At 37.6% G+C, this 144,179-nt stretch overlaps 4 protein-coding genes across 5 annotated transcripts; 2 read left to right on the top strand and 2 right to left on the bottom strand.

The window, feature by feature from the left end:
• Positions 1 to 5,375: 5,375 nt before the first annotated feature.
• dlx4b (distal-less homeobox 4b) lies at positions 5,376 to 12,086 on the top strand. The gene is made up of 3 exons (XM_039665448.2): positions 5,376 to 5,982; positions 7,093 to 7,286; positions 11,638 to 12,086. The coding sequence occupies exons 1-3, from the start codon at positions 5,664 to 5,666 to the stop codon at positions 11,887 to 11,889; spliced, it is 765 nt and encodes a 254-aa protein (XP_039521382.2). The 5' UTR covers positions 5,376 to 5,663; the 3' UTR covers positions 11,890 to 12,086.
• Positions 12,087 to 19,003: 6,917 nt separating this feature from the next.
• dlx3b (distal-less homeobox 3b) lies at positions 19,004 to 22,264 on the bottom strand. The gene is made up of 3 exons (XM_039664756.2): positions 21,795 to 22,264; positions 20,883 to 21,067; positions 19,004 to 19,928 (listed from the first exon to the last, which is right to left on the bottom strand). The coding sequence occupies exons 1-3, from the start codon at positions 22,117 to 22,119 to the stop codon at positions 19,623 to 19,625; spliced, it is 816 nt and encodes a 271-aa protein (XP_039520690.2). The 5' UTR covers positions 22,120 to 22,264; the 3' UTR covers positions 19,004 to 19,622.
• A 21,165-nt stretch (positions 22,265 to 43,429) lies between these two features.
• Positions 43,430 to 95,077, top strand: itga3b (integrin, alpha 3b). Of its 2 annotated transcripts, XM_039664755.2 has the most exons (26): positions 43,431 to 43,829; positions 73,329 to 73,465; positions 75,762 to 75,838; positions 77,061 to 77,307; positions 77,448 to 77,552; positions 79,769 to 79,973; positions 80,475 to 80,668; positions 82,471 to 82,559; positions 82,769 to 82,905; positions 83,329 to 83,409; positions 83,521 to 83,588; positions 83,670 to 83,806; positions 84,929 to 85,075; positions 85,164 to 85,261; positions 85,634 to 85,790; positions 86,045 to 86,122; positions 86,291 to 86,370; positions 86,520 to 86,597; positions 88,349 to 88,451; positions 89,825 to 90,001; positions 90,087 to 90,191; positions 90,280 to 90,393; positions 90,477 to 90,575; positions 92,008 to 92,133; positions 93,191 to 93,349; positions 94,703 to 94,838. In XM_039664755.2, the coding sequence occupies exons 1-25, from the start codon at positions 43,660 to 43,662 to the stop codon at positions 93,299 to 93,301; spliced, it is 3,120 nt and encodes a 1,039-aa protein (XP_039520689.2). In that variant the 5' UTR covers positions 43,431 to 43,659; the 3' UTR covers positions 93,302 to 93,349; positions 94,703 to 94,838. The 2 variants fall into 2 exon arrangements, with proteins under 2 accessions (XP_039520688.2, XP_039520689.2); XM_039664754.2 differs by lacking the exon at positions 93,191 to 93,349 and having other exon boundaries at positions 43,430 to 43,829; positions 94,703 to 95,077.
• A 3,523-nt stretch (positions 95,078 to 98,600) lies between these two features.
• ace (angiotensin I converting enzyme (peptidyl-dipeptidase A) 1) lies at positions 98,601 to 127,685 on the bottom strand. The gene is made up of 25 exons (XM_039664753.2): positions 127,318 to 127,685; positions 117,652 to 117,822; positions 117,487 to 117,574; positions 116,130 to 116,273; positions 115,859 to 116,050; positions 113,696 to 113,793; positions 113,052 to 113,224; positions 110,521 to 110,744; positions 110,295 to 110,439; positions 108,752 to 108,850; positions 108,535 to 108,657; positions 108,203 to 108,414; positions 107,190 to 107,332; positions 106,956 to 107,114; positions 106,642 to 106,729; positions 105,801 to 105,944; positions 105,382 to 105,573; positions 103,987 to 104,084; positions 102,592 to 102,764; positions 101,682 to 101,905; positions 101,455 to 101,599; positions 101,074 to 101,172; positions 100,849 to 100,971; positions 100,550 to 100,737; positions 98,601 to 99,058 (listed from the first exon to the last, which is right to left on the bottom strand). Exons 1-25 carry the CDS (start codon positions 127,525 to 127,527, stop codon positions 98,859 to 98,861), a joined length of 3,855 nt encoding a protein of 1,284 aa, XP_039520687.2. The 5' UTR covers positions 127,528 to 127,685; the 3' UTR covers positions 98,601 to 98,858.
• Between the last annotated feature and the right edge of the window lie 16,494 nt (positions 127,686 to 144,179).

The raw sequence follows: 144,179 nt of genomic DNA, 5'->3' as shown, positions 1-144,179 counted from the left end.
TAACCCCCTCTGGCCAAAACATGAGTGGAAAAAGACAAATCCTGTTGTAAACATTGTTTGCAAGAGCCAAGCACGTACACTACCGGTCAAATGTTAGTGAAATAATTTAGATTTTTTTAAATGCGTTTGAAAGAATCATTTTACGCTCATCAAGGCTTTATTTGTTCGATGAAAAACAGTAATATTGTGAAATATAATTACAATTTAAAGAAGTGTTTTCTGTGTAAATGTCATGTATTCCTGTGATCAAAGCTGAATTTTCAGCATCATCACTCCAGTCTTCAGTGTCACATGATCATTCTAATATGATGATTTGCTGAAACATTTCTTCTTATCATCAATGTTGAATGCAAAACAGTGTTTGCTGCTTAGTATTCTTGTGGAAACCGTGATACATTTTTTTCATGATTCTTTGATGAATAGAAAGTGCAAAGAACACTTTGTAACATTATACAGTACATTTCTTTAATGTTTTGAACAGTTAAACGTGTCTTTGTTGAATAAAAGTAGAAAGTAGTTGTTGTTTTAAGTCTTACTCGAAATTTATGCATGATTGTGTATCATGAATTTCACAAGTATCTTTAAACATTGATATTGATAATAAATGTTTCTTGAGCAGTAAATCAGTTTATATATTAGAATGATTTCTGAAGAATCATGTGACACTGAAGACTGTAAAATTCAGTTTTGTGTCACAGGAATATTTTATATTTTAAAACATAACACTGTAAAAAAAGTATTTTCATGATTAGTAATCACAGCATTTTTTTCTTTTGTCAAATCAACTTAATTTATTTTGTTCAGATAACATATCATTTTGAGTTTCTGATGATTAAATCATTCTCCTTCATTGCATTAACTCACTTATTCCATTTCAATGAACTTAAAATTTTAAGCTAACCAGGTTATTTACTTTTTTAAGTTAAACCAACAATTCTGTTTTAAGTTCTGTTCAGTTCATAACTGTTTTTACCGTATTTTTGATCAAATCAATACAACATTGGTAAGCAGAAGAGACTTCTTTCAAAAAATCATTTTAAAAAGTCTGAATTATCCCAAACTTTTGACAAGTGTATCAACTGGAAATGTTGAAGCAACAGTTCAAATGTAACTGCAAAAAAAAGAAAATTTAGTGAATAGTGATGTTTCCACAGCGATAACAATTTGATGTGACACACCGGTTCTGCAACACACTTGTGAGAAGGTGATGTGAGAACTGGTGGAAAGATGGATGACGCACGACTGATGTGAGTAAAAAGGAACGCTGTCACTCCGCATCACTGGGCAATGATTGACTAAACAGGACTTTAGCACAGTCCAAGATGCACACACACACACACACACACACACACACACATGTACCTGGAACTTTTTGGTTCTTTTGTCGTGTCTCACACACGCACGTTCAGGGCAGCAGACGCCAGGCAGTCTGGGACACGTTCTGCTGTATTGTTATTAACGTTCGGTCTCGTGTGTATTAAGGCACGGTGAGGACACATCCCTGCACTATGACTCCAGGGCTCCGCTTTGTTCTTCTCCGTAACACCGGCATAATTATAGCCTTAAAGAGCGTCTACCTTTCCTTCTCACCCTCTCCACTCTATCTGTCCCACACCCCAGACCATAACAACAGGTTTTCACAGGGATCTGCTCTGCTCCCACTACAACTTTGCTCTCAAGTTCACTTTGCCACATTATACTCGTCTCATTCATGTTATTTAAAAAAATCAGTTGTTTTTGAAAGAAGTCTCTTCTGTGCACCAAGGCTGCATTTATTATATAAAAAACAGTAATATTGTTAAATGTTATTTCAATTTAAAATAACTTTTTTTTTCTATTTTACTTTTCTCTTTTTTAATAATATGCCATACCTGCGATGCAAGGCTGAATTTCATTAAGATCTGCTGATTTCGTGCTCAGTTATTAATGTTTCTTATTATCAGTGTTGAACTATATTTTTGCTGGATACTTTGATTAATTGATATTTTTATTAAATGTCATTTTTAATTGATTTATTGCACCTTTCTTATCTGATTTTTTATTTTATTTTACAAAAATAACTACTGTTATCACAGTTTCCATGCAAATATGAAGCAGCACAACTCTTTTTAACATTGATAATAATAAGAAATATTTCTTGATCAGCAAATCATCATATTAGAATGATTTCTGAAGGATCATGTGACACTGAAGAGTGAAGTATGCTGAAAATTCAGCTTTACATCACAGAAATAAACTACATTTTAAAATATATTCCAATATTTACAATATTACTGTTTTACTGTACTTTTGATCAAATAAATGTAGCCTTTTTTCAAGAACATTATTTCAAAAATTATTTCAAACTTGGCATGTATCCCAAATAATTATTTACACGTACTTGCAACAGAAGCAATGAAAGTCTTCTCCGAATGAAATTGTCATGTTGCATCCTCACTGTAATTTCTGAGAATGTGGTTTAGCCATGACAATAATTTGTGGGTATGTTTTGGTCCACTGGGCTTGAAGACCATGAGATTCCATGGCTTGGTTCTCAGCCCATTGTGGTCCCCTACGGCCCCGGAAAACTCGGTGGCAAAGTGAAACATGACCAAAATGAACAAGTGGCACACCAGCACTTTAGCAACATATGGAAGTTGCTTTGCTTTAATGATCATACTGAGACAGATGAAGAGGGAGGTATTACTGCACAGTCGGTTATGATGGCTGGGATTTTCAGGGTGTGATTAAAATTGACATTGACGTTGTGAGATCCTGGGCAATACAGTAATCGACATCAAAACTGGCTGTTATCTTTACAGGCTTTTCATTGCAACAGCAAAATTACAAAATGATTTAGCCTATTTCATCTTCTTTTTGCCTATACTTTGCCTGCGCTTGAATTGCATGCATTTACTGTAAGTTTATGTAAAAGTCATCATTGCTACTGATTTTAGATGGTGCATGTTTTTTTCAGGCATTTTTTAAAAAATATATATATATATTCACTGCCAATAACACTCTGTAAATTACTCTGTAATATATCAAATATATCTCTTTGATATGACATTCCCATATTTGGATACTTAAAGTACTAGAATATTCCACTTATCACTAAAATGTGTGCATTTTCTGCATAGATTTGTTGTAGTAATCACATGTTTTTGAGAAAATTATGCTATCTCTCTCCAATAGGCAGCCGCCCTGTTTTCATTTGAATTCAAAATGGTAAACATATACATTTAAATTCAGAACTGCAAACAAAATGGGAAACAAAACGTCATCTAACTCTAGATATGGGTGTGTATGGGTCTGGTAGTGACTGTCACATCAATCCTGATGATATTTGATATTTCTATTTGTTCTTGTGTACATGTTATGCTACATAAACGAGACAAAAGCATCAGCAGCAGTTCTGTCATTTAACACTTAACATGATCACAAGTCAATAAACCAGACAAGAGAGTGTCCTTCAATTTTTTTGATTTTGAGACCTAAAGCATTACTGACATTTCATGTGGTTCTATATTATAATCACCCCCGTCGTTTATTTATAATTAGCAGTGTGTATTCACCCGTCACTCGTCACTCTCCGCTAAATAACCAGGCCTTCAATTAAAAAAAAAAAATGAAATAAAGTAGTGACCACCAATATTGGTCTTAAAATGATTCTGGCAGATTTTGGATAGGAATTTGACAGGATAGGTTTCTTATTGTTCCAAGAAAACGCTAAAAAGCATATTTGTAATTATTGTATTGTTCATTAAATTCGTATTATAATGTGTAGGATACTGTTATCCCCTTCACAATAGACATAGGCAAACCAATTTGAATTTTATTTTTAGATTTTATACACTCTAAAAAATGCTGGGTTGTTTCAACCCAAATTTGGGTAAAATATTGACAAACCCAAATGTTTGGTTAAAATGCCATTACAAAAATGAACTGTTGAAAGTGAAAGCTGAAGTTGGTTTAAAAATGTTAACCCAATATTTGGGTTTGTCCATATTTGACCCAAATTTGGGTTAAAACAACCCAGCATTGTTTAGAGTGTACTGCTCGCAATTCGTTTCAATTTTAGGAATATAATTTATATATATTTATTATGCGAAATATAATTTTTGTGAATACACGGTCGATGGCCTCCTGCTCTAGGGATCGTTCTTCTTGGTGGTTTAATCAGTCTATTATTAATTAATTTATTATAATACCTAAACATTTTGTTGTGTCTCTTAAATAAAATTTAGCTACCAAGTTCAATGCGTTTACCGGTATTGTTCTATATTTTCGACTTGGTGTCCAGACTTTTAAACGTAAAATCAGGTTTAGGCTGAATTCTGGCTATAAACGTTTCTTTCCTAAATCTCTATTTTCAACAACTAAACAATTTTCAGCTCATATGATATCTATTTGTTGGCCTGTACAATTCTCATTTTATATGGAAATAATCGCTGTATTCACTATTGCTATCACAATCACACTAAATATTTTAGAGAACAATTCAGAGTTTCTCCTTTTTGAGCGATATGGAATGCGTGTACTGGAGCAAATAAGAACTGGACTGGATGAATGGAATGCATGGATTAACAAACAAACTTATTATGTCATATTAGTTTTCTGAATGGAAGGGGGTGCTCCGTTCCGCAACACTCGATGAGTGAAATCATCACTGTAGGCTATACAACTGCAGTCAGTGTACAAATGTTTCCAATAAACATGGAGGGACACCACATAAATAATCACATAAATGTGGCTGAAGACCACATAATAAATAATAATTGACACAATAATTAATAATGGTCACATAATTAATAATAATTGTCATAATTGACATAATAAATAGTTTTAGCTACAGCTATCTTTTTAATTTTTTTAATTTTTTATTTTTTTGTATTATTTGTATTTGATCCTGGCAAGTTTTCACATAATTGTATAATGCAATATAATACACTATAATATAATTGAATATGATATAATAATTTGGCAGATTTTCATTGTAATAAATGACCCTTACAGAGATCATGCTCTGCTGTTCGGTAGTGTTGTCACAAATGGAATTTTCCCATATATATATATATATATTTTTTTTAAATAGAAATATAATTTAGAATTAGAATATTATTTTAAACAAATAATATTTTGATTCTTAATATTATAAAGAGTGACTATAAGTCCGTGTCTCGTTTAGTTGCATTGCATTAAAGATTTTTTTCTTCTTCCCAAATAATTTCTGTATTCAAGTTCAATTGTCTTTGTGGTTTTTGCTAGATAAAGGTCGTGCTTAATTTGAAGACCATTATGTTGTGACATGATCGATATCAGGGCTCAGTTCAATTCGATAGCAAATGCTCATCAACTTCATTAGCTCTCCCTATGATGTCGCGTGACGCACCAATCAGCGCGCGCTCTCGCGGAGCGCGAGTCAGTCAGAAACATACAGGACCGCGAGCCCGAGCTAGGTGACTTAAGATATTGCGCGGATTTGTCATGATTTAAGAAAGATAAAGTGGTATTTCACCTATGATATTTATTCCAGTGACGTTGGGAAATACGCTTTCGTTGAAAATTCCGTGGTTATTTTTTTTTTCTTGCTCCCGATCTTTTTGTGATGGATCAAGGTCTTTTTCGTGCACAGTGAGCGTTCAATGCAACACTCGGACCATCATCGCGCTTTATGGACTTGAATGTTAATGATGTCTATGAGTTTCATGTCTGATACGCTTAATAGTTCAGATCCTTCGAAATCAGCATTTTTAGAGTTCGGCCACGGACTTCCAACCAACCAGCAGCATTTATCCGGATTCTCCCACTACCCAGTACATGGATTGCACTCAGCCGGACACCTCCAGCACGATGGTCCCTACTCCACCGCTTCCCATTACAGCCGGCCGCTGGGATACGCCTACCCCGGGCCGGTGAGCACTCCTGCTCCCGGGGCTTACGTGCCTTACCAGTCAAACAACCACAGCAGTTCTTTAGCTCACACGAGGGCTGAGGACACGAGTGAGTATCCTCTTAAAACCGTCCGCCACGAGTTTCTGAAAGATGTCTTGGCATTCGTCAAGTTCACAACAGCTTTTGCTAATGCACATATTTATAATAGGCTACATGTGTATTAGCAAAAGCTGTTGTGAACTTGATTATAAACGCCAAGACGCATGCATCTTTCTTTCTTGTATAAATGCAATGCATATGCTACTTAAACTTTATGCATGAATCATTATTAGATTAATATCTGATATGATGCCTTAATTTTTTTCTGCATTTATGCTATACCAGTAGCTAATTTAATGCACCGCAACAAATGATTTACAACAAAATGATTTACAACAAAAAAAAGAAAGAAAAAGAAAAGGCCACATATGGTCTAATTAATTTTAAAGACCAAGGGTAAATCAGTTACAAATGGTAAACACAAACGTCTGAGTGCCTATATTGCATACATGGTTCTGACCTTTTAATTTAACGACTTTAATTCAAAAACAGTTTTCTTTTCTTAAGCTTATTTATTGGGGGATTTGTGTTTTTAAGCTTGGTAAACATTTTTTTCCCCTTGGATAGCCTAGAACTTGGTTAAAAAAAAAAAACGAATAACACACACCATTTCGTATAGTTATCAGTAGCATTTTGTAAATTCTTAAAAATAATTTAGACTACTCTTACAAATTGCACTCATCATGTGTTCATTATCCAATATATCCATTGTTAAAATATTCATGAAAATATATAGGCCTAAATAATATTTTGAATGCTTATACTTTGTATGCCTCTTTTTTCATTAATAATATGATTGATGCAGTATTTCCTAGATGCCGGGATTGTTTGTTTTGCTCTAGGCTCGGTAGGCCTGTAAACGTAACTTTAAAACGAGTTTAATTATGGTTTGCCGATCTTAAAATGATGACCCATTTTTGTTCCCTCTAAAACACCTGATAAATCTCCTGAATGGCTATCGTAAATCAAAAGACAGTTACAGCCATTTACTGTGATATAGGCCTAATTTATGATTTTTCTCAAGGTTAAACGGGGTTAACCTGCTTGTTAACTTATGGCCATTTAGCCTACTGTATCTGAGCCTAATGCTGTCGTTTTATTTCGTCTGCATGCCTGAAGACCACGAAAAGCCAGCGGTCATTGAGAATGGTGAAATTCGCCTCAATGGCAAGGGGAAGAAGATTCGCAAACCGCGAACCATTTACTCCAGTGTTCAGCTGCAGGCGCTCCACCAGCGCTTCCAGCAAACCCAGTACCTCGCGCTGCCTGAACGCGCAGATTTAGCCGCCAAACTGGGACTCACACAAACACAGGTACATGTCTGGCATCCCCACTTCTGTTTAAGATAATTGAACAGCCTAGGTGTTTTTCTTGAATCGGGATTAGGCCTACAGTCCTGACTAGGCTACAGTTAATTGCCGATTTTCTGTTGAGGAGAGGATATGGGGAACTATGTGAGGGGTTACATTATGAGATGTGGATTAGTCTATAGCCAATATGATCTGTAGGCACACCTCATTAAGATGGCGCCAGTTTTATGGAATTTGTCATATGGGCGCCGCTCGTGTAAAACAATTCATTTCGGACAAAGAAATGTGAATTTTAGATGTTGGTTGGTAGAGTTGCTCCAAAAATGTTATTTGGACGCTTGTCTCACTGGAAATATAGGAATACCATTGCATTAGAAGCAAAATTCGAAAGAAAATTAAATTGAAACTCCTAGTCTGTAGAGGACACCATGACTTACAGCGTGTTTATCGGGCATTTTGGGAGACTCGACAACTGAATAGGGAAATAAATTAAGTATCAATATTTCTATGAAATATTAGATATTATTATGAAGATGTTGCCAATTATTACTCCAATTATACCAATCATTTTTTTCATGACATGTTTTCTCAGGAACACATTGATGTGCAAATAAAAAATATATAGACAGTGTATTGATACATTGTATTGACTATCCATTTATGGCCATTTTACTCATATTGCATTAAGTAAAACATCAATAACATAGTTGAGGATCATCTTTACAAAGTTTGGTTAAAAAAAATCTGAAACCTAAATATTGATTAGTGAATGCAAAATAAATCCCCTTATTTCATTCAATGTATTTTTATTTTTTTAATCAAATGAGTCTCCACTACATAGCATAATATTTGAATATATTTAATGAATGTACTGACATGAAAAAATACAAAAGTCATATAGTCCACTGGATATAGTCCATGGACTAGGCTTGTTTATGGGAACTAACTTCATACATCCACTGAAAACACCAGTTATTAAGTCATTTTGAAAGTGGTCTAGTGGAATTTCACTGCAAATCCCTGTAAACCCAATGATATTCTTTTTTTTTTTAAGTGAGGCTCAAGAACTCAAGTGTTTTTCAGGGCAACTTTAAATATGTGAGATGAGGCTTTAACCCAGTATCATACTGGGTGAACATTCAGATGAGCCCACAATGACGAGTCAGTCCATACTGGTTTGGTTTCTGAGCATGTGTTTACTTTGCGTCATGTATACGTAAGTAGGCTGATTAGTTTCTCTTTTGTTAAAGCTAAGTGAGGATTTCGTTTAATCCAACAGTTACTTTCATTTTTTTAGTTAGCGCGCTAGCTTTTGTGTTCTTAGTCTTTACAGTATGAGAGAATATTTTTCCCAGTGCTTAGCTGTTATCCCAAGCATATTTATTCTTGATTGCTTAAGTCTTATGCTTAATAATACATATCCAACTGTTCATGAACGAGTGATGGATTTAACATAATACATAATAAATGGGCCTGAAATTTGTGCTGATGAAATAGATTTTCACTATAGTGTATTTAAGCAAAAACCCATTATAGAGCGCCTATTTCTTTTTATTTACCTATGCAGTATCTTTTGTATATATATATTCCCTTTGGGATTGATTAATAAGTCGCCTATGTCTATACTTGTTATGTTGATGTCACACCCATTAATGAGTTCCTGTAGGGTGGTGTTATGGCCATATATTTATTTTTTTAAATCCCTCCTGCTGACACGCACGTATTAATGCATCAGTGTCTGTGTGTGTGGAGAAAAATGGAAACCTAACATAAGCCTGGGTGCAGCCATATTGCCCATGGCGTACACAGTGTAAGCCTTCCCATTATGCGTGCTCTGTTTTTCATTCACTGCTTTCCTTCTTCGTTTCTTTCCCTCTTCATCTGCGTTCCACACTTGCCACCCTGAGTGTGACAGGTTGCTCCTCGTTTTTGGCCATGGAGAATGAGTTCAGTCTGTCTCACAGCAACAAGGGCTTTCCTGTCTGATTACGCCTCGGTTTCCATCAAAGTGTTTCTGTCATCAGCCGAAGAACGCCTCTCACGTCCACCTCAGACAGTGCTTACGAATCAAACCTTCTTTTTGTGAATACTGATATGTATTGGTGGCAACTATCTGAAATCCGGAGCACAACTGCCAGTTTCCACTTGATCCATAAATGTGATTGAAAGCACATAAACAAGTGCTACACAAGCATATGCTTTTGGCTTTTCCAAGTCCCTCCTTGCACATATAACATGGGTCTGGAATCCATCACTTCACTATAAAATCTGTTTGGCAAACCGGTCTTTGGAAATAAAAAAGAAAATCCTTTTTGCATGTGTTTATTAAATCTGTTGACAGCCAAACTAATAACATTGTGTAAAAAGCCATTGCATAGATTTCGATTGTCTGAGGTTATGGAAACTGTGTTAGGTGGGCTCTCTGAGTCAGCTTTAAAGCGTGGCTGGTGTTTTTCGTGCGGGCGTTCGGCTGAATTATTCCCAAAGCACAATTTTGGGTCTCGCTCTGCGAGGTGTTTCTAAATTGAGTACACATTCTGGCAAGGGAACCGTAAACTCCTACATCATTAAGGACACGTCTCCAATATGTGTGCACTAATGTATTTGCAGTGAAATGAAGTTATTGTATAATCTGGTTGCGAATAATGCAATGGCCTTATAGGGTCAGAGGTTTTTTTTGTTTTGTTTTTTTGTTTTTTTCTTTCTCAGGGGTCCACATACACTGCCGTTCAAAAGTTTGGGATCTGTATTTAAATGTTTTTTTTTAAGTATCTTATGCTCACCAAGGCTGTATTAAAATTACAAAAGAAAACAGTAATATTGCGAGAAAAAAAATTCTATTTGAATATATTTTAGTAATTTAATTAAGTTAGTAAGTCATTTATTTCTGTGATCAAAGCTGAATTTTTAGCATCATTACTCCAGTCTTCAGTGTCAAATGATCCTTCAGAAATCATTATAAGATGATGATTTGCAGCTCAAGAAATGTTTATTATCATTATTAATGTTGAAAACTGTTGTGGACCATTTTTTTTTCATGATTCTTTGATGATTAGAAAGTTCAAAAGAACAACATTTATCTGAGAAAGGTTTTGCATAAAATAAATAAATACTTTTATTTTCCAAAAATTACAGTAAAGACATTTGTAATGTTACAAAAGATTATATTTCAAATAAATGAAATATAACTATAACTAAAAAAAAATTGTCCTCAACTGTTTTCAACATTGATAATAATAACTGTCTTACTGTATTACTGTCTTTTTGCAAGCATCAAATTAGCATATTAAAATGATTTCTGAAGGGTTGATCACTGGAATAAATTATATTTTAAAATATATTTAATTGGAAAACAGTTACTTTAAATTGTCATAATATCTAACAATAATACTGAAACAATACGAAACTTTTGAACAGCAGTATATAGATAGATAGATAGATAGATAGATAGATAGATAGATAGATAGATAGATAGATAGATAGATAGATAGATAGATAGATAGATAGATAGATAGATAGATAGATAGAGTAGAATTAACGCAACTTTCACACACATTTGACTAACAGATAAACTGTGTGCTCCTATTTCAGTGTTGTTTAGTTTACATTTTTAGCAAGTAGTTTTTAATATGCAAATGAAACCTTAACTAATTATATGTACATTTCCAGAACAGAAACATTTGATAAAGTCGGGTTCAAAATTTGTTTTCTTGTTTCATTTTGTTGACTTTTTGTTTTACTGTATAAAGCAAGAAAAAAACCCTTCAGAACCCTCCATGGTGTATGAAAGTGCTTAGTGGAGATTTCTGACTCAATTTAATGGAAACTGCCTTGAAATTATATGTAGAAAACAAATAGATAAAGTGTTATAAATCAAACACTTGAATGTGTATTCTGGATGTTTTATCCACTGTTCTGAATGATGAGTTATGGTTGCAAACTAGCCCAAAATCTTCAATCTGAGCAGTGCATGATGGTTTTGCCTGTAATGTTAAATATCGGTTAATCCTAAAAGAATTCCAATTGTTCTTTAATGGAAATCTCCCAACCAAGCTCTCTGGAAGTCATTTAATTTCAACTGTATTTAAATGCATTTTTACGCTGTGATTGTTGTTGTCAGACACATGCTTCACTGCCTTCATAAAAATGGCAGGGCGGAACAATTGCTGAGCACGCGTGTAATTAAACACAGCGATGTCACTGAGTGCATGTCTGCAAAGACTGTTCAAGTGTGTCAAGATCATATAATCAAATCTGTGATAGAATAGACCACTGATGCCTGTGTGGCCTCAAAATGTGGCCTCAGCTGTTGCATCACAACGCTTAATGTTCATTTTTGTTCTGTTTTCTGAAGGTAAAAATATGGTTTCAAAACAAGCGCTCCAAATATAAGAAGATAATGAAGCATGGGCCCAGTGGACCTGAAGGGGAGATGCTCCATACCACGTCCTCGTCCTCTCCCTGCTCTCCCGGCCTGTCTCAGCTCTGGGAGGTTTCCATGGCCAACAAAGTGCCATCCATGCACCCAAGCAGCTACATGAACAATTACGGGCACTGGTATCCCTCACACCATCAGGATCCTCTGGCCAGACCTCAGATGATGTGATTGACACCTCAGGTGTGGACACATGCTTAACCTGTGAAGGTGCTTTCCTTCGCGACTGCATCATTTGTTTTATTGCCTGGTGTGTTTGAAAGGACTGTGTTTTACTCTCTATGCAAGCAGATGCCCCTGAAACACATATTCAGTGGCTTTTCAACTGTTCCCTGTTCTTTTACAATGTGCTTGAAATAAAGGATTTATGAAAGGATGGATGTGCTGCTATGTGATGAATGATTTACAGACATTTTCAGAATATTGATGTTTAAATTGCGCCGTCACCTTGGCGGTAATAACGTTATTCGAAACGTTTGTTATCCTGGCACAACATCGTATGGTAGCCTATAACTTAATCGTTTTATAAAAAATATTTAAATAATTATTGGAAAAAATATATTTATATTATTGTTAATAAGAGTAATAATACGAATAAAGTCAAATACATGTATTAGGTTACGTTGTGTATTTTAAATATTAGCGCTTTGAATAAATTGCTCAAAATAAGCACATAATTATGATCGAAATGAACGAGAGATGCTTGAGATCGAATGAAACAACTGCATAATTTACATCACGACATCACTTGTAAATTCAGAGATTTGAGCTCATTTTCTATAGATTTAGCATTTTCTCGTTGTCCAGCTGTGGGCAGACTGGATGAGATTTATGAATTAGCATATTTATGATCAATGCAATGACTGTAAGATGAGCTGTTTTATTCGGCTCGGATCAGTTTTTTTATTTATTTATTTTTTTATGTCACCTGAAGCGCATGTTGTTCTGTTCGGTACGCTTATTATTTTACTTGAAATATGAATGTGTCTCGTAGGCCTGCTTTTTGGAAATTTCTGATATAATGGCTGTACGTTGAAAGTTGCATCCATAAGAGAAATATTCCAGGTAAATAGGTCCGATTTAAATTGATTTATTTTATTAATATTGCTACAGAGTTTTACTTTGAATAAAATGTATGCATTTTTGCATAAATAATTTGCGCGCCATGCGTGCTAAATGAGCTAACAACAGAAAGATGAATATAGCGATTAGGCCTACCAGTAACAAGTAGAAGTCCGTGCTTCCATTCAAGTAGTCTATATTCTTTAGTCAGAGTCATGGAAATAAAATGTGATCCATGTGATGATAAAGCCTACGCCATCTTTTGGCAACAGTTATCGAATTTTAAGTGCAAGATGTTTCGCGTTTCGCATCCAATCAGCAAACCTCTGCTTTTCCACATCTTAGGCCTACAGGTATGTTCCGCCTTTCTTTATAATGTAATGTAAAAATAATGCAATGTACTGATTGAATGGTGTCGTCGTGTCAGCATGATAAATCACTACAACATTCAATCACGTGCAGGATGGAAATTAGATGTAGGCTACTTATATGGACATTTCAGTACACTTAAACTAAACACAGTGAACAAAATGTTTGAGTTCAATTACAACAACCCACATTACGTTGATGTTCATTTAATGTGATTCGCAGTGATTTATTGCGTGCTCGTTTCATATCGATGTATTTTGACACAAAAAAACCGCAACGCGACTTTTTGTTAGGCTACTACAGGATAAAAATGCTAAGGTTGTAAGGCCTTCAAAAAACTACAGTCCATCAATATTACAAGCATTATACTACCAGAAGACACCTATATCAATGTATTATTATGGAACACGTTGTTGTTGTAAGTCTATACAGGTTGTCAGGCCCTCTACAAAGCTCAATTAAAAAGCAAATGAAGATAATTTGTTAGCGTAGGCCTATAGCGATTATTAAACCGGGTTGTGTTTTTCTCTGGTCCACTGTAATAAGATGCCCACCTAGAGGAATGCAGGTCCACTTGACCTGACTTTGACCCAGCTCACTCAACAGGGTCTTGTCTAAACGGCCTTGTTTAAACAGGCATATTACAAAGCATCTCTGTCATTTCAAGCTCTTTAGACAAAGTTCAGCTTGCTGTGGGGCTCTTTCAGCATGAAATAAATCTGTTTTTAACTACAATAATGTCAATTCAATTGCTGAGTGGATATTTTGTTATATGAAGTATTACAAATGAATGCCAGCCAGCCACATGCAAATAACATGCAAGTCTGAAATAAACAATAGCCTAAATAAACCTTGTCCTGCACGAAACCCTAAATATCAAGTACAATAATAGGCCTACACATTTATGAGCTTCTGCATCATCTGTGGGAGATTTCCATGCGACGTGTCCCACAGTCTGTTATTTCCTCAACCGTGCTCATCTCGGACAAACAAGACATCCTAGCGCAGTCACTTACCTCCTCCCTCTCGACAGGTAAACTTCTGTACGTGGAAACCATCTCTGCACTTAATGTTCCAAAAGTATGGAATGATTTTAACATGCCCCTCTTTATATACTCCCATCCCTCAGTTTGATTTGTGGAGTTTATGTTGCTCCGTTCAAATGACAGTCATGGGAAGAGAAGACAAGTGTTTTTGAATGAAGTAGCTAGCTCTCTCACAAGGGAAATTATGGGCAATTTTACATCTCGAGATTAGAATAATGGGTGCTCAAGTCGGACGAGCAGAGAAAAGGGGCTTTCAAACAGGGCAATTACGTGGGAAGCTGATTTGGGAGAGCACTAAAGGGTGATGGGAGTAAAAGGGGATGAGATGGACTGATTAAGAGTTGAAGTTTAAGAGATGTCCAGCACTCGGAGGTGCCTGATGAGTTTTGATGGTGTGGCGCATCGAAACACATCTAATTCCGAATGGATTCAGATGCCTGGAGGAGATTTGAAGGACAAGGATGAAAGCGGTTCCCGAAATCGTCCCCGGTTTCTGGGGTGAGAGCGAGTTCAGTGGTTCACAGCTGTCAAGAAAACCTCTCTCATTTGATGGTATTTACATTTGGAGCAGAATGATGCTGCTGAGTGACGCCTGCGGACTCGGGCTTTGAGCGGGTGTCAGGCAGCTGCCCTCTGTCTTTACATGGCAACATATGCGTGTCCCAACCGCAGCTGACCTCCTGTTCAACCACCCCAGAGGCCTCCGGTGCCATTTTTTGGATACGGTTTCTCGTCAAACACGTAAAGATTGGCCCTGCCTATCTTTATTTAGGTGTTGCGGTGCATTGAATCTTAGTATCATGTTCAAGTTCAACAGTTCAGGCACGGACGGAGCGCACAGGGCCGTCGAGGTGACCATGTCAGCCCACACACCCAGCTTTCGGGTTTCTCTGAGTGAGCGATGCGTCCCAAGACGGCGCCATCTAGATCATAGCCTGTAATTGAAGGGCCACACACCACGAACAAGCCCAACGGAAAACTGATATGTTACATACGGCCCGACTTCAACTGCAAATATTGTATCAAACAGATAGCAGCCGTTTCTTTATGGACCCTATGGCATAACTACCTCAGATGAAAGTGGTAAACACATTAGAGGGGATAAAATGTCTTAGGGTTTGAGCTGTGGCCATTGTACACAGATGACGGGATTATCATGTTTTAAAGGGAACTAAGTGGCCTGACAGGTTTTAGGTGTGAATATGACTCTTTCTTCTCTATTGGAGGTAGAAGAGTAACCCAATCGCATGCAACATTGAGGCGGGTATTATAAGATCTACATGACTAATTCCACAGCTATGAAATGCCCATAAATAACCAACCAACCATCTTAATTAAGTATCATGACATTCATCTATCTGTCATTGTTTTTTTTTGTTTTTTTTTTGCTTTTGTTTTTGCTGTCAGCGTCCACATCCACCTACACTCTTAGAAGAAATGGTTCTATTTAGAACCAGAAATGGTTCCATCCCCCGCTTTATATATGGAACTCCAAAAGGGTTCTATATAGAACCATTTTTTTTGGTAAAAGGTTCTATTGGCCAAGTATGGAACCCCAGGGTTCTATATAGAACCCAGAGGAACCCTTTTTTAAGAGTGTATAGAACCTTTTAGGGGTTCCAAATACGTAGAGCTGATAGGACATTTTAAGGTTATAGAACCTTTTCTTCTAAGAGTGTATGCTTTGAATTTCAGAGTAGTATTTCTGGAGGCAAGATTTGCAGCACAGATGGACTGTTTCTGTTTCTTTCTAAAGCTTATTCTAAAGCAACTGTTGCTGGAAATTTCAACGTGAAACATTTTGTACTGAGTTATTTTAGTAACTATTTGGCTTGTCTCAATATTTTGTCCTAAAGCAATACCATTTGCCTTGATGTCCCCTGAGTGGCCACAAATTACCTATTTACATATTCAAATTCCCTGGAGGTTTGAAGAATGGAGAATGTTTAATAACCAACCATAAACACTATTTTTTTTTAAAAAAAAAAGATAAAAAAGATAGGCCTTCCCCAAACCCATTGATGAATCAATTAATATCAGGTAATAGAGCTCTTTCAATATTAAATGTTGGTCTGTTTAGGACTCCAATCTTCAGCATTAGCGGTTAGATGAAACGAAAGCAGTTTATTTAATGGTTTCTTAATTTCTTAATATTATGGTTTTGCTTCCTTTGCACCAAAGGGCGTGTTGCACGACTTAACGTGAGTTAAGTAGCCTATGCTTTCTGTTTTGCACATGAAACAATACGCCGAGATTATTAGTAATTCTTTCATGACATATTTGGAGACCGTTCCTTTTACCAGCCTAGAAAAAGAACAAGGTGTTCAGACAACAATTACAATTTTTTTTTTATTTTTTGTCTGTTTTAATTAAATTGTCAGCGACTTTAAAAGCACAATGAATGACAAATTAATTAGCTTCCCATGAAAATAATTTTGCATATAACACAGGAAAGCTGTCTTTATAGTTTCGATCTTCGAAATTTTAGTCAGATTGCAACACTTTATAATATATTTAAAACATTAGTAAACATCATTGCATTATGGTTAACAGTTTATTAATGTAGGATGTTACTACCCTATCTCTAGTTAGGCAATGAGTTCATTTTAAAGCGCACAAAAGGACCAGAGTTTATTTCTACGTTTTAATTTTATTATTAGGCAACATCTGATTTTTGACACGCGATAAGGCTCTATCAAATCCTTCTGACGGATAATACAATTTTTTCACACCTAATTTATTCTTGGTGTTTTGGCAACTTCCTTGAATAAACATCAACAACACATGTTTTCGGTAGACTTACAGGAATTAAATTCTTCCAGAAAACATCTGATGCTGGTAAACTCCAGACCACCAGAAACACAGCAACTATGACAGACTGACCTGAGACCTCGCGAACCTCACATTTTAATTAAAGTTGTTGTCAGAGGCATCATATGACGATATAACCCGATGGGACACGTGCCTCCTCAGTAGAAAAACAAAAACAAAAAAAACGTAGGCTATTATGTTTAGTGTTTAGATTGAAACGATCACATAAGCCTAGGTGTGTTAATGAACTCACCTCAGAGCGGCACCATTAACAGTTAAATTCGCGCTTGTCTTGTTATTATGTCACAACAGTTCAGTGTTTTCAACCATAATGTTTAATGGCTATTTTGTGTTTCTGATATTTAAATCACATTGTAGCCTACTAGCAAAAAATACACGATGATGTCTATGGAAGCGGCAATAATAAACCTTAGGCCTAAATATAATTTGACGATGTGTTTATTGAAATCACATAAGGTTATTTAATTATAAAGTTCAATCTGTTCTTTTCCAGGTTCATCTGAAACCTTTCGTGCATGTATTTCGAGAGAAGTGGCTGAATTAACGTGTTGTCAATATGAAAACTCTGATTCTGAAGATGAGCCCAACGCCTGTTTGCCTATCATCTAACATATTATAAAGTTGTTTAAACGACAATAGCTCATATCCTACATTTTCTCCACGGGAGGCAAATGCTTGAAATAAACTATATGGACGCATGCTAGTTGCTTTGCTAGCAGGTGAATCTATGAGTAGAGTACTAAAATAGGCTATTAAAGTAGCCATATTAAAAATAAATAAATATAAATAAAAAATCAAATCAATCTTTCAATCACACTTTAACTTTTTCTCAAGACCGTGGATGACCATGGAAGATACTAAATCTCATCTCGGCACTTTTGATGAATGGGTACACTATTTATTATTATTATTATTATTATTATTATCATTATGTCACATTTTGTTCTATAGCCTCACAACTAAATTAGCAAATGTTTATATTTATTTCCTATAATTGGCTGATGCATCATCATCCTCCACATGCTAAACTTAGGCCTATAGTCTATCTAAATATGTTACCATTTAAAAGTAGGCCTAAATGCACTTTGGTCTTCATTGTTCATCTTCCCCCATGTTACCCTATCTGATATCTTTCTTTTCTTTTTCGACGTTAATAGGTCTACAAGAAATACATAGGCCTATGGACCGTTGATTTGTAGGCCTACAGGCCTTATTCACTGCAGCGCCATTTTTTTGAATGAAAATGAGGCTCTGAGGGATATACTCTTCAGTGGGAAGTAGTTATTCAGTGTGTTTTTTGAGTATTCTGCTGACGACACACGAACATATATTTCCGAGAATTTCAGTAGACAAACAACAACAACAAACAGACAATATGAGCTTTGGTGAAAAAAAAAAAAGCTGCTCCTCGCTATAGCCTACCTGTCATGACGCTGCTCTGAATAAGGTCTATCATCTATGCATATTAAAACCCGCGGTAAGGCGGAATCTGGGAGGGAACAGGTTAAAGGCCGCTTTGAAATACCATCGAGCTGTACTCATTTGCATATCTACCTGTAAACCTCATGGGGGTTTTCTAGGCCTACGTCTGATGCCTTTGTTTGCCTTGTCTATTCTTGTTGTGACCGACTATCCCTAAAGCGCAAGGCTTTATTTCAGTAGTCACCCCCTCCTTCGCTGTAGTCTATCTTGTTATCTGCCAACAGATTACTAATAAAATCCAGTGACTCCAACATGTCTGCTCGCCTGTCGCCTCCTACAGCTTCTTTGCACGCAGACCTACCAGGCGTATGCATGCAAACACATTACAAAATAACATCTGTCTGACTTAACCCTTTCCTAAGAGCCGGAACAGAGCGATAACACATTTGTAAATAATTTAAAACAGAATAGATCAAATGTGTGCACATTGTAATATTATTAGGGTATAGTTGTGACATTAAATGGTAGTAGAAAAGTAGTAGTAAATGAGTAAATATTTTCAATTCTCATTTATTGAGCTTGACAGAATAACAATAAAACTACTTACAGGAATATAAAAATGGTTCGAGCACCACCGTGCAATCTTTCGAAGTGACACGAATTTAGTGGTTCTGTTTTATTTAAACACATATGTACAGCTTTCAACATTTTGTACAAGTCTATATAACTTATGTCCTGAGTCTCTGACGCGCGCGCCGCACCAGCCCACATTATGGGTGGCGTGACTGATAACTACACAGTTGGGGTTTAATCATTCTTTAAAACGTACTTTTTAATATTCATCCATCAGTGAAACAAAACATGAAAACAAAGGAAGTCATAAAACATAATAACTTAAAACCACTCTAAACTTCCTTTACATGGTTTAACCTACACCTATGTGCATATGAAACAGGTCTGAGTAGCCGGGACACATTGAAACATCGCTATTATATACTACTGATATTTCAACACAAAGCATTCATATCAACAGATATGCGTTTAAACAGTCCACAAAATGCCACCATGTGTGCCGTTTCCCCAGATACTCGCAGAGCATCTTTCAGCTTATATCTGTGGAGTTTTTTCAAAAGTCTTTCAAACTCTTATATGAAACTCTTCCACCAGTGTCTGTTAATACACGGCCCCCACGCTCGGTGCTGATCCTGGGTGGTGCACTGGATGCTGTAAATGTGATCCCTGCTGGTACCAGTGATTGCTGTAATCTTCCATGTAGGGGGGTGTGGAACTGAGGGGTGGCTGGGGGATCTGGCCCCGGTTGACCTGGCTAGTGTGCGCGTTACTGTCCCAAACAGCCGGGGATGGAGGGGAGTTGCAGGCCATGGAGTCGCTGGCGTTCGGGCTGTGATCCAACGGAACCTCGCCGTTCTTGTAAAGTTTCTTGAACTTGGATCTCCGGTTCTGGAACCAGATTTTGACCTGTTCAAAAAGAAAAAAACGGCATTCGCGTCAGTATTCTTTTGAACATTGTAAACATTATTAACCCGATAAAACGAATTATTTAAATTGAAATGCTTAATATGTTTTAATCGAAAAGCGATGGGCTATAGGCTAAATAAATAGGGGGTCAGATCAAAGTTCAAACCCCCACAAAGGGATCTTGGCAAATTAAGACCTTACTTTATTTCCATACAAAACAACATGGTTTCATTTCAGTGTAAAATAGAGATACAAGTCAAAGCACGTATTTTAGCATTTAGCACACCCAACAGAAGGAACCATAAAAACAGTTGCTTATGTGCTTTTGATAATTTTAGATATTTGTTAGGCCTATGTGTTAGGTAACTATTTCAACAGCCTGGTATATGACAAACACTTATATAAACTTTAATATTTTATCTGCACCCCGAAAAGTTGGCCTATGTAGTCTGCATTATTTAAAATCCTTTATAAGACTAAAATTATTTAGTACATTATTACATAATTTGCACACTGACTTTGAGTTAGATTACAAACGTTCAAATACAAACAATAACGAATAAACTAAGGTGTTATTAATATAATGCTTCAATTATTTTTTTACAGTTTAAAAATTTGCTTAGGTTTTATGTGCCGTCAATTTTTAAAAGCCTATAAAAACTTAGCGACAGGTAAAATTACGAAATAAAATTATTTTCTTGTTAAAATACATTACAAATACATTTTAAACAATTGTTAGGCTACATTATTAATTGTGATGGTAAAAAAAAATAGCAATGACATTTCCACACATCTTTTATGACCTGATAAGACTGCATGCTTATCCTTATCTCAGTGTGCACAGTGTCAGCGATTGAAGTGCACGGAATAGCTTTAAGCTGTTAACACAATGTCAAGTGTCAGACGAGTAATTATGTTAACAGTATTATAAGTGAATGTGAGCTGCAGTGTTACCTGTGTCTGCGTGAGCCCCAGCTGTGCAGCGAGTTCCGCGCGCTCCGGCAGCGCCAGATATTGCGCCTTCTGGAAGCGGCGCTGCAGCGCGGCGAGCTGGTAACTCGAGTAAATAGTGCGCGGCTTGCGGATTTTCTTGGGTTTTCCGTTTACCATCCGAACTTCAGTCTCAGGTTCCTCTTTGACTGGAAAGGAAAAAAAAACGACAGACCACGTTATCTCAAAGTAGGATTCAGGACATAAAAGAAAACCGAAAACTGATTGGCTTTAATTTTTTGGACTAAAACCAAAACATTCTCGCTAAATCGTTAAACAAGTAGGCCTACGCTTTTTTAAATTAAATAAGGGACATGAGTAAAATGATACATGTATTCCAGCTCTGGTAGGCAGTATCAAACGCAGAATTTGAGCACAAACAGACTATAGCCTCGTTAAAACATCTTCAAGGAATGACATAATGTAATTTAGGCCAACACCAACAATAAAATAAATGATGACATCTATAGCCGGAGCAGCAAGTAATCATGATTAATCGTATTCCATTCGCAATAAAAATGTCACTGGATAATTGTTTAACAGCGACCGCAAGTCTGTTGTGATAAAGAGGTAGCTAACTTTCTACCCTTCTGAAGTAGCTATACCTATTTTATTTGAACTATGTCAATTCTTTAAATTATGACTACATTGGGATAATAATACGGAGTAAAATAACAAACAAACAAGAGAATTATATAACAGCCGATTTCTTAAGAGAAACGCGATCTTGCGTTTCTCTAGCCGCTCACAAACACAATTTTATAATCTCGAAAAAAATATTATTTAACTCCATATAAAGAAGCCAAATCCAGCCAATTTGTAGATGTATAGGCATATAGACTACCTCTGGCGTATGTCATGAATGTAATATCTCACCCGCGCTATGTGGTGGCGTCTGCAGGTCTCTGCTGTAATGTCCATATTGTCTGTAAGTATTGCTGTAAGGATACTCTGTCTTGGTGGGGTAAGGTCCGGCTGATGCCCCCATCCCAGACAGATTAAACTGGTGGTATGAATTCATCTGTTGAGAGTATGGAGGACTCTGGTAGTATTCGTGATGGCTGCTGTAATAACCCATAGTATCTGTTGCCGAGGACTCTGGGAGAGTCGGAGAGTCCTTAGAAGTCGGATGGCAACTCATAGAGTTCGAAAGATCGGTTGAAATACCGGGTATCTTCCTGTCATATGTCGGTCCACTCATCCTTTATGGGAAATAAAACAAGGATCGTCCACTTTATTTCCAGGGCAGACTTGAACGAGTCATGCATACGTTTCGATCAGGACGATGCCTGTAACGCAATCCTCGATGAACAGCTTTCTCAAACTCCCTCGGTTGAACAACTGAACTTGTATGAGATACTCTGAATTATAGGGCACATGGGTGGACGCTTGGCTCCTATTGGCGCTCTCTCTCTCTCTCTCTCTCTCTCTCTCTCTCTCTCTCTCTCTCTCTCTCTCTCTCTCTCTCTCTCTCTCTCTCTCTCTCTCTCTCTCTCTCTCTCTCTCTCTCTTTTTAGCTCTGTGGGCAAAGCAAAGACTCTTCTCCGCCTCGCGCCCTAACGTCTCCAAATTTCAACTTTTGGGATTTTAGCTGTGATAATGAAGTAGAGCTATAGGCTACAAAAAAAAAAAAAAAAAAAAAAAAACAATAAGTTATGACAACATGCGTATTTTTACATTGCTTTAACTCATCAAAATAAGTTAAGCAATTTTCATTTTTTTTAATAAATTATACAAGATACATTTTAAGTCATTTTAATGACATCCATGTTGCTTAGCTACTTATTTTATTTTTGTTTTTTAGTTTTAGTAAAGTAGGCTATGGATGTTTTCTTGGTGCACTAAAAAACATGCTTCACTATTTACAAAACTATTCCTTGCACACAATATAAATAGCATTTACCGTTTTAATTCTGATGTCAGTAATAGCCTACATTATATTATTCAATATGACTGAATTATGTTACATTAACAAAGGTCTACGTTTGTTTTTTTTGTTTTTTTCAAATAGTCTTTTTTTACTCTCTTCAAAAATAAATGTTTAAATTTAAACCAAAAAAAAATAAGTTCCACAAAAGTTCTAGTTATAACATAGGCTAGCTTACTGGTGTTTAAAGAACCAAGCTTATCTGAAGAAACATCAAGACCTTTTTCAACAAGCTATTGAAAACCTAAAATAATGAAAAGGGATCTTTCTTGAGAAGAACCAATCAGGATTTTTTATTTATATAGAGTGTGGAATGTCAGACTTGACTAGCTCAAATATAGGGCATGTGGCCATGGCTGGCAATCTGTTAGAGATGTGATTATTTCACTTGTTTTCTGGTTGAGAGTGTCTGCGGTGAAAGAGGTTGGATGAGTTTATCTGCCTCTCTGATCACCCCTGCGGCTCTCACTTGTGTACCCTCTTTATTATGGCAAGGCGTGGTCCCAGGACGTCTTACCCTCTTACACCCAAATAAGCTTTATCAGCCGCTGACCCTAAATGCAAACGTGGAATAGAGGACGAGACGTTTACTGCTCTGCGTTATTTATTGTCAATATGCAAATGATATGCACGCGAACGCGCTGTTTCGGCAAACGGGTTCCTCCTTCAGGGAACTTCAGCCGCAAGACATCGGGTTGTCACATACCTGATGTGCACCGTCGTGGCATGTAGTCAAATTCCATGGAGTCTTTTTGAAAGACATGCAAACCATTCTTGAGAGCTGGAACATTTTGTGTTATATGTCAGTGTCAGGTATTTAGTTAGTCAGTCAGTCAGTCATTAAAATGAAATATTAAAACAATACATTTATAAACATAAAAACGAACTAATTAGCCTAAGTCAAATCGTCATTATAGCTAAAGGTTTAAAACGATCACATATTACTATTTATTTATTATTTTTAAATTAGTATGTATACCTTCTCGTTTAATAGTAAGAGGTACATTAAATTGATGCCTGTCGTGTAATGAATATTGCATGGTAGTAGTTGTGCAGCAGCTGTCCAGAGATTTCTGGTCTGATACTGCCTCCTTGTGGTTGTAGTGCAATAATTCAAACTGGTGGTTAGAACTACAGTTCTCCTTAAAGGTATAGTTCACCCAAAAATGGAAATTCTGTCATCATTTACTTACCCTCATTTTGTTCCAAACCTGTATGCGTTTTTCTCTACAATGGAAGTCAGTGGCTTTATTATCAACATACTTTAAAGTATATGTTTTGTTCAATAGAAGAAAGAAAAACAAACAGGGTTGAAACATCTTGAGGGTTTGTAAATTATAACAGAATTTTCATTTTTGGGTGAACTATCCCTTTAAGGAGAGTAAAAGGTGAAGTTTCCACTGTCCTGTATAATGCTGAAGAGTTTATTGCAGGATAATTTTTTTATAAAAATGAAAAGGCACACAGCCTGAAGGTGTCCTGTGGTTTCTGGCACCAAGACGTTAGTGACTTGTCCTTCAAGTCATGTATTTTGAGGTAGAGCCGCTGTGGATTGAACTTGTTCCCATAGATGTTCAACTGGATTGAGATTTGGAGGATTTTGAGGCCAGGGAAACAACTTGAATGTTTCTCAAACCACTCCTGAGAGACCGTTCTCATCCCAAGGCGTCATAAACAACAACGCATTCTCACCCCAAGGTGTCACCTTTGACCATGCTTCAATATTTGACGTTTTAGGCGCCCTTTAGCGTCACTTACATGACGCGATCCTACGGCGTCATCTTACTGACGCTAAAGAAAAGCGTCAGTTAGAGGACGCGGTTAGGTTTAGGTGTGGGGTGGGGGTAGGGTACACGCGATCCTAAGGCGTCATCTTACTGACGCTAAAGATAAGATATTGAAGCATGTCCAAATGCTTCCCAAGGCGTCAGTTAAGTGATGCCTTGGGGGTGAGAATGGGCTGTAAACAACGCTTTTGCCAAAGCGTAGACATCCAATGCACATGGCACCCTTTAGCGTCAAATGAGACGCAGATGGGGTAGAAGGCGCCTCCTAGTGGTCTAACCCTAACCCTAGGACCAACCCCATACCTAAACCTACCATAACCGAAGCGTCTCATTTGACGCTAAAGGTTGCCATGTGCGTTGGATGTCTAAGCTCTGGCAAAAGTGTGTATATGACGCCTTGGGATGAGAATGGGTTGTTCCTGAACAGTGTGTGCAGTGTGGCAGATTGCATTATCCTGCTGAAAAAGGACACTTCCACCAGTCAACATTGTTGTCATAAAGAGTGTACCTGGTCTGACACAATGTTTAGGTGCCACATGTCAAATTCACGTCCACACGAATGACCGGATCCAGTGTTTCCAGCAGAACATGCTCAGAGCATCACACTCTCTCCACCGGCTGGTCGTCGTCCCACAATTATCTTGGAGCATCACTTCTCCGGGTATAAGGAGCACACGTGCACGGCCGTTCGCGTAATGTAAAAGAAAACGGGACTCATCAGTTCAGGTGACCTTCTTCCACTGCTCCATGGTCCAGTTATGATACTCACGTGCTCGTTGTATGTGCTTTTTATGGTGGACGAGGATCATCACTCAGCCTTGGGCGCCTAATACACTGTCGCTGGCTTGTGGTCTGTCCCTCCTTGGACCATTGTTGGTAAATTCTCACAAATGCAACCCACAAGCCTTGCCGTTTCACAGATAATTTGTCTCGGTCAGCTTGCCATAATAATTCGACCCTTGGTGGCTTGGTCCTTGTCAAAGTTGCTCAGATCTTTAATTCTGCCCATTTCTCTTGCACCCAATCCTCTTGTATAATCAGCAGGTGGCGCCAGTAACCCAGGGTTTCTCTGTAATCTCTACTGCACTGTTCAAGTTACTGTAAACCTCAATTTAATGCTGGAAATTATGCTTTAATTAACAAATAATGGCTAATAACCATTACGTTAAAACTAATAAATAATGAATTATGTGTGCATGTTTGCATTTTAAAACCAAACCTTTCTGCAAAATATGCCTAATGCTATTTTATTTTGAATTATTATAAGAACATTTATCATATGTTTTTTTTTTTTTTTTCAAGATTCCTTTCGCTTCGTAACATTGGTTCATTCTTGCTGGTCAGTGGAAAGACTATTATCTGACATAGGCCAACGCTTGGAATGAGACTAGCAGAATATACATTGTTCACAATTTCCTAACCGATCTCCTGGCAATGCATATCTATAGCATGAGTTCATGCTTTTATTTGGTGTTCTCTTTATACGCAAAAAGTAATCTTTTACATGCATCTGGTATATTTTTTCGCCTATCATGCAACCAAAAAGTGTGTATCATACTGTATCCACTAAGGTCATTTTTGCAAATAAAGAGCATGAAAGCATGAACTATAGATATGCAAAAGATTGGGCTCCACTTTCCCTTTCTCAGGAAATCATTGGGCATTTCTCTGATTGCCCTAAATCATGATCTATGTGAGTTGGAGGGCTCAGCACTTAAAGAGAGATGTTCAAAATAAGTCTTTTGAAAGTCTTAATGGAAGCTCTTGTAGACCTTCTCTGTTTGATGTTTGAAGTGTCTAAACCTCTCATTTGTGGCTTGGCCAAAGCATTGAAGTCCTTTAGGGAAGCCGGCAATTACAGGATGAGTGTACAGTTCCACTGGTCATCCAGGGTGAGCGCAGTCTTTTGTTGTGACGATTACAAATGGTTCCGTCTTTCCTCAAAGTGTGTAATTTCCATTAAGCACTCCCAAATCCACCGGAAAATGTGCACAGCTGCAGCTTAACACACTGCTTTTGGCAGGTAATGGTTGTTAAATTGTAGATGAATTAAACGTTGATGTTCAGATGAAAACATTGTTACAGTTTCTGCGTCATTTTCTCTTGAGTAGAAACTTATTTTGAATAAGTACTTACTTTGCAAGCTCTGAAAGAGTATGTTCTATATAGTACGGGTTGTGTAGTAGCCTATCAATGTAATCCGGTCAAACTACATTCACCATGTTGTCATTATCATGTGACCTACCAGTGTCACTGCCATTCACAAATCCTCTCAGATGGCCTCATGGGATATAAAGACACCCGGAAATGCACACTAGGGTCTCGTCAGAAGAAATAGGTCATCTGGGTACTTTTTTGCCTGCTCTTATGAGTACTGGTACTTTGTCATACTATAAGTATGTGGTTTCGGATGCATCCAGTGTCTGAGAGTGTTTTAGTAATATTAAACTTCCTCCAAAGTGCATAGTGCATGCATTCAATTTAGTTACTTTATCTCTAAATACTGTATTATACATTTCTACATACGTATTTGTGTGTGGCTTTTTCAACATTTTCTTTTTTAAATATGCATTAAAACTGTGTGCTAACAAGTGCATACATGTTCTTACGTCACACGCTAACTAATGAAGGGAAGATGTGAGGATGAAGAAATGAATTAAGGTTGGAGAGGCAGGCAACAACAGCCCTCCCACTTGTGATTTTTTTCTCTCTTTTTGTGCACTGCAAAACCAACCCAATTTCTTTGCTTTGAGGGAAAAAAAAATCGGAGAGCTCTCAGAGATAATGAAGTTCAAGGTTCTCTACATGCTTTCAAGTACAGGCTGAAAAGCAGGCTTAAACAACAGGAGCTCTGCACGTTCTTAAAGTGATTTTTCTTCACAAAAACTATAAAAGGAAGGAAGATGTGAAGAGTGCTATGTCTTCATTAGGAGGGCACATTTAACATGAAAACAGAATCTTTCAGCATCAGCTGTGCTTCCAAATATGAATGCTGTCTTTTAAAGTGTTTTCCCTATTTCGATCCATTCATTCTATAAAGTAGGGGGTCGTAAAGATTGCTGTGGGAGGCAGTTTAGGGTTTATGAGTAGTGTTGTTTTTGGCGGCCTGTTTTAATTTGAGTTTTAGTCTAGTCTTTGTGTCGCTGTCATTTTAGTTTTTATTAGTTTTAGTCACATTCATACTCTTTTTAGTTGCTCTGATTTGAATTTACAACATATTTATTTTACCAACCAAACAAACATGTTAGAAGTAGCCTGCGGACATGATGAAATGAAAGTTTTTCCAAATGTCATTTCTTCTTTTTCTCCAAAAGTCGAATCCTTTCTCTGTGTCAGACGTTTATGCTAATGCCTGTTTCACACATACTCCGTTTGCGGTGCATTATCCCAAGACGTCATATAACTCACGTCTTGGGACGTCTTTTGACCATACGTCAATATCCGCCTTTTTAGGGCCCCCTTAAACGTCAGTAGATGACGTTGTCGGATCCTAACTCTACACCAGACCTAAACCTACCCCTAAACCTACCCCGTCACCTAACTGACGTTAAAGGTAAAGAGTCAGTTGTATGATGGCCCGGGGTCATCCCGGGCCGTCATACAACTGACGCTTTACCTTCAACCGGGTGGCGTCCGGGAAAAAATGGACGCCACCCGGAAAGCTGTTGTAATGGTAGCACTGGCCGAGTACCAGGCACTTACATTAAAGAGCCCCTATCATGGATTTTTGAAAATGACTGTTCATGTAGTGTGGAATATAGCTCTAAGGGAATGAAAACATCCTGCAAAGATTTATATCTGAAAGTGCACCGTATATAAAGTTATTGTCTTTCAAAAGTGAGAGTCAACTTTGAGTCTATGAAATGAATTGTTTTTGAAACGAGTCTTTTGCTGTTACATCGTGACGTAGAGAGGTCATTGGCCGCGCCCAGTTACTGCGCGTGCAGACGGAAAAAAATTATTATGACTACACCTTATCAAAACGCAGCCATTTGAACTTGAAAATGTTCACTTTATTTCATGTTAATCTTCTGTTACGCTAGCAACGTTAGTAATTGCACTCACAACAACCGATTCCCATACCTACAGGGGACGCAGTAATACGAGTGATTATAATCATCGTGAATAAACACGCAGGAAAAATGCGCAGGCTACCCTCATATGACTTAGCTCTTCTGGTTGAGCTGCACTGTATCAGATTATGTGTTATGCTTGTACATTGATCGGCTTTGCCGCTCTTTATTGCCTGCGAGTGCTTGTATACATGCGCTTATTTACACGCGCTTTTTACGAGGTGGCTAATTCGTAACAATTTTTACAACCTCACTCGTACGGATTAGTACAATTTTTTCTATATCATACATATTTTACGAGTTGGCCAACTCGTATGAATTTGTACGAATGACCTACACCTGACCCCACCCTTAAACCTACCCATCACTTGGGTTTAGACAAATTAAGGTGAGGTCGAATGAATTAGTACGAATTAGCCACTTTTTAATCACTCGTACGAATTGGTGGTTAGATATCTGGGGTTTCTGAATGTTTCCAGGACTCATGAAGTGGATGCCGGCGCGCACGCCGTTGACAAAGGGTTCCCGTAGCATAGGCTAAACTTACGCAATACGACAGAACCTCTCGTAAGAGAACGAATCGGTTACCTAACGTAACCTTGGTTCTCTCTACTCTAGATGAGAGAACAAGTATTGCGTAACCGTCCGTGCTCGTGCCACGAGCGCTATTTTCGCTTCAGCCGATGAAAACCAGAGAAACATCCTCCGAGCCCTTATTATATACGCTAAGCCACGCCCATTCTGGCGGGCTAGGATACGGTGAGGGCGCGAGCACCTTTGATTGGACGTGACGTCACGTTGGGCTCACTGGTAGGTTGTGGAGTTTCCGTAGAGCAGCCTATGAGTACATTTGACAGCCTGCTCTATGTCTGCTAGCTGCTGCACTGCATTGATAATGAATACAAAATTAAGGATAATTTCTGGCTTCGGTATCTTGAGAAGATTAATCTTTCCCATAGCTTAAGCTAAACTTACGCAATACTAGTTCCCTCATCTAGAGAGAACAACAATCGTCAACAATTTTGCATTATACATTTAATTATATTCATCGCCACGACCAGCATTTACGTTGGGTCACGTGATAAATGTTGAGGACAATATTTAGTCATAATTTTCGTTGACAAAAGCAACACTAGCAATGAGCTCTCAGTATATAGGGTGTTAAAGGAAAAGCCCAAGTAATACAGGGCTGAGGACCACAGCTGTCGAAGGAGTCAGTTAGTAAATGACTGCCAGCTGTGGCTGGATATGGTGAATTAAGCTTTTGCTTGATGGTTTACTATCTTTTACAAACTTTCCTACCGACACATGAATGCTCACTAACATTTACCATCTGTTAAGAGTGATCTAATGATTTCTCATGATGTTCTTCATTTTTACCCCCTTCACAAGTACAGCTGACCTCTGACCTTTAGCCTTACATCATCTCCATCATCAAGAGATCCCGGTTCACAGCAGGTGCAACTCACGTCCACACAAATATACTGCTGCATGTTCTTCAGCAGAAATACATTCTGCTACACCAGATTTTTTTAAGATCATAAACAGATTTTAATGAATTTCTCATCTTTGGTACTGGGACATCCAAAAGTACCCGTATTATGCAAATATTATATTTTGGAGGTCTCATACGATAGATTTACATGCATCCACGTTTAAAGAAAAACATGTTAATTTTCTCATAATATACATTGCACATCACAGAGAGCAAATTGAGGACCATAGGCTGGCATTATGCAAATTTGTTTGTGAGGCAATAGGTCCATTTGTCACGCACTTTGATCTTTGAAACTTTGCAGAGCTTTTACATACACAAACAGCTATATACACAAACACAATATATGAATGGTAATTATGTAGCTTATATGCTTTTTTGGTTGCTCTTTCAGGAGACTTAATTTAGCTCTTTGTGGAGTAATAATTCAATTATCAACTCTTTTCTTAAGGTGTTTCTCTCAAAATTTTTCAAGAGAAATTCAATTTAGACAGAAATAGGACAATTGCTGGTACACAGTATATGAATCTATAAAATGAATGTCAGATTGTATGAGTTTATATTGAGATCTCTGAGACTGGTTGCAAACAAAAAAAAAAAACACTGAGCAGTGTTTGAAGTGTTGTTCAGACCAATGTTACGTTTAAATGTTGCAGATACATCTATATTATTGTCACAGTCTTCGTCTGCACCGTCCTGTCTTGTCATCAGCACTACACTTCCCAGGATCCTCTTGTCTCCACTCCTGAACTCACTCCCTCATCAGCCACCTGTTCCTCGTCTTGTTCATCAGTATCACCTGTCTTCACATCGTTATGTTTGATTCCTCCCTGTATTTAGTTCCCTCTGTTTCATTCAGTTATTGTCGGTCAATGTTGAATGTTACCCTGCGTGGTCCTGTAACCTGTCTTCCGTCCTGAATTTAGAATAAATATTGTTATTGGAATCCTGACTCCTCGTCCTCTTCGGCCTGCACCCACGCCCGTGACAATTATACGTTTCAGCATCTATCCAAACATACTAAAACGTACATTTTCTATCTTTGCAAAAACGTAAAATACCTACGTATTAACAATGAGACCAGGCTGTCAGACCACTATAAAATACACATAAGATTACAAGGGCACTTTTAAGAAGAACAACAATCTAAGAAACCATCACTCTAGGAAAACAAGTAAGATGTTTAAGAGATTTTATGAGATTTTCCTTTTGGAATAGAGCTGGCTTTAATAAAGCTCACTCAGGGGAATTCCACTGCCTTCAGAATTGTATTAGATATGTGACTAATCTGAGAGTCTATTTACTAAAAAAAAAAAATATATCACATTGCTTCTCTTCAGCAAGAATTGGATCTGCTATGTTTAATCTGAAGCTCTTGTAGGGTGGCATTTTCTAAATGTCTACTTCTGTTCCATTCCCTTGTTTTCCAACTGGTATCTGAAGGAATAGACGGCACAGAAGCAGCTGGTTCCTCTGGGTAACGCCAGCGTGCTTCACAGGAATGTGTTCATTTCGCAGGACTGACTAGTTCTGAACGGCTGGACAGAACAGCTGTGGTGGGACAGCCTCAAAGGGGAGAAGGGGGTCCCTCTTTTCTTAATGAACTCTGTCAATGCATTCAGTCTCTTCTCATTTTTTTAGCACCTCTCAAGCCTTCAGCAGCTACCATGGTGGCATTTTGTGCAGCAACTGTATATTGAAGATCTCAATGAACAAAACCAGTGTGTGTGAAAATCAATCAAGCCGACATTTAAAAATAAATGTTCCAACAACAGGTTTTTGCAGTCATGCCATAGAAGAACCGTATTTGGTTCCCTAAAGAACCTTTTAATAGAACAGATCTTAAAAGAACTATGTCTTAGTGTGAAGAATGTTTTAATAATCTAAAGAATTTTTTTAAAGAACCTTTTGTACAATAGAAAAAGTTCTATAGATGTGTCTTCATGGATTTATTGATTCCAATAATGAACCTTTATTTTTATGAATATAGAATAAAATATAATAGATATGAAAAAATGCTAATCTGTTTTGATATCTAAACAGGGGTCACAACGCAAAAAGGCAGTTGGGTTTAAGTTGTTAATAATAAATAAAAGTCTTAAAAATAAATAAATTCTTATGTTTAATTTAAATGTGTAAAAAATACTACTACTACTACTATTAGTTAATATTGTTATAATTATATCATTATACATATATATATATATATTGTTGTTGTTGTTGTTATTTCACCATGTTGTGCAGCAATTTTTGTCAGTCTATATTGCTTCATCACAGATCCCCCAAAAATGAAGGTCAGACAAAATCCTTCTGAGTTTCCTTTGTTATCATAAACAACAGAATGTGCACAACACAGTGACCTAGTTTAGGTTTATTAGGTTTATTATGTCCCGGTCATTAACATTTCCCTTTAAATAAACATATCAAATCAAATAATACATCTCATTATATTTGATAAACAATTATAGCTAATTAATTCCACATATTTTGTAATGATAATGACTATAATTTATTATGGATTTATTACAAAAATCGGTCTCACTTTATGTTAAGTGTCTTTAACTACTATGTAATAACATTTTAATGAATCATATGATACAATAGACTTATTGAGACCATATATGTTTTTGCATTGTACTTAAAAAATACCTGGATGTAATTCTCTTTTTATATCTATAATTATCCTGTTGACACCTACTTAACCCACCCTTAAATCTAACCATACCACCCTAACCTTACCTGTATCCCTCTTCAACAGCAGCAAAAGAGCTTTGCAATACAACATGAACAAGTACACTAACATTGTATATGTAATATACTAGTTAAAGATAACTACTATAAAATGTAACCAAAAAATAATTATAAGAAATAAAACAAAAAGATTTTTTTTTTCCAGACACAGCATTGATGATCACACAGAGGGGGGATTGGAGAGAGTCGTAAATGTACAGAAAGTGGGCTGAAACAGTGTGATGTGATTTCCTCACACAGTTCTCACAACATGTATCACATAACAGGTCCCTATTGTCCAATACCTGATATGTTAAACACATGTAGCACACACCCAGAGTTGGGAGCCAGTGGGAAAAAGCTAGAGCCTCAGCTGTTAACCCAATGTAATCTAATGTATTGAAAAACAACAAAAACAATTCAAACCTGTATTACACTGATTGTTTTGATGCTTGAAAACTTCTCGGTTACATATGTAACCTTTGTTTCCTGAGTAGGGAACGAGACACTACAAATATCGCTATGGGAAGACCTTTGGAGTGGACAAATGTTTGAAGCCCTTAAGCCATCACGCCAATTTGATTGGCCAATAGCGCTTAGCACCACCCTATTATGCTTCAAATTAGTCTGCTGTGCACTATTTCCTCAGATTCCATGAAGAAGAAAGCACTATTCAAGTATGGGAAGGCCGGTATCGCAGTGAACAAAGGTTAAGTAACCGAGACGTTCTCTTTTTAGGTCTCTCAACACTGTGAATATCGCCATGGGAACAATTATACCACAACACCTTCACATACATGAGAATACCTGAAAGTCCGTGGAAGTGTCTAGCTGGAAGTGTCCGCTCAAGCAGATAAGACCTGGGAGTCGAGAGCCAAATCTATGATCTATGCCACTGGGCTGAGCGGTCGACATAGACCTTCAGTGCCCTAACTGGGCAAAGGCTGAGAGTTTGTGCATCACTCCCAGTCTCCGAATCTGGACGAGAAAAAGCCTCCAAAACCACCAGCTGGGAACGAAAAGGGGTTGACACGACCTTAGGAACGTATCCGTTAGGAACGTTTCGACAGCCAAAGAACTGGTTCTTGGCCAGGAGAACTGGTTCCAAAGCAGTACCAACTCTTTGCTAGACTAGAACCGTTCTTTTACCACGTCATGCTTACGTCGGGGGCTGGGGCGGGTTTATATGTGTTCTAAAACATCTTTTCTGACCATAATATAGAATCGCAAAGTTAAGAGAAACACTTGCAGAAACACGATGGAGTCCGCCTTTGTAATTGTTATGCTTGAAGTTAACGCACGCGTTTCTATTTTTGCATTTTTTTTTATTGAAAACATTATAAGCAAAGAAGAAAACAGTCACAATATAACAAATAAATGGAAAGAAAAAAGACACAAGACAGGGGTACATAACTTATCAGAAAAGATTACATATCAAACGAAAAGATTTAAAGAATTACATATTTCAATTGTTTTTAAACCCTTCTTGGTACACGAGTTAGAGATAATCCCAAAGTAATGTTGTACTTTCAAGCGTTTCTAGATAAGATGTATGGCGACGTACACAGTGACGTAACGACGTCGTTCCCTGGGCGCTCTAGTTAGTGGAAAAACAAATAGGTTCTGAAGCGGTTCGCAAGTTGAACCAACTCCGAACCAACTTTGAACCAGCACCAGCTCCGAACCAGCAGGGTCGGCGCTATGGTGGGGCATTCGAGGGCCGTGCCCCCCCTAGCGCTCATTGATGCCCCTCCTACCACAGTTTCTAAATCATAAATCAGATGTAGGCTATACAATACCAAATGTTTAGCAATCTATTTAAATAGTACATTGTGTTTAATTTGTTGTCTAAGTGGATCTAATATGTGTTGGTGCCAAGAATTTTCACATGAAGAAATAGATATATCCAATCCGACTTTTCATTGTAAGTGCTGTAGTGGTCCAGTGGTAAAACCTTAGACTGGAGTGCTAGAGATTTTGGGTTCTAACCCACACTCGCATAATTATTTTTTTCCCCCCATCATTAAAACCGATTATGTTTATCAGTGGTTGTCAAGCAGGGACATGTTTGAGTGCATTTTACTTTGGATTTCACCGGTACGAATAGAGATTTCGCCGCAACAGATCAAGCGCGCGTCCGTGTGAAGATGTTTATTGTGGCAGCGCGAGCCACAAGAGAACACTTCAGCACCACAGACCCAGTCACCGAGCACTTTGATCACTTGATTTAAAAACCAACACATTTCAGCGTGCTATATCGCCTCTTATTTAACAAATGAATGCTCTGCTAGGTAACCGGATATGTTTTATTTATTTGTATTGGTACATCCGTGCCGCGAGATCGAGATGTATAAAAGTGCTGGGACAACATCGACCCTGGCAAAAAGTGGTGGGGAAATTCGCAAATAATAATTATAAATAATAATCATAATAATAAAAGGTGTTTCGTTTTTTTTTTTTTTTTTTTTTTTTTGCGTCAAATTATTTCTTAAACGGCAGTGCCCCCCCGCTGATGACCCAATGCCCCTCCAGTAGATCTGCTCTGGCGCCGACTCTGCGAACCAGTTCTTTTTTTGGTGGAAAAGGTGGTTGTCGCTCGCTCTCCCTAGGCCTACGTGGAATAAGCTGGCAGAAAACAGCAGACTGTTGTTTCGCTGTTCTGAATTTCTCCAACATAGCAGTCACAGACTCGTCAAATAGACCGTCCTTGGACATAGGGACATCCAACAGGAAGGCCTTTTCTCTTTCCTTATCTATTTCCTGTCAGTAAATGTCTGCCAAAGATGGCACTCTACCGACACCATGGACCAGCCTACTGCTTGGGCAGTGTGCTTGGTAGCTCTAAGCGCCAAGTCAGTGGCCCACCTGAGCTCTTTAATAGCCTCTGGAGTCAAGCCTTCTCCTTCAACTCTTTAAGCAGGTCTGCTTGATAGACCTGAAGTACAGCCATTGAATGAGGAGAGGCTGCTGCCTGCCCAGTGGCCATATAGGATTTCCCAAACAAAGCGGAAGTAACTCTACATGGTTTGGATGGCAGCATGGGCCACGATTTCCAAGTTGGAGCCAAAGAATACATGAGATGGGCAGCGAGAGTGAGTCTCTTTGACGGTCGGCATTGCCGCATAGTCATGATCCGCCATTTTTGAGATGGTGGTGAAATCCGCAGCAGGCTCGCTGGCCCAATCTAGCCCCAGCTTGTTTACAGCACAAGTAACCACGTCTAACAGCTTGTTATAGGACGGAGAAGTGTGCTTTTCCTGTCCGCTCGGAGGGAGAGAGCCACACAAATCGCCTTTAAGTTAGGCCGCCGTAGACACAACGTCATCGTCAAACTGGCCACAACCGAAATAATTCACACTGTGGCCTTCTGGAGTAGGCCGCAAATCGTCACGAACGAAAATGATGGGGTCCGAGCTTGGCTCGACTACGAGTAAGACTGTTTTGCCTTAATAAACTCCCAATTAATGCTTATTAATAGGTAGTTGTTCAAATTAGGTATTGGGTAGGTTTATGACTTGTAGAATGGTTATGCAGAATAATGCATTAACATGTACTAATAAACAGCCAATATCATAGTAATATGTATGCTAATAAGCAACCAGTTAGTGAGAAACTAAAACTAAAGCCCTAAACTAAAGTGTTACCAATTTTTTTATTTTGTAAGACTGGCAGTTGGTCAAAGAGGAACACAAGAGCATTTCTCTATGATTGTCTTGAAAACTATCTGATAAAGAAAGTTTGAACCAAAGCACAAACTATTTTCCAAACAGAGTATTATCTTACCAGTGCAGAACACCATGAAAGCTTCAAAGCTCTGAAAACACTGTGGATATTTTTTCTGGATTACACTTTCCTATTGATTTACTGCCTTTTTGTTGTCAAATAAATACATGAACTAAGCCGGAATACGTGGATTAGACATGTCAGAACAGGATCTATAATAACCATGAATGCTCATAATAAATTATGGTTGCACACTTATCAATTGTAAGGTATTAACTCTCAGTTCCTGTAAAGTTTCTCTATGGTCACGATCATGAATTTGTTCACTGGCTCAATCAATGGCATGTTTAGTGCGAGACTGACCGACTGACCAAAGGCAGATGTGAATATTCCGTAAACCGGTGATTTTATTTGCAATCTTGGTGACCTTGAAGCTGCAGATATTAGACCTGCTTGACCTTAAAGGACTGAGCTCTTTGTTTGCCACAGACTGACTGTTACATTGTCAGTGTGGAGCTGAGAAACATACTGTCTTTCACAAGTATTGCCTTAATGTGCCATTCTCAAAATATGGTGACATTTGAGTCATATTTTCAAATAGTCCAAATTTCATTCAATATCTGAATTAGTCAAGTGTCTGAAAAAAGCACAGCCTTTATGGCATATACACAAATGCAAAAGCCTTTCAGAAGATTTAATTCATTGTCCTTCACTTGTAGCCTTTAACAGTAACCATTCCTCTGCAACAATCTTAATACAACTCATTCACATTACAAGATTATATTGTCATGTCTGATGCTTTTTTAATTTAGAAGTTGCCACAATGTAAAGTTTCTCTGATACAGCACAGTGAAGCAGTAAAGGTCACACTAGAGCTGGAAAACTTGGCAGGGCTTTAAAAGAACTCAGTGCTCTCATATTTGGAGAGCACTGCGCACATGGCAACCAGGGTCTCCATGACAACGGCAGGCCTTGTCATCTAGGTGCGGACAGGAGTAAAGCCACTGACCGGAATTATGAAAGCGTAACGCACTGCAGACTTGCTCAGGGAATCTGTTCTGTACAAAGGATTAAATTCACTTTAACATTGGTTTGCTTCTGAAAGATATGAGCTGAGGTCAAGTAGATCAAGATTATTTGCTCTTCCACCGATCCAGACAATGTTTGCTTTATCATTGTTTGAGGAAGCCGCAATCTGTCTTTCTTTTAGACATTACTGTATAGAGTGCAACTGTCGGGTTCCGGTCTGGAAGGAAAAACTCCATTAATTTTCTCCATAAGGAAAATGATTTTGATCAAAAACCTTTATGACGTACTGTGAGCTATGAGGTTGGTAATCCATGGTATTTGCTTCTGCTGAAGCCATTAGCCTGCATTATTTAAATTTATTTTTAAAATAATCGTGTTTAACAGTGGAATTCCTGGGGGAAAACTACATTACCCATAATGCTGTACAGAAAAGTGCACCAATCAGAGAGTGTCCAAAAAATAGCTCTTTTACATGGTCAGAAACAATGCTCAGGTAGGTCGTTGCAATTAAACAATGCCCAATTGGCACTAAGGGGCCTAAAATGTGGCAAGAAAACATCCCCCACACCATTACACCACCACCACCAGCCTGCACAGTGGTAACAAGGCATGATGGATCCATATTCTCATTGTGTTTACGCCAAATTTTGACTCTACCATCTGAATGTCTCAACAGAAATCGAGAATCATCAGACCAGGCAACATTTTTCCAGTCTTCAACTGTCCAATTTTGGTGAGCTCTTGAAAATTGTAGCCTCTTTTTCCTATTTGTAGTGGAGATGAGTGGTACCCGGTGGGGTCTTCTGCTGTTGTAGCCCATCCGCCTCAAGGTTGTGCATGTTGTGGCTTCACAAATGCTTTGCTGCATACCTTGATTGTAATGAGAGGCTATTTCAGTCAAAGTTGCTCTTCTATCAGCTTGAATCAGTCGGCCAGTTTTCCTCTGACCTCTAGCATCAACAAGGCATTTTCGCCCACAGGACTGCTGCGTACTGGATGTTTTTCCCTTTTCACTCCATTCTTTACAAACCAATGGTTGTGCATGAAAATCCTACTTACTGAGCAAATTGTGAAATAATTTCAAAATTTCAGTCAGTGGCTTCACTCCTGTCCGCACTTAGATGACAAGGCCTGCCTTTGTCATGGAGACCCTGGTTGCCCGTCTGGCACCAACAACCATGCCACACTCAAAATTGCTTAAATCACCTTTCTTTTCCATTCTGACATCAGTTTGGAGTTCAGGAGATTTGGAGATCAGCAGACTGACCAGGATCACACCCCTAAATGCATTGAAGCAACTGCCATATGATTGGTTGATTAGATACAGTAATTGCATTAATGAGAAATTAAACAGGCGTTCCTAATACTCCTTTAGGTGAGTGTATAAATTAAGGTTAAAATGGGTTAAAAAATGTTTAAAGCAATTACATTTAAAAAAAAAAAAAACTTTTTGCTTCAAATCAAAGTTTGTAGTGTTATGATTCTTCTCATAGCTGATTGGCTTGGTTCATGGCTTATAACTCTTTACCAAAGACAATTTTAAAATCTCTATGGGAAAATGAAAAAAAAAAGAAACAAACAAAAAAAAAAACTTCTGAAACCAGCACTGAAAAAGGGGGTGCGCACTAATGTACTCTAATGTTAGCTCTCATATTTATTGTGGCAATGAATAACTGCTCTGACTTGACTGCTTTTGTCTTTATTCAAACTCTTTTGTTTGGACGGTGCAAACAAAATCCTGTTTACGCCAACTGACAGTCTAAAACGGATTAACAACTGATAACCCTTAAAAAAGAAATAGTCATAGGGCATGGGGTTCAAGGGTCAACAGGACAATTCCATTTAAGAAAAACGTAACAAGCCTTAAACTGATCTGAGATCAGATTTCTCCCTCTCAGCTTCATTTATGTTGGCTAAAGTGATCTCACTGAGAAATGGCCCTAAGGTACGCATTGTCCTTCAGCCTAGAAGAAGATGTTTGGGCAAGAGAATTCCTCTAGTCAAGTATCTCTCCTATTTCTAGCATTTAAAGGAACAGTTCACCCAAAAATGTAGTTTCTGGCGTTATTTAAAGGGATAGTTCATCCAAAAATGAAAATTCTCTCATAATTTACTCACCTTAAAGTTGTCAAGGAGAAAGAATTTCATTCAGGTTTGGAACAACTTGAGGGTTCAATCCCTTTAAACACCCTCATGGTGTTCCAAACTCATATGCTGCTTATATATAATGTATTTAGTTTCATGACGACTAATGACATCTGTGAGAACTGATTTTTCCAATATTTCAACTGTAATTGTGCTTCTCGTTTCCTGACTTTTATTAGCAGAGATCTAGGACTCTTGATATATTAAATGAACCATGATTGTGAAACCAGAAGCTTCAGTAAAAAACAGTTTATTCAGGGGGAAAAGGAAATACAGTGTTAGTTTACATTTTGATTTGTGGTTTATACTAAATTAATTTAGATTAGAGCTAAATCTTCAACACTCTCCTGGCAATTTCTAAACTATTTGCCAAATTTGGTGGCTAATTTTTTTTTTTTTTTTTTTTATACAATCTCCTCTGATCTGCTTTTATTCCATTGACAGTTATGTTTAGGGAATGGATCTTTGGTGCATATTTTCTTTTCTAAAAATCATACATTTCCCATTCATTTCTGTTCATCAGAACCACCAAGTTGAACTTTTATGTAAAAACAGGAGCTCTGCATGTGACTAAAAGTGTAATTCTCATTGGTTGCTTACAGTATTTTGCACAGTGCACTGAAAAATAGATTCGAACGCCATAAAGAAATCACAGCATTTATGTTTTCGTTCAAAATTAATTCTTTAATTTGTCGACAATAGACAATATCTTTGGGTAGAACACTTTTATGAGTTAAAACGAGACATTAAATTAGAATTAAGGGTGCTTTAGGCTATATTACTCATTACATCCAAGTATGTACTGTGGTCAGACTCTGTGGTAAACCCTAGGGTACTAGGGGGCTTTGTTTCATGAGAGCAGTCAGACTGGTGTTGGTTTAGTCAGACTGGTGTTGGTTTACTCAGTCTCGGCTTGGGAAACAATACAACTGACATGTCTGTCGTTACAGAACTGTACAATTAATTAACCATTAACATATTGCTATTAATATCCAACTTTTTATATCAACAATGAATCCACAAGTCATTTGTGTCGCTATATTCACACTCACGGATCCAGCTCAGCATTCCCTTCATGCATATGTAAAAATGTTGTTGTCATGGGGAAGAGTAATATCTGTGTCCATAGAGAGAACAGAGCCCCCTACTAGATTTACAGAGCTCACTGTGGAGCAGGTAACATCATCTGTCAGGCTGAATAGACTGAGATATATATGTGTGGTTGCTTCAGGTGCGGTGAAGAGCTGGAAGGAGTGTATTGAGGCCATTTTACAAGCCTGTATGCTTTACAGTTGGTGTTGACTCCCACCATGTTTCAACGCAATCTAATGGCACTTTGTATGTATATTTTACGTTTTGGTTAATTAAGGGCATATTCGTGTGAATTTGTCCAATTTCGTTCAGGGGTGGACCTTCATGCTTACCTATTTCTAAAAATATTACATTTTTGTATGAATCACACTGTACGAATTCACACAATATCACCACCTTGTAAACTAGTAACATTTGCCTGTGAGATTAATTTTCAATTTTCAAAAAAACAAAAGCCTATTTGCTCTGAAAAGTAGAGCACTATTGTTAACCGACCTTGTGAAAATTCAGGTGTCCTTCATGGCTGTTGAACAAATCTGGTTATACCTGTTTGATATGACAACGCATTCTCACCCCAAGGCGTCACCTTTGACCATGCTTCAATATTTGACGTTTTAGGCGCCCTTTAGCGTCACTTACATGACGCGATACTAATGCGTCATCTAACTGACGCTAAAGGAAAGCGTCTGTTAGAGGACGCGGTTAGGTTTAGGTGTGGGGTGGGGGTAGGGTACACGCGATCCTAGGGCGTCATTTAACTGACGCTAAAGGGCGCCTAAAGCGTCAGATATTGAAGCATGTCCAAATGCTTCCCAAGGCGTCAGTTAGGTGACGCCTTGGGAGTGAGAATGGGCTGGATATGAAAATCTTTACCCCAAACACAATTTTCTGGAGCTGAGGGGTATCTCTGTAGTGTGGTCAACTTGCCCTGTGCTTTGCCATTTCCATTTTTGCCAAAAATATTTGAGTGTGTTCAGTGCATTACCCTAAATGGATAATTCTAAAGCAGTCTAACAACTTTCATGGGCATAGTTCAAGGCTTAAGGATAATCCGAGAAGGTCCAAAAAGCAGGGAATATAAACCAGTAGCAAAAAAAAACAAAAAAAAACAAAAAACTTTTTAATAGATTCAGATCTGCTTGGAGACTCATATCTGCTGCTGTGTTTTCCCACGAGCTGGAGTCTTCCTCCCTGTTTCAGAAGCTGGATCAGTCTGTCATGTTCCTGTGATCTGCTATCTAAAAGCTATTATTTCAGTTCAGATGGTGAATTCTTCCCCCCAAAAAAACCATCCGCACCTCCATCCCCCACCTCCCTGGAAAAAGGGAGGAGAAACTCCAAGGCATGACAAGGCAGGTCAGAATTAGAGGGTGGTGGCGTTTTAAGATCCCTGACACACGTGGGATCAAGCCTTGTCCCAAACACACAAGCAGGCAAACGTAATCATAAAACTAAGATGAATATCTCTGGTAATGTTATTTTGAATGTTGCTTCCTCCCTGGTTTATGTTCAGTTAGTTAGACCTGGGGATGACCTGGGATCAGTCGTTGGTCTATTTTTGAGAATTGCTCTTATCAGGACTCTTGTGTGAGGGCACTTCTGCTCCAATTGAGTCTCTATTCTCATGAGGAGCTTATTATTACGGTTATTACGAGCAGGCTGATATTCAGCTAATCTTATGTGAATCTACATTGGATCTTACTGCTTTCTGAAAAATGTCCAGTTTTAAATGTTGTTAAGAAGAATATATTTTGAGTTTAAGTTTGTAACATTCAAATAAATGGGTGAATCTCATCAAAAAATTGCTATTTTTATTACAATTTTGCTAGGAAATCCAAACCTTTTAGGGCAAATCCATTGTGCTATTGACAATTATGCACATTTTCACCCAATTATTGTTAGATCAATGATGCAAAATGATTTATTTTCTATTGAATTATAAAGTATTTATATATGAAGAGTTCAGATGCAAAAGCCTCTAAATGCCATTTGAAATTTTCTTCTTTAATGATGATTTTTATCAAATTTGTATATTTAAGTTCAGTAATTTCACTTAAATAACAATCAATAGGTAATTATCATTGCCATTTAAGTGAAATTACTGAACTTAAATATACAAGTTTGATAAAAATCATCATTAAAGAAGAAAATTTCAAATGGCATTTAGAGGCTTTTGCATCTGAACTCTTCATATGCATCATGACAGTATTTAGTTATAGCCTACTGATTTTATTGCAGAAAAAAACATTGTCATATTATATTATTAAGGAATGTGCTTAATTGTCATGAAAATAATTCCATAAGTAAAAAAAAAAAAAAAGTAATTTTATAGTCTTAAAATAACAAGATTTTTTCCCCTTAGATTTTGTTGTCAAACGTGACTTGGACATGTTCTCTCAAGATAAACCGACTGAAACTCGGGGGGGGGGGGGGGGGTGTTTAAGGACTCTCTCCCCTTATCAGACTAGTGGGACACTTCTAGTTCTCTATTTGTGGACTACTAAAGTGGAGGCGGGGAACAGAGAACAGCCAGAAACACCTTACAGCTCAGTGCCAGAGTGTGAAGAGAGGGAGACGCTTACATGATTGACCAGTCCACTCTTATTGGTTTTGGTTGTGCAAGTGGAAGAGAGAGAGCGAGAGAGAGAGAGAGAGAGAGAGAGAGAGAGAGAGAGAGAGAGAGAGAGAGAGAGAGAGAGAGAGAGAGAGAGAGAGAGAGAGAGAGAAGGGAATATTAAACATGGCTGGAAAGTCTCTACACTTGTGCGTATTCGTAATCTACGCGATTCAAACGAACACTGGATTTAACATTGACGTGCAGTTCCCGGTCATCAAAGAAGGAAAAACCAAAGGGAGTTTATTTGGATTTTCTGTTGCATTGCATAAACAGACCGAAAAGACAAAGAACTTGTAAGTACCCTCAGTTGCTTTGCGGAATGATATATGTCATATTGATTTCTGTCTTTCTGAGCTGATCTAAACAGACTAGAATAAGGAATAGCCTACGTTAAATGACTAAACAAATTCAAAATTACAAACCATTAGATGTGTATGCCCTCTACATGGCAGCTCATCTAGCTGTGCGCATCTAAAGAGAGAGAGAGAAAGAAAAAAAAAAAACGTACCTCTTTCGCACCTGCAGTGATAGTGGTTCCGATTCGCGAATTGTTTATTTGAGCCGATTCTGTTAAATGATTCGGTCTAACTAACCAGCTTTCGTTACTTATTCTCTATTTTTGTATTAATGATTATACGATAAGGGGCGATTCAATAGTAAAACTAACAAGGTAAAAATACAAATCTCGAGTATTATATTTCTAAATAATTTCCTTAATAATTGGCTATTGTAAACAATATTGCTCTGCGTGGTTGCTGATTTCTGGCTGATCCAAACAGCTGTTGTAGCTGGTAGACCATCTTGGACAAGGAACCGACAACCAGCTGTTCACACAAGCACGGCAACCTCCGCATCTGTATTGATTCTTCAGTGACTCGCATCATTGAAACGAACCAACTGGCTAAAATGAATCGGACCTCTTAACGCTACTGCGAGACGCAACCTTCGCTAAGTAGCTTTTTTATCTGCAGTATTTTATTTCAGTTATAGGCCGGTTACATTCTGAGTTACTTTATACGTGACAGCAATGTGCAAGTCAAGTTTTCTTAAGCGTTAACAAAAAATACAACCATGACACCTTGATGTTTCTGTTTCTTCTGGAAATGATACCACAGGGAAAGCTTGTTGGGGTAATGACATACATAAATAATCATTCAGCACTATGCAACAGTGTATGGTACAATATTAATATTTAATACCACACCACCACTTAACATTTCTGACCTGTTTTACTAGGCTCATTTAAAAATTGTTCAATAATTGACAGCTTTTTAAATAATATTTATATAGCCTAATACAAGCTCTTTTAGTGGTGTATATTGCATCACAATTTCCACAGTGTTCTAGTTCTGTTAAGGTCATTTGAAAAAAAATCCAGTGAAGTAGCCCGGGTGTTCACACCAAGAACAGTCAAAACAGTAGCTGGAGAAGACAGAGTATATGCAACTTTTCATTATCATTAGCATTGCCTGCATCTTCAAAGTAGCCTAATTCAGATGGGTCAGATGAACCTGTTTTTGACTCACTATGCCAAAGAAAAAAAGGCCTACACCTCAAGACATGGATTTAAAGCTGGCTGTGCTTTCATAAAGACAGGAAACAGTCTATCGGATAACCATAATCTACTTTCTTTAGACTTTTACAGTTGCTTTAATATGATATCTGGTTTCAGAAGTGTTCCGTTTTCTTGCTTCAAAGTAAGGTTTTGTTCGGCAGAGCTTTGTCATTCCCTCATATCCTGTGCCGGTAAAACCTGTTGCCTGGAGAGACTGTTTATGCTCCTGATAAACCTATTGCCCTCTCTGTGGTTGCTTTCAAAAGGAAAATTCTCAGCAATGTCTTGCTGCTATCTATCAAAGCATAGTACCAGAATACCAGAATTAGTGACACAAATTTGGGTCAGCACCTCTCTTTAGTGAGAAAATGTATCGCTGATGTATTTTCTGAAGCTGTCATGCCTCTTTGTGGGATCATAGGGAGTTCCCTGAAAAAGCTCTTTCCTTATTTGTGATTTCCTGCTAATTAAGAGCCTATCATCTAGTTTCATCTATACAAGCCCTGAAGGAGGCACTTCAAAGATCTGTGGAATGTCCTCAACGCATGTTTCTGCTGATGATGACTCTGCTTTGAATGTAATCACCTAAATCACTTCTTTTTTTGGCCTCTCTGCTTCATCAGGCTGCTATAAATTTGCCACTTAATGCAGTGTTATTGTTGAAGGACTGGATCGATGGGCACTGCAGTCTGGGGAGCATGATATTGTCCAGGCTCTGAAACATGAGAGGGGGCCACATGGTCACAGTGACGGCGATCACTCAAGCATGTGGGTTCATTGGTACAAAAATGGCATTTTGGATCTTTAGGAAGGCTAGATGGGCACATAATGGGCAGTTAAAGAAGAGCCAGCTGTGTTCACTTTAACAGCCATCTAAATAAACCCTTTACCCTTTAGAAAAGATGTTTTACATGCTATAAAACTGACAGCAGGCTGGCTTGTGAAAGGCTAGCTAATAAAGTGAGCGCAGTGCAGTCCATCTCATCATGAAAATGAGATTGTATTTTTACAAATTACAACAAATTTATTTTTTAATACATTATAAAGATTATTTAATATTGTTGAAGTTAAAAATTAAAGTTCTAAATTCTGACTTTATGTATATGCCATTTATATATATATATATATATATATATATATATATATATATATATAAGGTTCTAATACTTTGGTTAACGCCCTTTTGAATCTTTGTTAACATTAGTTCATTGTTAGTTCATGTTAAGTCGGTCCATTAAATAAAATTAACTAATACAACTTTGGATTTTAGTAATGTTTTAGTGAATGTTTAAAACTTACATCAACTAAGATTAATAAATACTATAGATTTTTCATTGTTAGTTGATGTTAACTATATATTTCATTTATTTTAGCGAACTGAATAAAGTTAATTTGTAAAATAGAATGGTAGAATTAGTTTTAAATTACTTAAACTAGATTTAAATGTATGTACAATTTTAAAGGAAAATTATTCTGATCATATATTTGATATTATTTTGGTTTATTTAAATGAAACATTTTTTTTTTTTTAGCTTTAATTATTGTGCTATAGAAACGAGCAGAAGATTTGTTTTGGGGGTTGGGTAAAATATGCTTTACAATATTTAAACAAAAAAAAAAATGTAATTAAAAAATCCCATGAGGGCATTGATGCATCTTATGAAAGAGATCTAATCAAATCTCTATTTACTGTAGGCCATGTTTGTCTTAGCAGGACACTTCCCAGACCCCTCTCTTCTCTCAGCATATCCTGGGAGATGGAATGTGTTGGCTCAAACTGAGGCTTTTTTTAATGAAAAGAGACAAATATATTTATCTGCTTTTCTAAATTTTACAACCAAAAACCAAATGTCTGCACTCTCTCACCACAGAGTCAGGAATTAGATCATGGTTTTAGTTGAGTATGAGGAGTGTGAAGATTTAAATAATGCAGGAGTCAGTGACACTTACAACATGCATTAACACTGCTTTTAGAGCTTTTAGTGTGAAATGAAGACATAAGAGACAAGAAAGGTGAAGGACTTGCTTTTCAGGGAATGACATGGTGTGCCTCACTCAGGGTTATCATCTTTAACTCAAACAAAAACCATAAAAATTGTAACTTGAAATTAAATAAACGTTAACTTAATTTTAAATACATTAAACAAACTTTAACTTATTTTATTTCAGCTATTTGCCAAGGCAACATTTCTCATTTACTTCATTTTAACTGAAAGTAAAAAAAAAAAATAATAAAACCAATAAAAAGGAATACAATCTATATAGATACGTACATTTAAAAATAAATAAATAAATAAAATGACAAAAACCTGCAACAAAATTACTTAAACTTTAACTAAAATGAAAGTGAAAAAAGAACATTTAAAAAAATTATTAACAAAAACAACGATACCGAGGGACCGTTCTCAAGAGACCATTTTCAACTAAAAGCGTATAACTCTCATTTTTAATAATTTCCGCGGACCCATAGTCGTCTGTACGCGAAAAAGAAAATAAAGGAAAAGCTGTTCAGTTTTTAATACATCATTGTTGTATAAATGTACAATTGTTGTATAAATGTACAATAAATGTACAAAGTGGAAATTCCAAACGGTACATAAAATGAAAACGTGCTTCTTATAATTATGTACTTGTCCATTAGGTATGGGTTGGATCATGCGAAGCGAATAATTATATTTTGATTAAAGATACCACATACCAACATTTTTGTCTTTGGAATAAAGTGCTCCAATGAATCATGCACACAGTAGTATTTTTTAAGAAAGTAAAAAGGGTCATTTTTAATTTCAAGTCAGCTAGAGTAAACTGTTCATATCCCTGCTTGATCCCTTTTCAGAGATGGCAGCCTTTCAGAGCACAAAACAAATATATACCCCTCTTACGACCTCTTTAAACAGCTCATTCAGCATGGAGTGCCCAGTGGTTCTTTATGTTCTCTTATGTGCAGAAGCTAGTGGTGTTGTGTTCAGCTTTTTGATTGGTTCTTCCAGTCTTCTGACCCTGTGGAATGCTGAGAATTCCTCATCATGGCCTGCTCAAGTGGACCTGCCAGGTTGCAGGTTGGGACAGGATGGGAACCTCTCAAAAACAGAGGAGGATTATAGCGCTATTAGAGGCCTGAAACCCAGACAGACATGCACAGTCATTTGGGCCTCATGTGCTTTTTTTTTTTTTTTTTTTGATGGAGAGTAAGAACAGATCAATGAGTCTGATTACTCTGAGTCACACATTTAATTACAGTAAATTAAGGAAATGTGTTGCCAGGCTTGCAACTGTCTGCAAACTATGGCTTAAAGGGTTAGTTCACCCAAAAATGAAAATGAAGTCATTAATTACTCACCCCCATGCTGTACCAAACCCGTAAGACCTTCGTTCATCTTCGGAACACAAATGAAGATATTTTTGATTAAATTTGAGAGCTGTATAACTACCACATAGGCTCCTAAGGGACTGACTCTTGATGGCCCAGAAAGTCAATGAAGAAAATGTTTAAATATTCCATGTGACTACAGTGGCTCAACTATAAGTTTATCAAGCGACGAGACTACTTTTTTTGCGAAAAAACAAACAAAAATAACGACTTTATTCAACTATTCCTTTTCTTCCTCCTTGGCCTGAAACGAGACTTCCTTAGATTTCCACGACGCATGCGCGAGAATTGCGATCTCCTTCAACTACTTCAGTTCAGTTCTCGCGCATGCGTCGTGGAAATCTAAGGAAGTCTCGTGGCCGGGGCCACTCGTCACTACAGGATAAAGGGTGACACTAACAGACAGCAGACAAACGAAACAGGTGAAAGCAGCGGCAATCCACCTGTCACTCAAGTGGCCACTCCCTTAATTGTGCAGAACTTTAAAGCTTAATGTAGTTTAAACGGATGAGTTGAAAAACATGTTTTTTTTTTCTGCTGTGAAGTTTGACATTTTAACATGGGAGAGAGATACACATTTAACTCGTTTTTGCAGCCAGCTTCAAGTGGCCACTTGATGAATTGCAGTTTAATTCACTTCCTTTTTGGTTTCACGAGAGAGATGGGGAGGTTGCTCAGCATCTGAAATGCTGTTTTGGTTGTTCTGAAATGCCTGAGCAAAGTGTGTTATAGAAGTGGTTCAGTATAATTACCACCCAGAACTGTCTTACACGACTGCCTTCCCAAACAGCAGCATCCGCCTCCAAAAGCAAGATAACTTTATTGTGTTTAGTCAATTTATTACAATTTATTACAAAGTAATATATTATATACGAAATGATTTGATACAGTGGCTTCACTCTCATTTCCACTTCCACAGAAACTTCCATTTTTCTTAGTAATATATTTAGCGTTAGTTTATCAGGAAGTGACCATTTTGTTCTTTTCATTTTCTCACTGGATGGAAATGTTTTTATGCAATATTTCAATCACAACTTTGGATGGAAACATAGCTATTGAGAGTTTAAACTCTTTGCTAACTTTAAACATTCCATAACCATATAGACTCCCTCTTAAAAAACAGTACTCCATAAATAAACTGCTCCATAAATAATTCAAATACACTTTTCTCGGTATTTCATTCTCAGCTCCCACAATCCTCACTGGCATTCCTCCCTAATTCTGATTGTTTATGTACAATAAGATAGAAATAATTAATGAGATCTAGAGGAAATGTTTACATGGACTTTCACATTCCCAAGATTACTTTCGAATCACTATATTTAAATGAGAAAATGACTTTGTTTATGACTGAATAAACAGAGAATGAGCTGTTCGTGGTGCTTCGGTGCATGGCATGAATACGTGAGATTTGGCAACCCTCCAGCGTTCTCATTTTTCACCCCTGCTGTTACACTGTTTGATTCAGGAGTGGGTCTCTCAAAGCTCCAGCTGTGTACAGTACCATGATGATACCCTGCAGCCACAATGACATTTAATCCAATTTTTTTTTTCGCCAATTCTATTTTTACAAGTGATAATAGACTTCAGAAACAAATTTCAAAGCAAAGGATCACTTGTTGACCCTCATGTCATTCCAAACCTGCATGCGTTTCCCAAAAGCATTGTTAGCCAACTGTGGTCGTGAGTTGGTTGTTATCAGCATAGTTCAACGAGTCAGTGTTTCCCGAAAAACATAGTTTCATTCACAAACAGCATCGCAAATTTGTGTGGTTGGAACGACAGATCCCGACCTGTGTGTAGAAGCATATTTCTAGTTTTTATGACATGTGGACTCAGTAAGACCTTAACTCTAAACCGGTATTGGAAATGCACCACAGTTTGGCATTTTTTTCTTTTTTATTTCTGTTTTTTTGCCAGACGACCATCTATTGTTCTAGGAGAGTGCATTATAAATAATAACTAGTCTTCATTTTCTGAACAAAATGTGATTTGTGCTTGTCCATTTAGAAGTTCTATGCTTTTGCTTGGGTGTTTTTGGGGGATTGGTAAGTGGTTGTTAGGGCTTGTAGTTGTAATTTTTGTAACTGTTGTGGGACAGTTGGGACTGAAGTCTGTTTTACAGATTATCTCAAGCTGAGCTGTAAATATCTGGCCATCAAAAGACTCCTACGGGGTAGATCATGAAGTCCTCGCCATTCTCATCAGGGAACTAGCTTTAATCATCATCCAAAGTAGAATATATCAGATGAGAAAGAGTGAAGGTGTCTCATGGATAAGTGAAAATGGTCACCTAGGGAGCTGGATACATCTGGTTGTTCGCTCATCATTACTCAGTGCTCGCAGGAAACGTGATACAAAGGGCATACCTTTCAACACACACAGGAGAATACTAATAGATAACCCCAGAGTCCAGACAGTCTTCACAACACAAGTGCATCATGAAACATCAGGCTATTTTGTTCCACATTTGATTAGAATGAAATGTTTTAAGGACTGCCATCTACTGTGTTTAAAACATGTTCCTTTTCAATAAGACTGTATTGAAATTCTACAAACATTCTGATTTAGATCTGTTCAAAATCTCTAACCCTAAAGGTGAAGTCATATTAGTGAAACTTTGTGAAAAAGTCTATTGTCAAATTTCTAAACATTCTCAATTCAGGATACATTTACTTGAGATTAAAAGAAAATTGATGTACTGATAGCTTGGCCAGTGCAAACCCTCTTTTGGCAGTGAAAAATTATCACAGAAAACTTGTGGACAAAGTTATTTGTGCATTTGACCTTACTGCATATGCATTTGAAGGAGCTTTTCTTTGCGCTTATCAATGTACTGGTATTTGCACCATTATTACCACCCAAAAAAGCATATTAAAATGGATGCTAATTTACGCTGCTCTTGGTAGATTGTGTTGATCATTATGGAAATGTGTGCATCAGTAGATCACGCGCAGAACTTTACACACCCATCAGCGATTCTTTTGGAATTGCGTACTGTAAATTTGGACCTAAGTCTGATTTTATGAAAATGATTAAAATGTTTAATATTAGAACAAATATCTGCCAGTGGGGTCAAAAAATTAACTTAGTTCAAAAGGAAAACAAAACAATTTTTCATATATTTGCTCTTGCAAAATTCAGGTAATTTTGTATAATTTGTATAATTTTGCTTCTCAAGTAAATGTATCTTGATTTAAGAATGTTTATGTTTGTTTAAACACAAGACAAAAAATACTAAGCAAGAAAATATTTTTTTTAAGTCTTAAGTCTTCTTAAGTCACTTTCAAACCAAGCAGCTTTCTGTTTATCAGTGAATCTACATGCCCAATTTGAATATGTTGCGTAATTTGCGAGGAGAAATGTTCACTGAATAATGGGGAATAATAACTTAAAAAAAAAAGTTTAAAGGGATGCTCCATCCAAAAATATAAATTCACCTGTATGAGTTTCTTTCTTCTACTGAACACAAAGGAAGATATTTTGAAGAACGATTGGCACCATTGACTTCCATAGTTTTTTTTTTCTACTATGGAAGTCAATGGTGAATGGAATAATTTGAATAGATACACTTAACCTACTCAGTGCAAACTTTGATTTGTACAGTATGCATGAAATCTACAGTATCTTTACTTTTTGTAATTTTTTGTAAATAGATTAAAGGTTTGCAAATATTGAGCCAACAGGCATGTTATAGTACAATTTCCATACTGAGTAACAATTCCTACAATCATTTGCATACAGAATTATGATTGGTAAATTTTGTTTATTCTTGTGCTGTGTTGTAACCACTGCTGTTTCCTTCAGGAAGTACAAATCTAGTCGTATGTTGATCCTATAGCGTTTCTGAGGTCGGAGCGCAAGTCCATAGCCTATGTCTCTTCTTTTTCCTATTGTTTTTTTTTTTTTTATCAGTGGAAAGAAAACCACATAATCTGCATTTAGTTTTGTTGTTGCTCACCAACAGGCAGACTGGTTAGCTTATTCAGCACATTCATCCGAGCACTCCCACCTCTACCAATAAGTGGTCAATGGTGCGTCCAACACAAATTAGCTAAACAAGAGTCAGCAGGTTTCAGAGAATCAGATTTAAGTCTCCTACAGGGGAAGTTAGAGGAGCTGGGTGTGCTTTTCTGGGGCCACTCAGCATGAGCTTCTGATCTGTATGGATTAGATAACTGCATCTGAAGATGTTCAGGTCACCATGAAATGTATTTTGCTCAGGTCATTGTGGTCAAGTCAGACTTCTGACTATTGACATAAAGTCTGGTCAACACTGAGGAAGTATGAAAGTACTATTTATCAAGCCTCTGCTAAAAATGTACTCAAGAGTAAAGAAAAGGTATTGGCTCAAATCTGCACTTAAAGGGATACTTCAGGATTTAGCATTACACTTTGTATTAGTAGAAAACCTGTAGTATTTTCAAATTACCATGCTTTCCACCCCTGAGACGAGAGATTTTTGTAAAAGGGATTCAGCTTTTGCTTTCTGCAGTCATTATCATTGTTTACATGCACACCATTTGTATCAATCTAACTGAATTCATTCGATTAGTGAATCTGAATGTAGTGTTTACATGAACGCTAAACAAGTGATTGGTTGATGTGCATTTTAACTATTGCTAAGAAAATTCCCGCTCCTCTGTGAGAGATACGAGACCGGTGCGTCTCACAGCAAGTGCCGCATCGGTAATCCCGCCACCGGCCTTTTGCCGTTCCGCGGCCCTCACTTGTCTTGCTAGCCACAGTGATGAATGGCGACTGTAGAACGCAAAAGCCGAATCCCGGACATTTTGGGCGATCTCAAAACACATTTTCGGGCAGACTCATCACAGAGACTCACCAGTAGCTTAGACTGCTTTGCGCTCTGTTACCGGTAGGCGTGACCTTCTAGGGCAGCGAAGCAAGTGCATTCTGGAAGTTGTTGTCTTTCATCCACATCAGCCAAAAATACATTTTCTGGCTTTTCTCAGTCTAGAAAGCTCCAAATTCAAAAATAATTCATATTTCTTCTACATAAATGACCCATTTTATATACACATTTATCTTTCCAGAGATGAAGTATCCCTTTAAAAGTTAGTTATAAAACATCTTAGTTGTAATTTAAGTGAAGTGTAGGTATAAAATCTAAAAAAGCCCCTATCATGGATTTTTGAAAATGACTGTTCATATGGTGTGGAATATAGCTCTAAGGGAATGAAAACATCCTGCAAAGATTTATATCTGAAAGTGCACCGTATATAAAGTTATTGTCTTTCAAAAGTGAGAGTCGACTCTGAGTCTATGAAATGAATTGTTTTTGAAACGATTTATTAGCTGTTACATCGTGACGTAGAGAGGGCCGCGCCCAGTTACTGCGCGCGCAGACGGAAGTGTAAACTTCGAAGTCTACACATTCAAATACTTCATCATGTCGAGTCGAGAAGACGCTGTTCTACAATGCAACGATAGTTCAGCCATTTTGTTTTCATTTACCAGGGACGAGCATGTGAAGAATCGGTGGTTAGAGTTCATGTTTGCAACGATACCACAACAGTATAGCCCGATTGTGTTCTCATCATTTTAATTATGAATCGTTCAAAAACATAAATGAATTCAAATGTGGATTCGCAAGCGGTTGTTCCTGAAGGAGGGCTCAGTAACTTACTTACCCAGTGTATAGGGATCAGCTTCCTCCTATGAATCACAACCTGTAAGTATTATTAATAATTGTTGCTTTTATGGGTTTTGAACGGTTTTGTAGCGTCGCAATAAGTATGTGTGTGTGTGTGTGTGTGTGTGTGTGTGTGTGTGTGTGTGTGTGTGTGTGTGTGTGTAAGCTACGATCAGCGCAGCTTCTAGGTCTCCAATGTCAATTTTTTTTTAAATATGTGAAATGTTTGTCGCTGTTATTGGAGTTGTCATAAAGAATAGAGCGTCTTGTAGTACTGCAGTGCTTAACAATATGTTTATGCGTTATGCTAAGAAACAATAACTGACTTGGTCTGTCATCTGACCAATCACCGCCGATTAGCGTCACGCAAAGGAGTGGTTTGGAAAAATGAGTCGTTGTACGAATCATTTGGGAGTCGGTGAGCAAATCAGTTAAAAATAAATTAAGAGTTCAGATGCAAAAGCCTCTAAGTGCCATTTGAAATGTTCTTCTAAAATGATCATTTTTTATAAAGCTTGTATATTTAAGTTCAGTAATTTCACTTAAATGGCAATGAAGATTACCTATTAATTGTCATTTAAGTGAAATTACTGAACTTAAATATACAAGCTTGATAAAAATGGTCATTTTAGAAGAAAATTTCAAATGGCATTTAGAGGCTTTTGCATCTGAACTCTTCAAATGCATATTATAAGACAAATAAAGTGTTTTTTATCCTTGCATGCATGTTAAACTGTTTTGGGGAACTCCTAAAACAAAAATAGGAACATTTCAAATGCTATGATAGGGGCTCTTTAAGTATCAGTTTCAGAGATAGTTCACGAAACAAACGAGATCTGGGATGATGACATTGGCATGGACCAATCAATACTTATTTAAGAATATTCTCAGATAAATTCACATAGAATGGTGAAATTCCTAAGAGGAGTTTACATTCAACACACATTTGACAATAAATCATTTTCAAAAGAATAGATTATGATACGCATGGGAAATGAAAGATAACACGTTTTCCACCATGCCTTGTTTACAAATTTTAAACCGGGGTGCTGTTAACTGACCTGCCTATATATAGCCTAGATTTAATGATATAATCGATCACCATGGATTCTAAAAGAAAACCGAACTGGCGGGAGGAAGAAGTGCAACTGCTTGCTGAATAAATCGAACTGCAGAAGCATGTCACAAAAGGCAAGTTCAGCCCAACATTAACCAGTCCTGATAAAGATGATGCCTGCTCTGTCCAAATATACCATTTGAAAGTAGTAAGTTTCATGAATTCTCAGCACTTAAGACTAAAATGGCATTTACATATAAGCATTTGGCAGACGCTTTTTATATTCTTTCTTATCAGTTCTTGTTTTCCCTGGGAGTCAAACCCTTGACCTTGGCTTTGCAAGAGCCAACAATCTACTGTTTGAGCTACAGGAAAGGTCTTCTTGATTAATGTGAGAAAGATTAATTGAGAAAATATGTAAATTATTACAGAATTCCAAAAGGATATGGAGGGCCATTGATAATCATTGAGAGATCAATTAGTATAAATTTATAATATTTGAAAACTTTATAATATAGTTAGCCATTTATTTAATAAAATCCAATTGTGTTTGTGGTGGGGGATTCTCTCAGAATGTTAAAATGACTATTGGAGTTGTTTCCATCTCTTCTCTTTATGGTTGCTGATGGCTTGTTTGATAACTGATGCCGTTTCCTCTGTGTCTCTTCTACTAATGGTGGCTAGTGCGGTTATGACAACCCGATCTCACGGGAATTCGTACGAATTTTACGAGGTGGCTAATTCGTAACAATTCGTACGACCTCACTCGTACGAGTTAGTACGATTTAGCTAAATCGTACATATTTTACGAATTAGCCAATTCGTATGAATTCGTATGAATGACCCACCCCTGACCCCGCCCCTAAACATAACCGTCACGTGGGTTTAGACAAATCGTACAAATTTGTACGAGCGAGGTCGTATGAATTAGTACGAATTAGCCACTTTTGAATCACTCGTACGAATTCGTACGAATTGGTCGTGAGATAGGGTAGGTTATGACAGGATGTTTGCCCCCTGGAAAAGCCACTGACAGATATGCCTGTATGTAGACACACACCTGAGAGACACAACAGCTTTGGATGTTGCTAGTGTCAACATTGGAACTGGAGCATAATTTCTGTTACGAACTGTTCTGAAACAGATGAAGATCCAAACGTAGCTTTTATTTAGAATAATTCACAGTCGTAATCCAGAAACAGACACTGGGTCAAAAATACAGGCAAACAATCCAAACATAAAACAAGGTCCAAGAAACAAAGGGCAAACGGGGTAATCTAAAGAACAGGTAAAAGATCAAAACCATACAAGAACACTCAGAATTGCAGTTGTAACAAACAAGACTTCGCAACAAATGAGTGGAAACACAGGGCTTATAAACCCAGATAGCAAACTGACATTGAAGCAACGTGGAAATATGATATCGAAACAATGTTGATCTGACATTGTTTTGCTCATCGAATTAACGTTGAACCAACGTCAGACGCGTCATTCTTTCAAAACTAACGGAAAATAAACTTGAAATCAACGCGTTGTTTCAACGTTATGAAAGCAAACCAATTTTCGATTTTCATTTAGCTTTGAAGAATGCCGCGTCTGACGTTGGTTCAACGTTAATTCGATGAGCAAAATCAACGTTGTTTCAATGTCATGAGAGACGTCGTTTCCACGTTGATTCAATGTCAGTTTGCTGTCTGGGAAGGCTGAGCTAAACAAGGTAATCACACACAGCTGAACATAATCACACAAAATGAGTCAGGCAATGCTACTGGGAAATGGAGTTCATGAAGAGGTAGCAAAGGAGATGGAAGGAGTGCACAAGGGGCAATCATGGACACTCCAGCGTGCAGATCGTTTAACCTTTCTTTGTGGTTGCTAAAGGGATTGTGAGAGATTGCTATGTAGTTGTTAAAGCCTAGTTCACACTACATGATTTTAAGCCTGATTTAAGCCTGATTTGCAAATCGTTGAGCTCACTGACAGGTCAGGGTTTTTTCGCGGGGGATTAGCGGGAGATGAACGCTCGCCAATATGTTAGTATGAAAGAGCAAACAACGCATCATAGATGCTCACAGACGCATTGCCGAGCCCAGAAAAATACCTAGCATGCTAGATATCCAGAGCTGTTGCACGACTCAATCTCAGTGATGTCATGAGCTACAGCCAATCAGAGCAAGGCATGGGTCGAGGTCACCGGGTAAATCTTATATTGCTTTTTTTGCATTTTTTCTCAGAGCAAATCATTGCGCAAACAGTTTGCAGCACTGTTTTCTGTCTGACATCCATATTCGCGTGTTGTGTTCTGCGTCTTCTTCACTGGGTATGGCGTGCATGCTGTTTCGTGTCATTTGCGGTTCGTTTTATCGCTCGATTTTTCGTGACAAAACATGGTTTGTAGACAAGATAGAATCATTGGGTGGCAGAGTTGTTGTCAACTCGTTTAGTGTGTTAAATCCTGTTGTGGATCAATCATGTTGTGTTGTGTGGTGTGAACAGCTCAACAACTTCAACACTCAAGCAAGTCATGTAGTGTGAACCGCACAGTTCAGGCCGACGTTTTAAAATCACGTAGTGTGAACTTGGCTTTACGTGTTTATACTGCGTTCATGGGCTATCGAAAATACTAGCCACTTCAGAAGTCATGATTTCGAGCTCCTCACTGTATTTAAGTGCTTTAGGGGCTGTTTACACAACACCATTTTCAACTAAAAACTTTTTATGTGTTTTGGCCATTCGTTTGGCCAACAGCCTTGCGGGTGCCTGAAAATGCAAAGTTTTGGAAACGTGTTTTCAAAATTTGTGGAAAGCAGTTGTGGAAAAAAAAAACACTATTTTGAATATTTTCAGAAATGTTGGTCTCAAACTAAAAAATGAGAACATAAAAAAAAAAAAACGTACAAAAAAAATTTAAGTCCCCAATTTCCCCAACTCAATTTTTCCTTGAAAAAATTCTTCTTGCCTTATAGCTTGAATGTAACTCTACACCCTTGCTTCATTTAGTAAATACGGTTCTATGAATATGCAAATTAGCCCCGCCTCTACTCACTCACAGCAGCTCAGAGATTTTCTCATTGGCGATCACACGTTGACGTGATTGGTTAGTTTGTGACGTTAGAAACACCTGCGATTTCTTTGGTTCACTGAAGTTTTAAAGAGAAAATACTCTGCAATGGTGTTGACTTATGAATTTGCACATTGGTTGTCTCAAAGAAAATTAAAAACACAATATGGACATATAAACCACATTAAAAGCTTGATTTCCTCCACAGGGCCAATTTAATAAATATTGATCTTTTACGAACCAAACCAGTCATCTATGCACAGTGAGAAAAAATAAAAAGAGTCATATAAAATATGGAAACATACAAAATGTTTGCACCAATAATACTTTCTCTTCCTTGGGGAAACATCCACACTTGCTTAAGTGGTACTATTTAACGTTTTTATTGAATGAATTTATGAACAGTTATTTGGCAGTAATGTTGATTGATGCTCCATAGTCAGGTTGTGACTCTCCTGCTCCGAGTTGTAATTATGCCATTTACAAAAGGCTAAATAGATTAAGGACTTTGTTCCCGGCTTGTATTGTCAAGTTCAATATGCCATATGAATGGTCGCATTACCCTGTTTACGGTATTTGTACAGAAATGATCTGGTCAGAAGGGAACTTCACTGAATAATCCAATCACCAATAATTCAATTCATTGAACAATCTATTTATGGAGAGAATCAACATCGGAGTGAAGAAGTAGCCCTGCGGCGTGACTTGGTTTTCAGCTATTTTAGGCTTGTCTGACCTTTGCCAGTAGTTTTGTCAGAGTACTTCTATGATGATACTTTTTTTTTTTTTCAATTTGTGGAAAATGTTTTTTGTAATCCAGTTTGGGATAATTTGAAAATACAGACATAAAGGTCACTGATTCATCTCGATCACATGTCTACACTCCAGTCTAGACAGGTTTAGTTGAACGCACATTACAATGATCTTGAGCCATGCTGGTTGTTTGGGTTTTGCCTTATCACTACACTGCTGGTTAAATGTGTGGACTGTGTGGATGAGATGCCTGCTTTGCATAACAATTCAATTCATTTCCATCCTGCCCCCTATCCACCACTGCCATGAAAAACAGGTTGTTTTGCTCCAAACTCATGCCATTGGACGTCAATACAGTACCTTGAAAAATAGATTTGAAAATGAGTCGTGAAACCATTTTAAATGTTTGAGTAACAATATAGAAAAAAAATTATCTTTCTCCCATGACAACTCTTAGAGTGTTTGGCATGGTAATGGATATGACCAGTGGTTAGTGGCTAGTGATTTTCCAAAGTTACTAGCCATTCAGCATTTTTACTGGCCACAATTTTGACATCAATGCCATAGGGAAAAACTGCCATCTAGTCATCATTTTTAATATTATCTCATAATATTGGCAGAAGGTATAGGCTGCTGTCACTTACTGTTTGATATAACCAATATACTTTGCTTTATGTGCGTGCATTTTGGTCATGAGCACAAAATCTGTGGGAATGAGTAAAATTATACGCAATATGCATAATCCCACGCCAAAAAAAGTAGAGGGATACAGGTTTGTGTGCTGTCAGACAGAAGAGAGAGCGAGAACTCGCAGCTGGTATTGTGTATCCTGCGGAAGCTTTTCAGATATTTTAGTATCAATTTGTATAGAAAAATCTATATTTTTGACAACACTACATTGTTTCATGACAGAACTTTTATTCTTGACAATCCTTTAACCTACTGACACTCTGAACTAGTTACTAAACATGATCAGTGATCAGATTTACATTGGGTCTGTAAGTCACCAAGTTGTGTGAAGCTAAGCGTGTTGCATTGGGCAGAGGTGTCTGTTCTTAATGTCAATCTTACAGTTCACTAAACACCCCTGCTCTCAGATTAGCCTAGCATGGCATGCCCTAATTCCTCTCAGCATTACTGAGACTAACTTTTTTTTTTCACAGACTGCTGTGGTTGTTGGCAAAATATAAAGGCAAAGACTTAATTTTTGTCCATACAATGAAAGTCAATGAGGTCCTGTATTGTTTGGATTTAAGCATTCTCTAAATGATATGCTGATATGAGTAGTGAACCAACCATTTAATACTGCTATTGTATGCTGTCGGAAATTACCTACTTCCCACTTCTAAAGTTGTAATTACGAGTTCAAGGGCTTTGTTGTCAGAGAGAACTATGGAGGACACCAGGTTCATTCTTCCCTATTTTATGAGGCAATCTTACTCAAGCCAATATGTATAGATTAAAGAAGATATTTAGTCAATATCCAATTGTGAATAGATTTTGCATCTGTTGGTTGGCAGCATAAACATTACCGTGCTGTAGTAGGCCTATAGACCTTATGTAGTCCCGCCCCTTTTCAGCATTGCGCTCGTTGTCTTTTGACTTCCGGTCTGTATTTCCACAGCGATCTTGCATAGCTATGAATGAACTGCTCGTAAAAAAAATTCCAGTTCGACATTTGTTAAGACATCTGCCTTAGAATGCTTATGATAAACATTACAATGCTCATGATAACTTTTGTTAACTCTACAATAAGTAAATCCACTTCACCAGCTAATTACTCCTCGACAGCGATGCCATAGAAATATACAGAATCGGAAGTTCAAAGACAATATTCTAAAGATGACGGCGCCCACGTTTCTCTGGTGCATAAGGTCTATACATTCATCACGCCATAGTCAGAATTTCAATGAAATAAATGCTGTTTTCTCTGTGTAAAATACAATATATGGTTATTTATACGTATATGCAAATTTACATGACTGGAAGAGCAAGAGAAAGCTATGTAGATGTGGGAAAAACATAAAATGTATCATTCACTACTGCAGCAATTGTTCTTTCCTCTGCCATGTTTAAAGTTCATGTCCAGCTCAACTTGGAAACTTGTGTACAGTATCAGAATTATCTCTGAGTTTCCCAGTCATAAATGTATCTTTAGAGGGCATTCGTGTCCAGTTTCCTACTAGTAAACTTCTGGCAATTTCAAAGGCAGAATTGGTTGTGCTCTATCAAAAATAGAAAACAACATCATATATGAAGTGGATTTATACTTTGTCACTCAGATGCTCTTTTTTGTTAATGCATCGGGCATTTGGGTTGGTCCTCTCTCGAGGGAACTCAATCTGCGTCAAATGGGGGAATGCCCCTCAGTGTAGCGCCTCTGAAGTATGAATGAAACTAGGCCAATCTCTGATTGGTGTTGCGTCATGACGTAATGTGTGACGGCACAAAGGCGGAAGCTATATAACGACCGGCACACATGAAATGTCAGCTTTTTGTTCTTTAGCAAGCGCTCTGTGTCAAGCTGTCTGTCATATTTGGTGTTGTTTGTCCCATAAGAATTGTCTTGAATTATTGCCATATGGAATCTAGTGGCTCGGATCTCGCATTTGCCGAGGCAGCGTGTAGATTACGAGTCTACTCAGCAATAAAGATTCTGTGACTGGGATCTCGCGTTTGCCGAGGCAGCGCATAGATTTGAGGTCTGCATTACAATAAAGAATAGTGGCTCGGATCTCGCATTTGCAGAGGCAGCGTGTAGATTACGAGTTTAAGTTTGCAATAAAGATTCTTTGACTGGGATCTTGCGTTTGCCGAGACAGCACGTAGATTTAAGATCTGCATTACAATAAAGAATCGATAGTGGCTCGGATCTCGCGTTGTCGAGGCAGTGCGTAGCTTCGGTCTACTCTGCAATAAAGATTCTGTGTGGGTGCGAGGCATGCACAGTCAGCTCCTGAGGGCTGTGTTCATTGAGAAATATCTTGACGCACACACAGCTGTGCATTCTGGTGTTTCAGCCTCGTGCCCATTGACTTTCTTCTCGAGAGATGAAAGACAAATATATTGTGAATGACTCGAATTTCGCCGTTGCCGAGGCAGCGTGTAGATTATGAGTCTAAAATAATAAGGACAGATAATCTAAAAAAAAAAAGAAAAAGAAAAAAGGGAAATAATACTGTTTTGTGAAAGGCATTCACAGTCAGCTCCTGAGGGTGCTGACAGTGTTCATTGAGAAATATCTCGACGCGTAGGCCTACAAATTAAATCATGCGCTGTCGGATATTTAAGCCTCACACCTGTTGACTTTCTTCTCAAGGGATGAAGCCAGATATATTGTTACGGCTCGAATCTCACATTTGCCGAGGCAGCGTGTAGATTACGAGACTGTAATAATATTAAAACAGTATTGTTTGATGGAAGAGTACCGCTTCTAGAGCCCCTCCACAAGGAGCTTGGGGACATAGATGGCACTCTCAGGCGAAGCCTCAGCCTAGACGGGGCAACCTGATGGTAGTCCTGCATGCTATAAAGGCTTCCTCAAAGTGGTCCTAGCCAGCCTAGGTTCTCTGCGGGCGGCCCCACTCGGGACGCATCGGTTTCCAGCGAAAGCAAGCTGCACTGTCTGCCCCCCAAGGGTTTGCGGCCAGGCAGCAATGGCTTCCGCCCATCAAGAATCATTTTCAGTGGAGCGACTGAGGTCGTCCCTTTCGTGGAGCCCGCAGGAAATTGATGTTGCTCTCCCACCGTTAAACACATTTTGGGACGCATCGGTTTCCAACGAATGCAGGCTGCACTGTCCACTCCACAGGCTTGCGGCCAGGCAGCAATTGCGCCCGCCCATCGAGAATCGTTTGCGGTCCAGAATGAGTACAGGCTGCAGTTCGGTTTCCACCCACCCAGATACAATGGGGTGATCTGGACTGTAGTCGACCCAGTGCAGGGTCGGGTATTGGAACAGGATGTAAACTCCTTCTAGAAAAAGAGGCTATAGAACATATTCCTCCACTAGACAGGGAGTCCGGGCTCTACAGCTACTACTTCATAGTTCCCAAGAAGGATGGGGGGTTTGCTTCTGATAATAGATCTCAGGCACTTTAACTGTTCTCTGAGGAGATTCAGATTCAAGATGCTCGCTGTACCAAGAATCGTGAACCAAATTTAATCAGAGGATTGGTTTATCACGATAGATCTGAAGGATGCTTACTTTCATATATCCATCCTTCCATCTCACAGGAAGTTCCTGAGGTTTGCTTTTGGGGGCGAAGCGTACCAAAATCGGGTTCTTCCGTTCGGCCTAGCGCTCTCACCCTGCACATTTACCAAATGTTTGGATGCAGCACTAGCACCCCTGAGACTCGAGGGTATCAGGGTCCTCAATTATATAGACGACTGGTCTTCTGGACCGAGCAGGCGGTTCAGCATCGAGATGTTGTCCTCGCCCACATCCAGAAGTTGGGGTTGAGACTCAACACGAAGAAGAGCGTGTTAACACCAGCCCAGAGAACAACGTTCCTGGGAGTGGTGTGGGATTCGGTCACGATGCAGGCACGGCTGTCTCCTGCGCGAGTCGAGTCCATTCTGGCCAGAGTGGCTGGGATAAAGCTGGGCCAAGCCATCACTATCAAACATTTCCAGAGAGTGTTGGGGCTCATGGCAGCAGCGTCCAACATCATTTCATTTGCCTGCTGCACAGGGCCCTTCAGTGGTGGTTGAAAACAGGGCCCTTCAGTGGTGGTTGATTTTCCACCGAGGGGAAATCCGTTCCGCACGATCAGGGTTATGCGCAGATGTTTTCATTCCCTATCTATGTGTGAGAAAGCTTGGTTTTCTGTCCCAAGGTCCAGTGTTGGGAGAGTCATGTCGCCGGAAAACGTGGCCGAGGCCGCGTCTGTATGCATTTCCCTAGAGGGGGTCTAGAGGGGGTCCGTCACGACGGAATAGCCCCGTTGTGGTCGGCCCGAGTATGGTTCTCAGACATTATATTGCTCCTAGACGGCCGTCCGTGGGGGATTTCCCTCAGGAGGGACCTGCTGACACAGGCGGAGGGCTCAATATTTCACCCTCGGCCAGAGTTATGGAAACTGTGGGTCTGGCCCCTGAGGGGGCACAGTACCTAGAGGCCGGCCTATCAGCTGGAGTAGTGGAGACCATACTCAGCTCTAGAGCTCCCTCCACGAGGAAACTGTGTGGAATGAAGTGGAATGTCCTCGGGTTACGACTGTAACCCTTGTTCCCTGAGAAGGGAACGAGAACTGCGTCTCTTGGCCACGCCTTCCCCTGCCTGGGAGCACTTGCTTCATCACGGAAGCTGACATCTCATGTGTGCCGGGTCCTTATATAGCTTCCGCCTATGTGCCGTTACACATTACGTCATGACGCAACACCAATTAGAGATTGGCCTAGTTTCATTCATACTTCAGAGGCGCTACACTGAGGGGCATTCCCCCAAAGATTCATTTGATGCAGTTCTCGTTCCCTTCTCAGGGAACAAGAGTTACAGTCGTAACCCGAGGACGTTTTTGATGAACCAGATATGAAGGGAGTGTTCAGGAAACCTGTGAGAAAACAGTCATTAGTATGGCCGTTTTCGTACCTAAAAGTCCGCACCAAGGTTCGAATCAAAGTTCATGTTTTGATACATTTTATACATTCGGTTAGCCTGACAAGCCAGACCCACATTAAGATGTTGGGTCTGGGAACACACCATTGACATTGCACCATTCACTTTCTCTCTCTCTCTCTCTGTCTCTCTCTCTCTCTCTCTCTATCTCTCTATCTCTCTCTCTACACACACACACTGTCTGCATAGCTGTGATGCCCATATCTGTGATTGTCTCCTGCTCTGGGAGTGTCAGTGGAATCGCAGATAAAGCTGGTAGTGAGTGAGAGTCATGGCCTCTGTCTTTTTCAACGCATGAGATCAGACACTTACAGCTGTTGATCCAAACTCTGTTTTTTAATGTTACTGATGTACCATAGTGATAGTATTAGATAGCAATACCAAGGTACTGATTATACCATGAAGTGTCATGGTATTTACACATACTCCAAAGTACCTCAAAGAATACCATGGTTGAAAATCATGATACTTTGGTATTTTTTGTTAGCGATGTGGACTTAAAGCAGACTTATTAAAATATTGCTCACTTATAGTTTGATTCTTTCCAATAAAAACAGTAAGAAATTACTCAAATTAAGAGGTTTACATGCTTGTTTTACCACAATTCATTTTTACCTTTCACACAATTTCAGTATCATTTCAATAATATTAAATGTGGGGTAGGTAGAAATTTTCTAAAAAACGTTTTTCCCAAATTTGTTTAAACTGTCTATGTATACCAATACATAATTAAAATGTAAGTACTCTGAAAAATAAAGTATACAAATCGAGTGTCTGTAGTCCTCTCAGTGCTGCAATAAACACAGCTCATTATTTCCAACCGGAACGAAAGACATGATTGGCTGGGTGACTGTCACTCTCCCTCGCTACCATGGCTACCAGCACTGCTTTTTACAAAAACAAAAGCGTTTTACATATAAGCTTCAGTAAATCGAGGAAAAGGGGTTTCCCTGCACATTCACTATATAAAATTCACTGGAGGAAAAAGTTCACGTGGCCGTCGTCAGATTTGGAAGTCACTCAAAAGGCTCTTTCACGGTGGCTTCTGTCGACTTTAGTGAGGCAGGGTGGTTTATGGGAGGAGTAGTTCCTTTGCTCGGAAATGAAAATATGTACACAGGCTTGTTGATGTTTTTTTTTTTGATTTTCTCCTCGTTTTTTCTCTCGAAATGATATGTTGAATGAGTTCAACCGTTGCTGGTTATCCTCAGACATGCTCTAAAACACTTTAGATATAAATTTTACAAAATGTCAATGGGAGAAATGAATGGGAAATTTACTTTCGGCACCAACGCTCTCTCAGGCTGTGGGCGGAACTGTGATGGTCTATACACTTGGACATTCTCTGCTTCCACTTCCATTGAAATGCATGGCAGTTAGTCAGTTTTCGTTAGTTTTTTCTTGTTATTTTAAGTTCAAAATGGTCAAACGCTGTGCATGGGGTACATGCAACTCCGAAACTATGTTCCCGAGAGCCTGGGCGACGGTGTGTATTTTTTTTTTTCCACTTTCCCAAGCCTCATCTCAACCGAGATAGGTGTCTGCTCTGGATTAAGTTATGCGGTAGACCACAACACCAACTAAACTTGGATAAATTAAACAAGAATGTCTATGATGACACTTATGACAGACCAAACTGTCATAAGTGATAAAAGATCAAATCTTTTCAAATCTTTCTCATGCCCCTAAAAAATAAAATAAAAACTATGTATCTTGTGAGACAAGTTGCCTTAGTGTGCTTTATGCTAACTCATTATTCATTAGAAAGCACACAACTAAATCATATGTTGTCATATGTATGAATTTCATCCGCTGGTTCGACAGAAACAGGAACATATCAGATTGTCCATTGCCTTTTTAGTTTGGTTATTCTAGTTTCCTGACTTGAATGTGTAACGTAATAGCAAAGTAAGAGCCTACCAGGTGCGTCTGAAGGCTGCATTAGTCTTATTCTCATGAGAACAGTAGTGTATAAGTGTAAAAGTGTACATCACTGTAGCACTAGAGAAAAGTGTGAGGCAATATTGTATCATAGGTGGTTTTATAGACAGGTGACTGCAATATAAGTGTGTTTGACTTGAAGAGGCGCTGCACAGACCGATCGTGTATGACATCAAAGTATGCTCGAATCGCTTTACTTCGATGTTATACACCGATTGGTCTTGTTGTGGAAAAATTATCTGTTGTTCGAAAAGATAGGAGGAAGAAGACAAGTGGAAACCTCTTAAAAGTCAAAGTATCAAAAGTTTATTTTCTTGCAAGAAAACAGTTCCGAAATTGGCATTCAACATACAGAACAATGTCTACATGTGAAGGCGAAGGTTAGTCCTTCTCGCCATCCTTATATACCTAAAAACCCAGGAAACCATCCTATGCACGCTATGTCTGGTTTGCAGCAGATTGTCCCCTATGCCGTCTAGAAAGGAAACCTGTTGATGCTGCTTTTAACTATTCTTGTTAACCATATATTCAATTTAGACCGCACAATGGCGTTTGTGTTAAAGTTTCCTGTGTTTAAGTACAGCTCGACTTCACACCCAAACTTATCTCTTGTTTGCAACTACTGTTCGATCTCACACTTTTCTGCTTTATCTTTTGTTTGATCAAAACCTGCACACATACAATTCACACTTGAAATACAATGAGCTATTAAAATGTTTCCAAGCTGATTGGTCCTTTGTTAAACGCAGAACAATATGTTCTCAAACGAAGCTTACATTATGCATTTCTAAAAGTTTGGTTATATCTTAAGCTTACTCTAACTTATGCATTTCTACCAGCTTGTTACTGTATATCTTTAATAATGCCCTTTTGATTATATGAACATCTTCCTTTTAAATGCTTATGAGTACATGTTAGATGATCTGAATATTTTCCTTTAAATGCTTATGAGTACATCTTTAAAAGTTACACACACCCAACATATCTAATGGAATAAAAGAAAACATATAAAAGAAAAGAAAAGAAAAGAAACATAAATGTAAATGTAAAAATTAGCCATTACAGTCTGGACAGCACTGCTTTAAGTTGAACACACCTAATGGCTCCTAGACTCGCCATGTGACTTTGTGATCTTTTGTGACTTATATAACGGCTCCTTGATTTGTTTTTGTTTTTCAGACAGAAATGTTTCTGGAATTTTAATTCCAGCTGTTCAATTGTTCTTTATCTGACAAAACAATTGTACAATTTACAGTGTTACTGCATACCAATAGCTTTATGTTAAAAATGCCACCTAGGTTCAACCAAACATGACTGTGGTGGCATTCCTATATTTCACGACACTTTAAAAGCGCAATGTCTAGTGAGTTGAGCTAAAATCCCATTAAAAAGCACTGAAACAAATGAACATTAATCTGGCCATGTTTTATTAAGCTGATGGTATACGTATTGCGGCAGTTCAAAAATGCAATGCCCATTTAGAGGAGCTAAAAGGCTAATGCCTGTTTGAAAATAATATACCACCCACACACAAAACCCTTTGAGTTAACAAAAGTAAACATGACATGAGAATGCATTTTCTGAAGCAACAATGCCATTTTAGCTTGCTTCTTGCTTCTTTAAGTGCAATGGTGTATCATGTGAGCTACCGAGAAAGTTTACTCCTACATCAGAAAAGCAATGCATTTGGAGGTTATATGATGCAAAGATCAAAATGTACTAGATTACAAATCGTGCACTATGGTAAAAGTGTTACTGTGCAAGGAACCGTGCAAAAAAACGTATTTATTAATCGATAATCTGCCCCTGTAATCATAATTTGTGTGAAAAGGAATACAAGGTGTTTTGGTGTTTTAATGCCACTAGTGTTCATTTAAGCTGGAATGTGCAGTGAATTGTATGTTTAGGTGTGTTTTTGGAGCTTTTCTGCTGTTGTTTCAGTTATGTTCTGTAAGTGTTCCTCCCTCTCCTCTGCGGTTTGCTCAGTGTAAACACTGTAAGCAGCAGGGTATCGGTACTAGTATGAGACAGGTACTCTAATTTTGGGGAGGAGAGTCATTCCTGCAAAAACCACTGGCAAATATTAGTCATGGCTGATTGTTGGTTTGTTTCAGCACTCTCACCTGTGAACAATTCCTGTAATGCCATTTTACTGAGGGGTTCTTGTCTGAACATGATTAAACTGCACTCAGCAGCTTTAGCTGCCATTTATGGTGCCAATAGTCTCAGTCAGGAGTCCACTAGAAAGTCACCCTACAGTCTTGCTTTTCTAAAATAAGGAAGGATTTTAGATAGTAGACACTGCACCTCAGTTTGTCTAAGAAAAGCAGACACACCAGTTTATCCTCTATTATCAGTAAGGCATGGGCTAGTTTTTCAACTCTACATGTCCAAACTGTTCTAGCTAAGATCACTGCAGTGACACCTGGTGATAGTGAGTGTCCTCAGGGCTCAGAAACAGTTCCCCTGTCTCTCATGACATCATTCACATGTACTCTCTCAGAGCAGAAGCGGAATTCTTCGCTCTAAGGGCAAATAGGTTGCGGTTGTCTGCACAGAAGTTGAAAGTTAACATTGAAACGATTTAAAAACAAATTTGTTCTTAATAAAAAGCTTTATACATAATGAAATGAAAAATACATTTCAAATCATGTTCAGCAAAATATGAACTCCATTCATATCAGTAGCCTACTAGTGAGTGGGACGCCTTATGGAGGCAGACATGTGGAGATCACATGAGCTGTGAAGCTACTCATTTTATATTCCACGTTAGAACAAAGTTTGTATCCATGTATATTTATATCACACGTTAGAACAGAACATAGTTTGAATGTTATGATAAAATGTACAGAAATTGAAAACTGAGACTTTAGCTGCATCCCAATTTGCATACCATCCTAAATACTATAAACTATTAAATACTATTAAACCGTCCTAAATAATATTAAAATTAATATGTTCCAAATCGTAGTATGTTGAAATGAATTCCAAATTTTTTTCAGGTTAGAATCCGAAGTGCAGATCCGTGCACGCGCTAACGGGCTAATATATCCCACAACCCATTGCGTGTTGGAAAAAGATTTGATTAGTTTGAACTACAAACATATTTTACCTTTCTTTTTCTTATGTTTATTTAGAGTACATGTAACCTTTTGTTGTGTTTACTCATTCAATAGAAAAACCAGATATGTTTGGTGGTCAACCTTTATAAGCATCATTATGCAAACACATGAGGAGTGTCTTCGCATGAAATAAACACGACTGGCAGATCAACGGGCTACTACATTTCTCTCCAAACCTGTTGAAAATAAAATTGAATTGAACATGGAGGATTTTTAACTGTGACAAGATGATTGAGAGGGCATTTTTTACAGTGACAGGATGAGCGACAGAGCTGACCGTTAAAGGCAATCATGATGAAGTGGTATGTCACTCCCAAAGCTTGCCTAACACACTAAAAATTATTAACTTCTTCACAAAAAAGTACATACTTTTAGGGCTCAGTATGAGTAGGCGAATTATGACACAGCATTAAGTTTTGCTTCTTAAAGTAACAAAACACAAAACTTATTGTGATTATTGGATGGAAGGTAGGCTATATAATGTTTAGTTTGTAAGCTTTGTTCACGCATCAACTTGAAACAGCACAGACTGATCTTGGGATTTACTTTAGGAAATGATATCAAATTATTGTCAACAAGAGGTTGTCAATTCAGCCTTACTATTTTTACATCTTACAATTTTGAAAAAAAAAAAAAATCTAAAGAACATAAACATTTTTTACTTGGTGTTGTTGGTGGTTGCCAGGGTATTACTATGATATTGCTACTTTTGAAAAATATTATTTTCACTTTTTACTTTTACTGCTCCACCCTTGTGAAAGCCAAAGCAATGCATAACTGTGAAGCCCAGAGTCATGTGAAAGAGCCTTTAGTAAACACTATTAATAAATTCAGCTTTCTAACATATTTGTGTCATTTGCTTTTTTTGACATCAAAACCGGTGCAGTTTTGTTCTACATGTTATTTGATCGAATGCCATGGTGGCAGGTGTTTGGTTACAGGACGTCTCTGCCACTTTATTGAATCGCTTTATCCTCAAATCATTCTCATAAAGCTTTCAAGAGGGGAGGAATGAAAATAAAAGGCCTTCACTGCGCCTTTCATTTCAGGTTGGGGCTTGTTTGCCTTCTTTAATCCTCCTTTTCTCTGTTGCTTTTCTAGACCATATATCTTTAGAATTTACCCCCTATGGTCATTAGTTTCTGCTGGGTTTTAACAGGACGTTGACACAATTCTGGTTAGATTTGTTCTGAAATAAAATTAGTGTTAGATATTTTTTTTTTTTGTGATGTACTTCTGAGTATAAAGGATTAATGAAAAAGATCAAATGTAGAACGGGAACTTGAGTCGATGCATTGGTTGTTGATTGGGCGTGGCACTCAGCTTGCAGAGGCAGGGTTTAACCGCACCAAACAATTGGGGAAGTCCTGTATTATACATTACGAGAGAGAAGTCTGTCATTTACACTAAGGTCCAGTTATGACAGTTTGATTAAACATTGCAAGGTCAAAAAAAATAATAACTTGCACCGATAAATTCATAAGATCGACACTCACCTAAAGGATTATTAGGAACACCTGTTCAATTTCTCATTAATGCAATTTTCTAATCATCCAATCACATGGCAGTTGCTTCAATGCATTTAGGGGTGTGGTCCTGGTCAAGACAATCTCCTGAACTCCAAACTGAATGTCAGAATGGGAAAGAAAGGTGATTTAAGCGATTTTGAGCGTGGTTTGGTTGTTGGTGGCAGACGGGCCGTCTGAGTATTTCACAATCTGCTCAGTTACTGGGATTTTCACGCACAACCATTTCTAGGGTTTACAAAGAATGGTGTGGAAAAGGGAAAAACATCCAGTATGCGGCAGTATTGTGGGCGAAAATAACTTGTTGCTAGAAGTCAGAGGAGAATGGGCCGACTGATTCAAGCTGATAGAGCAACTTTGCCTGAAAACATACAATACAAGACCCCACCGGGTACCACTCATCTCCACTACAAAAAAGGAAAAAGAGGCTACAATTTGCAAGAGCTCACAAAAGACAGTTGAAGACTGGAAAAATGTTGCCTGGTCTGATGAGTCTCGATTTCTGTTGAGACATTCAGATGGTAGAGTCAGAATTTGGCGTAATCTGAATGAGAACATGGATCCAACATGCCTTGTTACCACTGTGCAGGCTGGTGGTGGTGGTGTAATGGTGTGGGGGATGTTTTCTTGGCACACTTTAGGCCCCTTAGTGCCAAATGGGCATCGTTTAAATGCCACGGCCTACCTTGTTTCTGACCATGTCCATCCCTTTATGGCCACCATGTACCCATCCTCTGATGGCTATTTCCAACAGGATAATGCACCATGTCACAAAGCTCGAATCATTTCAAATTGGTTTCTTGAACATGACAATGAGTTCACTGTACTAAAATGGCCCCCACAGTCATCAGATCTTAACCCAATAGCATCTTTGGGATGTGGTGGAATGGGAGCTTGGTGCCCTGGATGTGCATCCCACAAATCTCCATCAACTGCAAGATGTTATCCTATCAATATGGGCCAACATTTCTAAAGAATGCTTTCAGCACCTTGTTGAATCAATTCCACGTAGAATTAAGGCAGTTCTGAAGGCGAAAGCGGGTCAAACACAGTATTAGTATGGTGTTCCTAATAATCCTTTAGGTGAGTGTAATATGCATTTAGAAAACAGATAGGATGATTTTTTTCATTTCATAAACTCATTTCAAAGCCAGTTCTGTCAGGACCACTATCGTCAAATACGATTGACAATCAGCATACAGTTTGGATAGGAAACCTCACTGTCGTACCATGAGTGCAGCAGGCATAATGTTATGACGCAGCGCCTGAAAATAGTCCCCAGCTTCCAACTTGACTGGGACTAAGTTTGTGTAGTCATTACGCCTGCTGCACTCATGGTACGGCAGTGAAGTTTCTTGATTATTACGCAGGAATAAGAGTATAGTTCCTAGTCATATCGGCCTAGAAATTCGCAACTTTACATTTTCCGTCTGTCTAAGAGCACCATGTAACTACAGAAGAGTCAAGTTTTAAATAGGAAAAATATCGAAATACTTTGGTAATATTTTCGGGAGAAATGCTAATGGTCTTGTGCACTTCAATTATGTATGCTAAGCTATGCTAAAAGTGTTAGAAGTGGAGATCGGCTGAATAGATTCAAAAAAGGTAAAACTCAACAGTTTAACTCTGGGGGAGTTGTAAAATGAGCCTATTTCCAAAAAAAGTGCAGTATTCCTTTAACAGAGCCAACATGAATGTATGCAGATATCATTAGTTCAAGATTTTAAAGTACAACATAATTTGATAGTTTATTCTGATTCAAGGGGAATCAGATTGTCAAATGCTGACTGGGTGAGTGGAGGAGCTGGGGGTGGAGGAGGGTAATTGGCTCCTGAGAAACTCGATCGCTGCTGATAATACTGAAGTAGCTTATATATGTATATAGTGATAGGCGTCTGTAACGGGGTTCGAAGTTCTCGTTCTCGGCCCCGTCCTGCTCGCCACAGCGTCGTATTCCTATAGGTAGACGTGGATCAGCTGAGAGTCAGCTGCGAGCTTGACTAACGTGACCTGCTACAGAACTGAAGCTATGCTTAATTATTACGAAAAAAGCCATTACATGGTTCACAGAGGTATCAATCAATTGGTATGATATCAAGTCTTTCATTCAGCATTTGCTGTTTTTCTGTAGGCTCTTAGTCGGGGCGCCCCAAGAGAAAGCCCAGCCCAATCTCAGCAAATTCAACATTAATGAAACTGGAGCCGTGTATTATTGTCCCGTCACTATTGAACAAGATGACTGCAGGAGGATGGACCTCATCAGTGCACGTAGGTATTCATATTGCTTATCATAAAAAAAATAAAAAAATAATTTGATTTGTAAAAATATATAACATACACTACGGTTTTAAAGTTTGGAGTCAGTAATATTTTTAAACGTGTAAAAGTGTATTTTGCTTACCAAGGCAGCATTATTTCAGCAAAAATACAGTAAAAACAATAATATTGTGAAATATTATAAAACTTTAAAGATGTTTTCAATTTGAATATATTTTAAAATGCAACTTTTTCCTGTGAATTATGTCATACTTATGATGATTTGATGTTCAAGAAACATTCCTTACACTCTAAAAAAAAAATGCTGGGTTGCTTCAACCCAAATTTGGGTCAAATATGGACAAACCTAAATGCTGGGTTAAAAATGTAATTAACAAATGTACAGCTGAAAGTGAAAGTTGAAGTTGGGATAACATTTTTAATTGCATTTTTAACCCAACATTTGGGTTTGTCCATATTCGACCCAAATTTGAGTTGAAACAACCCAGCATTTTTTAGAATGTATCATTATCAATGTTGAAATCGGTTTGTGATGCTTAATATGTTTGTGGAAACCATGATTATTATTTTTTCAGGATTCTTTGATTAATATATTCCAAATAAATAGCATTTATTTGGAATATAAATCTTTTGTAATATTATAAATGTGTCACTGTTCAGTGTGTCACAAGCATGATCAATAATGTGTCCTTGCTGAATAAAATTAGTCATTTCTTAGTGACCCTAAATGTTTGAATGATATAGATATGATGGCATTTTAGCTTTAGATGCCACATATCATTCACAGTGTTATTGTAGCTCAAAGGACATTTTAGGTATTATGTTCACAGATTAGATAATGTGTCTCACATCTGCATATCACTCTAAAAATAATAATCTGGAGGACTCAGACAGCCCTGGCTGTTTCCCAAAATTCCCTGCTCCTGTTTTAGACATAATAGAAAGTTAAAACAAGCCTCAACACAGCAACAATAAAATGTACCAGTCTGAGTGGTGTCTCATTCCATGTTATTCAAAATACCTTTTTTTTATTCTAGTCTGCCTTTCTCTCTCCTCTATTACGTCATGATCGGCTCATGTTACAGGCAGGTATTTAGTTAAGAAATAACTTGATACATTCAGCACATAAAGCACAGGAAGTAACTTGGTCTGCAACTTGAAAGTTAGCCGTTTGGGCAGAAGCCGGGCATTTAAGTAAGATCTAAAAAATGACTTTTTTAGCTTAGTTTTTGTTAGCTTTTTAGCTTTAGTAGTTTCTGTGTTTGGTATGCTTAAAAAATAAAAAAAATAAAAAAATAAATAAACACTGCAACAATCACACTAGCTAATTTTGCTTCAGAAAGTATTAAAGCACACAGCCCCTGATATCTTTTGAATTCATTGGTAATATTACAGTATGGCTATAGCATATTACAAGACTAGCATGTATCTTTTTTTATCACAAATACGTCACAGCTTTCAAATTCCTAAGTTCCTCCGTGTTCTTGCCCTGCAGCTAAAAGGCTAACCGTGAGGCATTCCCCTAGTGAAAAAGTGCATTACTGAATGTGCACTTGTAGAGTACTTCAAATCTTAATAGTATTTAAAATCTGTACTTGCAGATAATATAATACAATAAAATAAAATTAACAAAACCAATTTAAGTGTTCTTCAAGAGATACCCGTGAATTTAAAATACACTTGTAATAATGTCAAACGAAATGTTTCAGTTTAAAATACATTTAAGACTTTTACAATCTTTTGACATATTTAAAGTACACTTATTTTTACTCTAAAGGACATGTAAAGCACCTGTTTAAAGTGTGTTATTTAATATTCATATTTTAAATATACTAAATGATTGTTTATCATTACAAATATATTAAATAGATGACAAGTTTCAATTGAAATGACATTATATTATTTTAGTTTACCATAAATGCTTGTCAATACATTCAGCAGTTACCTTTAAATTAGAAATATAGGTAAATATGAAATGAATTCCTAATTATGCATATCAAAAGCACTCTTGTAACTAATACATTTTAAGTCTCTGAAAAACGTACATTCATTATATTCTTTTAAAGTACATTATTTCTCTAATAATACTCTTTTTAGAAGTGACATTACTTTTCACAAGTGGCTCCATGCGAATGTTATAATTATTTCTGTTTGAGAATCTTTCTCAAGCCAGATACTGAGCACTCTTCAACAAACTCATCCAGATTTTGATGTAATGAAATATTCTTTACAGGCAGACTGAGGGAATAAAATATCTGCTCTCTAATGGAGTTTGTTTCTCCTCTAGCGCAGTCAACGGAGATGGTGGAGGGCATGTGGCTGGGAGTGACCGTGGCCAGTCAAAGGAACGGAGGACGTGTGCTGGTGAGATGCGATTCTTCTTTGGTTCCCTTTCATTTTAGTATAAGACCATTGCTTGTGTGTTGGACCCCTTCTCCGGACGAGTAGGTCAGATGCACTCTGTTCTTCAGTTTAGCTCAAACCCTGCTTTTACAGTGGTATGAATAAGTTTTGGCACCCATGCATGGGGTACTTTCCATAAGATCATCTTTCAATGCAAATCAAACCAGCTATTAGGCTAACTGAAGTAAAACCATGCCAATCTCTAGGTGTGGTGGAAGGTGTGTGATGATGTGGGGATATTTTAATTCCAAAGGCCAAGGGAACTTTATCAGGATGCATATTATCCTGGATCCATGAAATAACTGGCTTTTAAAAATAAAAATCTGCCTGACTCTATGGGAATTTAACATAGGGGTGCCCTGACTTCTGCACCCTGTATTTTAAGGAAAAAACATTTATTTATTTATGATACATTATTCATTCACAAAGAAAATTGGTGTCCTTAAAGGTTGGAGTTTTCCTAATTTTTCTAATTAAGGCATTAAGATCGATATCCAAAAGATGATTTTTTATTCCTCTTTTTAGGCAACTTTAGCATGGGTGCCAAAACGTATTCATACCACTGTATTCACCAGCCTGTTTGAAGACCTGTTTGATTAGCTGGTTCACATTTGAAAATATTCCTGAAGTTGGTGCATCACCTTAGTGGAAAAAGAAAAAGAAATGAATACTTTTATTCAGCGAGGATGCATTTAAGGGACTTGACTTGTTATCTTCTGCTGAAGTCAATGGGGCGCATTAAATGTTTGGTTACCAGCATTCTTCAAAATGTCGTTCTTTTGTGTCAACTTGAGGGTGAGGAAATGATGAGAGAATTTTCATTTTTGAGCGAACTATCCCTTTAAACGTATCAAAAGTGATAGTTAAGGCATTTATACGGTTAACAAAATGTTCTATTTCAATTTTTTTTTGCAAAGAATCCTGAAACAATGGATCATGTGACACTGAAGACTGAAGTAATGATGTTGAAAACGCACCTTTGCGTCACATGAATGAATTACATTTGAAATAGTGTACAATATTGCTGTTTTTCCTGGATTTTTGCTCAAATAAATGCAGCCTTGCTGAGCGTAAGACACTTTAAAAATAATATTTTAAATAATAGCAGTTGAGGTATAAAAAAAGCAGATATTCAGATATCCGATCAGAATTCCTCATATTCATCTCATCTTTATGTTGGCAGGCATGTGGCCATCGCTATGTGAAGAAACTGCTGGGCGCAGAAGAACAGCAGCGTATGGTGGGCAAATGTTACGTGCGGGGAAACGACTTGACCTACGACCCTACTGATTACTGGCAGTCTGACACTTACGAGCTGTGCGACTTCAACTATGACCAGGACTTGGAGGGCATGTGTAACATGGGCATCTCAGGGGGCATGACGGAGAAAGATGTGTACTTTGGGACCCCTGGCAGCTTTGCGTGGCAAGGTGAGTAAAAGAAGAAAAATGGGAAAATCCAGAAATGGATCATGTGGAAAATGTACTGGCTTCTTGAGCATGTGTCAGCTCATGATTATCACAAAAAAAGAGGGTCATATAAAAAATCAAAGTAATTCTTCTGTTTATAGGCACTGTCCACATGAAAAGCAGAGACACCAACTCAGATTTTGCCGGAGATGCCAATGAAAGAAGCTTCGGTAAGCTAGGCGACGACAGGTTCAACATCTACATAGGTATGTACTGGGATTTTTTATTATGAATCACATCTTGATAATGTTGGGAAATAACTAACTAAAAGTAACAGAACTACTAACATTTTTTCAGTAGTGTGCCAGTAGCTCAGTTGTTTTCTAAGTACAATTGTCACAGACCAAACCCTCTATAAAATATGAAAATGGTAAGTCAGATTAATTTTAGTGAATTGGTTTGTATTACCGTTTTTACACAGTAGCTGATATAAAAGGTCTTAAAGTCAATGTAAATGATCTAAGTGCACAACAAATTAGGGATGGGACGGTATGAAAATTTCATATCACGATTATAGTGTCCAAAATTATCTCGATTATCAATACTTTCACGGTTTCCTTAAAATTAGATAGAAAGTGTTCAAAAAGAACTGATGCTCACACTGAAAACATTTCAACAAGTTTCATAAATGAAAATCAACAAACAACAAATAAACAAGCAGCTCTATGCAGTTTTTTTTTTAAGCAAGATTCTATTCTATGGCATTTCCTTCTTTATAATGCCATTCGTCAATAGCAACGCATTATTACACACACAGCGCACATCAATATCACAACGGACACGCGCTCGTTTAATTCAAATACAACTTGCCGGCCGTCTTGCGTCTCCACTTTTTGATTGTTTTGAAAATGACATCAGAGTTGATTTATTGTTTACAGAGTTTGATAAGATTGTTGTGATCATCTTGTCTGGACGATTGTTTTACTAAATGAATTTATAAACGGGTAAGATTTAAAACATTAGCTACAGTAAACTCATTATCAATTCAATATGTCCCCGTAATTATGTGGTAAAAATAAAATCGATGTAATACGTGATGTATCTATACATTACTATCCCTAAAACGTCACTCTTAATAATAATCTTATTTGAAGATGTTCGTTCGTCGGCTCAAAGACACTTGCTGCAAAATTTTCTTTGCGGAAACTTCACTTCTATTTCAAGTGAGTGACAAAATGTTTAAACTCAAAACAACATTTCGTGCTCAATTGTTTCCCAGACCTAGTTTCGGTATTGAGGTCAAAGTTAACTTGCCTTGCGTTCGCTATACAACAGCGGGTGATCGTTACACAAGAAGACGACTCGGCAGATTTTAAGTGTTTCTTTTGGAAAGTGACTTTTTGTTCTGCAGACAGGGTGACTATCCTCGATCAAGTTTCCCTCAGGACTTTAGTAAACGCCTAACTATGACCACACTCCAGATTTGGTCCTCTTAAAAGGCTGAATCTCCCAAGCACGGTCACTGCCTTCTGCCATTCCTTCTCGAATAGTAAACATTGCATGCAGCGCCAGACTGGCCGACAGGAATTCACAGTGAGTTATTAAAATCGCGATAATCAAACACGGTTTTAATGATAATTACATCTTAAACGATAATACTAACCGTCAGTATATTTTATCGTGGTTTATCGCGAAACCGGTTATCGTCCCATCCCTACAACAAATAAAGTGATTGTCTCCTAAAAGAAAGAATAGATTCTGAACTGCCGAAATGAGTCGTCAGCAATTCCACTCTCTCTTCCTGTTACAAACCTACGTAACAATGTGACACAATTGCATAATGCTAGCCTACGGTCTTCATTGGCTGTCTGCAAATCCACATTACATGCATTTGCAAATTGATACGATAAAACCGACACTATTGTAACCTTTAAAATAGCATTTAAATGAAACCATTAAAAAATGTCTTGCTGACTCATATGAATCTCTTTGCCGTTTTCTGCATGGCATTTTAATGCATGACACTGAATGTTTATATATATATATATATATATAGCAAATGTTATTAAAGAATAATCTTACAATAATGTATCAGTAATGTTTATGCATTAATTTTGTTTGTACTGCTAGTGTTCAGTGTTATTTAAATTATTGATCACATATTGAATTAAGCATAAAGTGTTAATTGGTCAACAATATCAGTAATATTTATCAAATTTGATAGTGTTTTTGTAAGTATTTAGTGTTATTTAATCAATCCTCTTCTAATAATTTGATCAATTCTGTTTATATTTTAAGTATGTGACAAATTCACATACTTTAATGGTGTCTCTAATCGTTTCGTTTCAGATATATACATACATTTTTATAAGCATAACTTTTTCCTTCTTTCTCAAAAAAGTCTCTTGACTCTAAATGAACTTAGTAGCTTGACAGGCTACAGTTGGTCACACAGTTTGAGAACACTCATCTCTCTCCTCAGGTTACTCTGTGCTGGAGGACATGAAGTTACTGGATCGCTCGGAGTACACTGTTGTGACGGGGGCTCCCAGAGACAATTTCAAGGGTTCAGTGATGCTGGCAGAAAAACAAGATATGGTTCTGAACCCACTGATGGCGATCCCAGGAGAACAAATAGGGTCATACTTTGGCAGCTGCTTGGCGGTAACAGACCTCAACAATGACGAGTAGGTCAATCACAGTAGCCTATTGTTTCTGTAAATGGCTAATCCATTAAAAGTCTTTTTTATTATAATACCTTAGTATTTGATTTTATATCACATCAAATCAAGTATACATATTTAAAAAATAACACATTTTGTCCGTATAAATTGAAATTCAATAGGATCCAATTCATCACTGTATGAAGAAGCACTAGCCACACAGGTTTATTGGTGAAATTTGGCAATATCGCCGTCTGCATATCAAGTAATCTGTTATCATCGCAGGGATTGATCCGTACGACGCTTCACTACATTTAAAAGTCAATTGAAAGGAAGTAGACCAAATCATGTCTAACATTCCCCATGCGTGCTTGCAAAGATCCCATTGACCTTTATTACTTAAGCATGTCAGATACACGGCTGAATGCATTTATTTGGCAGCGTTCTCATTCTTTACTAAAGCTTCTGTGCAAATAAACATGAGTCATTCAGACATAACATTTGTGTGGTTTCATGCTGTTGAAGCTGGAACGACCTGATCGTCGGAGCACCGTTCTACTTTGACCGCTACAAGGAGGAGGGAGGAGCGGTTTACATCTTCATGAACGAGAACGGTTCCTTCCAGGAAAGAGCCAACTTGGTTCTGAAGGGGAAAAAAGGTTCAGGGTTTGGATTTGCTGTCGCTGCAGTGGGGGACGTCAATCAGGACGGATTTCAAGGTAGCACTCCTATTATGAATATGCAATTGTTTTAAAACACCATTTTAAAAATATGAATGCTGTCATAAAATGATCATTATTTATAAGCATAATATATGTCACATGAGCATGATCAAAATCATTGGCTATTTTTATTTAGCAAGGACGCATCAAATTGATCAAAAGTGACATTTATAATCTTATGAAAGGTTTCTATTTCAAATACTGTAAATGCTGTTCTTTTTCTGTTCATCAAAGAATCCTGAAAAAAAAAAAAAAAAATCCCCAAAAAAAATGGAGCAGCACAACTGTTCTCAACATTGATAAAAATAAGAAATGTTTCAGCAAATCGGCAAATTAGAATGATTTCTGAAGGATCATGTGACACTGAAGACTGGAGTAAGGATGCTGAAATTTCAGCTTTGCATCACAAATGACATAAAATATATTCAAATTGTATGTAAAAACAGATATTTTAAATCATAATATTTCGCAATTGGTGAACAAATGAGATTTATTTATAACATTTTAAAAATCTTACAAACAAACTTTTGAATGGAAGTGTACACTCACCTAAAGGATTATTAGGAACCAGTGTTCAATTTCTCATTAATGCAATTATCTAATCAACCAATCACATGGCAGTTGCTTCAATGCATTTAGGGGTGTGGTCCTGCTCAAGACAATCTCCTGAACTCCAAACTGAATGTCAGAATGGGAGAGAAATCTGATTTAAGCAATTTTGAGCGTGGCATGGTTGTTGGTGCCAGATGAGCCAGTCTGAGTATTTCACAATCTGCTCAGTTTCTGGGATTTTCACGCACAACCATTTCTAGGGTTTACAAAGAATGGTGTGAAAAGGGAAAAACATCCAGTATGTGGCAGTCCTGTGGGCATTGATGCTAGAGATCAGAGGAGTATTGGCCGACTGATTCAAGCTGATAAAAGAGACACTTTAACTGAAATAACCACTCGTTACAACCGAGGTATGAAGCAAAGCATTTGTGAAGCCACAACATGCACAACCTTGAGGCGGATGGATGCAAATAGGAAAAAGACTCAACAATTTGCAAGAGCTCACCAAAATTGGACAGTTGAAGACTGGAAAAATGTTGCCCGGTCCTGATGAGTCTCGATTTCTGTTGAGACATTCAGATGGTAGAGTCAGAATTTGGCGTAAACAGAATGAGAACATGGATCCATCATGCCTTGTTACCACTGTGCAGGCTGGTGGTGGTGGTGTAATGATGTGGGGGATGTTTTCTTGGCACACTTTAGGCCCCTTAGTGCCAATTGGGGATCGTTCAAATGCCACAGCCTACCTGAACATTGTTTCTGACCATGTCCATCCTTAATGGCCACCATATACCCATCCTCTGATGGCTATTTCCAACAGGATAATGCACCATGTCACAAAGATTGAATCATTTCAAATTGGTTTCTTGAACATGACAATGAGTTCACTGTACTAAAATGGTCCCCACAGTCACCAGATCTCAACCCAATAAAGCATCTTTGGGATGTGGTGGAATGGGAGCTTCATGCCCTGGATTTGCATCCCACAAATCTCCATTAACTGCAAGATGCTATCCTCTCAATATGGGCCAAAATTCAACTTTGTTGAATCAATGCCACATAGAGTTAACGCAGTTCTGAAGGCGAAAGGGGGTAAAACACAGTATAAGTATGGTTTTCCTAATAATCCTTTAGGTGAGTGTATATGCAAAGTTTGTTATTTAATGTGATGTCATAATGCTGCCATCTGGAGGCCATGGAGAGTTAATCACATCTTCTGGGGTTTGTGTCTTGTTTTGTTCATTCAGATTTCGCTGTTGGTGCTCCGTTCCAAGACTCTGGGAAAGTCTTTATATGGATGGGAAGTAAAACTGGAATAAGCAAGGATCCCAGCCAGGTAAGGCAAAACATCATCACATTTTCATGGAACAGCTTTATTTATGATTTTGGACTGACTTTTCTACAGCTACCTACTCTTTTATATCATTGATAATTATGTGATCATAGACCATATATCAACAGTTGATCATATCTGACTTATCTGGACCTTGTATTGGAGACCGTGAGAATAAGAACGGACAATTTACTGTGTGCTCTTTCTCTTAGGTGATCGAGGGGAAATCAGTGGGTCCCAGAGGCTTTCAGACGTTCGGCTACTCTCTCAGTGGAGGAATGGATATGGATGGAAATGATTATCCTGACATTTTGGTGGGCTCCATGGATGACCGCGTCGCTCTCTTGAGGTTCAGTCTTTCAACAGCATTTGTAAATAGATGTTGATATTATTCAGAGGGATTTTGAAATATTATTTTCCCAAATGTATAAACAAATACTTTCAATCAAAATTTTGGGCACTCTTAAATGTATGTTTCTCATGACCTTAAAATAACTTTTTAGTCCTTGAAATTAGCTCTGTAGACAAATATAAAGTGTTTCCAAACTTTTGACTGCACTGTATATACACACTATGTATTATACATACGTACACATACATGTATGCATACATACAATAATTACAGACAGCAAGCATCCAGATGAACACCAGACATGGCTGTGGTCCCGGCGTGCTTGTAGCGCCACCTACTGGTCACAAGAGTTCAACAAAAAAATCAATCTCTACTATAAGATAACCTCAAAATATGTGATGCTTGATGTGTGTTTTCCAGGTCGCGTCCGGTCATCCACCTCTCCAAAAACTTTACAGTGGAGCCGAAGATTGTGATTCCAAGCCAGTGTGTGAATTCCTGGTAAGATAGACATGCATTTGATTTTTACTGCATAGCTGTCAAATGATTATGTTATACTTGTCCTGTAGTAGGCCTAGCAATTAACATAATTATAATGTGTTAATTTTATAGCATAAAGGTGAAGATGTGTTTCAGTTACTCTCTCAGCAATGGAAACAAAGCCTTCAAGAAGGACATCAGTAAGTGAAACCCTGATTCTCCGGAGTGTTTCATCTGTGTTTATTGGTTAACCGCACACTGTTTGTTTCCTCCTGCTTCAGTTCTGAAGTTCACTGTAGACGCGGACCAGAATCGCCGTGGTGCCCGAGTCCGTTTCCTTGACAACAAGCAAAGCACATATACAGACCGTATCTTTGTCTCTGCTCCCACGTGTCACGAGCTGGAACTTAGTGTTAATGTAAGAGACCACCATGCACATACAGTACACACTATAGGTGTAAGGATTTTTATACAGTACAAACTGTATATTATATCCCCATTCCCATCATAGAAAACTTGTGTTATTTTTGGATTTAATAAAATTTGTTTTTTAGTCATTTGGTGTACATGGGCATGGGAGGTGTCCTTTTAAACCATGTTTACATTGTAATATCCATGTGATTATACACATTGGTGTGCTTATGAACCATATATACAAGAGCACACACACACACACACACACACGCATATATACACACTGATGCAAATCCTGCATTTAGGTAGCTGTAGTAGGGTAATTATCTGTTTGATGGTAGTATTTATAATAATTAAAATTAATGATAAATGTATATATTTATTTTTAATGATGATTACATTTTAAGCATGCATTTATTTCTAAAGAAATTAATTGGTGTAATAGTATTATTTTTACTATTAATAATAATAATTTATATATGTTTGTTTAAATTATTTTAAAGTAATTATATAGTATGTTATACAATGTTATAATTTATAAAAAAGTAAATTAATATATTATTATATTTAACAACAATAGTGCATCTATCTATTTATTTATATTAATTTTATAATATATTTAGTAGAATTTACTTAAAAAAGAATAAATACATTAACATAATTATTAATATAATTGTTTATTTATACTTATATTATATTTATATTAATTATATATTATTTTATAAAGTAAATTAATGTTATTAAATATAACAATAATGGATGTATTCATTCAAATTAATTTTATATTATATTTTAGTATAATTTATATTTGTAAATAAATGAAAATTAAATACTAGTAATAACTCTATCTATCTATCTATCTATCTAGGAAAAGCAGTCAACATATATAAAATGCATATTATAATTGTATTTACAGAAAATGCTGTCAAATTGATTTGTCATGATTAATCACAACATAAATGTTTGTACATATAATATACATATGTGTGTTTATGAATATATATATATATATATATATATATATATATATATATAATTTTAAATCGATCTGAGAAGTAGTAGTATACAATTCTGAACCTGAGTCTGTGTTTAGTGAATAAAAAGAGTTGTTTTCTCCCCTCTCCAGACTCCAGTGATGGACAAACTTCTGCCCATAGTGTTCACACTAAACGTGTCCCTGTATGAGGAGAAAGCGACAGCACAACAAACATTACAGAACCTGGACGATTTCCCTGTGCTGAGCGGCCCGCAGATCCAGACCGACAAAGTTGAGGTACAACCAGTCTGCATCTCCATCTCAGTCCAACGCAACCTTCTGCTCGAAGGTCTTCTTGAGTGCGATTTGCTGTGTTTTTCCTTAGATCAACTTTCACAAGGAGTGTGGTGATGACAACAGGTGTATCAGTAACCTGCAGCTGAAGGCCATATTTGCTGATGAGAATTACATTCCTTTCCCAAGGTGAGGATTCTAGATGGAAACTGCTGAATATGAATACACACACATACACACATACACACACACACACACAGAGAGAGAGAGAGAGAGAGAGACATTAGCACTTATTCAAAGATGGAGGTTTCACAGCTACGTTCAGCTGTCTTTTGAGTGAAAGCAGTAATTCAATTATCATTATAATTATTATATACTATTATTATTTCAAGTATCTTCTAATTTTAGCAGGCTTATCCATAAATCTAATGATTACTGTACTGAAATTAATTAATAAAGTCTGAAATCAAAGTATCTACTTTCTATTTTAATTTACAAAGCTAGTCATCCTTAAAAACTATTGCTTGAATACAAATGAAAAATATGCTGGTTTGTTCACAGTCAAACTATGGAGTTCAACAGTAACATTAAGAAGCTGGTGATGATGGTGGATGTTACTAACACGCCAGATGAAGGGAAGCAGGCCGAGGACGCCCATCAGGCCGTGCTAAACATCACTATCCCCCCCACACTCAAATACTCAGGAGTGCGCACTCAGGTGAATCCACATGGGGACGCTGTTTCACAGAGATGATCTCAAACTCTTGTGCTTTCTTGAGCTATAAGAGCAACATCTGAACAATACCGTTTTCATGTATATCCTGCACAAATTTCCCTTGGATTTGGGATTTGCTTCGTACAATATGTTGCTAGGTTGCTATTTGAATTTAAGATCCTGCTTGAGAATTTTTCTAGTTAATCTTATTAATCAACTCTTTTTAATGCTGTTCTCTTGGTTTGTCTTCATCACAGCCTGGTTTTGATATTGAGTGCAGCGCAGACGACACCATCATATGCGATCTGGGAAACCCTTTTAAAAGCAAACAGAAGGTAGTCTGACTGAAACCTGTCCAATGTGTAACCTTCTATGCATGTACATTAAAAAGCCCCTCTGATTACTCATTTTCCAAGGGCCATTCAAATGAACCTGTCTAGTAATCAGACTGTACAGCTGAAATTTTTTGCTAATTTATTCTCTCTTGATTTCCGTCTTCACAGACCTCATTGAAAATCATCTTTGAGACCTCTGGTATAACACTTTACACAGAACAGATTGAATCTCAACTTCAGCTCTCCACGTACGTATGTAGTTACTGAGATGGTTTCTGGTTTATACAGTATACTGTTCCCCACAATTATTCCCCTCAACAAATTGTGCATAAAAGGCATTTGATTCCACAAGTCGTTTCTGTTACGCTGACTGAACGGTGTTTGTGTTTGTCTTCAGTATAAGTGAACAGAAGGACCTGAATCCTGTTCCTGTCACCCTCAACGTGAAGAACACAGTCCTCACTACCTTTTCCTTGTACGTACCTTGAAATATTGTTTGAAAATAAGAAAATGTTTATGTGCATCTGTACATGTTAAACAAAGGCCACACTGCAGCTAAATTCGTCTGTCTATATGTTAGTACGTCCTTATTCGTTCTAGTCCTCTTTTTGTCTCAAAGTCTGTTTGCCATGGTCCATGTTTGAAGAAAACAACAACAGTGTGAGCGTCCTTCTAGGGCTAGGCATAACCAGCATAACCCACACCTGTCGCCATGGTTACTATTGCAGTACAAGGTCAAACCTGGCGGAAACCAGGGGTAACGTGGATAGGACGCCATTAAAGGCGTAGTTCACTTAATTTACTCACCCCCATGTCATCCAAGATGTCCATGTCTTTCTTTCTTCAGTCGAAAAGAAATTAAGGTTTTTATTTCAATGGCCATAAGGTACATCCATACCAAAGGGGACCTTTGCATCATGACTTGAAGTCAAAAGTTGCTTAACCTCTCTACTAGTTTGATGAAAACATTCCAGGATTTTTCTCCATATAATGCACTTTACTGGTAACCAAACAGTTCAAGGTCCAAAAGACAGTTTCAGTGCAAACTGCAAACTGTTCAAAGGGCTTTAAACAATTCCAGACGATGAATAAGGGTCTTATCAAGCGAAACGAGCGCTCATTTAAAAAATAAAAAATAAATTTGAAGTTTTATAAGCTCAAATGCTCGCCTTGCTCTGTTCTGTAATGCACGTTCGTGACTCTCCTGTTCAAACTCATTCATCAAAACGAACAAATATTTTCTCGAGTCAATTCGTTCATTTCATTCGTTGAATGAACCAAATGACACGAAAAAAGATTTGTTCATTTTCGATTTGTTCGAACAAGACTGAGTGAGTAAATCATCAGCAAAAGATTTTTTTTAAAGTGAACTACTCCTTTAAATGGCGACTCCTCACCCCTGCTCACACACCCCCCTTCATTGGTTAAAATAGCAATTTTCTCACAATTTACAAATAGATCATCTGGGATATTGTAAGTAATCAACTAAACTAAATACATAACATTGGCCTAGTAGTTTTAGGATATGTTACTGCAAAAATCCTGCATATTGTACCTTTAAGTGCTAAATAATACAACAAAAACAGTCCTGATGATCTTCGTTTACACTTTAAAGGTACCCCTCCCTTCATTGCTCCGCCCCCTTGAATGCATGAACACGCAATGCAAGAGTAGATGTCTCTTTATTATAGCTGAAGCAAAGCAAGATAAATATTTGTTAGCAAAAATGACGGATGAATGACAAAGATGAACAACACAACACACCAGGACCAGACAAACAAGGACACTCAAAACTGTCCTGTTACTATAGCTAACATTTCACAACAGCATATCTTGGTTCTGTGAATCGTATGGTTGCAGGTATGGAGCAGAAACAACACAACCTCAGCATCTGTTTTCAGGCTTTCCCGCTCAGCTCTCTTTAGCGCTGGAAAGCTTTTCTATTATTAACACAGGTCCTAAAGCTCTTGCCTGATTACGACCCTTATTTTTACAGTGATATTCCTCTGAGCTTTTGCCCCTCGCCCATCTCTCCTTCTACTGTCTTTCTTCAAATCTCCCTCTTGCTCACTTTCTCTCCTCCCTCATCATGAGTGGACACGCCCCCTAACTGCTGATTGGCTGCGTGTGTTGTGCTGCTTCCAATCCACTTTCAACAGCGCTTCTCAGAAATCACTTCCTGCACCTTTAATGCTGTGATTGTCATTCTCTTCCTGTCGTGTGCAGAGACAAGTCAGTGATTGACACGTCCTTCAGTGGCAGTGTGATCGGGGAGTCTGCCATGAACAGCACCAGTGATGTGGGGAGTCCGCTGGAGTTTGTGTTTCGTGTGAGTGTGGCTTTATAGGTTTGTTTGGACACGCACCAAGAATTATTTTGGTAACACTTTACAATACGGGTGGACTAATATGCGTGAATTCATGCTTAGATAATCATGAGTTAATGTATAACTAATGAAGAACTAAACCATTAATTAACGATTACTGCATCAGCAACTAATAAAGAATCTATATAATTAATAGATTAAGTAATACATGAATTGCTATTAATTCAATGTGTTATTGTGTATTAATTCCTTAATAACATATTTTATAAACTAATAGTGTAAATTAATGTGTTAATTACCACAATTAGTCAAAGCTATGCACTTCAACTTCCAGTTGTCTGCTTTAATTAATCATTAGCTAATGATTTGCAAATGTATCATTATGTTATGACTTTACTTGTTGGGGCACATCATTATTAACTAGTCATTTAGTAATTGTAGTAATTTGCACATGAATTTGCACTAACAATGAAGCAATTAATCATGTATTAATGCATATTAGTGTACCTGTCATATTATATGGAAGTTGAAAACAATTAAATTAAAACAATTAATGTATGAACTAATACATTAACCTTATTAGTGGTAAGCATTAATGAATAGCTTAGATAATCATTAGTTACACATTAATTCAGTATTATCTGTGCATTAGTTAAGCATCAATTAATCCTTATTAGTGCACCCGTATTGTAAAGTGTTACTATTATTTTTATTTTAATGTATCAAATAATTTTAATTTTGTCCCAAATTTAGCTGGTGCAGATTCTCAAAACAACAGTGGAAATCAAAAGACAACATCTAAATTGACCAAAATGAGATCTGAGCCCTCTTTTAAAGCAACAATTAAAAATTAACATTCTGTCATCATTTACTCACCCTAATGTAGTTCCAAACCTGTGTGACTTTTTTCTTCTTCTTAGAAACACAAAACAAGATATGAAGAGTTCAGATGCAAAAGCATCTAAGTGCCATTTGAAATTTTCTTCTAAAATTATCATTTTTATCAAGCTTGTATATTTAAGTTCAGTAATTTCACTTAAATGACAATTAATAGGTAATATTCATTGACATATAAGTGAAATTACTGAACTTAAATATACAAGCTTGATAAAAATGATCATTCTAGAAGAAAATTTCAAATGGCACTTAGAGGCTTTTGCATCTGAACTCTTCATATTTTAAGGAATCATTTTTTTTTTTTGTCCAGTCAATAGAAGTCAATTGTCACCAGAACTGTTTGGTTACCAACATTCTTCTGAATATGTACTTTTGTGTCACATGAGTGTGAGTAAATGATAATGTAAGTTGTGGGTGAATTATCCTCTTAAGCTCCCTTTAGCTCAAATGTAAAAACGTTAATTATGTTTACATTCCAGGTGAAAGTGCTGGGAGAACCTCTGGGAAATTTGGGAACTCTGATGATTGACTTTGAATGGCCTTTTGCGGTAACCAATGGGAAATGGCTGCTGTATCTCACAGAGATAGTGATCAAAGGAGCGACGGAGTCCCGCTGTGTCCCACCGGGGAAGATTGTCAACCATCTCAACCTCACAGTGAGTCTGAGGAAATGAATACAGCAGCCAACAGTTACTCGTTTCTTCCATTCCATTCACTCCATTCGGTTGTCATCTCTTCCAGTTGTCAGAACGCGGTAATAAACGATCTAAGAGAGAGGTGGACTCTGCATATCCCCATGCAGCTTCTGTTAAAGTCCTGGCACCTCGTAAAGTGCCCCATTTGCTGGTGAGGCAGACGTTTGCTCTCTGAGGAGTGATTTTCATAGTTTCCCACCAGTTGTTTCATCATCCCAATGTCTTTTAACTCTGTTCAGGAGTGTTCAAAGCAGACGGCCCAATGTCTGACCTTCTCCTGCCCGCTGCACAACATGTCCACTCAGGCGGAGATCAGAGTCAGGTCACGTGTGTGGAACGGCACCTTGCTGGAGGTTTGTACAGTGGCTGTTTATCGAGTAGTCTTTGTCGTGGTGCTCACTAAATGGCTCCTGGAATCTTTGTGGTTTTCTTGCAGGATTATGCCAATGCCTTGCGAGTGGAGGTAAAGGGGAAGGCCACGTTGAGACTACAGGCCGACAAACCGGCCATCAAAATGGACAACCAGACCAGAGATGTTAGAGCTGTTCACATTAAACTTCACACAATGAAGAGTTATTTACTCACCCTCATGACGTTTCATAGTTTATAACCTCCATGGACTGTCAAACTCCCAAAAAAAAAATGTAAAAAAAATTTGTAAAAGCACTATTAAAGTAGTCTAGACCAGGGGCATTCAAACTGGGGTCGGGGGAGCCCCAAAGGGGCTGCAAGGGAGTGACAAGGGGTCAGTGGAAAAGATATAATAAAAAAAAAAAAAAAATTATATATATATATATATATATATAACATTTTATTTTTATCTAATTGTATTAATTCATTTATTTATTTTAATTGTGTATATACACAATTAAAATAAATAAATGAATTAATAAAAATTAGATGAAAATAAAAATTGGAGTAATTTATTAATATATATTAAATTGATTAAAATAAATAAACATATTAATATAAATTAACATATTAAAATTACAGTAGGTTGAAAACATTATTACTCTCTAGACGACTTGTGCACTGTATTGTATAGTAAGTCTGGTTAAATGGGTGGTTGATTATGATTTCACTTTTTTAACTTTAGTTAGTGTATAATGTTGCTGTTTGAGCATAAACAACATCTGCAAAGTTACAACGTTCAAAGCAAAGGGAGATATTTGCTTTTAAAGAAATTGCATTTTAAGGACTACAACAAATGGCTTTGTGACATCACCAACCTAAAATTTACATAGACCCCAAACCCCGGAAAGATATTTATAGATTATCATGACAGAATATGCTAATTAATGATAGTGCTATATACAGTATGCTATCAATGCTAATCAATCATTGTCTGACTCCAGTTTGAACATAACATTTTTAGTGCATGTCTGTGAGAGGTAAAAGGACACAATCTGTTGAAGCTCCACCCTCTGTGCTGGGAGCAGCAGCTCATTTGCATTTAAAGGGACCGACAAAACGGTGTTTTTTTGCTCACCCCCCAAAAATTACAATTTTAACATTCTATATAAAAATATCTGTGGGGTATTTTGAGCTAAAACTTCACATACACACTCTGGGGACAATCAGAGACTTATTTGACATCTTGTAAAAAGGGCATTATACTCTTGTAATAAATATACCTACAAGTCATATTGACTTGTTTAAAAGTCAACTAAAGTCTAACTCTACTGAATTTCAAAGCTCCTTACATTGTTACAATGTCTGTATGATTGTATGATTGTTCAGCCCACGGACAGTTAGATTAACAGAGGGTAACCAAACAGTTATTGTAAGAGTAGGGTTATCACTGGAAATTGTGCTTTTTTTGTGGCCACTATAAACATGAGAGTGAATAAATAATGACAGAATGTTAATGTTTGGATGAAGTGATCCTTTCAAATATTCACAGTGGTACTACTCCTAATGGCATGGCTAAAAGCTCATGTACTTTGAATGCCCTTGTGTCTCTGTAGTTTTCAGTAAACATTGACCCGGTGCTGGGAGAGGAGATGCCGTATGAAGTTCCTCTCTGGATCATCATTGTTGCAGCGGTTGCAGGGATACTGTTATTAGGCATCATCAGTCTTATTCTGTGGAAGGTATTTGTGCACTTATATTTGGTCAACAATTCCTCAAAATCAAATAAGTAATGTTAAAAATGAATTGATCACAGGTGTGTGCTATTTTATGATGGCATTGAATATGGATCATCTGGTCCATCTGAGTTGATGTCAGTGTCGGGGGTACTTTACAAGTAATGTGAGTTTCAGAATCAGAATACTTAATAAAAGTAATGGTTTACTTTAAAACATTCAAAATTACTTTTTTTTTTAAATAAGTAACGCAAGTTACTTTGTTTTTCCTTTGACTGACTGACAGAAATCTGGAGTAAGTGCAGAGGCGCTGTGTGATGCCTCAGAAAATGAGAAAATGACACAAACATGCAATAATTAAATATGTTAAATTATACAGTTATACTTTATGTATTTAATCTCAATTTATTACGTCTTTGCTGCTGACATTATTGATAATTTTTTACTTATTTTATAAAAGAAAAGTAATATCAATAAATATTATTGCAGCTTAAAAATAACTGTTTTCTTTTTGAATATATTTTAAAATGTATTTCTATGATGCAAATCTGAATTTTCAGGATAATCACTCCACATGATCCTTCAGAAATCATTCTAATATGATTTACTGATCAAGAAACATTTCTTATTATTATCAATGTTGAAAACAGTTGTGCTTCTTCATTGTGGAAACCCTGATGCACAACTTTTGTAACATTGTTAATGTTTTTGCTGTCAATTTTATCAATTCAATGCATCCTAACGGACAAAGGTATTAATTCCTTTAAAAAAAAAAAAAAAAAATGACAACAAACTTTTGAATTATAGCGTATACCATTACATAAAATGACCTAAGCATGAAATTCAATTTTGATCATACCATCCACTTTTAAGCATTTCTCTGTAAAAAATTATAAACCATAACTTAACCAAGGATGGTAATAGACCCATATGACAGGACAGATTTAAACCACATGCTTGCAGTCCATGAAATTTTACTGCCCACCCTTGATAAATGTCACTGCATCTTGTTATTTAAATTAGTAATAAATGTCCCGCCTTTGGCTCCGCCCCTCCTCCACAGTGCGGTTTCTTCCGACGGGCCAGCAGGAGGGAGATGTATGAGGCCAAATCCCAGAAAGCAGAAATAAAGATCCAGCCCTCTGAGACAGAGAGGCTGACGGAGGAAAACTGAGCCTGCGGGGCCCATGGGCCGCTATGGCAGCACCGTTAGGGCCCTTCGGTAAAGCAGAGCCAGGATCTCTCCCTGGTTAACATACGCCTTTTCTGACTTTTCACTTTGGAAACCTGTTACTCACTTTCTAACTCCGATAACAGATAACAACAAGTCGCATAACAATCTCCTCTTTTCTTATTCTGTCTTGCTCAGTAAACTAACCTTAAACATTTCCTCATAAAATGGACCTTAAATGGGAATCTCAGAGAAATTTTACATTTCAGTACATTCTTTTTCCACTGTAATCTGCCCACTTTTTCAGCGGCCTGGGATCCAAAAGTATTTCCATTCATTTTTCCCATAGGAATTTTAGTTTTAAGCCATGAACCAAACCAGTCCACTACAAGATGAATCATAAAATTATAAACTTTTATTTGAAAAAAAGAAAATCTAACTAAAATGCAAAGGTGCAAGACTGTGTATTTAAAAACACCATGACTATCACCGTCACACAGGTCTTTAGGCACGTTTTGCTTTTTTCCGACTCATGATTGGTAGATTTTTCTGTACAGCATCATGGGTAATGTAGTTTTTCACCACGTATTTTGCTGTTAAACTATTATTTTAAAAATAAGTTGAAATAATGCTGGCTGACACTTCAGATGAAGCAAATATTGATTAACAACCTCTCAGCTCACAGTATATCTGTCTTTAAAGTTTTATCCTTAAAAATAAATATTCTCTATGTTGAAAATGAATGGAGTTTATACTTCCGGGACCTGACTGTTTCATTCTATTGAAGCAAAGAGATTCTGTTTTTTCCCTAAGAACTTTAATCATGTTTATGCATTTATACAGTGTTATGTATTCATCCTAAAACTATTATTTTGTCATACTTTACTAACCACATATTATTTCTTCTGTGAAACACAAAATGAGATGCACAATTTCCATGCTGCTATTTTTTTTTAATCAAGGAAAGTGAATTTTTTTTACTGCAAAGCTCCAAAAATTACACTCACACACTAAAAAAAAAACATCAAAAAAGTATGATAAATATGACTAATGTCATTTGTGCTTACATTCAAGTCAAATTTGATGCCAGACAACTTTTCATGTGTCACATGAACAAATTTGAACATGTGAAACGAAGCCATGCAAAGTTTTTCAGTGAATAACAGTTTACATTTTTGTCTGTTTCTCACAGATTTATCAAATGGCTTCACAAGATCTGAAATATAGTGCACAAGTCATATGGATTACTTCTATTTGTATTGCTTTTGTGGAGTTTTTCTGAGCTTTGTAGCATAAGACACTGTCTGCTTTCATGAAAAACTTAATTTGGGGGTAGATATATTAAGAATCATATCTGTTTTCTAACCTGAAATATTTCTTTGATTCTCTGTCTGTCTTGCACAGTGTGGTTTCTTCAAGAGGACTGTTTACTACAGGATAATGCCAAAGTACCATGGTGTGAAAATACGTAAAGAGGAACGCTATAACTTGGCCTTTCAGTCCGAGCAAGAACTGAGCAAGAAACTCTGGGTCACCAACTGGACAGAAACGCATGAATATTACTACTGACCTCTTCACCTCTCTCCGTCCAGAGCCAGGGGAGCGTGACGATTGGAGGATGTATTTCATTAACCCCGGACAACTGAACAGACACTGGACACTGCTGTTTGGAGAACTTATTCACATGCAGAGAGCTATTGAGAATATGTTTTGAAATGTTTGTTGGTCTGTGTGCAATATCATGTTTTGTAGACCATTAAACCACTTTCAGCAAAGCCAGATTGTCAGCATTGTCTGGGACATCTCTAACCTAGTACTGATGAATTGATTTATTTGACTATTTTGCAATCTTCTTGAACATGTAATGTTTTTGTTTCAAGCGTGTGCTTTACTGCTTTTTTAATTTCATTCCACTATAATATATATGTTTTTATGTAATCAAGGTGATTTACTAACTTTCTTCCCCCCTTATGTTGAGGTCAGTTTGAAGTCTGCTATAGTTTGCCTGCCAAAGCAGTGGGTCATTTCTATTTGACAATTCCATCATGCTATAACTGATCTGAGAGCTGTTCTCATAAAACAGCACTGTGGAAATAGACACCATTTTGTTTGGAGGCTTATTTTGTAACACTATGTAAGTTTAAGGACTGCTCTATTTTTCCAGCTACTTCCTCCCATGGAGAAAGACTCTTAAAAACAAAGGTTCTTTATTGCCATCAGTGGGTCAATGAAGAACCGTTAACATCCACTGAACCTTTCCATTGCACAAAAGGTTTTTTAAAGTAGAAAAAAGGTTCTTCAGATTAGCGTTGGGGAGCCAAAATGGTTCTTCAATGGCATCGCTGTGAAAACCTCCTTTTGGAACCTTTATTTTTGAGACTACAATGTCTAACTGTGTAAAATGTTTGCTCAAATCATTATGTTCCTATCAGAATTAGTTGGCTGGATCTCAAACAAAGAACAAAAAACTCAAATATTTTTCAGTCATGACAACTCTTGGAGTGTATTCTTTAACCAACATTCTAATAACCATAAGTAACTTTGCAAGAACTCATTCTAACCCTAACCCTACCAGTCTACTTAGGCTCAATCCCAATTAACCCCTTGGCCCTACCCCTTGTTTTCGAGTGTCCCCTTTGGCCCTTAAAACAGAATTACAAGGTCCAAGGGGTTGATTCCCCTACAAGATGGAACAACCCTTCATGAACTTGATACGTCATCAGTCGTTTTTACAGGATTTCTCCATGACAACGACTGACAATCAGTGCATTGAGGAAACCAACCCGGTCTCATCCCAAGACGTCATATAACTGACGTTTTGGGACGTCTTTTGACCATACGTCAATATTCGCCTTTTTAGGGCCCCCTTAAACGTCGGTAGATGAGGTTATGGGATCCTAACTCTACCCCATACCTATACCTAACCCTAAACCTAACCCGTCACCTAACTGACGTTAAAGGTAAAGCGTCAGTTGTATGACGGCCCGGGATCGCCATCTACCGACGTTTAAGGGGGCCCTAAAAAGGCGGATATTGACGTATGGTCAAAATACGTCCCAAAACGTCAGTTATATGACTTTTTGGGATGAGACTGTGTTGAGGAAACATGATGATTATAATATTCCTTCCTTGAAATGTATATGTTTTCTGTTTCGGAGAGGTAATTTTTTATACAATTTCTTAATTGAAATGACTTTAGTATTATTATTAGAGTAAATAAAGTGCATGGTCATATCATCAGGTGCTAAATTTCAATGTTTTACCGTTTGCGAAGCCATCTCGCCAGTGTTTCGCGATGCATTCCGTGAACTTCCTCTTAGCTCTCCGTTTGGAGTGTGCCTCTGAAAAATCTCTGTTTCGAGGGCTATGTAGCCTTACCCCTTCGCCCTACTCCTCGATCTCAACAAGAATTTGGACACCCTACCCCTAGAATGCGCAAAACTGAGGGGTAGGGCCAAGAGCTAGGGCAAGGGGTGAATTGGGATTGAGCCTTATACTCTTCTAACACACTTAGGGCCCTTTCACACCTACCTTGTTTGGTCCAGACTTGTAGACTTTTCAGTTTGGTCTGAATTAAAATTACAGGTGTGAAACCTCCCCCAGACCAAACAGATGAAATTTGGTCCGACGAAAGGAGGTAGTCTCGGTTCGGATCAAACTGAAAAAAGGTTTGGTTCATTTCTAGTGTGGAAGTTCCGGTGGTTCCCAAAAAGCCGTCAAAACAGAAGGTGGCAGGAAAAATTAGCCTTCTCATTAAAATAATGAGAAGTCAATTTGCAGTCTTCTCCTTTCCTGCCGGCAACGATAAAATGTTCGCACGACGAGGACGTTCATTTGGCGAATTTGAACTAGCCTTGTGTATAGTTGGTGCTGGAGGTAATTATGCCATAAAAATAACAATATAGTTGCAACGATATGCGTCTGTTCGTTCATGTTGTCAAAGTTACCCGCCGAATTGACAACACACTGACGTCAGACGCACGTCCATTTACTAAACCAATCAATGTCAAGATGCAGCCCACGTAGATGATGATGACAGGACGCAAGTATGTCGTGTAAAGTTCTTTAGTGAGCTCGCATTATTGCAGCGTGAAAACAAACCAAAACTTTCTGAAAGTATATGATGTATCAAAACGTAAACTTTGGTTCGGACCTTGGTGCGGACTTTCAAACGCCCTTAGTAGACATGAAGCCCCAGCATTTGTTGGCATGGAAAATGCTTGATTTTGGCAGACGAGATCTGTTACGCTGATGCTGAGGAGGTACAAGAATTGTATAGGTCTCTGAAGTGGTGCTGGGGAGGAGGATGGGTAAACAGAAGTATATAGAAATACTGTATGTTTATGTGAATGAGGATGGATGTCTGGTCAGCGTTAGAGGAACCAATCAGCGCTGGTTTAGTTTCATGACTGAAATATGTGTTTATGTATGTATATATCATTTAGGAGTTTTTGCGACAATTTATGACAATAAAGCACAATTAAATTCTTTTTACTGCAATGTGGGGGGGAAAAAAAACAATCATATGATATGAGCAAAAATCCAAACTGACATGTAATTGTTCAATAGTCCTGGCCCAAACTCCACTCATTGTTTGAGCCAATGTTTGTTTTTGTTGATTTTGTGGTGTAATATAATGTAACTAGAAATTGTGGTCAGTTTTAGAGACATTTACTGTAGCTCTTGTTTATTCATTCAGTTAAGACGTCCAGTTAAATATGCTTTTGTTAATAATTAAGATCATCTTTGTCTATTGTGTCAAATTGCATTGTGTTGAGCCTTAGGAACAACTACAAGAGAACTACTGTCATGTTGGTGTGATTCATTTTACAAGTGAAGAATGTAGATGTATGCTTGAACAAATGCTATATTTCTATGTACTGCCATTGTACTGCCAAGCCAAATGGATTGCAGGTTTCATTTCAAAAACATCTCAGATCAGTCCACTCTCAATGATGAGTATACATTATATATTGGATAAGAAGATAAAAGATTCTTTATGGTGAAGTGGAGTGCGTTTCATATTTTAGTGGAATTTGATATAATCATATGGTGGATTTGAGTGCGTTGTCAAAGAGAAGCGCATATTGTTTGGCTTGTTTAGTTGCTATTAGAGGTAAAGAGCAGATTTAGTAAACCACTTCATTACATTCTGAGCAACTAAAATGACAAAGTGCTTGTATACCTCAGACCTAGGAACGGGGAAAAAAATACATATATTGTACTGATATTAAAGCGTTTTTAAAAACTGAAGTCTGCTGTTTTAATGAAATTGCGCTGAGACAATAAACTAAGCCAGTACGTCTGTATAATTCTTTATTCTATAAAGGTTTACCAGTAGAATCAATTCGAAATGCACACAATTAACAATACAAATAATTGAAAACAGCAGTGAAACATTTTTTTTTTTTTTTTACAAATAAATTACAAGTCACTTTTCATTGCATAGTCAAACAAATTTGACCAAAAATAAATATACATTACATTCAAAAAGAGGTGAATCTTGTCATAAAGTAATGACTGCATGGTAAGAATAGAATGGATTCATTTTTGAAGAATTTTACTTGAGCTCCATCTGAGACATTGATTTGTCCTGTAAGTGTTTAGTCTTCCTGTATCTGTAGACTAAGGCGACGATGCCGAGCAGGAAGACGATGCTCAGAACCAGCAGGATCCATTGACCCGCCGCAGCGCCTGTCTCATTCACACTCAATCCCAGGAAGCTGACTTCTTTCGGCTTCTCTTCCAACACGGACGCCACTGAAAGCAACAGGTGAGAAGTGTGGGTGCATTTTGTTTGCAATTTTGGTATTGATGGTAATGTCATTGTTTTGCTTGGAGAAAAAGTTGCAAAAACCTGTTACTTTAGTATTATTGAGGTACTAGTAAAGTTTTTATTCCTTTTTGAAATTTAATTTCTTTTATTTGAATAGTTTCCAAGTCCATTTCCCTTTTTGGTAACACTTTATAATAACTGCACGCTATTAATCATTTAGTTAAGCATTAGTAAACAGTTAATTCATCATTTATAAAGCATTAATAGACATTAATAAGCAGTTTATAAATACAGCTATAAATGCTTTTCTTCTTGATTCATAAGCATATCTATAATGCGTTTACTAATTGCATTTTCACACTTTTTTAATGATCAACTAATAATTTCTAAATGAAGTATTACATTATTTACAAACCAGTTATCTTGGTAGTGGTCAGTTAACTATCTTTGTGAGCTCATCTAAAGCGAGGACTATTCATGCCTTGTAAAGCATTTATAAAGGAGATTTAAAGGCGCATCAATATTCTAAACAATAAAATGTAACACAACACAGTGATACAGAACATAGAAATATTTAACAGCCTTTAAGTCTCCTATAAATGCTTTATATTCTTTACAGAATTATTCTTTTCAGCAAAAGAAAATTGTACCTCAAATTGTTCTTAAATTGTACCTATACACCAGTTAACTAAAAAAATCAGATCTTTATGAAGAACTTATGAAAGGCAGCTTTTTATGAATGTATTTTATACATTTTCTAAATGTTTTATGGAAGTTAGACGGGAATATGACGGCAGACATCGCGAACAATGTTTCTATGTGCAGTTTGTCAACATATAACATTAGACGTCGTCTTTTTGTCTAATAACTATACCTAACATTAGTCGTTCGCGGTCAAAACACTGGTGTAAACACAGTTTGATGTCACGATTTTCAATGCTCAGAGCCTGTTAAACTTGAGCCAACCAACCCCGTGACGTCACCTGCACAATGGCGGCGCCCTGGCGGCGAAAGATACAAAGTTTTTTCTTTTTTTCTTCTAAATGTTTACATTTGCAATGTTTCTTATATAATTGTTGATTATATTGGAAATCCATCTTGTAAATCATGTAAACTTGATTCACTGCTTCATTTCCCCTTTAAGAGGTTAACTCAAACATATTTACATAGATTAAAACACATTCCAAAATATTACAACTACTGAAAAATACATATTTCATAACTTTTTATTGTTACAATTAGAAAATAATTTTTTCACCTAAATCTAGTGATTTAAAATTGTGTTGGAGCTTGGGAAGTTGTGGTTGGGATTGGTTAACTCACATCTGATGATCAAGAAATACAATTTATTCTGTTCCACTTCATTTGGCTGAAATTCATTCCAGTTTCCCAACGGAAGCACATTTATTTTTCAATAAAACACTTCAATGGTAAATCAACATTTTGGATGTCGATTCATGAAATTCCAAGCTTACTTTTGTATGGTGTCCAGTCATACTCTGGCCATCCCAGGACGTCCCCGTTCTTTTTGTTCTCCTCCTCCAGCCAGTCGATGAGCGGTTGGAAATACTCCATCAGAGGCTGGACTGACATTTTGGGCTGGCCAGTAATCAAAGTCATGGCTTCAGGCCAGGGTTTACTGAAGCCCATCTTCATCACATCACTGAGACAAGAGTAGACCAAAATGAAAATTTATAAAATCTCAGTACTTCATGACTTATAGTGCTTATAAAAACTGTAAACAGTCTCAGTTTGTCATCATTGATTCACTGACCCCAGGAGTTTCCCTGCTTCTTTGGACTGGTAGATGTCACAGTTGTGGAGTGGTGCTGGCTGACCGGCAGCTTCACACAGGGCCTTGTGGAACTGGAACTGGATTACAAAACTCACAAAGTACCTATTGGAGCCAAACCAAATACAGTCAATTCGAAGGCTGAGTTGTGTAACATTATGGATATTTTCACATTAATGATTTTATTTTACTGTTATCTATCTATACCTGACATAGGGAACATTAGCTGGGATGTGGAACTTTGCACCAGGGTCGAAGTCTTCCTCAGTGCGAGGTACAGGTGGACACAGTCCCTGGTACTTCATTCTGTTACAATAAAATACACAAATTCATCTCTGGTAAAAAACTTTAAACATTGCACAATTTACATGATCAAACTGTGCCGCTCATTCACACAGAGACACGCAGAACATGTAGACTTCCGGTTTAACACTCACAGACACTGGGCTATATTATGATTTGCGTGTACAGCCACACATTTGATTGATTCATCCAAATTTGCCAAATTCCGAGACTTTCTGCATTCACATCACGGAAATCATAGGGCCCTACTACCACTTTAATGGTGTGGATTAGAAGAATGGTCACCTCAGGTTCCACCACTCTTTGTTGTACTCTGAGCTTGAGGTCCTTCCATCAAATACTTTCCACCTCCACTGGTCCATCAGGTAGCCGAAAGGCAGGAAGGCAATCTTATCCAAGGCAATGCTCATCAGGAAGTTGATAGTGCTCTCTACAGACCAGTAAAAAACACTTGAAGAGTTTAGATTGGCATTTAAACGTGTGTTTTGTTGCAAGCTTCATTGTGGATGTACCTTTATTTTCCTCCACCTTGTCCAGCAGGCCAATGCTCTTAAGATGTTTGGGTGTGGAGACTGACAGGGCCAATACGTCACCGATGGCCTCGTGGAATCCAGGGTTGGCGCCGTCACGGAAAGAGATGGTTTGATTTTTATACTGCAGGAAGTACTGAACATGGCCCATCTCATGGTGCACAGTGATGAGGTCATCCATGGTCACCACTGTGCACTGCTTGATCCTAGAGATGGTAGGAGGATGGGGAAAAGGTTCACAGTGAGGTTCACAAAACAACACATGGGAAGGAAAAGACTCGAAATCTATTGTTTCAGATGTCATTTCAGATCCAACATCCTCCCCTTATGATAAGGTGAAATGGTGGTTTATTTGGCCTGGCAGACATCTTAGGACACTGTGAAATATAGGCTTTTTTAGAAACTAGCAAGATTTGTTGTTTACTGGCTATAGTCAGCATAGTGACTGAATCAAAACCTAACACTGTACTGTTTAGAAACTTCACATCCACATCCATAGCGCATGAGAGACTTAACTCGCAATTGATTCCAGTTGAGTATGTTCTTAAGCTTATAACACGACGGATGAGAAAAATAAGTGCACTTTAGCATACTTTTATGATTTAAAGTACACATTCACTACAATTAAGCACATATTTTTCACAAGGGGATACTCTAGTAAGCATTGTATATGTCCAAGCATTGTATATAGTCCATTTTAAATATATTGAACAATTTTTGCCATCTTGGGTGATTTTGGGGATGTTATTGAAACTAACTTCGTCAAAAAATCGTATTGGTTTTCTATATGTGCTACCATGCCTAAATGGACTACTGTCCCAGTGACATTTTTTTCTGAGAGTGTAGCACCATGCCTGAGTATGACCATCTTGCTGCGATATGAGGCATGTACCTGAAGTCTTTGCGGTTGTAGAAGTCCCAAGCGGAGGCATGGCAGACCACATCACGGCCATCAGTTGGCTTTTCCAGCATGGACTTGGCCCAAAACTCAGGAGGCATAGGTAGAAGACCCAGAGAAGTGAAGAACCGGTCTGATTCCTCAAACATCCGCTTGGCATCCCAACCCTGAAGAACCAAAGAGCAGTTTACTAGATGGAAACTGAAGTTTAATATAGATTTATATACCATTGCACAATACACCTTTACTAAAAGATTCTAAACCAAAAAAAGGTTTTAAGGTTATTTATGTCTTTTGCATTTAGTTGAGGAAATATCAGTTTAAATTCCCAAATATTTCATTTAAAGGGTTAGTTCACCCAAAAATGAAAATTCTGTCAGTTTTTACTCACCCTCATGTTGTTCCAACCCCGTAAGACCTTGGTTCATCTTCAGAACACAAATTAAGATATTTAAGATATTTAGATCACTCCTGCATACTAATCCATAGGCTTCTTGAGGGAATGACAATTGCTGACCTCGAAAAGTCATTAAAGACATCGTTAAAATAGTCCAAGTGACTACAGGGGCTCAATCTTAAGTTTATCAAACGACGAGAACACTTTTTGTGCGCAAAAAACAACAACAAAAATAACGACTTTATTTCAACTATTCGTTTATTTCTCCCTCTGCCTCGAGTCAGGTTACTAGTTTAATAGCGTAAGCTTCTGTTATTGTACGTCACACGCATCACACACATGACGCATAGTGACAATAGTGAGCCTTCGTGTGACGTAGCTCTACGCAATCACACTACGTTAACTGACTACAGGCCCATGGAGAAGGAAGTGAATAGTTGAAATAAAGTCGTTATTTTTGTTTGGTTTTGCGCACAAAAAGTATTCTCGTCGTTTGATAAAGTTAAAATTGAGCCACTGTAGTCACTTGGACTATTTTAATGATGTCTTTAATGACTTTTCGATGCCAGCAAGTGTCATTCCCTCAAGAAGCCTATGGACTAGTATGCAGGAGCGATCTTAATATCTTAAATATCTTAATTTGTGTTCCGATGTTGGAACAACATGAGGGTGAGTAAATACTGACAGAATTTTCATTTTTGGGTGAAGTAACCCTTTAACAGCCTGAATTCCAATAATCCAATACATTTTGTATGCACAAGGAGGCCTAGTTGCACTCAATGTAAACAAGATGCTATTTATTGCTGTTTACACTTGTGCAAACATTTCTATTTCTACCACTATTTGCAAAACAGTGTAAACAACATCTACCCTTTTTAACTCTTAATGTAAATAGCTGCTGCATTCAGAGAATGACACATGGAACTTTTTCCAAGAGTTCACAATGTGATCTGGGAATGGATTAAAGCATGTGTTTTGAGTTTTGATCGTACTTGGGCAATCATGGCTGGAGTAGCATCCACTTGTGTGGCATCAGGGAACGGAATGGCAAGGTCCATGATCCCAGACCATGTTTGGGCCCACATGTTTCCTGAGAAAAAAAAACAAGAAGAGAAAAATGTCAGCCAAATGAACGGCAGGATGTGAGATATAGTGTAATACGGTCTCTCCGACCACTGGCACTGGAGGAAACCACAGAGATTGGAATTCCAAGCCATTTAATCTCCAGTCATGTGGAAGTGGAACCATTGCATACACACAAACACAAGTACACACAATTTCCCACACGTGCATACCTAATATGTACAGACACAGTCACGCTTGATGATTTTGAATGCACATTAAATCCTGTCGATTCTTTTGGAGTTGCCACAAACAACTCCAGAATATTAATGGAAACCCTCAACAACTAAACAAAAGATGGCAATAAGTGCGTTTTAGCAGAAACAGTGTAGATTTCAGCAACTTCAGCATTTGTTTTAGTTTTTTTTCTGAATCCTTTCCTGTGTTTAGTCACTCCTGTGAAAGAAAGCTTTGGTTTAAAGAATTAAAGGAGAACTCCGGTCAATTTTAACATTGAGCTCATTTTTTTGTACATTTGTCAGTACAGACAAAAACAACAAAAATCGGTGTTGCCCACACCGTGTTATCGTCTTTTTAAAATTCGCACCCTGTTGATTTCAATAGGGCATGTTCTAAACCTGCTTTTAGCCTCTTAACAACCTTGATTTGTCAATACAAGTGCACCGCCATGTGAGTGGTGTTATTAAGATTGACCACGGTCAATCTGACTGCAGTAGATGTGAAAGATATGAATAAAAATGATGTTAATTCAGCCAGCTCACATACCTCTATTTGCTTCCTGTTTTCGGTCGAAGCCCACAGCAGTCGACTGTCGATCTCACGCGCACGATCATTGGTGAATATCATCTCAAACCTCCTCAGTGTGTTCAACATCTGATTTGGATGAACTATCCATTTGAGCTGATATTCTCAGAAGACCACACTTGGTAGGTTTGAGATGATATTCACCAATGATCGCGACAAACGACTACTGTGGGCTTCGACCGAAAACAGGAAGTAAATACAGGTATGTGAGCTGGCTGAATTAACATCATTTTTATTCATATCTTTCACATCTACTGCAGTCAGATTGACCATTGGGGAAGCGGTTTGGGTCGTGACTAGCTAGTACATTTCTTCAACAATCCGTCGTTCTATAGTAGTTAAGCAGCGAGTTACATCATTGTATGGAAACCCTAATATTACTGGGCCAGAGAGTTTAGATAGCATGTAACATATTACATATGGTTAGTAAGACTTTATAACCAAAGCTTATTGCAATAAAAAAATACAAATCACGTTAATGTGACTAGTTCATCTCTTACCAAGCAAATGAGCTGGAATTGGTCCTTTAAGGTTGATGCGTTCTGGTCCATATTTCTTGTACAGTGCCCTGCGCACATAAGCATGAACTTTGAGGTAGAAGGGTTCTAGATCCTTCCACATGTCCTCCAGATCCTGTTCAAAGGTTGGGGTCTCATACAGGGAACGCCATAATGCCCCATTATCAGTGTGACCTGATAATGGACAAAACAATCAACATTAGATCATCATTAAAAGATCTCTTGAACTATTCTTATTGGGAGTCAGTCAGTGTGTGTTGCCTGCCACTTGGAAAAAGTTTGTTCTCTTTCAAAATGTATCCTGCAAACCAAATCTTCCCTTCATCAATCTTCTTCAAATTAAATATCTTTCTCCAGCTGTCCCGTGTTGCAAGAGATGTGCTGTATTTTCAGGCATTTACCATTGCTCTTTGCAGCTAAGTTGGCAAGCTCCACATATCTCTTGTAGCTGTTGCGGAGCTCTCTGCCCGAGGCATTACGCCAACCCTGCCAGGCGAACAGCAGCTCATCGTAATCCCTGGACTTGGCCATGATCTTATTCAGATCTGGAAAACAAAACACAAACACATCAAAAATGGAGCATATGGGGGGTTGGAGTAATCAATTTGGCATGCTGTGATATGAAAAACAGACTCTATAAGGACTTTCATTGTTCACTGTTTCACTATGAACAGTTTGCAGTTAGTAGAACTAACAAAACACAGTGGGTTTTTAGACAGCATGGATGTAACTTCTAAAACATCAAATAAATTATTTTAGTAACTTGGCATTATGAACTGAATTCCACACATTGCTTTGAAGATTTTTCAATGTTTTTCTTCTGACCAAGGTTGCTTTTATTTGGTCAAATAAAAGTAAAAACAGTAATATTGTGAAATATTTTTACAATTTAAAATTGTAAAAATTGTATTTTAATGTAATATAAAATGTAATGTATTTCTTTGATGCAAAGCTGAATTACTCACACCATCCTTCAGGAATTATTCTAATATGCTGGTTTGCTACTCAAGAAAAAATGTTGCTTAATATTTTTGCAAACTTTTTTTTTTCCAGAATTCTTTGATGAATAAAATGTTCAAAAACAGCATTTGTATGAAATTAAAATCTTTTGTAAGACAACAGATGTCTTTACTGTCACTTTTGATCAGTGTAATGCATCCTGGCTAAATAAAAATATGAATGTCTTTAAAAGGTCTGACAAACCTTTAAATGGTATGACAAAACTAGTAAAAGTTAACTCACCTGGATCCAAAGGCAGACAATTTGATTCACTCTTGCAGACTGTCGCCACACTGTACAGAGTCTCCATGGACGCTAGTAAATTATTGTACTATGAACATGAAAAATATGAGGTCATATTATTAGTCTTCAAAAAAAACAACTTCAGCTCTACAGTATGAACAGCAACTTTGACCTGCTATCGATTACCACAGATACATTTTAGCCTTCAGTTTGTAAAATTCAATAAAAAACACATTTACATTCGGCATGGGTTGAAGGGTAAAAAAAAATGTATGCTTGTAAAGCAATAAAGAAATGTCTCTGTCTCACTGTACCTCCTTGAGATCATCTTCAGGAAGTATAGCTCTCTCAAGGTCACTCAGTTGCATCAGGATTCTCTTCACCGACTCGTCCTGGAAGTCACTGGTGTCGAACTTATGGGCCTCTAGTCCATAGATATTTGTGTGATTGGCCATCTCCAAGTTCTTTTGCAGCTAAAGCCAAAAAAACAGCAGCATGAGTCACTGAGAATGAATATTGTTGCAGTAACAGAACAGTCTGGGCCTCACCATGATCTGCTTGTTGGCTTCAGTGATGTTAGTGTTGTAGGTCCAGGAAGCCTCAGTATAAGCGTTCCAGACCTCCTCGGCTGTGCTGTTGTATTCCTCCAAGAACTTTTTGGCCTGCATCTCATCTGTTATTTTACCTGTGGCTTTTAAAGAAAACCATGAGGATGAGTTATATCAATACAATCCTAAAATATCAATACAATGCAGCAATGGTTTAAAAAGTAGCATAATTCTGTGGGGAAACCATGGAATTGACAACTCTGCAGCTAAGAGACACAACGTTTCCCCTTTCTGCAGGTCAGGGCAGGGGCATGACTAAACGTGTTATTTGTAATGCGTTATCTTACTGTGTTATATTATTATTTTTTTATTTATCACATGGCTCTCCGAAATGCGTATCAGTTAGATTAGTTATTTCCCAATAGCAATGCTGTATAATGAGTGGAGCGCTCATCTGGGTGTTTGAGTCAGTGCTTCGTTTTATGTCTCTCGTACCACAACACAGACATGCTCTGCCTTGATCCATTAAAACGCAGCAGATAACCTCTAGCGCCTCAGTTATTGACTGTATTTACTTTTAAATAAAATCTGAGGACTTCACTAAGCCTATTAATAGTAGGGATACGGGAATATTGTTAAACTGTTCATCTTGTTTTCTAGAACTATTGTTTTGTACACTGTGTAGACAATAAAGAGGTAAGATTGTAAAACGGTTTCCTCTAAATATCAATATTTCACATTCCCGTCATTATGTATGTGGTGAATCAAAATGAGGTAATCAAAATTCCTTTTTTATATATAATTTCCTCTCCCTCTTGCAGCAACATCGCTTCTCTGATCTCTGACCTCTCTGATTGTGTTTATTGACGCAAAGGAGATCAACCAATAGCAATCCACAACCATCCAATCAATTCCAGATGGATAAAATCAAGTCCCAACATACATTTTTTTTTTTCTTGTCCGAGAAGCCGTTTCACTCAACTTTGATAAAGATAGTCTGCACATGGTCTTACCAATGGCTTCAGGGTACCCTTCTGGAACTGGTGGCACCCAATTAAAATCAGGCCATCCCAGTGTTTCGTTTGTTTTGTTGTTCTGTTCTTGTAGCCAAGTAGTAACTGGCTCAAAATAGTTCATCAGGGAGCTGGCGTTCATTTTGTTGGTGCCCAGAGCCTCTTGAAGCACCTCTGGCCACGGCTTTGAAGAGCCAGCCTTTAAGACTTTCCTTCCAAAAACAATACAATAACACTCAGTCCCGATGTACAGACTTTACACTGTAGTCATTGTGACGATACTGTGGTTTCATTCAAACCACCATCAGTCGATCTGTATAGTCAAGACTTACTGTAAAACAGCTCCAGCCGCTTCCGATCTGTAAATATCACATTTGTGCAGAGCTCCAGTATGTCCAGCCTCTTTACATAGTTTCTCATGGAACTGGAACTGAAGAATGAAGCTCACAAAGTATCTACAAGATTAAATGAGAAAAAAAAAAAGTTAGCCTATCTTCTCAGTTTAAATCAGAGTTTTGATTATTGATTTGTTCATGATAAGAACCCAACCTGATGTACGGTGTGTTTCCAGGAATGTGATATTTTGCTCCAGCATCAAAATGTTCCTCTGTGCGTCTGGTTGGTGGACAGATGCCTTGGTATTTTGTCCTAATAAAATAAATAAAATATCAATCAATTTAAGAAAGTAGCCTACTGTTGATGTTGTTGTTGTTTTTTGTTTTGTTTTTTTAACCCTAAAACTGTATTCTGGACAAATGTGGGCAAAATAGTTTTGATTTATTTAAAAAAAAAAAAAATACTTCCCTTGATCGGAGCGGTACAAGACTTGGCTACTTCTACTAAGTTTGACTCAATTCTACAATGTTAAGTGGGTAAAAAAAAACCCTCCTTAATCTTCTATTTGGGTCAAAAATGGGCACCCATAGAAATGATCCCTATTCATTTCTATGGGTGCCCATTTTTGACCCAAATAGAAGATTAAGGAGTTTTTTTTTTTTTTTTTTTTTAGAATTTAGAGCATTCTAAAATAAGCCAAAATAAGACACCAGGTGACAGCAAAGTCACTTCATCTTTAGGTTTTAGCTCTAAGAACTTATTGGAATTATATTTTAATGTAGTTTAAAAAAAATGTAAAAAAAAATAAATAAATAAATAAATAAGCATAATTTACATAGAAAATATGGTACTTTGTGAAATAAATAAATTCAAGAATACCCCCAAAATAAAAAAAAAACCACCATAAATGGATAGACAAAACTTTTTCAAAGCCAGTGATATAACATGTATAATAAATAAAAATTAGGATCACACCTGAGTCCTCTGTGCCCACATTTGTCCACAATTACAGGATTAAGGGCTGTAAAGTGAATACAGTTTGAGGGCTACACTGTTCAATCACTGTTCGGTTTGGGGTTGGTAAGTTTTTTTTTTTGTTTTTTTTTTTATGTTTTTGAAAGTAGTCCTCTATGCTAATGCATTTATTTGATTAAAAAAAAAACAAAAAAAACAATAAAAACAGTAATATTTAACTATTTAAATTTAAAATAACTGTTTTCATTTTGAATATATGTTCAAATTTAAGTTATTCCTGTGATCTTTCTTTCGACCCCAAACTTTTGAATAGTATATGCCGAGAATTAAGCAAAAGTATGTTTTTGACATTTAGACAATTTTGCACCATTTATTTTAAATCATGTTTTAATGTCTCATAAAAAATAATAATACAGACATAAGTTCAGGAGGGTTGCTATGGACCCCTAAAGCGACATGGGAGTGAAAAAAAAAAACATGAGATGGCAGGAAAAAAACTCAAAAAAGTTTAATATTTTGCAAGTGAACAAAAAGTTTCTCAGGGGAACGCAAACATGTTAATATGTGAATACAAAGTATCTTCAGCGGAAAAATAAATTGCAAGAGAATGCAAAAGCATTAACAAAATTGCCCTCCCATCTCATATTATTTTCCCTCTCACCATGTCCCTTTATGGACTCTGCATGTTACCTATCAATATGATCATGAACTATTCATGAGAAAACAGCACAAATGATTGACTGCTGACCACAATGATCCATTATGAGACACTGTTTTTTACCTGAGGTACCACCAATCTGCATTGTAACGTTCAGGCGGTGTTTGTCCACTAAACACACCCCAGCGCCACTGATCAATAAGGTATCCAAAAGGAAGGAAGGCTATCTTTTCCAAAGCCATTTTCAACAGGTAGTTGATGTCACTCTCTATGGAATTTCAAATACTTCATCAGTTTATCCAAGATTTACACTATACGGTAAGCATCATTCTGAACATCTTTCCCTCACCAGCATCATCGGTCAGTTGTTCCAGAAGGCCAATGGTGTGGAGATGTTTGGGTGTGGACACCGAAAGAGACAGCACATCCCCTACGGCCTCATGGAAGCCAGGATTGGCTCCTCCTCTGAAGCTGACTGGCTGGTCTTTATACTGAAGGTAATATTCCACGTGGCCCATCTCATGATGCACGGTGAAAAGCTGCTCCATAGTCACAGTAGTGCACTGTTTGATTCTAAACAGAAACCACCACAAATATTTAGCTGTTTATTACTCAATAATCTTGATGGGGATGTTTTGTTCTTATATTAAAATAATTCTACAATCCTGGCTGGTATTTCAAACCTAAACTAAACAATCCATTAGGTTGCTTTCCCTGGAAAGCTTAAGTATGTGATGCTATCAAAATGTTCTGTTTATTTGATCATTCTGACCAACCAGAAACAGCAGTGTTGATTCAGCCATTGTAATGAGTTTGGGAAACAGACAAACATTTTTGCAGTACCAAAACAGAATTACAGTATGTTTGTTTGATTAGCTTTACTGGGCTTGAAATAACAACATTGCCTCAGACAATTGTGAGAGTGAGTTTGGGTACGAGTTCTTGCTCAACAATAGGCAAGATGGGAGGAGTGTTTGAAATAAGTTGGAAAGCGATTGAAAGTCTCACTCTCACTAGTTTGAACACAGTGTTCAAATTGTACATACATACATCAGAGTAGAATAACTTTTTAATGTATTTTTAAATTTGTAACTTATAATTTTAATGTCAAAAGAGCCAACAATATTCATAATATACTGTAGTATAAAGCATCTCAAATGATGTAGTATTTTTAAACCATGGTTGAAATTTATTAGGAATACCATTAGCAATTTTCGATAAATGTTAATAAAAAAAAAATGAACCTTTGGTCTAATAAAACATTGGTACCTAGTCAACTGTTCTCTGAGATTTGTTTTCATGATAATCTCTATATCTTGATGATGCATATAATGCTAGTGTATGGGGGCATATAATAAGTAAAATAAAAGCTAGTTTATACCACTAACAAGGCTCAAAATAGCCCCACACTAACACAGTAACATAATGAGGGTACTTACATGCAAACCGGAGCATTGAGAACGTTGTAAGAGTACAGACAGTTTAATAAGATATTTTATAAAGGAAAACATCTTTTGAAAAAGGTCTCAACAGGTCGAACCACAAACTTTTGAACTGTATGAACGGTGTTCATGGTTCGACTTGTCGAGACTATTTTCCAAAGAAAGCGGTATTAACTAACATTAAATATTAATGTGCAAAACATTTGTCACAGTATTTATTAATCTTTCTTAATGCTAAAACCACAATGGTTCATTGTTAGTTCATTTTTGCTTAGATTTTAATAATGTATTAGTACATGTTGAAATTATTATTAACTAAGATAATTAAATGCTTTAGAAATTTTTTCATTGTTATTTCAATCATTACACCTCTCAGAAGAGAATTAAACCAATTTTTTTGATAAGAATAGAATGTGCATAGGCTTTGTCTTGGCGGACTACATCTCATACGCTGCTGCATGAGTAAAGACTATATACTGCCAAAACATGCACATAAATACAGGGAATAAAATGCGAGCCATGCAAGGAAAATAGGGACAACTCCCAAGCAGATCTAGGCAGGTGGTGCTGGGGAATGCGGAGGGCCATAGGAAGTGTTCTCGTCACTTCATAACATTAAGGTTGAACTTAAAGGTCAGATGGACTATTTAACTAATGTCTTTACTACCTTTCTGGGCCTTGAAAGTGGTAATATAACGTTGCGATCTGGTCAGAAAGCTCCGGGATTTCAGCAAAAATATCTTAATTTGTGTTCTGAAGATTAACAAAAGTCTTACGGGTTTGGAACAACATGAGGGTTAGTAATTAATGACCGAATTTTCATTTTTGGTTGAACTATCCCTTTAAGCATTTACACTGTGAAAGCAATCCAGTTGAATGTGTTTTCGACTCATGGTCGAAACTGGACAAGTTTAAAACATTTTAGACCTCATTTACATCACGTTTTTATCTCAGGTGTAAACAGCACGTCTGATGAATGATGTCATTAGCAAATGTGTGACACTACAACCAAGTTATTTTCTAACAATAAATATTGGAAAAAAATGTTCACTCTTTGCTCAGGATATCATAGTTTTAAATAATGTAATAATTTAAATTTTTAAGATGGATTTTTTTTTATCTTTTGAGACTGAAAGTCTGGGAGTTTGTTCACCCAAAAATGCCATTATGTCATTAATGACCCTCCCTCATGACGCTCCAAAAAAAAAATTCTCTAAAGGCATTTATAAAGTTGCAAAAATAATTAATGAGCATATAGGAAAGTTTGAAAGATGTTTTAATGTAATCAACCCATGTGACATGAAAGTCTGTGTGAAACTATACCCAAATGTGAGGATAGTTGCATGAGTAAACACACAAGCATCAGAATCCATATCTAAAACACAGTCTTCCATTGAGATACAATATGAACCACTTTCCTGTGATACGATTCATGTACCTGAAGTCTTTGCGGTTGTAAAAGTCCCAAGCAGAGGCATGGCAAACCACCTCCCTTCCATCACTTGGTTTCTCAAGCATGGCCCGGTCCCAAAACTCAGGAGGCATTTCGATCAAACCCAGAGAGGTGAAGAACTCCTCCGCCACTCGGAACATGTAAGTGGCATTATAACCCTATGGGTAAAAATCACTTTAAAAGGGGTCATCGGATACCCATTTTTCACAAGTTGGTATGATCCTTTAGGGTCTTCATGTAAAGTTTGTAACATACTTTGGTTAAAATTCCTCAATGTTTGTGTAAAACAACACCTTTTTTACCTCCTCAAAAACAGCTCTGTTCACAGCGACCCATTTCAGTGCTCGTCTCTTTAAATGATAATGAGCAACACCTCACCCCACACCTCTCTTCCGTGGGGCGTGTCAAGACACAAGTAAAGAGCTACCTTGCCAGACATATACAAATGGCTGTAAGTCAGAAATATGTTTACATGTGACAGTCCGCCAGTAGTCGTGGGTGGAGCAAGAGCAATATGACATCATGTTGCTCAGAAAACACCATATTTTGCATCCAATGACCCCTTTAACACTCTCTGGAGGGCTCAGGTATGATTTTTTATAGTCATTGAGATAGCTCTGTTAGCTTACTTTAGCAATCATGGTGTCTGTCACATCTACATTGGGTTTGTCAGGAAAAGGAACCATCATGTTGTAGACGTTGTTCCACGTTTGTGCCCACATGTTGCCTAACAGAAACCAAACACAATGAGAACATCACATAGGGTCCCTTAAACACTTATTGTTGTAAATGATTAAAAAGATGTTTTAATGCTAATAGGCCTGGTTTGACAGAATGATTTAGATTAAACCAGGATTAGGCCTTAGTTAAATTAGTAACTTTTATAAATGTGCCTTAGAAAAAAAAAAAAAAAAAACATTACTATTTCTCGAGACAAAACAATGACACTGACATATCATTTCATTTCAGTTAAAACAGCTCAAAAATGCATTTTAGTCTAGCACTAGCTTAAGTTTTTTCTGTGAAACCGGGGTTCATGTATACAATATATAAAATGTATTAATGTAATGTAGAAGCGGGCGTTTTAAGGGCAGAATAAGATACAAATTTGGACCATTTTATGCTCTATGTCATATTAAATGTGCACTTGTAGTATACTTCAAATCTTAAAAGTATATAAAAAAATGATTTATTAGCAAATGATGTGGTCATCTCCACACCATTGGCCTTATATTTTAAAGCAATAAAATATAAATTAAATAAAAGGCCACTTAAGTGTAATTAAAGAGAGAACACTTTCATTAAAGGTATACTTCATCTCTGGAAAGATGAATGTGTATTTAAAATGGGTCATTTATGTAGAAGAAATGTTAAGACATTTAACTCCCAGAATGCACTTGCTTCGCTGCCCTAGGAGGCCACGCCTACCGGTAACAGCGCACAGTAGGTAAACAACAAGCCTAGTCAAATAGTGAGTCTCCAACTAAATAAAAGGTGGCAAGAGAGGTGGGAGAGAGAGGAGAAAGGGAGGCACTTATACCAAATTCAGAGGAGTGTTAAAGAGGATAGGGTGGGAAGAGGGAATAGGAGAGAAGAGGCTGTGATGACGAGGTAGGGACATTGTTCGCTGAACAAAACACAAAAGATGATAGGGAAGCACCAGTCTGGGTTGTGTGAGGGATGTTGAGATAAGGAGTCAGTGGAGCACATAATTATGTGCTGAGCACATTTATGAAATGCAGAGGCAGGTAATGAAGAATAAGTTGAGGCAGATTGGGGTGCAGGAGATTAAATAATCCAAAATATCCAAATAATTAGTAAGTAATAGCTCACAGATGAAAGTGTTACTAGATACTTCTGTGGGAATTACTAATTATTTGGATCCGTAAAGTGAAGATCATTGGAACTAACTAGTATTGACTCAAGTGTTACTACATGATCTAGTCATGATTTGTGCAAACGTTTGAGATTTTTGGTGAACTTTAGTAACTTTTAGAAAATGTCTTTAGTAACACTTGAGTCATTTCTAGTTAGTTCCAATGATCTTCACTTTATAATACGGATCCAAATAATTAGTAATTCCCACAGAAGTATCTAGTAACACTTTCATCTGTGAGCTATTACTTACTAATTCGTTAATAAGAGTTTATTTTAGTTAATAGTAGTTACTAGATGGTTAATAAACTTTTTCAGTAGTTCTCTGGGAAGTATTAAAAAAATAGTAGTTAATGATTACTTAATAGTGAACTACCACTTTCGTCTGTGCGCTATTACTTCCTAGTTCGTTAATCAGAGTTTCTTGTTAGTTAATAATAGTTACTTGATTGTTAATATTGTGTTTCTCATTGGTTCTTGTGTAGTTATTCATTAACGAAGGAACCGTCTTCTAAAGTGTTATCAAATTTTCCTAGCAATGTTAAAACGCACATCAACCGATCACTTGTTTAGCATTCATGTAAACACTACATTCAGATAACGACTGCAGAAAACAAAAGCTGAATCCCGGACATCGACGGCCGGTCATGTCTGGGAAAAAGAGAATGGTAACCCCTACTACTCAGCTTTTCCACAGAACAAGAGCCTGCTAGCTTAGTTTCCAATAAAAAAAAAAAAAGATGGCTGACACTATGTGTACATTTTGTAAGTGAGATCCCTCGGGGGGTTGAGAACATGCGGGACAGCCCCTACTACTGACTCTAGTCCAAAAAAATCCTCCGATGGCGCAAATGACGATTTTTGCGTCATCAGAGGATTTCTTCCAGACAAAAAATACATAAATCAATTAAACTCACCCAGGAGGTGGGCAGGGATGGGACCCTTGAGGTTGATGTATTTAGGACCATAGAAGTCGTAGAGCTTTCGGCGGACAAAGGCGTGCAAGTTTTGGTAGAGAGGTTCCAGCTGTTTAAACAGATTCTCTAGGTCTTGCTTGAAGTCTGGAGATTCGTACCAGGAACGCCAGTATTCTCCTGTATCTTCAAAGCCTAGGGACATGGGTGTTAGATCTTCCTTTCCTTACCTATCTCTCTCCCCCTCCCCCGTCCAAAAGAATGACTTGCTTACCATCCATCTGAGATGCCTTGTTGCTGAGCTCCACAAACTCAGGGTAGAGGGATCTAAGTGGAACCCCTGAGGAGTTGTGCCAGCCTTCCCAGGCATACAGAAGCCTCTTATAGCTTCTTGATGTAGCCATGATTTCTGTGAGCTCTAAAAGACACATAAATAGTGTAAATGCATAATAGTTAATGCTAAATGAACAGTTAAACAGTTTCTGAGTCTTGCAAATGAGCTGCAGAAGAAGAAAAAGGGTGTTTGTTTACTACAGTGTTCCACATTTTTGCGGCTCACATGAGCTAAATCAGTGCCGTTTCTCTGGAAAACGCCTTGAACAGAAGCATTTAGGAGTAAATGATCCAAAACATGTTGACTAAAGCTTTGGATCTTATAGCAGGATCAATTAAGTGACAAGAGATAATAGACATCAGCTAGATAGTGTTACATGTTACTGAGTCAGATTGACTTTGTGGCTTTTTTGGAGTAAGTGCATTTGGAGATGGGAAAAAGCACACATCTGTTGCACTTATATCCATGCATGGTCACATGAATGAAACTCTATTTGATCTTTATCAAAGAAACAATAGAGGGAATGCCTTGACGTCACTTTCCCGCCGGTACAACCCCCCTCAGCCTGACTTGTGGCAAAAGATCTGATGCGTGACTGGATTTAATAGGGGAAACTGCAGGTGAAAATGTGACTAAAACGAACAATTTTATCAATTTAAACTAAATGTTGGACACAATATAATGTTCCTTACAATATACTAAAGATCCAGTGATCCATGGATATTGACATGCAGCCAGGAATCGTGTTGCCTGACATAGTATGTTTGCCTGATTTCGACAAATAAAAGCGGGAAATTATATTTTGGATAATAAAAGCAATATAGACCTAAACATAAAGCAAATTTGCCTGTGAACACTTAATATAAATAAAATATAGGTAGGTCTAAATCTGGGTGATCACTTATATCAGTGTTATATATATATATATATATATATATGAGTAGATGAGTTGTTGTATCTATCTATCTAAATATCTATCTTTATGTGCGAGTCATTGAATCAATCTGTGTGTTGCTTAGAAATTTTGTTGGCTGAACAAAAATAATTTTAACATCTTGTTTATTGTTAACTGTTGTGCATAAGCAATTTCACACATCCAACCACTTTTGTATACTGGGTTGTGATCAGTGTTCTTTGTTTCCTCTCTTTAACCATCTTTAGCTTGATTCTCAAGCTTATCTAAAACACAATTCTTTGGCTGCAGGCCCTTGTATGTCCATTTGAGTATACATGAATGTTCACCTTCACTTTGACCCTAACTGACACACATCAACAAAGTGTTGGGAGTGTTTCTCACCAGGCTCCAAAGACCAGCATTCCTGTGGAGTGGGACACACCTTTGCAGTTGAGTAGATGCTGTCCATCTGGCTCAGAATGGTATTGTACTGGGAAAACAAAGAGAGTGATCAAAACACAATCTTGATGCTTTCCTACACAGCATCAGTGGTGTGTGTCAACTCACCCTCTCTCTCTCTGTGGTTGGGAGATTGGCGGGTCCCAGAACATTGATCTTTTTGATGATTTTCTTCAGGTCTGGATTAGTGAAGGTCTCCAAGAGAGAATCAGAGAATGTTGCCTTTGCTTTCTGACCCCATGCCTCTGTGAACGCCTGTTCCTCCAAAGATGCAGAGACCTGGAGGAACAAGTGAAGAGAGTCTGAATACCCCATGCAAAATTGGCACAATCATTATTAATGAGACAGACTCTTACTGTAAATCTGAAAAATCAATTATTGAACTTTAGGTTTTGCGAGTGAACTCAAAGGTTTAACGAGTGAACCCAAAGGTTTTGCGAGTGAACAAAAAGGTTTTATGAGTGAACGCAAAGGTTTTACGAGTGAACTCAAAGGTTTTGCGAGTGAACGCAAAGGTTTTACGAGTGAACAGTTTAACGAGTGAACTCAAAGGTTTTGCGAGTGAACGCAAAGGTTTTACGAGTGAACTCAAAGGTTTTACGAGTGAACCCAAAGATTATATGCGTGAATGCAAAGGTTTTACGAGTGAACTCAAAGGTTTTGCGAGTGAACGCAAAGGTTTTACGAGTGAACTCAAAGGTTTTACGAGTGAACAGCGTAACGAGTGAACTCAAAGGTTTTGCGATTGAACCCAAAGATTATATGCGTGAACGCAAAGGTTTTACGAGTGAACTCAAAGGTTTTACGAGTGAACGCAAAGGTTTTACGAGTGAACAGTTTTGCGAGTGAACGCAAAGGTTTTGCGAGTGAACGCAATGGTTTTATGAGTGAACAGTTTTGCGAGTGAATGCAAAGGTTTTTACGAGTGAACCGTTTTATGAGTGAACTCAAAAGTTTTTCGAGTGAACGCAAAGGTTTTGCGAGTGAACTCAAAGGTTTTGCGAGTGAACCCAAAGATTTTAAGAGTGAACGCAAAGGTTTTACGAGTGAACTCAACGTTTTTATGAGTGAACGCAAAGTTTTTACGAGTGAACTCAAAGCCTTTACAAGTGAACGGTTTTGCGAGTGAACGCAAAGGTTTTACGACTAACGAGTGAACAGTTTTGCGAGTGAACGCAAAGGTTTTGCGAGTGAACCCAAAGATTTTACGAGTGAACGCAAAGATTTTACGAGTGAACGGTTTTGGGAGTGAACGCAAAGGTTTTGAGAGTGAACGCAACGGTTTTGCGAGTGAACTCAAAGGTTTTGCGAGTGAACCCAAAGATTTTACGAGTGAACGCAAAGATTTTACGAGTGAACGGTTTTGGAAGTGAACGCAACGGTTTTGCGAGTGAACGCAAAGGTTTTGCGAGTGAACCCAAAGATTTTACGAGTGAACGCAAATGTTTTACGAGTGAACGCAAAGGTTTTACGAGTGAACACAAAGGTTTTGTGAGTGAATGCAAAGGTTTAACGAGTGAACTTAACGGTTTTACGAGCGAACGCAAAGGTTTTTCGAGTGAACTCAAAGGTTTTACGAGTGAACGGTTTTGCGAGTGAACTCAAAGGTTTTGCGAGTGAACCCAAAGATTTTACGAGTGACCGAGGTTTTACGAGTGAACTCAACGGTTTTCCGAGTGAACGCAAAGGTTATACGAGTGAACTCAAAGGTTTTACGAGTGAACGGTTTTGCGAGTGAACGCAAAGGTTTTGAGAGTGAACACAAAGGTTTTGCGAGTGAACTCAAAGGTTTGAGTCCCCCCCCCCCCCCCCCCCCACCACCACCACCACTCTGTCCCCTTATGGGCTCCGTAGAAATCTTTGTGCTTGTGGAGACATTGTTTGGTCCCCATGCGGAAAACCTATAAATTGTATTAAGTGATGTTTTGTTTTTTTTTGTTTTTTGTTTTTTGAAAATCTAAAAATGCTAAAAAGTTTTCTCTGTTGAGTAGGTTTAGGATAGGAGATAGAATACACACTTTGTACAGCAAAAAAATCATTATGTCTATGGAATGGCCCTAAAACATGAAGTGAAGGATTTTTCAGACTGCTTCAAACCATTAAGTTCTTTGGGATCTGAACACACTAGCCTCACTGTTTGTTAAAATACAAAGAGTTGGAAGATGATGACAAGATGATGATATTCTCAGCTCCGTGATGTCTAACATGAACCACAACAGAACAGACACACGATTGTTTTTATGAGATATGAGCTAGCAGGGGCTTTATACCTCAGCCTGAATTGTTTCAGGTGCTTTCACAAGAAGAAATGAGTTCCTGTCAGGATTCAAAGGATAAATTGATGGATGGTGCTAACTCAGCCACCCCATTTCTATCCCGTGTGGCTGCAAAAGCAATCCAAGCTCTTATTGAGAACATAACAAGACAGAAAGAAACTCAAAAATTGAGCAAGAGCCAGACATGATTATTAAGAGAGATTGCCCTGAGAAAACAGAAAATCATTAGGATGGAACGAGATATGGGAATATGACATTTTTCCCACAAAAGCATAATATGTTACTGTACTTTAGCACACATACTATTATTTTAAGAAATATACAAAATTAAACAACAAATTGCATTCGCTCTGTAATCTGTCTTTCTTGATTTTCTGTCTTGATTTTATCTATCAGGATTGATTATCTTGGGGGTTGCATACTAGAACAGACCCGGTTAGTTCATGAGAGAAGAGGGGGTGACATTTTTTTAATTATATTTAAGATAGGCCTACTATGGGGTGAGGAAATAGAGGTTGGATGTTTGTCCAAGCATTGAGCTTCCTAACAGGATTTCAAAGCTTCATGATTTACATGTTACTAAAAGGGATAGTTCACCCAAAATGTCCTTCTAAACTATACACTGCTTTCTGATGCGATTATCCAAACCGTTTTATTGACAACTATTGTATAGACCAAAAAAAAAAAAATGTATTCATAAGGTTTTAGAATCAGATTAAGTTGGACAAATGATAACAGAATAACATTTTTTGGGTCAACTATCTCTTTAAGACAAATATTCATTACGTATATTTCTTTCAAATGTTCATTGCGTATATTTCTTTCATTAGTGGAGTTTACTGAAGTCCATTACAAATGGACATTCCATTAACCATGACTAATAAACAAACATGTATTCAGAGTGTGCAGTCTATTCAAGACTAATGTTTCTTGAGATGTGAATGTGATTTTGCATCCAAATTGAATTTGAAAAGTAATAGTGTACAATATAATTAAAGGAGCTGTATGCAAGAAATTTTCCCTGATTATGTCACAAGACATTAAGAAATCATGTTCATTGCAAATTATATCACTTGACAACAGTAGTCTGGCCAGGATATTGTCATTTAAAAAGTGAAGTTGCAGCCTTCAACTGATCTTGATGTTGTCATGATGTGTACACCCACTCTACTGTAATTTAAAGGTTAGCCTGGCATGCTAGGGTGCGTCTAGATTTCTAGGCTAGATTGCAGTACCAGTTTTGGCCACAATCTTGCATACGGCTCTTTTAAACTGAATTGTCCAATACATTCTCATCCTTTGCAGTCATATACAGCCCATTCTCACCCCCAAGGCGTCACTTAACTGACGCCTTGGGAAGCATTTGGACATGCTTCAATATCTGACGCTTTAGGTGCCCTTTAGCGTCAGTTAGATGACGCCCTAGGATCGCGTGTACCCTACCCCACCCCACACCTAAACCTAACCGCGTCCTCTAACTGACGCTTTCCTTTAGCGTCAGTTAGATGACGCCGTAGGATCGCGTCATGTAAGTGACGCTAAAGGGCGCCTAAAACGTCAAATATTGAAGCATGGTCAAAGGTGACGCCTTGGGGTGAGAATGCGTTGCGGTGACACCATATGACATTTTTTTTTTTTTTGTAGGTAGAGTAGGTAAGTTGATTCACATACAAATGATTCAAATGACAAATTCCCGGTTTGAAAGAGTCTGATGAATCCACTGAATGAACTTAAGAAATCAAGATCTGATTTAGTTTCCTGAACTGTACGTTATAATTTATATTAGTGATGTCTGTGTACGTAAGCAGTAAAAATTAAAGTAACATGTGTATAGTTAAAACACAATTCTCTTATCATTAGTGTAGCACACATGACACTAAAATAATGCAATATACATGAACTCAGTAAATCAGTGCAACATCCCTGCAATATGCATATAAGTGCAAATAAAAACAGGGATAAACAACTTTTAAATAAAATAAAAATTGCTGTACATGCTGTTATGTATGTACAGTATATGCATTGTGTTATTGTATATAATTTATTATTTTGCTGTACATTTCATTGCATGCCAAAAAAGATTTTATAGCAGTGAAAATATGATTTTTTTTGTACATATGTAACAGAGGCCTACTAATAGTTGGTGTGCAAGTAAACCTCACTCCTCTGATCTCAAGAGGAGCTCTAGCGACTTGTTGCTCTAACGACTTGTTGATGTTAGCGCCCACCTCCCACACTGGAGACCCGGATTCGAGGCGCACACAGAGCGGGTTACATATATATTATGGTAACTTAATAAATTAACATGATTTAATCTAGCATTTTTTTCTTTTTTTAATGTTAAAATCCCAAAAATGTTTAGTGTTACATTCTTCCCAAAGGTTTATTGTTTCCTGGTCTTGGGTGCGTCATGCTTTTTTAAAGTTTTACTGTATCCCGCTGTGGACCGTCTGACCCCAGCATCCCTTCTCTGTTATGATAACCGCAGGGCACACTAGCCCTGTCACAGCGAGTGCACACATTAGTTCATGGGATGATGCCTTTGTTGACCCGAGTGGAGATGAGCTCCCTTCCACATTTTCTTTTCCTCCGTCACTGATTAACAAGCTGATGACATGTGTATTTATCTCTATTATCTCCTATCCTTCACTTGCTTGTTCACACTCCATTTTCTTCAGAGATAAAGACTGCTAGCTTCTTGTTTTTCCACCTCTTCTTCCAAGGTCTCATTTGTTCTGTCATGTTTATGCAAGAAAGTGATGATAAGTCATAATTGGGTGTAAGGTTCAAGGATTGAAGAAAAGTAAAGTAATAACTTGTGACTGACACCATCAAAAGGGTGACAAACTTTAGAGTTCAATCATGTGCACTTGGCTCTGAATCATCCATGCAAACCTCCCCAAACACTCTCTCTAGTCGGCAAATGTTTGGAATGGGTTTCCAGAGCAGATTGTACACGTTTTCCATCTCATTTTGTCCTTGAAGGATCTAAACAGTTGTTAAAGATGCCTGTGTGTGGGGGGGGTGGGTGTGTGTGTGTGTTTTTAGAGTCTAATTTAAAGATTCTGTTTGATCTGATGCACTGACTGGACTCACTCAATACAAAAATGAAATGATGGTCGGCAACACATGGCCACTTTGCCACAGAAAGTGAGCAGTGAAAGCGAGTGCTTCTAATGTATGGGAGTGGCATGGAAGGAAAGCGGATTTGTGAAAATCCGTGCATGAATAATGCAGACTCAAGAGATGGGGTGTACTTCGGCACCCTCGACACGGCACAGCGTGGATGAACACAATGTTTGAGGATAGTGTGAGGCTGTCAGTCACTGCGCCAGTGTGGATACTGGCATTCAGAATACAAGTATGACCAACATAATCATTCATTTTTTTCCGAAAAAAAATGTAATCTGAACAAGCAAGACTTCACTTCACTTTTGTTATGGTTCTGACATTGCAGTAAATCGCGCTGATTAAATCTAACATTCCACAATATATACATTCCACAATGTATATATCAAAAATGCTGGCGATTGCTGGCATCTTAAAAAAAATGCTGGTATGGAAAAAGTTAAAAGTAAAAAATTAAAATAAGAAAACAAAGTGGAGAAAAAAAACAAACCAAACCAATTACCATCATATACTATTCCTCTCCATGCCAAGGTTTCTCCATCCGTGTTAAATATTAAAATGATCAACAGAAAAGCTTATTTGAAACGTTTACGCACCTAAATCTGCAAAAAAGGTTTTATTATAATATCAGGTCCCACTTTACATTAAGTGGCTTTAAGTACTATGTACTTACATTAAGAAAAATAAGTACAATGTACTAATTTTGTTCAGATTGTATTGTAAAACACTTTTGTTGCCATTGTTAATCAAGTTTCAAGTTTGTATTCATTTATATAGCACATTTAAAAACAGCAAACAGGGCTGACCAAAGTGCTGAAAAATAAACAAGGACAAACCACACATTCATGACAAAATATCACAATGAATTAAACGCTAAAGAAAAAAAGTGGGTTTTAAGAGAGGATTTAAAAACAGTTAGAGATTGAGCCAATATGATTTCATTTCATTTCATTTATTTATTTATTTCAACAGGGACAATGTGCAAAAAACATTAATTAAAGATGCTTTGCACTAGATTTAGCTTAAGCTAGTTTCCATCTGCAGTCCCCGAGCAGGTGAATTGCAATACAAAATATACAATTTTAAATCAAGGCTGGATCCGCAAAGGCTCTGTCCCCTCTATTCTTTAACCTTGATCAGTAGGGACAGACAAAAGTCTCTGATCACCAGACCTCAGGTTTCATTCAGTAATCATTAACCTGATTAATACAATTTCGACACATATGCATTTTTTTTGTTGCTTAAAACTAATCTTTATCACTATCATCTTGGGTGCCGCCATGTTTGCTTGGTGTCATACACAGCATCAGTGTTCATTTGGAGTTTCCAATTACGAAGCCCAAGTTCAAGTTCAAGTTTCCAAGATGCATGGAAGTGTAAAATTCCAACTTTTTCCCTTGCTTTATACTAAATCAACATCAGCATATGAAGAGTTCAGATGCAAAAACCTCTAAATGCCATTTGAAATTTTCTTCTTTAATGATGAGTTTTATCAAACTTGTATATTTATGTTCAGTAATTTCACTTAAATAACAATTAATAGGTAATTATCATTGCCATTTAAGTGAAATTACTGAACTTAAATATATAAGTTGGATAAAAATGATCATTAAAGAAGAAAATTTCAAATGGCATTTAGAGGCTTTTGCATCTGAACTCTTCATATGCTACATTAGCATAACCTCCACCGTTCATCTGTTGAACGCACACCACCAAGATGCCTATGTGGTCACGATGAATGTGAAAACAAAAATCCCTGCTCCAGCAACCATGACTGGGTGTCCTGTGACCGCGTTCTCTGTGGAATGAGTGGAACGGGTGTGTTGCTTTCATACAATGCTGCTTTATCTTCATACGCAGTCAGAGAGAGCCTCACTCACAGCAACAACCTGGCCTGACGCCTTCAATAGAGATGCCCGAAACGGAGGCTCTTTGATCAACACGTTTGATGTGTCTGAAATAATAGACATCACACCAGGCATTGCTCAGGTTCTACCCAGCTTTCTATCAACTTTTTTGCGGCCTTTTTTTTTTGTTGAGGTTTCGCTCAGATGTCGAACAGCGAGTGCGGTGCCAGTATCTATTTGAAAAACTGTGAGCGAGTGTTGAGACAGCTGTGAAATAGTGTTGAGACAGCTGTCTGAAGAAGGCTTGTGTGTGTGTGGGAAGAGCAACGGTGACACCCTCGCCTCTGCGCTGATCACACTGGCATTCAATGTTAGCTCACATTAGCTCAGTTCCTTTAAATAATCTTAAGAGATTCAACTTTGGTAACACTTTATTTGAAGGTGACGTAATTACACATTACTACATGTGCTTACCATAGTAGTAAAAGTAAATTGTGCATAATTACTACAAATAATTAACCCTAAGTCCATAACTGATATCACTCAGTACTCATTTGAGTGCAATTTAACTACGTAACTACGTCAACGTGACCACCGCTTTTAATAATTAACATTATTCAAGTTTACTAAATGCTTTAGAAATATTTATCAGTGTTAGTTTATAATAGTAATTGAAGACTAAAATGTAATCTTTTAATGTTATTTCATTATTAAATATTATGTATCTGTATTATTATTCTTTCTTAGTTTTCATAATCAATGTATTATCCTATGTAGTTTCAAAAGCATGAGTTTGAATGCATGAGAGGAACATATGTCAGGGGAAAGCTATATATTGCTTAGAGAGGTATGTGTGCCATGTCACATGTTCACTCAGCATAATGCAAGTGTATCACAGATGTAGACAACAAGAATAGTCGCGAACGTATGACATATACGTTTTAAGTTGAAAAGCTCAGAGCAACATGTTTGTTACCTTACAAGGAAGCTGTAAGACTGTGTGATGTATAAAACTCAATGTCACATTGTATCGCCCTCAGAGAAACATGTAGGCATGACCGGGTGAGAGGGTAGAGAAACATGTAGGCATGACCGGGTGAGAGAAACATGGAGAAACGCATAGACCTGGCATGAACACAACATCTTGAAGTTTCTCTCCTGACATATATATAATATATAATAAAACTTTCTTGGCAAGATAACTGGTGTCCAGTCCCGTAAATTGAATAATAACGGGGAAACACGAGAGGCTTTAATTCCAAGTCTACAGTAATTATAAACAGCATTTTCATCACTGATATTTGATATTTAATTAATTAACATTGTAACAAAAAGTTGCTGCCTTATTTTATTTAAGTACAATCAGCTTGGATGTTTGTCAATGCAATTTAAATTACATAAAACTGACTTAACTTGAAAATTGTTTAACTTGTTTTGATGAGTTAAAGCAATGTGAAAACATATGTTGTCATAACTTATTGATCATATCATTTTTTTTACATGGTAGATAACCTTGGGCATCATCTAAAACTTGCTAAAATTTAATTTTTAATAGCGCTGACAATTTAAAAACACTGTTAAATATAATCTTAGACAAAACTCAAAATTAATGTTGTTAAATTCACTTGCTGCATTGACAGTCCATTCTTGTTTTTCAAATCAACAATTTCTTGGTTGTCTGCCATAACATTGTCCATAAAATATTTATTGGTTTTCAGAGGATCATAAATCAGAAATATGATCTGATAGCATTGCATAACATGAATTGGACTTATACACAACACTTAACATCCCACAGGCGAAAGAAAATCCCAAACGGGTTTTTGGTTTTTCAACTGCTTCCCCTTGACGGCATTGATATTGAACAGAAAGCAAATGAAGACTTTTGTGTAAACCTTCTCAGATTCTTCTTTTGAGAAAACAACATAACAGTTATTACCCATTACTTCTGCAACTCAGTCTTGTGCTCAAACTCCAAACCAGAGAGATCTAAACAACTTAAATGTTTCGAATTATTCAAACCCCATGTTTTGATCTATGCTAAGCACTATAATTTTCATTCAACTCTATCCTCTTACTTCATTTCAACAATTATCTAATTTTAGTCTATTTTCTGAGACAAAATTGCTCATTCCTAAGCTCTGAAAGAGCAGCAAAATGATGACATGTGGGAGTACTGTAATGATTAGTCATGTCAGTCAACTCAACTGTTACACTTTTGCAGAATGTTACTAAGTAAACTCCTCCTATTTAGTGAAACTTTACACGAGTCCTATAAAACTATAAAACACATTGTGAATAATAAAATCCACTGGAAGACAAACAAATATATAACATGCAGGCTGTCCAAAGAGCTGTTGAAATGGCTCATATGCAAAACAAAAAAGGACTTCCAGCAGAACCATACAACCTAAATTCATGGAAGTCAGTCTTGGATTGTATTACATCAGGTTTGGCAGTTGTACCCTGTCAGACTGTGTAAGCAATGTTTCTGGATGTCTGTCAAACACATTGACTGTTACCTGCAGCTGGGAATTGTGGTCAGTCAGGTTTGTGTTGTAGTTCCAGCTGGCCTCTGTGCTGAAGTAAAAGACCTCCTCGGCGGTTGAGTTGTAGTCGCTCACGAACCTCTCAGCCCCATCTTCTGTCATAGGATAATTCCCCGGGATCCACTCGGGTTTCAGAGCCGAGCTCATGCTGATGAGAGTCAGCAGCACCACTGCCCGGTGCATAATGGACTACAGCTGCGACGTGAGGAATGGGAAAAGTGCAGGAATCAAAGTTCCCGGAGGAGCCGTATTCACACTCACTGCCTGGATGCTCCCGCCAAGTGTGTGTTTCTTATATCTGTCCTTCTCTCTCTCTTCCCCCTGATTAACAGCGACAGAATAATCACAGTCAGCTCTTTTAAGTGCCAGTTTAACCCAACCCACCCTCTCCTCTTTGGAGGATACACACAGTTCCTCTTATTCTCTCTTTTTGTCCCTCCTACTTTTCCCTTCTCCCTCTCTCTCACTCTACCTGTGTCTTACAACTTCTACTGGACACCGATTGAAGGAAAAATGGTTTCTTAATATCTCGGTTGTTTCTTCTATCTTCAAGACAGAAATGAGATTCTCAGATCCTGGTAATTTTTTGTTCCTTTTAGTAAATTTCTTAACAGTGACTTCTTTAAGAGTATGTTGAGGTTTCCCAAGATCCCATAGCCTTCAATCAAAATTCTTTATAAGAACATTTCGTCTAATAACAAATGATTATTCATTTTTTGGGTTTGCATTGTCAGCAATTATCTCATTCACATATGTGTCTATTTTTTTATTAAAGTGACATTTACTTTTATTGCATTTGCACAAAAAACAACAACAACGCAAAGGTGAGTAAATTATGACAACAAAATGTCATGTTAACTGGTGAAAAAAGAAGTGTGCCATTAAATTGCACTTGTAGTATTTATAGGGTCCAATTCTCACAATAAACGTAAATAAACTATGACTTTCGCCTCAATAAACTCTCAAATACTACTAACTAATAGTTATTACTACTTACTAAAGTACCTGTTTAGAATTTTTACTGTAGTGAGTTATTTGATACTACATTTAAAGTAAAAATTTGCTAAATCTATTAAAGTGCAACTTAATCATTACAAATGTATTTAAAATGTGACACAAGATGGAATGGAAATTGGATTAAAGTATACTTAAGTTTATATAAATATGTAATACAATATGTTTAACATCCAGCAATACCATATCAAAAACAACTGAATTATGAAATCACATAAAAAGACATAAGTCATACTTACGTGTGTCAAAAAGAACTCTTAAATGTAACAGTCACAGTTTTCACGGGTCGGTCTCAGGCAAGGAGAGCAAGGAAGGAAGGTGGATACAAGGAACTAAGTGCAGAATATTTTACAAAACAAACAAAACTAAACTGTAAACAGGGAACACGAAGGGCAGAAATAGCCTATGAGTTAAAACTAACACAGCAAACACTAGGGCTAATATACACTGGAAAAAAAACTAGATTAACAAGACAGAACAGTTTCTAACTCAATCAAACTAAATATAAAAGTCCAAACAAAAAACAGCAAACATGACAGCACCTCTCATTTAAGGAGAGGCTTCCAGATGCTCCACAAAACAAAAAGAGTCGAGGAGGGTGGTGGAGTAGAGGCGGAGAAAAAAGGAGGGATGGAGGACCCGGCCTGTGATACGGAAGTGGACCTGGCTGGAAGCCCAGGTGGAGCAGGGAGCAAGGCTGGAGCCCGAGTCTAGCAGAGCAGGAAGCCAAGGTGGAGCCAGAGACCTGGGGATTTCACACCTAGAGAACCTTTTCATAGTTCCTAGAATTATTGACGTTTTTTGGCATATTCGCACCGCATGAACTAGAAACAATTTTAGTTCTAGGAGCTCCTTTTGATGGAACTAAGTTAGCTTCTGCTTCAGAGCTGGCAGAGATAGAGCTGGCAAGATGGAAGCAACAGTGGAGCCAGCGATGATGGGAAAACATGGTGTAGCAGGACACCAATGTGGACCCGGCGATAATGTGGAAACATGGCGCAGCAGGACACGAATGTGGACCGGATGGCTTCAAGACGGAGCAGGACACCAATGTGGACCCAATGACCTCAAGGCGGAGCAGGACACCAATGTGGACCAGATGACCTTAAGCGGAGCAGGACACCAATGTGGATCAGATGACCTCATGGCGGAGCAGGACACCAATGTGAACCCGATGACCTCAAGGCGGAGCAAAACACCACTGTAGATCCGGTGACCTCAAGGCGGAGCCGGAAGCTGCTGGAGTGCTGGTTGAGAAGAGACAGAGTTCAAGGGTTGCCTCTGTTAAATTTATGTAATGTAAATTTAAACAATAATATGTGTACCCGATGACCTCAAGGCACAGCAGAACACCAATGTGGATCCGATGACCTCAAGGCGGAGCAGGACACCAATGTGGACCAGATGACCTCAAGGTGGAGTAGGACACCAATGTGGAACCGATGACCTAAAGGTGGAGCAGAACACCAATGTGGACCAGATGACCTCAAGGTGGAGTAGGACACCAATGTGGATCCGATGACCTAAAGGTGGAGCAGAACACCAATGTGGACCAGATGACCTCAAGCGGAGCAGGACACCAATGTGGATCCGATGACCTCAAGGCGGAGCAGGACACCAATGTGAACCCGATGACCTCAAGGCGGAGCAAAACACCACTGTAGATCCGGTGACCTCAAGGCGGAGCCGGAAGCTGCTGGAGTGCTGGTTGAGAAGAGACAGAGTTCAAGGGTTGCCTCTGTTAAATTGATGTAATGTAAATTTAAACAATAATATGTGTACCCAATGACCTAAAGGTGGAGCAGAACACCAATGTGGACCAGATGACCTCAAGCGGAGCAGGACACCAATGTGGACCCGATGACCTCAAGGCGCAGCAGAACACCAATGTGGATCCGATGACCTCAAGGCGGAGCAGGACACCAATGTGGACCAGATGACCTCAAGGTGGAGTAGGACACCAATGTGGACCCGATGACCTAAAGGTGGAGCAGAACACCAATGTGGACCAGATGACCTCAAGGTGGAGTAGGACACCAATGTGGACCCGATGACCTAAAGGTGGAGCAGAACACCAATGTGGACCCGATGACCTAAAGGTGGAGCAGAACACCAATGTGGACCAGATGACCTCAAGATGGAGTAGGACACCAATGTGGACCCGATGACCTAAAGGTGGAGCAGAACACCAATGTGGATCCGATGACCTCAAGGTGGAGCAGGACACCAATGTGGACCAGATGACCTAAAGGTGGAGAAGGAAACCAATGTAAACCCGATGACCACAAGGCGGAGCAAAACACCACTCTAGATCTGATGACCTCAAGCGGAGCAGGACACCAATGTGAACCCGATGACCTCAAGGCAGAGCAGAACACCAATGTGTACCCCATGACCTCAAGGTGGAGCAGGACACCAATGTGAACCCGATGACCTCAAGGCGGAGCAGAACACCAATGTGTACCCGATGACCTCAAGGTGGAGTAGGACACCAATGTGGATCCGATGACCTCAAGGCGGAGCAGAACACCAATGTGGACCAGATGACCTCAAGGTGGAGAAGGACACCAATGTGAATCTGATGACCTCAAGGAGGAGCAGGGAGAAGGATACCAATGTGGATCCGATGACCTCAAGGCGGAGCAGGACACCAATGTGAACCCGATGACCTCAAGGCGGAGCAAAACACCGCTGTAGATGCGGTGACCTCAAGGTGGAGCCGGAAGCTGCTGGGGCGTTGGTTGAGAAGAGACCGAGTTCAAGGGTTGCCGCTGTTAAATTTATGTAATGTAAATTTAAACAATAATACATTTTTCATTGAATTGCATAATTGTGTCTGCAAACATTTAAACATGAGTATATTATTTTAAAGAATATTGTTTTTATAGCCTGGCTAACACCAGATCCAATTCTCGTTGAGACTTGGGTCTGGGAACCACATGCACAATTTATTGTATCTGAGGCGTGGTTTACGAATGCCCGGCGCCGTTTATTGGGTGCTAAGAATGTCTATCAAGTTAGAAAAACACAAGTATTATTAAGTACCGTTTAACATAGAAGTTGAAGTTGTTATTTGCATTGGAAATTGTTTGCGCTTTGGAAATTGTTTGCGCTTGTTCTTCACAAGTTAAAAAAAATTAAAATTATTTAATGACTAAAGTCAACAACTTTAATCGGGTATGTGTGCACAGCTGAAAGTTATGCTACTAAAGCGGTAGTTGTATATTGATATTGAAAAGCAACACAACTTAGTGGCACTGTGACAACCACAGTAGGTAGTCTACAGGCATAATGACAATATTATATTAATAAATATCACTTACCATTTATAAGTTACAGTAAAGGACTTCGTCGACGATGATGCCTAGCAGGTACTATACAACTCCGTGGCTAACATGTCTTGCGACTTTGCGCTCATCCAGGCCTCGGGACTGCCGAACAGAAATTGGTATCGACAATTTTTTATCGCATTTTCTTTCTCGGGACACAGCTGAGCGGCAGATATTCCAAGGTTGACCGCCTCCTGAACTGGTCCTCCATTAGGGCGATTAATGGCGAGACAACAATAACGACTGTGGTCTTGCGAAGTTTAACGCCAAAAACAGCTCTTTTTTCAAAATAAACTTGCATTCTAAACTACTTAAAACAATATCTAATGCTGCATCAAAAGGTAGCTTCACGTCTGCTACCATGTTAAATCCATAGATATAAACAAACTGCATCGGTGTGAGGGATAGATGTCGTCATTGTCTTGCTGCTCCCTCCCTGTTCTGTGATTGGTTCCCTAAATGAGGTGCAAAATCTGGCCATGGTATCCAGACTGCCTTTCAGCGTGAATTGAATCGCGCTGCGGTAAGGCAGTATGGGGAAACCCAGACTATTGTTTTTATGATGTCTTTTTTAAAAGGGTGCTAAAGTGTACTTTTTCCCCCTCAAAGGTTTCCTTAGATATCATTCCTGCAGTAAAGAAAACAAGACTTTTTTTTAAAATGAAATATTACTCTACTGCTCCTGTTTCTGTTCTAGACGATCTGGCAGACGGAAGCGCAGCTGCCAAGCTCTGGCTCTTCAATCACTGTTCAATCAGTGATTCTTTGGAGAGAAGGAGAAAATTGCTTTCTGTTCATTAAGGAGGTAAATCTTAAAGTGATATATAAGAGAAAAAGGTGGGAGCATGTTAAAAATCTTCTTGCACTAAGAATACCCATGATTAAATTTGCAATGTTGCATAAAGAGCTCTGAAAAGCCTTTTCTTTGATTAGAGAATGTCCAAGTATTTTACTATTGATAGAAACTGAAACCTATTCCTGTGGCCCACTATAGCGAAGTCCATAAGGCAAGTCAGTCGTCTTGGAAGCCATCTTGGCAATGTTTCTATCTAGGCTGAATGTTCAAGGGTTTAGTTAGTTAGGACGGGCCAATCAGCTCCTAAAAAATAGTTTTAGAAGTTGTAAATAAAAAACGATAATTGGAGTATGTTTTACAAGAAAACACTTTTTCAGTCTTTCTATTTTAAAATGTATTTTTTTAATTAGTAATGTACCAATTCTTTGTATTCATTTAGCAATTGAGAATTGTTTCTACATTTCTACAGAGCCCAATTCTAAATGAGCAGTGTACAGTATTCTGTCAAAACGAAAAAAAAGATGATAATGTAGGAGGGCTCTTTAACAATCATTGATAATCATGAAGTGCTAATGTAGTTTTCTGTCACACAAGGGCTTGGACACAATGATAAGAGAGTCAGATGAACAATTAACAGGTACGTTTATTGTTAGACACAATCCAGTTAAAGGGATAGTTCACTTTGAAATTATTTTTTGATATGGTTTACATAGCTTACATCAAGGGCATCCAAGATGTAGGTGTCTTTGTTTTCACAGTATTTTCAATTTTGATATTTTTAGGTCAAACCATTCTTGTCTGTCAGTCATATAATGGAGGTCTATGGGGTCTTCCTCAAAGAGCACAGAGAAGTCCAAATTAAACATTATTTAATGAATCGTAAATGTAAGTACACATTGATGACCTAAGACACGAAACGAGCGGTTTGTGTGAGAAAACGAAGAGTATTTATGAGAACGATTTGACCTAAAAATATCAACATTGAAAATACTGTGGAAACAAAGACACCTACATCTTGGACGCCCTTGAGGTAAGCTAAAACTTATCAAAAATGTATTTCAAAGTGAACTATCCCTTTAAGGTGAATAATGAAGAGCAGGAAAATCGATAAAAATAGAATCTTTGAATGAATATGCAGATGATAACTGGGTTTGTCTTACAGGGAGTTTGGGCACACACACACACAAAAGGGAGCAGACAAGACAATGAGTTTACTTGGATGTGACATGAAACAGGATAATACGGTTTGCAGAAGATCACAGAGGTTTACGTATATATTTCAAAATCTTCTGTGATTGTTATTGTATATTGCACATATTTAATTAATTAATATCTTGAGCTAACTTTGATGGGATTTTTTTTTTTCCAGGTTGGTCCAGTTAATGCACACATGCAGCTATAGACCATTTCAAAAGATGTAAACAACACTGGTCCAGAAGCACTTCCTGTTTCAGTTTGTAACTGTTTTCTTTAATTCACATGTAAACAATACATCTTAAAGATGTTTGTTTAACTTTTTGATTCAGTTTTATATGTTCTGTTGGTTGTATTTTATCCCAGCTTTTATGTAGTGTTAAAAAACTGAAACAGGAAGTGCTTCTGGACCAGTGTTGTTTACATCTTGTGAAATGGTCTACAGCAATTGGCTCTTTTAACTCAAAGCTGGGGACTTTCATTCCAACAGCCACCATATTGTTTGCTGGGATTTCTCCCATTCATATTTTTACAAGAGGTCCGTCTCCACTTTATACTGTCTCTGAATATATCGGAAACTGTCTCTCAGCATTGGAATGAAAGTTGTGGCATTGCATTCCAATGTTAATGCATTGGTTCAGCTTTAACAATATTGGTCTGAACGTGGCAATGCAGTGATATTCATACAGGAAACTTTACTGAAGAACACGGGGTAAGTTGGAAGATTGTACTGCGCAATCTGGGGGTCAAAGTCAAAACAAACCATTCATTCCTGCATGTGACTTGGAAAACAATTCTCTGTGTGTTTGGAAAGGAGAGGTGCCATACTCGCACATCCAGCTGAGAATACTGGGGAATCTGTCCATAATCCTTGAGCAAACGATGTCATCCTCCTGGAATTTATGTGCTGTGTGCTTTTTTGAGAGGGCGGCTTAGAGCAGCTTATAGTGTCATAACAAAGGTTATTCACTGACTGAACTAATGACTGCTCCTAAAATTATGCACTGCATGGCCTCTAGTGATGTTTTTTTTTTTAATTATTATTATTCTAGGAAATAAAAAAAACTGTGAAAAATGAGGAAAACAGCATGGTCCTTTTGAGTCTGAAATATCTTGTGCCGAGGACACTTGGCAAGTTGAACTTCATTATACACATTATGAATCTGAACTGAATACACACTCACTTTGTTCTGTCAGCTTGTTTAAGTGGAAAACAACAAAGTTTATTGTTTACTTACAATTCAGTCACAAAAAAGTGGTTGTTCAATACACTGAAAAAAAAATACTTTGAAACTATTTTCACTCAAAAATTGATAGTAAATTTCACAAATAATTAAAAGAAATGGCAATTAACATATTATTGTTGTTTTATTGTCATATTATTTCATTGTATTATTATTAATGTATTATTGTATTGTCTCCTATTGACCCTATTGTATTGAGTATGGTGGGTGTTCTGGGGCAATATGGCTACCGTCATCCATGGTGGATGCTGCACATTGGTGGTGGTTGAGGAGATTCCCCCTTCTATGTAAAGCTAGAAAAGGGGTATAAAAATTTTACAAATTATTATTATTATTATAATTAATTTAAAAAAGTGAACGTTTAAAGGTGCAGTAGGTGATTTCTGAGAAACACAGTTGAAAGTAGTGTTGCACGGTGCACCGAAACTTCAAAAGTGTCGTGATTCTCTGAAATTAAAAACGTCATGATTCCTAAATTTATTAGTATCGATTAGGGGTGGCACGGTTCACAAAACCCACGGTTCGGTTTGTATCACGGTTTTAGGGTCACGGTTTTCGGTTCTGTACGGTTCTTGTTATTTTTTCTTTTAATCTTTAACACTCCAGAAATGTACTTCAGCATGTGATATATAGCTTAATTATCCACACTTTAGGATAGAGTATTAAAAAAATATATATTATATTCATGCAATCATGCACAAACTGAATTTGACTCTTTGACTTTAAGCACATTTTGGGACTATCTCAGAGGAAAGCTAGGTGAGATTTAGATACAGCAAGAGAGAAGAAATTGACATGCTTTTCGTTTATTTGGCAAAAAAAAAAGGAGAATGTGTATCACTATCTCTACAAGAACTTGTGCATTTTATCACATAAATCTTATTTACACAAAGAAATTAACTTTCATGTATCAACTGCTAACTTTTGTAGCTCTTACCAAAATTCTATCTTTTAAAAGAAAAATAGAGGAACTCTTAAAACACTGTCTTTTAAATGTCAATATACATGAAACCTCATTGCCTATAGATAATTAAGCTATAGCAATAGCAAAGGCCATAAACATAAAGTGAAATTTAAGTTCAACCTCAACACAAAAACAGTATCAACAATGCTTCTATTCCCAAAATGTGAGGGTACTTTTTTCCACTTAAAATTAAAGTGCAGGGTTTGGAAACGTATTACTGAAGCTCTTATACATAAAGTGCCACTGTAGCGTTATATTAAAATATCATAACATGAAATCCAAATTGTTCCCACACACCGGACTTATACCATAGACTTGTACGACGCTGGCGCATCCTCCAACTCCCTCATCTCTCCCACTTGCCATTTCTCCGCGTGCCGTGACCTGCAGCGCTCCATACTCCACTTTTACTGGCTTGTTTATTAACTTGAACCGGCGCTGCACAGAGCGATCGGTAATGACATCAAATACCGCGAAAGTGATGTATGCATACAGAGCCGACTCGCGCTAGATTGATGTTATTCACTGATCGCTCTGTGCAGCGCCGGTCCAAGTCGAACAAGTTTATGTCGCGCGAATAGAAAACACACGTCACATACGGGCACGAGGTTACATTGCGCATGCGTCGAACCGTGAGACGCACACGCGCTCCGAACCGAGACAAGCGAACCGAACGGTTCGGGTGTTTTTTCATGTACCGTGCCACCCCTAGTATCGATACATTTATGAATGACCGCGTTCCGGATTTGTAAGAGACGTATTTCATGTTGGTCTATGTTTTTTCTCCTCACACACACAGCAAAGAAGCTGCAGCTGTCGTGAGACAAACACTACTACAGCGACATGACTGCATGTGCAAACACAAGTGATACTGTGGCCGTCGGTCAGTAGCGGAGTGGCAATCCGGAGAGTCGGGACTTTTCCCGGTGGGTACATTATACATTGCAAGTTCTTAGACACAGAATCCGGTGGACTGGTGTGCGGCTGCTGCCCGCTGGTCAAACTGTGCAGAATTAAGTCTCCACAACGGTGATAGATTGAAGCACGCGTACGAGTGAAGATGGTGCGCGACTGCGCGAGCCACAAAAGACACTGTATCCATGCAACTGATAGCAGCGAAAAAGAGAGCTCCGCTTAAAAACAGATTTTAGCGCTAGATCTCTTATTTAATAGCGAACTAAATGAATGACCTGCTATTTAACTGGAGATGTTTTATTTATTTGCGTATTACGTGTGCAGCTTTACCCCTAACTTTCATAAATAACATTAATAATTTGCAAGCTGCTAAAATTATCTATTGGCTTTATGACAATAATCAGAGAGTGATGTCAGTGATTTATTTATATTAGTTTATTGCAGCATAAGGAGCACAGAGTATGCAAAGGAGGTGCATGTGAAACGCCTTGTAAGAAATACTTTTCCTTTTCAGGAAAAGTATCGAAAAAGTATCGAAATCGCAATTCTTGACTTGGTATCAGTATCGAAACAATAATTTTGAAATAGTCACAACACTAGTTGAAAGTGGATCAGACTGAGGAGCACAACACACTTGTAGCCAATCAGCAGTTAGGGGGCGTGTCCACTCATAAGGTTTGAAGAAAGACTGTAGAAAGAAAGATGACTGAGAGACATTGTAATAGAGGAAAGGTCAAAGGAATATCACTGAAAAATGAAGCACTGCAATTTGTCATCTTCATTTTATCCACTCTAGTATGTTCATGCATTTTGGGGGCGGAGCAATGAAGGGAGGGATGTGTTTGTGAGGTTGATTTCAAATATCAACAGTGTTTCTTAGAAATAGCTTACTGCACCTTTAAAGGTGGGTTATGCAATTTTTCAAAACTTTTGTATTGTGTCTCATGTCTATTTCTCCATATTTTTATCTCACATTTCTGACTTTATAACATGTGATTGTGACTTTGTATCACACAATTCTGACTTTATAAATCACATTGCGACTTTATATCATGCAATTATGAGGAAAAAATGTCAAAATTGTGAGATCACAAACTAATCACAGGTTGATCTGCTTGTTTTCTACTAATAACTAATCTAACCAACCATTAAACTTATTTAACTATAACATTTAAACTGAATTCAACCATATTAATTAATTGATTTTGGTTTTGGATGATGTCAGAGTTTCATGGTAAAAAGTTGCCATTGAGTGTTCTGCTTTAAAATGACGGTTTCTTTCAATGATTCCTCAGAAGATCTTTTGATTAAAAAATGTCAACATTTCAAACGTATTTCTGTTCTAAACATGCGCTTCTGTCTAACAGTCTATAGGGATAACATATCTGCCAACACGGGACATAAACTGCTCTTAGCATGCTGACAGCAGGTATTTCTGATAACTGGGAGTATCTTGTTGACCAAAAAAAAAAAAAAGTGCTGTTGACTCCAACTGCTGATAAACTATCAAATTCAAAGGTGAGATATAGATAACCGCTGACATCCTCTTATACCTGCTGTATCTTAGGTTCTCAATTTGATTTATAAATTCATTTATCATCTTACCGAAGGTCTAATCAGTGTAGAAGGTCGCCTTTAATGGTGAGCAAATGACGTCTGAAATAATATTTGTTTTGACAGCACAAAAATCAGGAGGTTGAACATTAGTTTAAGGTCTTGTCTTTTTTGTTTCATGCTGTAAGGAACTTAGCTCTAGGAAATATTAATAATCAATAATAACTTGTTATAAATGTATATTTGGGTCAGTTAATTGGATTAACTTGACGTGGTTAAATTAATATTATAATCAATGAATCAGTTCGTCCAACAAACTCTTTTGATTATTAATTTATTCTAAGAAAAGGGTATCTTCCATGGCCACAGAAGAATAATTATTTCTGAGCATGTACAGCGCTTTGAGTATGTACCAAGATCCGGATCTTAAAAGAGACTTTGTTTGCAAGCAGTGAATCAGAACCAAATACATAAAGTGCACAAGTTTTATTAACTAAATTATGAAAACATGAATAAACTAAACAAACATAAATACATGTGTAGGAAAAAGGAGTGAGAGATGGAATGGAGAAGATGGGAAATTCCCATATGGTCTAGCAGTCAGGATTCCTGGTTTTCACAAAGACGGCCCAGGTTCGACTCCCAGTATGGGAAGTTCATGCTGTCTGGGGTGGTGATGGCACAGTGGATAAGACACATGTCTTTGGTGTGAGAGACCTGGGTTCGAATCCACTGTGAGACACCAATGTGTCCCTGAGCAAGACACTTAACCCCTAGTTGCTCCAGAGGCGTGCAACCTCTGACATATATAGCAATTGTAAGTCGCTTTGGATAAAAAGCGTCAGCTAAGTGAGTAAATGTAAATGAAATGATGTAACGATGGAGAAGATCCATCTAACAATGAGAAGAACCAACAGCATTTCATTGGATTGAATACTTGCATTTGTAGTGGGAACAATTCTTGAAGTTGTGGAAAGGAAATTGAAGTCGTTGCCGGGAGTGGCAAGTGGCAGTTGTTTGAAAGTTATCTTTCATAGCTGGTTTGGTCAAGGCCTGGGGCCCTGGGCCCTGTTGAGGCCACGCAGAGCACCCAAGTCGGAAGAGTCATTGTTGGTTGGAGTCGTTGTTCCAAAACTTCTGAGATTGCCCTTGGTTCTTTGTGAGAGAGTCTTCTCTCTCCTGCATGAGCCCATATCTGGTTGGACCAAAGCCTGCTTGGCCCCCGCGGAGGGGGAGGGGTTCCCCAGTATCACCAGAAACAGTTTGCAGCTGGATGAAAAACGAAGAGACGCGGTCACATGTGGACTGTCTCTAATTAAGCCTGAGAAAGATCCAACTCCTAAGGGGTCACATGCTGGACCATTAAGCAGAGTGAAATGTCAGAGTGGGAAGGTTGCTCTAGTTAATTTACGAGTCTTTGTCCCAAGCGTGGTTATACCTTTATTAATGCTCAGATAGATATAACACATCCACACTGCATTCTAGAAGAAGGTGATGTACATCAAAGTGTAAGTCATTAAAAGAGGATTAATTAGGTAGGAGGTATGATACAGGTGAGGTTACATTGATCGTTAGTTGGTTGTATACCAAGTAATATATACATAATAGTACACAAGACAGTAAATTATTTACACAATGCTATGAAGCATGTTCATTTATAGATCAGTTAGTCTATGATTAATGCAGCAAAGTCTGTTTTAAAGAGGGTTTCTGTCTTCCCGTTGTCTCTCTCTTGTGCACGTGGCCACATACCTGAGGAGGCTGTAAAATCTCCTTATCAACCCTGTACACTCTAAAAAATGCTGGGTTGTTTGAATGTAACCCAACGGCTGGGTTTGTCCATATTTGACCCAAAATTGGGTTAAAACAACCCAGCATTTTTTAGAGTGTAACATGACACTGTTCTGCTCTTGTGTTCGTTAAATTCGGGATGTTAGTTTTGGAGTTTCATAAACCTTTAATGAATAATTTGTGTGTGTCTGATGAGTCCAGACCCTTCAATGCTCGTGTTTCATGTCTGTCATGTGATCCTGCCATGTGCTCTGCTTTGGCATGCTGTCATTGGTTCAATGTTTCACTGTTCACAGGTGTCTCTATAGTCATTAGTCTTGTGTATTTAAGCCCTGTTTGCCATGTGTCTTTGTTAATTATTGTTTTCTGTTATTTATGTTTTGAGTGCATGCCATGCCTTTGTTTGATCACGTGTTGTACAGTAAATAAAGTGCACTTGGGTTTTCTACAAACTTGCCTTCAGTGGACTATATTACTATTAGCTAGAAAAACATATTAACAGGGTTGTCATTTTAATGAGTTTATAAGTAATCATTTATTTAGATATTTTTGTAATGTCTATTCACTGATATCATCTGCCAATATTATTAAATGTTTTGAATTATCAATATTGGGGCAGATATTTAAATATACAGATAATTCGGTTGACCAGATAATGAACATGTCATTTATTCAATTAAAAATAAAACTTTGAATTGACTGAAAGCCCTATAAAAAAACACAACACCACAAATATTACAAGTCTTTCTCAATAGATTATAAACGGAGTCTGTCCATGCATTTCTCTGAGGAGACGCATTTGCCATTCTGTTCTACTGTTATTCATGTGATATGATTGTTAAGTGATAAGAATATTGATATGATTTGTGATATGATTGTTGTCAAATTCTGTTGCACGTAAAAACTGAAACATGACGTAAGTTTGACCCAAACTAAAACAGCCTTGGAGATTAAAACTTGGCTCTGGTTTGCAAAATCTACTGTTACTATTGCACAGCAGGAAAATACACAGGCAGTAAAAATGAACAATATTGTTGAACAAAAACACCACAACCCTGTAATTTAAACCTCATTAGGGAAATGGGGATTTCCTCCCATGCCCTTGTTCAAAAACATCCTCTTTGTACATTTGAAGACATTGTGTTTATTATAGCTCAACGAGAGCAGTATGGTACTCAATTGTATGGGTGTTTTTCCCTTAATGCTCATTCATTATTGGGCATACAGTATAGGCCTATTCACACCATATATTCATTGCAAATGCTCTTTCTTTTTGTTTATACAGACAGCAAGTGGCACACTCATTTCAACAATGATCAGAAATGTTTCTTGAGCATAGAATCACCATATTAGAATAATTTCTGAAGGATCAGACAGCTTTTTATCACATGAAGAAATTACATTTTGAAGAAATATGTTCAAATAGAAAAGTTATTTAGAATATTTGAAGAGTTCAGATGCAAAAGCCTCTAAGTGCCATTTGAAATTTTCTTCTAAAATGATCATTTTTATCAAGCTTATATATTTAAGTTCAGTAATTTCACTTAAATGACAATGAAGATTACCTATAAATTGACATTTAAGTAAAATTACTGAACTTAAATATACAAGCTTGATAAAAATTAACATTATAAAAGAAAATTTCAAATGGCACTTAGAGGCTTTTGCATCTGAACTCTTCATTTCATAATATTACTGTTTTTACTATATTTTTGATCAAATAAATGGTGAGCATGAAATATTTTTTTTTTTCGCAAACATTTAATAATTGAACAACCCAAAACTTTTGAATTATAGTGTAAATTAAAATATATTTACAGCTTAGTTCTAAAGCATCCATATTGTTCTTATTGATAGTTTGTGAGCAACCTCCAAACAATCAATCAGTAAATCTATTAAGGTTTACTGACCCAATAAATCTTCGGCAGCTGCCAAAGGGTCATCTGATTGTGGCGTTTGTATATTGCCTTTATTAGGCAGTCAGAAATCAAGTCATTATTGCTGCTCTTCATTGATATTTACAAGTTACTTTAATACATTCACACAATAAATGTTAACAATCTGAAAATGATATGGCCATTAGGAGTTGGATCTTTCCAAACTTTGGAGGGCACTTGGTCATGTTCCCATCCCTTTCCTATTCCTCTCTTTTTATTCCCTTTGGTTAATTTCCAGACTATTTGCATCTATCAATAAAATGTGGCAAAAAAAGCTATAATGCTACACTTTTGATGGATTTTAAAGTCAGCATGAATTAATATTGATCCTATATATACTCATCTAAAGGACTATTAGGAACACCTGTTCAATTTCTCATTAATGCAATTATCTAATCAACCAATCACATGGTAGTTACCAATTGGGCATTGTTTAAATGCCACGGCCTACTGAGCATTGTTTCCACCGTCTCCATTCCTTTATGGCCACCATGTACCCATCCTCTGATAGCTATAGTGCAATGTCACAAAGCTTGAATCATTTTAAATTGGTTTCTTGAACATGACAATTAGTTCACTGTACTAAAATGGTCCCCACATTCACCAAATCTCAACCCAATAGAGCATCTTTGGGACTTGGTGGAACGGGAGGTTTGTGCCCTGGATGTGCTTCCCACAAATCTCCATCAACTGCAAGATGCTATCCTATCAATATGGGCCAACATTTCTAAAGAATGCTTTCAGCACCTTGTTGAATCAATGCCACATAGAATTAAGGCAGTTCTGAAGGCGAAAGGGGGTCAAACACAGTATCAATATGGTGTTCCTAATAATCCTTTGGGTGAGTGTACTGTTCTTATTGTGCACAATACATTAGCCAACATTTTGGATATGTTACTGTTACAGTGTAGTAGCCAACAAAATTCAGAATTCAGCGAATGTGCAGCAATTTTTTACAAGTAGAGACTTGACTTGGCTTGCACTGCCTTAGCCTACCACTACTGTCCGTGAAGTATTATTATTAATAATAATATTATTAATTTAGCTTGATGCATATTAGAATGCGCCCCTTATTATGTCGAAATAACAAGATATGTCGTTATAACGACTTAAGTCAAAATAACGAGATATTATCTTGTAATAACAACATTAGTAATATATTGTTATACGACTTAAGTCAAAATAACGAGATATTATGCCGTAATAACGAGATATTATGTCGAAAAATAACAACTAGAAATAACGAGACATTATGTCGTTATAACAAGATATTATTTTGTTATAAAGACTTAAGTCGAAATAACGAGATATTATGTCGTAATAACGAGATATTATGTCGAAAAATAACAACTCGAAATAACGAGACATTATGTCGTTATAACAAGATATTATGTTGTTATAAAGACTTAAGTCGAAATAACGAGATATTATGTCGTAATAACGAGATATTATGACGAAAAATAACAACTCGAAATAACGAGACATTATGTCGTTATAACAAGATATTATGTTGTTATAAAGACTTAAGTCGAAATAACAAGATATGTTTTCTTTCTTTTTTCTCACCTCGTGGTTCAGGGCTTCCTTAATAACATATACAGTATATGTTTCACTCAGAAGTTAATCTTATTAAAGGGAAAGTTCACCTAGAAAGTGGCCTTTGTTCCTCTTTCGGAACACAAATTAAGATTTTCTCTCATATTTTTTGTCCATCTGATAGTCCACGTTTTGATGCATGAAAGTTTTGATTGTGTGGACTTTCAATTGATAGACACAAATTGTGATGTGATCATTTGTGTTCTGAAGATGAAGAAACTAATAGGTTTGGAACAACATGACAGTATTCTGATTTTTGGGTGAACTATCCCTTTAGGGAAATGGTTCCGAACTGGATTTCATGTTGACTTTAACTGCAAGTCCTTGTAAATCTGTTGATCATCTAGCTGACTTCGAAATAAAGCTAAAGTTGCAGGTACCTGAGCATGTGAAATGAATGAACTTTACACTGAAGCGCTGTCCACAAACACATTCAATGACTTCTGCTGGTAATTCAATTCTGGTGCCGTAATGGAACTCTGTGAAGTGTGTCAGAGCTAT

The sequence above is a fragment of the Pimephales promelas genome, chromosome 17 (genome assembly GCF_988280905.1).
Source record: "Pimephales promelas chromosome 17, fPimPro1.hap1.1, whole genome shotgun sequence".
Lineage (NCBI taxonomy): Eukaryota > Metazoa > Chordata > Actinopteri > Cypriniformes > Leuciscidae > Pimephales > Pimephales promelas.
The sequence above is the reverse complement of the archived record's forward strand: the minus strand, read 5'-3'. Positions and strand labels throughout refer to the sequence as shown.

Coding starts and splice junctions, on each gene's coding strand:
- ace (XM_039664753.2), bottom strand. CDS start 127,527: ATGCACCGGGCAGTGGTGCTGCTGACTCTCATCAGCATGAGCTCGGCT. Junction 113,794..115,858: donor CATCCCTGCCCACCTCCTGG/GTGAGTTTAATT, acceptor GGTTTCTGTTAG/GCAACATGTGGGCACAAACG. Junction 101,600..101,681: donor CAAGGTGGAGGAAAATAAAG/GTACATCCACAA, acceptor ACTGGTCTGTAG/AGAGCACTATCAACTTCCTG.
- itga3b (XM_039664754.2), top strand. CDS start 43,660: ATGGCTGGAAAGTCTCTACACTTGTGCGTATTCGTAATCTACGCGATT. Junction 82,906..83,328: donor GACCGCGTCGCTCTCTTGAG/GTTCAGTCTTTC, acceptor TGTGTTTTCCAG/GTCGCGTCCGGTCATCCACC. Junction 90,002..90,086: donor TCAACCATCTCAACCTCACA/GTGAGTCTGAGG, acceptor CATCTCTTCCAG/TTGTCAGAACGCGGTAATAA.
- dlx3b (XM_039664756.2), bottom strand. CDS start 22,119: ATGAGTGGACCGACATATGACAGGAAGATACCCGGTATTTCAACCGAT. Junction 21,068..21,794: donor GACGCCACCACATAGCGCGG/GTGAGATATTAC, acceptor TTTCCTTTCCAG/TCAAAGAGGAACCTGAGACT. Junction 19,929..20,882: donor TGGGGCTCACGCAGACACAG/GTAACACTGCAG, acceptor CTTTTTGAACAG/GTCAAAATCTGGTTCCAGAA.
- dlx4b (XM_039665448.2), top strand. CDS start 5,664: ATGTTAATGATGTCTATGAGTTTCATGTCTGATACGCTTAATAGTTCA. Junction 5,983..7,092: donor CACGAGGGCTGAGGACACGA/GTGAGTATCCTC, acceptor GCATGCCTGAAG/ACCACGAAAAGCCAGCGGTC. Junction 7,287..11,637: donor TGGGACTCACACAAACACAG/GTACATGTCTGG, acceptor TGTTTTCTGAAG/GTAAAAATATGGTTTCAAAA.